Source organism: Panthera leo, chromosome C2 (assembly GCF_018350215.1).
Source record: "Panthera leo isolate Ple1 chromosome C2, P.leo_Ple1_pat1.1, whole genome shotgun sequence".
Taxonomy (NCBI): domain Eukaryota; kingdom Metazoa; phylum Chordata; class Mammalia; order Carnivora; family Felidae; genus Panthera; species Panthera leo.
In genome coordinates, this window is record NC_056687.1 from 156,181,127 (window position 1) to 156,304,327 (window position 123,201).

The 123,201-nt window shown below is 46.3% G+C and overlaps 2 protein-coding genes across 2 annotated transcripts; one reads left to right on the forward strand and one right to left on the reverse strand.

Annotated features, from left to right (window-relative positions):
• Positions 1–11,022: 11,022 nt before the first annotated feature.
• Positions 11,023–34,457, forward strand: LOC122230091 (cartilage associated protein). Its single transcript, XM_042955765.1, has 7 exons — positions 11,023–11,762; positions 15,850–15,999; positions 18,339–18,510; positions 21,368–21,496; positions 24,392–24,537; positions 25,901–25,984; positions 33,598–34,457. Exons 1-7 carry the CDS (start codon positions 11,292–11,294, stop codon positions 33,649–33,651), a joined length of 1,206 nt encoding a protein of 401 aa, XP_042811699.1. The 5' UTR covers positions 11,023–11,291; the 3' UTR covers positions 33,652–34,457.
• Positions 34,458–41,288: 6,831 nt separating this feature from the next.
• SUSD5 (sushi domain containing 5) lies at positions 41,289–90,664 on the reverse strand. Its single transcript, XM_042903393.1, has 5 exons — positions 90,559–90,664; positions 80,827–81,004; positions 75,972–76,090; positions 62,366–62,554; positions 41,289–42,936 (listed from the first exon to the last, which is right to left on the reverse strand). The coding sequence occupies exons 1-5, from the start codon at positions 90,662–90,664 to the stop codon at positions 41,645–41,647; spliced, it is 1,884 nt and encodes a 627-aa protein (XP_042759327.1). The 3' UTR covers positions 41,289–41,644.
• Positions 90,665–123,201: the final 32,537 nt, after the last annotated feature.

Consider the following 123,201-nt stretch of genomic DNA (forward strand, 5'->3'; position numbering starts at 1 on the left):
GTGGAGCCTGCTTGGAATCTCTCTCCCTCTCTTTCTGTGCCTCCACCACTCATGCTCTCTCTCCCGAAAAATAAATAAATAAACAAATATTGCTTTTAAATACACACATACATACTTTTAAAATTTCCAGCTTTATTAGTTATAGTTGACATAGCACAAAATTCATTTGTTTTAAGTATTTTATTTTGCTAACTCCTTATTCTGGAAAATAAAAGGTAAGGTTAAATTAAGCTCTTTCTGTTAATAGATTCTGTTTCTCTCCCGGACTAGACTTTAGTTAGGCTCCTCCTTCTTTGCCTGGCCTGCATTGCCTAGTTTAGCAAAGAATCTGACCAAGTCAGTTTAGGAAAAATCCCCCCCACTCTTGACACTCGATCAAGTTCCTCATCCCCTACCTTTGACTGCCCTTAGCAGGAATGTCTTGATATCCCCTCTTGTAATTTTCCACCCCCAGCCCCCTCACTCTGCCGGTCAGCTATAAATCCCCAGCTGTCTTTGCTCTCCTTTGACTTCAAACTTCTCTCTCTCCCTTACTGCAACATCTTGAAGGAAGTCTTCCTTATCCTTTTAACAAGTATCAGAATAATTTTTTCTTTAACATTATTTTGTACAACTTGTGGATCATTTAAAAATCTGAATTTAGTTTTTTAAAAATGTTTATTTGTTTTTGAGGGAGAGAGAGAGAGAGTACACACACATGCGAGCAGAGAAGGGACAGAGAGAGAGGGAGAGAGAGAATCCCAAGCAGGCTCTGCACTGTCAGCACAGAGACCGACGCTCTCACGAACCGTGAGATCACGACCTGAGCCGAAATCAGAAGTTGGACGCTTAACCGACTGAGCCCCCAGGCACCCCCAGACATTAATTTGGTTTTTAAACGCTGGGAGAAATAACTCTACAAGTCAAGAATAGTGGTTACTTATGGGGGTGGGGAGCTGAGATTGGGACCCCACCCATGCAGTGGCTTTTGGGGTTTGGGAGGGTTTTGTTTCTTCAACTGGAGGGTGGTGGTTACAAGGGTTTTCTCCATTAAAGAATTCATTAACTTATTTGTTTTGTGTCAGGTTCTGTATCTGTTTTTAAAATAAGTTAAAAAGTTATATTTTACTTTTAGAAAGTGTTTCCAAAAAACCTTTTCTTATTATGTAACAATAACTAAAATTCCGTTTGTTGCCTCCTTTCTCTTTCCCCACTGGACATTTCCTTGAGAAACAGAGAACCAGTCATGGCTTTCCCTGCTCGGATCCTTCTCATCCCTGGAACACCAGCTTCTTCTCCTTGTACTGGGAAGTCCTTTCCAAACTCTGCGATCCTGGTCCAATAGCGAACAGCAAGGGCTTTGGAAGTTGGTACACTTGAGTGAAAATCCCAGCTGTGCCTTCTGGGTGACTGTGGGCAAGTTACTTAACTTCTCTGAGCTTCAGCCCCTTCACTGGTAACACAGGGATAATAATATCAAACTCACTGGGTAGTTGGGGAAGTTAGCAGAGGTGATGGATACAAGACATTAGCACATACAGAATGTCAGTAGGACAGCTGATGATGTCAGAATCAGGCCTGTAGGTTAATTTCCTGAGTTTGATAGTACAAAGTCTAAAGATTAAACAATAGTTTTGAATTAATTTATTGATTTTGATAGTTGCACCGTGGTTATATAAAAGAATGTCTTTGGTCTTAGGTAATAAAAGGGCATCACCTTTGCAAGTCTTAAACAGTTCAGGAAAAAAAAAATGTGTATATACGCACATGCAGAACAATAAAGCAAATATGGTAAAATGTTGACATTTTAGGAATCAACCAAGAATTCTTTGTACTGTTTTTTCTTTTTCTTTCTTTTTAAAGTTTATTTCTTTTCGGAAGAGAGAGAACACAAGCCGGGAGGGGCAGAGAGAGAGAGGGAGACACAGAATCCGAAGCAGGCTCCAGGCTCTCAGCCATCAGCACAGAGCCCGACACAGGGCTTGAACTCACAAGCTGTGAGATCGTGACCTCAGCAGAGGTCAGATGCTTAACCATCTGAGCCACCCAGGTGCCCCTCTTCTTTTTCTTTTTTTAAGTTTGTTAATTAATTAATTAACTAATTAATTAATTTAGAGAGCATGAGTTGGGGAGGAGCAGAGAGAGAGAGAGAGAGAGAGAGAGAGGGAGAATCCCATGCAGGCTCCACACTGTCAGCACAGAGCCCAACATGGAGCTCGAACTCACAAATCATGAGATCATGACCTGAGCCAAAATCAAGAGTCAGATGCTTACCCGACTGAGCTGCCAAGGTGCCCCATGTACCGTTTTTTTTTTTAACTTTTTTCCAAATCTGAGTTATTGCAAAATGAAACTTTAAAAAAATCTTCTAATCCTTAGCACGTGGCAGATTCAACTTTTCCCACCTTCTGTCCCAGTTTGTAATAAAGACCCACGGTGATAACATACAGCAGGCATTCGTAACTGAATCGAGGCACAGGGGTTGACAAAGGCCAGCAGCCTAACTCTGGCCTGCTGCCTGTGTTTGTATGGCCCGTCTGTTAAGAATTATGTCTATATTTTTAAGTGGTTGGGAAACAGTCAAAAGAAGAATAACATTTTGTGACATTTGAAAACGATATGCGATTCCGATGTCCGTGTCCACAAATGAAGTTGTATTAGAACACAGCCACTCCCCATCCTCGACATTGTATGTGTAACTGCTCTATTGCAACAGCGACCTTAAGGCCCACGAGGCCTGAAATGTTTTTTATCTGGCGCTTTACAGTGAAAGCTTGCCCAGGGAGTGTAGATCGCAGTTTGTTTCCCAGATTTTAGTACTTGACTTTGTATTGTACTTGAGCCGATGCTTTACCAGCAATGCGTCACGTCTGCCTCATAATCCAAATTGCTATTATTGTCCGCATTTCACAGATGAGAAACCTGAGGCACAGAGGAGTTAATTGACTCACCGCAGGGCTGGGTGGTAATGAAGGCTCTGAAGTCCTATTGCCTGAATTTAGCAGGAGTTATTTTTCCAAGGCTGTGCTTCTATCGATACTTTATTTTTTAGTTCCTGCCCAAGTGCGTGTGTAGACTTTGCTGCTCCAGGTTGTGGGGGACATGAAATGACCAGGAGCAGGAGGTTGCCCTGTGGGGACTCATCTCCGGTGAGACGTTTACCTGCACAAACACAGTGCATGCTCTCATGTAGACCAGTGCTACTCAGAGTGTGGTCTGAGTACCAGAGGCATGAAATATGTTCCGGAATTGAGTGTGGGTCTTTAGAAACCTGTGGCGAGAAAGTTTGAGAAAGTTTGTCAGGTGAATCAAATAATGAGAACAGAAGACGTGAATTTTCTGTGTCTATTTTTATTTCCTTCTACTAGTTATCTTATCTTATCTTATCTTATCTTATCTTATCTTATCTTATCTTACAGCAGGATCAGCCCTTGAACCATGGGGAGAAGCACTGATAACCACAGAAACAAAACTGATCCTTCACCAAAGATGGAAGTTTTAAGAAGCACAGGGGCCTCATGTGCTAAGAACAATGAAGGAGAGAGAGAGAGGTGTGGCCCAGTAACACAGATGAAAACCCTGTTTTTCTATCCCCATGGGGCTTTTTTGCACACAAGACTCAATCTCAACCCCTTTGGCCAATCTGGTTTCCCTTACAGTCCTAACAAAGATTTCTTATTCAGCAAATTTCAAGTTTTAATGGCAGTTCGGATCTGTATTTCAGCATAAACATTGAACTAACTTTACTTTTCTAATATTTAGAAAATTCTATTAATTGTAATTTATAATAGGTTTTAGAAGTATTAAACGATGTATGTTAAAAGCAAGGAAAAAAGCAAAGCCTCCACTAAAAAGACAGCTTCCCCCCCGCCCTTCTCTTAACCTGAAGGAAAACCTGTTTGGGCTTCTTTTTTTCCTTTTTTTTGTTTTTTAAATGTTCATTTATTTTTGGGAGAGAGAGAATCCCAAGCAGTCTCCATGCGGTCAGCGCAGAGCCCGACACAGGGTTCCATCTCACACACTGTGAGATTGTGACCTGAGCCAAAGTCAGATGCTCAACTGACTGAGCCACCCGGGCGCCCCCAAAACCCGTGTGGGGCTTCTAAACACTAAAGAGACAATTTTGGCTTAGACCAGTGTCTCTTAAACTAAAAGTTTAGACCAGTGCCAAACTTCCAGTGGAATTCAAATCTACATATTAAAACTTTATCCGTAGAGGTTATCTTAATAAATTAATCCTTCACTTTGAAATTTTTTGTAACTTTTTTTTTTTTTTTTTTTTTTGAGACAGGGAGAGACAGAGCATGAACAAGGGAAGGGAGACAAAGAATCTGAAACAGGCTCCAGGCTGTGAGCTGTCAGCACAGAGCCTGACATGGGGCTCGAACTCACAAGCTGTGAGATCATGACCTGAGTCGAAGTCAGACGCTCAACCGACTGAGCCACCCAGGTGCCCCAATCCTTCACTTTGATCTATCCAATGGTCTTAAAATTTCCTGTTTTAAACAACTGCGTTACTTGATTAAAACAATGTTTAAAAAAGAAAAAAAAAAGGTATGAATGACACCTACGTGCAATGCATGATCTCAGATTGGATCTTGAACCAGGGGGGGAAATAGCTACAAAAAATATTACTGGGGCAATTAACGAAAGTTGAATATAGACTATGCATTAAAAAAATAATATTCTATCAATATTAAAATTCCTAATTTTGATAATGACCCCGTGGCTATGTTCTTTGGAAATACACTGAAATATTGAGGGGCAACGGGATATAACTTACCTCAAATGGTAAGAATAACTATATAATATCTATATTTATATTACATGTATACGATGAGGCAGCAATTATGGCGCAAATAAGGCAAAATGTTAACTATTGATGAATTAGGTATAAGGCCATCCAGGAATTCTTCTGTCAAAATAAAAAGCTATTTAAAAATAAAGCAATACATCCTCCAGTCTACAGAGGTAGACAGTTCTGCTCTGTAGCAATTCCTTATCTTTCTCACACGTCTTTACGTTTTCTGACCCAGAAAGTCCTGAGGCTTGCGTCCCGGGGTTAAGTTGTGCAAGCAACCGATGGGTATGGTTAGGAAACAATAAAAAGATAAAATTGTGAAATAACTGGCCAGCAGTTCATCCAAGTCCCAATAAAAGTCAGCGCTGTGCATCAGGAGTTGGATCGCACCATGTGGCCGTCATGAGTGTGAGGATGTCCTTGTCCCCGTGTCCTCGAACGTCCTTTCGGGAGTTTGAGATGTCTAGACACGTAAAAATGCCCCAAGTGAGACGTGACTTCGGGAAAGAGAATTGATGACTTTGCTTTAAACACTCCTTTTCTCCTCCGTCCTTTCTGTCACCTGACTGTTAAGAGCATTTCCTTCTCCAGGAGGTCTCAGCTCCCTTCCCTCTCATGTCTTTGGTCTCGGCCTGTGGTTTCTTCTTCACCAGGGCCCTGAGAGGTAGCCCACCCTCTCTGTCTTTACAGCCACCTCCGCAGCTGGGGCTCACTTCCCTGAAAGATCACGGTTGTTTGCCAGCTCGATAGAAGGTTGCAACTAGCTGTGGCCAGAAGGGCTATTCATTCTGACAACCACGTTGGTCCATCGGGGTCCGACATTTTATCCAATTGCTGGAGCTGTCACCATCTGATGAGAGGAATTTACATAATCTGGGTTTCCAGTTTCTCTTCAAAGACCCGAAGATCTCATGACACCAGGCCCTCGGGCCCTTGGGGGGTAACAGTAGATGGGAGATATGCATCGGGACATATTTTAGGCACGGCTGGCCCCTCTCGTAGGCAACAGTCTCCGTCCATCTGGTCCACTTCACTGTTGACATACCTTGCAGGCTCTATGAGATAGTTCACTTTGTAACTCCTAGATCAGAGAGGATCGGTAGTAATGTGACCACAATCTGTGGAATTGCCACATCAAACAGATCTAGGCGACACCACAGATTCACTAGCCACCTGTCTTCTGAGCCCTAGGCTGCTGCTTTAGACTAGATTACTGCTATAAACGGACAGTTTCTGTCCCCACCCCCCAAAGCCATGTGTTGGAGCCTAATTCCTCATGTGATGGTATTTGAAGGTGGGGTCTGTGGGGTCTTTTACGTGATTGGGTCATGAGGACAGAGCTCTCATGAATGGGATCAGTGCCCTTATAGAAGAGACTCCAGACGGGCACCTGGGTGGCTCAGTTGGTTAAGCTTCCAACTCTTGACTTGAGCTCAGGTCGTGATGTCACAGTTCGTGGGTTCAAGCCCTGAGTCAGGCTCTGTGCCAACAGCAGGGCCTGCTTGAGATTCTCTTTCTCTCTCTGCCCCTCCCCTGCTTGCACTCTCTCTGTCTCTAAATAAATAAATAAATAAATAACTTAAGAAGAAGGGGGAGGAGGAGGAGGAAGAGGAGGAGGAGGAGGAGGGGAGACTCCAGAGATCTCCCTGGCCCCTCGTACCATGTGAAGACACAGTGAGAAGACAGCTATCCATGAAACCAGAAAGTGGGCTCTCACCACAACTGAATCTGCTAGCAACTTAATCTTGGACTCCTCAGCCCCCAGAACTGTGAGAAATAAATTTCCGTGTTTAGCCACCCGTGCCGTGGCATTTTTGTTACAGCAGCCTGCGCAGTCTAAGACAGTTACCCAACCCTCTTTGGGGCCCACAGAGTACTCTGCCCGTGTCTCCATTCCAGCTCTAACGGTAGGGTCATTGAAGATTTACTTACCCGTCTTCTCCGGGCTGCGAGCTCCCTGAGGAAAAGTTTGATGTCGTTTCTCTGATAGGTACCTGGCACCCAGCAATACACTATAGGTTTATGTAAAAGTAAAAAGCAATAGATGTCTTACCTCTGTTCAACTTGAAGTTCCTCTTGGTCAAGGATGTATGTCTGATTCACCTTAGCATTCCAAGGCAGGATTTGCTATAAGGTAGATGCTGAGCGGTGTATCAAAAGCATGAATAAATTCATGATAGAAAAGAGAATTTGCCATTAATGTCACATGGGAGAACACTGGCTCCTCGGGGGGGGGGGGGGGTTGGAGCCACTGTTAGACATAGCTCTGTTGCAGCTGAAGAGCCCCAGAAGGAGGGGTCAGCCACACTAGGCAGGGGCTGGTTTCACTTCCTTCTACAAATTGTGTTGAATTGCAATGGAAAGCACCGTTCCCCTGACTTCCGCCTGCCCACCCACCTCCTTGCTCCTCAAAGGCAATGCACAGAACCGTGGCTGTTCCCCTCTCCCTTCCCCCCTCTTCATACCCAAGCCCTCGAGGCCTCGGTTCAGTCCCTCACACTTTTCCCGTCTCCCCCTTAGAGTTATCTTCTGTGGGGCTGGCGGGATGGCTTGCAATATGTGAAGGTAGGCTGGGATCCAAGCAGCTCCCAAAGATTTCACTGTCAAAGCAGAGTGGCCTGGAAGTGGCCTAGAGCTGATGGACCCGGAGGGGCTGGGCCAAGGGTGATGGGGGTGACTCCTCAGTGGTGACCAACCGGGACCACACGACGTGTCAGCAGAGGCCACGGTGTCCGTTGGACTTAGTGGGAGTGGCAGGACCCGGGGGACCAGGCCAACTGCCCTCCCTAGCTCTGCTCTCTCCAGAGCCTCCTTCCCTCCATTAGGAAGGGACAGTTAAAAACATTTTTTCAAAAAACAAGTAACTATAAAATAATTTCTTAAAAAAATATATATAACATATATATATAATTTTTATGTTTATATATCTATGGCATAAAGAATGATGTGGTGGGTATCCTCATCCTCCTATCCCCTCACCCCCATGCCACCCTCTCCCAATTCTGGCTCCTTCCTTCCACCTTACAGGAAACCACTTTCCAAGGTTTTGATTTACAGGTGTTTTTTTTTAACGTTTATTTAATTTTGAGGGAGAGAGAGAGACAGAGCATGAGCAGGGGAGGGGCAGGGAGAGAGGGAGACACAGAACCCGAAGCAGGCTCCAGGCCCTGAGCTGTCAGCACAGAGCCCGACCGGAGTGGGGCTTGAACTCACGAACTGTGAGGTCATGACCTGAGCCGAAGTTGGGCACTTAACCGACTGAGCCACTCAGGTGCTCCTATGGTTTTTTTTTTTTCATTATGGTTTCACTCTGTGTTTCGTATGAGCCAGACTGTACTGTTTGTAATCCTAAAGGATATTTTGTGTACTTCAGTATATTTTTAAACTCTAGACGAATGGAATCACTCCATGTTTGTTTGAGATTGTTTAGATTGAGAAGTTGTTATGTGTAGCCGGGATTCTTTCATTTTCCCCTGCTATAAAATATTCTTCTACGCACACATACTTAAAAAAAAAATCCACTCTTCTGCTTATAGGGCAGGTTACTTCCGCTTTCCACTATTTATAACAGTGTTGCTGTATCTTACCAAAAACACTTATTACTAAAAAAAAAAAAAAAAATGAAGTGGATAAAATGGACATGACTTTAACCAAGTAATCCAAATTAACATTGTTGCTAAGGGCAGACATTGTGTTCTGCCCATGTGACACTTGAGAAGAATGCAGTATTGCTTCTGTGGTGTTCTAGCCAAGCACTTAATATGTATCTAATCGTGGAAAACGTCAGGGAAGTGAAAGACCTTTTATAAAATAACTGGCCTGTATTCTTCTTAAAAATAGACTTTATTTTTTAGAGCCATTTTAGATTCGCAGCAAGATTGAATGGAAGGTACAGAGATTTTCCATATACAGGACTGCCCACCCCTCCTCGGTTCACAACCCTCTGGGGAGCTTCCCGGGTGAAATATGAAACCAGCCTCTGACTGCAGATGGCAGGGAGAGAGAAGGAAAGAGGCAGGCCACTCCAGGCTGGTAGGTGGCAGTTTTAATCGGCAAAGGGATTAATACAAGGCAGCAAGATGAGTGGATCCCTGCCCACGCCCACCACATACAAAGAGGCTTCACTTGGATTTAGTCAAGTGCACTGTGCAGATGTTCTCAACACCACATTGCTATCTCGAGGGGGTATCGTTGGAGTGGCTTCTGGGAGCAGAAAAGGCAAGTGGGACCCACGTTCTAAGACAGGGAGGCGGATGAGGAGCCTCCTGGGTCCAACTCACAGGTTGATAGCAGTCACGTCTTTTGGATGCCCTCCCCCAACACCCCTGCCACCACATGTGCACAGCCTTCCCCACTATCCAAAATCTGCATCAGAGTGGTACATCTGTTACAATCAGTGAAGCTACATTAACACATCATGACCCAAAGTCCACAGCTTGCATTAGGGTTCACTCTTGGTCTCGTACATTCCATGGGTTTTGACAAAAGTATGATGACACCTATCCACCATTATAGTTTCACTGCCCTAGAAATCATCTGTGCTGTGCCCACTCATCCCTGCCCACCCCCCCAAGTGCCTGGCAACCTCTCATCCTTTTCTGCCTTCATAGTTTTGCCTTTTCCAGAAGGTCATAGAGTTGGAAACACAGTATGTAGCCTTTTCAGATTGGCTTCTTTCACTTAGTAAAGTGAATTTATGTTTCCTCCATGTCTGTTCGCGGCATGATAGCTCATTTCTCGTTAATGCTGAATAATGTTCCATTGTCTGGATAAATTATACAGCTTCTTCATCCTTTCACCTATTGAAGGACATCTTGTCTGCTTCCCAGTCTTGACAGTTATGAATAAAGCTTCTGTAAACATTTGTGTGCAGGGTTTTTTATATAACAATTTTTAACCTTATTTATTTTGAGAGCGAGCGAGCATGAGCTTGAGTAGGGAAGGGGCAGAGAGGGGAGACAGAATCCCAAGCAGGTCCCGAGTTCTCAGGGTGGAGCCCGACATGGGGCTCGAACTCATGAACCCTGCGATAATGACCTGAGCCTAAACCAAGAGCCAGATGCTTAACCCACTGAGCCACCCAGGTGCCCTCGTGTGCAGGTTTTTGTGTGGGCATTAATTTTCCCCTCATTTGGGTAAATACTAACAAGTGTGATCAATTGCTGGTTGGTGTGACAAGAGTGCGTGTAGTTTGGAAAGAAGCCTCCAGACTGTCTTCCAAAGTCGCATTACCATTTTGCGTTCCCACCAGCAACGAATGAAGAGTTCCTGCTGCTCTGCATCCTTATCAGCATTTGGTGTTGTCAGTATTTTGGGTTTTGGCCATTCCAGTAGTTGTGTAGTGGCTCGCATTGTCGTTTTGGCCTAGAGTCTTGAATAATGTCAACGGCATAATGAGAAAAGCTGAAGAAAAGAAAAGCTAAAAGATTGGAGACCACTACATAGAGGAGACAAAATGGATTCTGGACTGCAGCCTGTCTCCAGGGAAAAAATGTGCAGGGAAGACATTATTAGAACAGTTGACAAAACTGGAATAATGTATCAATGTGAAATTTCCTGGACTGGATCGTTGTCTGTAGATTTGCTTTTAGAACCTACAAACTGACAGATTAAGGGCCAAGTGGGCTTGATGTATGCGACTCTCTTGATGCATGTACTCTCAAATGATTCAGGGGAAAAAAAAACCCTATAAATAAAATAGAGGAAAGGTGGTGTAATATTAGCAATTTATGAATCTGGATCATGGATACATAGGAGTTGTTTGTACTATCCGTGCAACTGTTCTGCAAATTATTTAAAAATAAAAAGTTTAAAGCATTAGAAAAATAACAGGTCTGCCTTTAACATCCCACCCCTATCTCTGGATACATACAAGTTTCTCCAGCATATTCGTGAAGAGTGGAATCGCAGACTGAAGGTGTGTGCATCTTCAACTTGATCAGCTGAATAGTTTACGAAGGGTCACTGACATCCGCATTAATTCTGTTTATCCATCGTCTTCCTCTGAGAGGTAAGGTCGTTGGCAGTGCCACCAAGGTGTATAGGCCTTGGACCCGCGGCATCAGCCTCACCAGGATGCTGGCTAGAAATGCAAATGCCCAGACCCTCACCCCAGACCTTCTGAGTCGGAAACTCTGGGGCACCGCCTAGGAATCTGCGTTTTCACAAGCGCTCTAAGCGATCAAAAGGTTTTAAGCGGCGCTGCGATCCGCTAGGGCCGCGTCCGGCTTGCAGACCGCCAGCTCCAAACAAATGAACAAAGGAGCCCCCAGAGCCCGGTGCAGAACCGGAGGGCAGCGCGCCATCCCCAGGGCACCCTCCCCGGCGCGGGCAGCTTCTCCCGGACCCCCCGGCCGGGTGGCTGGGTGGGGGAGGGCGCAGGACGGGGCGGGCCGGAGGCTGGTGTCCCCGCCTCCCAAGCCTTGGGCTCGCCGCGTTGCGCAGTCCTCCGCCTTCCTTGCCTTCTCGTCCCCTTCCTTCCTTCCTTTCTTCCTTCCTTCCGCCGGGCGCGATGGAGCCGGGACGCGGGGCGGCCGCGGCGCTGCTGGCGCTGCTGTGCGCAGTCTGTGCGCTGCGCTGCGGGCGCGCCCAGTACGAGCGCTACAGCTTCCGCAGCTTCCCGCGGGACGAGCTGATGCCGCTCGAGTCGGCCTACCGGCACGCGCTGGACCAGTACAGCGGCGAGCACTGGGCGGAGAGCGTGGGCTACCTGGAGATCAGCCTGCGGCTGCACCGCCTGCTGCGCGACAGCGAGGCCTTCTGCCACCGCAACTGCAGCGCCGTGCCCCAGCCCGAGCCGGCCGCCGGCCTCGCCCGCTACCCCGAGCTGCGCCTCTTCGGGGGCCTGCTGCGCCGCGCGCACTGCCTCAAGCGCTGCAAGCAGGGCCTGCCAGCCTTCCGCCAGTCGCAGCCCAGCCGCGAAGTGCTGGCCGACTTCCAGCGCCGGGAGCCCTACAAGTTCCTGCAGTTCGCCTACTTCAAGGCAAGTCGGCCCGCCCCGCCTCCCGGGCCCGGGCCCCGCCCCATCCCCGGGTCCGGGCCCCGTCCCCAGGCCCGGGCCCCGCCCCATCCCCAGGTCCGGGCCCCGTCCCCAGGCCCGGGCCCCGCCCCATTCCCGGGCCCGGGCCCCGCCCCATCTCCAGGTCCGGGCCCCGCCCCCAGGCCCGGGCCCCGCCCCATCCCCGGGCCCGGGTCCCGCCCCATTCCCGGGTCCGGGCCCCGCCCCATCCCCGGGCCCAGGTCCCTCCCCATCCCCGGGCCCGGGCCCCGCCCCATCTCCAGGTCTGGGCCCCTCCCCCAGGCCCGGGCCCCGCCCCATCCCCAGGCCCAGACCCTCCGTCTGGGCGGCCCCGCCTTTCCTTGACCCGGCCTGCTCCCACCCAGCCCTGCGAAAGGAAGCCTCCAACTTCTGTTCCCCTTCTTCGTCTTAAATAGAGGCGCAAATGCTTTTCTGGAAGCGTTGTTCTGAGGCAGGGAATTCGTACACAGAGCGTCTAGCGCAGTGTCTGCCACGCAACAGTGCCTGATGAATGTTACCGGGTATTTGACAGACTCTCCTTTTCTGTGTGTACCATGAAAACCCCTTTTTGTCTCCAGTGGCGGCTTTCAGTAATTGAGGGGAAGAGGACCTGAGCTGCCGCCTAGTCTCTCTTAAAGAGAAGGAAACTGAGGCCAGGCCGGGGCAGAGTCTCCTTGGGAGCACGCACGCCTGCCTGGAGGAGCGGAACGGGGCACTGTGGTTCATCCGGGTTGGTCCTCTCCGCTCTTTTCCGTCTAGAATTTAACGCGGTTGACTTCCTCCTTTGCGGCTGCTTAAATCCTGTGATTGCTGGCTAAAAATAGCCACAAATTGCGATTCTTGACCCTCTGAGGCCTTTCTCAGGGGACCCACAAGTTCTAAGGATGGGCTCAATTGCCTGTTACTGGACAAAGTGACTTTAACTTGGCAGGTCTTTACCAGATTTTGCCAAGGAAGCCCTCCTAAAGCCCAGCTTCTGCTTTACCTAATTGGAAACGCTTTTCAAAGGAATATATTGCGTTTATGCATTTGTTTTAACGACTACAAAACTAGATTCATGGCATTTTCCAGACTCTGGAGGTAGAAGTTGTTTGCTTTTGTCTTTGCTTTGAGTCTTTGCACTGCAGGGTCTGTTTTTCGTATTTCTGAAACAAATCCGTGTTATGCTGCGCTCATAAGAGTAATAAAATAGCGTGAAACCCTAAATAGGTGAACACCTGAGTTATTTCTATGCTTACATTTTTGTACGAGGTCTCGATTTTGTGAATGTTTGTTCTGGCAATAAAAAAAAATAAGCTTTAAAATAAAACCAGGGGATAAAGTTCCAGGACGTAGAAAAATGATGGCTGGCTCACACCATCCCTATTTTTAAGCTAAAAGTGACTCATTTAATTTTCTCTTTTTTGTATAGCTTTTGCCAGATTACTGTCTGAACCGAATTTGAGTCATATAATCAAGGGGGAAATGTTTTATTTTTAAAACTGGAGAATAGTAGAAGCTGATTTCTTTTCTATACAGAGGAATTTGAAACAAAAGGTATACATAGGGAGGAGGGAAAGGATTTTCCTTAATGTGACCAGAAGGCAAAGGTTTTCTCCTTCAGCATGGCATCTTCAAAGGTCGGGATGGTCACAGCTACTCTTCAAAACCCTTTACTTAAAAGTCAGTAAAATAGCATCTGTGTTGATATTTTGAGATCTCTTATGGGACAGGAAAAGGTTCAGAGTTTTGTGAGTAAGCCAGAATCTTCACTTAGTTGCTTCGACTGAAAATCACTGAAGAAGTGATTTTAGGTGGTGTTACTGTATGCTTTATTTTTTTCCTTAGCGATGTTTCTATTTTCAGACCAAATGGGTGGGGACCAAATGATGGTGTGCCAGGCCCATACATCCGGCCTGGCACCTGAAACCCGAGGCTGGTTCTGAGTGCCGCCTGCTGTGGGAGGACTTGAGCAGGTGTTATTGTGCCACTCTGATTTGCAGGCCTCTGTTTCAGTGATTAAGGACAAATGCCTGAGTTGAACACACAGATGGGGATGGTGGGGCTGGCCTGTCAGAGTGATGCAAAGAGGTATGGATGTGTGCTTTTGTAGGAAGGGGCTCCTGGTATGGCCCGCAAGCCCACATAGGTTTTAGGTCATCGGCCTATCTTAGGTCCACGTCCCCAGCCGTGGGTTCTCTCCATGGCCGCATTTCCACGAAATGCTCACCGTCCCCACAGGCTGAGCAAAAAGTGGGCCCCCGCCCTTGATCAAATCCCGAATGACCGTTGAGGTCTGAGCAGGTAGAGCGGGCCCCGTCCCAGGCACTCCTAGCCCACCCTTTGCCGGGACCAGGACTCTCTCCCCACGCCCCCACCCCCTGTCACCACATTGAGCAGTGGCTCGTAGGGAGGTAGCTGGGGTCCTCCCGTGCAGGTGGCTGTTTCTAAGGAGCTCACGGGAGGGTAGTGCTCCTTCCCCCTTCTCCAGAACCTGCCTGGGTTTCTGTGCGAGGTTCAGCTGCCAAGATGTGGCTCCACGTTTCAGCCGGCAGAGCCCGACCTGAAGTGAATACACCACCCTTTCCTCTCCAGGAAGGGCTTCCATAAAACTCAGATCCTAAGTTAGCGGCCTTGAAGATCCCATTCTGTGCCCTTTTTTCTAAGTGCCCTTCTGAGAATTCGAGAGTCTCATTTCATTGGCAAATGCTGTAAAGGGCTGCATTCATACCTCCTCCCTTCCTGCGGGCCTGCCTGTTTCCGGCCCGGAGCGTAAGGCCTTCTGTAGAGCTCTTGCAAGGGCATTCCCACACGGGCCACTCACGGGCATTTCCGAAATGCCAGCGCTGACAGCCGGGAGTCTGCCCTCGTTACTTCTCCGGCCTAGCTGCCGCCTCGTCTCCAAATGACTTGGTGCCAATCCCGGGGCACTTTCGTACGGATATACGCTACCCTTTGATGCGCAGAATTCCAGGATGTGCCAAGTGTCCCTTTGTTTTCTGTCTGCAAACCTCACTCCCACCTCTGAGCGGCCCTCTGGATTGGCTGAAGGAGGCTCCGTGCACATGTATGGGTGCCTCCGCTTCCCCACAGCGAGGTTGTGCCATGATTCCCGGGGACGGCCAGGGACGACACGTCAGCGTGGGTGCCCTCTGCTTGCGGGTCGCGTGTCCGCCCAGGGGGGCGTCCACATCCTTGCCCTCCCGCCTGCTGGAGCCCACACCCCAACACACGCTTCCTCCCCGAGGACTTCTGCCTTCCTGGTCGCTGTCCACGAGGGTGCCCTGCCTGAAGCTCCCAGGCCACACACCTTAATGGATGTTGCCAGGAGATCGGGAAGCATACTTGAGGGTACGGGTACATGGCGGCAGGGGTTTTCTTTTCCTGTTTTGCTCGTTGTTACAGACCCACTTCCTAGAGCAGCGGCTGGCAGGCAGGAGGCTCTCAGCGAATGTTTGCCGAGTGAATGGATAAGGGAACGGTGATGGGGGTCATCGAGAATGGTGAGCAGGAGGTTCTGTAAGACATGTGGGAAAATATTAATGTATTTAGGAACATATACGTATCTTGGAAAATACTAATGTATTTTTCCAGAAGGCGTGGCGTAGTCATACTGGGTAGTCGGAGGAACGTTTGAGGGTGGTTATTTACAAAGGCTAGTGATGGTAAGTGTGAGCACCCCTTGGCCAAAAAGGGCGAGGGTGAGGACAGTTCAGGACGCAGGAAGGAGGGAGACTGTGTGGAGAGGGCCGCCTTGAGAGGAGCTGTGGCCTTCAGTTAAGGGGCACTAGCAGCCCAAGGTGACGGAAGGGAGGGAGCCAGGGGGCTAAATAATCCAACCTCACCCTTTTGCCTTCCTTCGGGCTCCCACTGGGGCTCCTCACCGGTGACCCCCATTGGAAGCAGGAGAGCAAGAGAGTGCAGGTTTCATGGGCCATGGAAGTCAACGAACCCCCGGCTGGAAGCCCTGTGTTGAAACACAGAGTTACTTGCAGGACTGAACGTTCTTGTTTTGCAAAAATCACTGTTCATCTTCCATTGAGTAGATGTCACGTCTCTTCGTTGTACTTAGGCAAATAATCTCCCAAAGGCCATTGCCGCCGCTCACACCTTTCTACTGAAGCATCCCGATGACGAAATGATGAAGAGAAACATGGCGTATTACAAGAGCTTGCCTGATGCCGAGGACTACATTAAGGACTTGGAAACCAAGTCATATGAGGTATAAGTGGGTTTTCACACAGCCGACAGTGGCAGCGTGAGTGGCTGAAGGAGGAGGTCTGGATGAACAGCTGTTGACGTCTAAGGGCCTCTAGGATTTTTGATGACACTGATGAATATTAGGGCAATAAGAACGATGGACTGTTTCGCATAACGGTGACCCACTTAAGAGTGGGGTTTTACGTTCTGTGATGCACCTGAAGCCATCTTTCCTTTAAATGCTGTATTTTAGAAATAAGGTCATTTGATCATTTGGTTTTTAAGATAGAGGAATAAACACACAGTTTCTGATGAGACTAGAAGACATCTTTTCACACACACACACACACACACACACACACACACACCATATGTACTGAGGTGGAGAGGGAATCGGGGAGCGTGGAGGACTGACTTGACAGATTAGAGACTACTGGAATCTCTGCCTCTGCAGGGGGGGGGTCCTAACCCCTGTGAGCACTTGCTGTTGTCTGGACCTGTCGAGCGTGGGCGCGGGGCGGGGGGGGGGGCATGGGTCCTAAGGGAGGGCAGGGCCGGGTTGAAAGCAGAGGGATGTGTTGAAGGTGTCCATGGGCAGCTGGTAGATTGCAACCAAGGCCCAGGGTTTCCTGTAGTGTGACCAGACTGCAAGCTCACTTTTTCACTGGTGGGGACCCTCCAAGTCCCTATTCTGGGGGCCCTTCAGTTTTCCAGGGAAGAATCCTCCAGCCTTTTGCAGGACTGGTGGCGGCTCATGCTCGTCCGCTGGTGTCTGAGAGGCGGTCTGGGGAGAGGGATGGGGTCGCCGCGGCTGGGTCGGAGACCTCACCCGCTTCCTGGCTCTCCGCCCCATGCCTGCACCCCCGCCCTCCTATGCCTGGTCCCTGACCCTCCAGCCTTTATGGATGGGGTCTCTAGAAAAGGAATCACCGGTCTCTGGTAAGGAGCAGCTTTGGGAGGTGGGATCTCTTGGGCACGTAGGTGGGCGTGAGAGGAAACCTAGGGCTCCAAAAACCCCGTTCAAAAGCCCGGCTGTGGTGGGGCTGCCCTCCTGTGTGCCCAGGGGCCCCTCTCCACATGTGGCTTTCTTCTTGTCGCCCCCGCCCTGCTGCCCCTGCAGAGCCGGCTGCCTGGGGTTGCTGCTTGTGTCCCCGGGCAAGACGCCTTCAGTTCTCTGCCGGCCTCATGTGCAGGGGATGCTGCCTGCCCGGGGGGTTTAGGGAGGTCTTGCCGCGCGAGCTGACACCTGAAGCTTGGCGAGAAGCTCAGGTCTGAGGGGGGGCCCTTGGATACCCCCGTTCTGGAGCAGCTGGAAGAGGACCCCGAGGGGAGCATTCCCTGCTTACGTCCCGGCCCGCCCTGCACCATCCAGACTAGCAGGGTCGTGTATGCATCCCAGATCTCTGCTCATTTCTTCTGAGACCAGGCAGCTTCCTCAGCCCCCGTTACTTCTCTCTGTCTGGTCCAGTCGACGATGAGCAGAAGTCCCTTGACTTTTCCGCCGCCAGGCAGGTGGCCACCGTCCCCAGCAGCCAGCGTAGTGGCTTTCCTATTTTATACGTAGCCGTTGGGGGAGGGGGCCTGCCACCTGCTGTCGAGCTTATGTGTTTTCTTCGGTTCAGTTTTAAAAATCAGCTTTACTGGGGCGCCTGGGTGGCTCGGTCGGTTAAGCGTCTGACTTCGGCTCAGGTCATGATCTCGCGGTCCGTGAGTTCGAGCCCCGCGTCAGGCTCTGTGCTGACCGCTCAGAGCCTGGAGCCTGTTTCGGATTCTGTGTCTCCCTCTCTCTCTGCCCCTCCCCTGTTCATGCTCTCTCTCTCTCTGTCTCAGAAATAAATAAACGTTAAAAAAAATAATAATAATAAAATAAAAATCAGCTTTACTGAGGGATAGCTTGCTTGAAATGTATTCACCAATTTTAAGTGTATAATTCAATGATTTGGGGGGAAGCTGTGCAATTGTGTAAGCACCACCATAATCACACTATAGAATAGTTTCCTCTCCTCTAAAATGCTCCCTCAGGCCCCTTTCCAGTCAAGCCTTTGTCCCAACCCCTGATCGTGGGGGGCGGGGGGGGGGGGAGCCGGGGGTGGCACTGCTCCGATTTCTGTCACTGTAAGTTTTTCCTTTGTTCTTGATCTGAATTTGGTTGTATTATCCAGCCCCTCCTACTTTTTGAATTAGATGAGAAGGTACCATTGTACACAGGACAGAAAAAGCCAGATAGAAGTCAGTTCCCGGTTGGCTTATGTGTGATTAAGGGTCGGCGTGGTTTTCTGGGCACTGAGGAGAGCAGAACTCCGTGCTGGTCTGCCTCCTTCAGGCCTGCAAGCTCCCCGCCCCCTCCACCGTGCCTTCCAGAGCCTGTTCGTCCGAGCCGTGCGGGCCTACAATGGCGAGAACTGGAGGACGTCCGTCACAGACATGGAGCTGGCCCTTCCCGATTTCTTCAAAGCCTTTTACGAGTGTCTGGCGGCCTGCGAGGGCTCCAGGGAGATCAAGGACTTCAAGGACTTCTATCTTTCCATAGCAGGTTGGTGGCGTTTTGGTTTGGACCAGGGACCAACGGGACAGCCTCGTGTGGCATCTGCGTGCCTTCCTGGTGCCTGCAGTGACCTCTGGGGGACGTTTGAGCGTCCCTCTGACTGGGTAGCTGGGGAGGTAATATGTAACCCACGCAGACCCGCCTTTGACTTTCCAGGGGCTTCTGGAAAAATTACTGAGTTCGGTGTCCAAGCACAGGCCTGGAAAGGGGGTCGGCCAGATCAGCCCTGCCCAGTCACAGATTCCCCACAGGCTTTCGGAAAAATAAAAGCGGGCCGAGAGCGACTCACGACCCACGTGATATAGGACATTGCCATGTTCGCATCTGTGAGCGTGCAGTCCCTTGTCGTACAGCCACCGCCACCTCCCGCCGTTTCATCCTCTCAAAGGGAAATTCTGGACCCAGTGAACCCAGCTCCCGCCCTCTTCCCACCACGGCCCCTGGCAACCACTTTCTGTCTCCGTGAATTTGGCTACTCTAGGTACCTCGGATGAGTAGAATTAGTATTTGTCCTTTTGGGACTGGCTTCTTTTACTTAGCATAACATACCCAAGTTCCAAAAATGTTGTAACAAATTGGTCATCTTTTAGGTTTATTTATTTAACGTTTATTTATTTATTTTTGAGAGAGAGAGAGAAGGAGAAAGAGACAGAGCGTGAATGGGGAGGGCCAGAGAGAGAGGGAGACACAGAATCCGAAACAGGCTCCAGGCTCTGAGCCGTCAGCACAGAGCCCGACGCGGGGCTCGAACCCACGGATCGCGAGATCGTGACCTGAGCCGAAGTCGGCCGCCCAACCGACTGAGCCACCCAGGCGCCCCTGATTTAGCATGTATTGAAGACTCTTGCCTGATTCTTTTATCTCTATAAAGGAAAATAGACACACACATATATATTTTTTTCTGTATTTTTATGTTTACTTCTCTCATACCGAATAGGTACCATACTTTACACACTGTTCTGTTCTTGGTTTTTTGTACTTAGCAATATACCTTACCTAGCACGTGGAGATAGTCCTTCTTTTTATTGTTGCTGAGTACTCCATCGAGGGGTGGTGGGAATAATATGCCCCAGTTTATTCAGTTACCTGATGGACATTTGGTTTGGCCCAATCTTTTGCTAAGGGGGAACTTTAGGGTTTGTTTGTTTTTTTTGCTAAGTGTAGGGGTATGTTTTCAAAGCCAACACAAGTGGGATAGATGGTTGAAAGAGTAAATGTCTCTGTAAATTATTTAGTACGTTAAGGTACCATTTTTGTATTCCTACCAAAAATGTAGGAGAGTGCCTGTCCTCCACCGTCTCGGCCAACAAAACATGTACCGTCATCCTGGAGTCTTCTGCTTCTAACTGTGTGAAGGGAGAAAGGGGAGAGGACCAAGGATCATGTGGGAGACTCTAGGGACCAGTCCCAGAAGTGGCACGCATTAGTTGTTGCTATCCACGGTTCATTGGCCCAATTACCCATAGGGCCCCACCCTAACTGCAAGGGAGGCTGGGAAATGTAGTCTTTGACATCTCGCTCTGTTATATTTAGGTCTACCTCTTCTCTTTTAAAGGCTGTGTAGATTCCATTGTTTGTATGTATCAGAGTTGAGTGGTCACTAGCCTGTTGATTGGCATTTAGGTTATTTCCAAGTCTGTTTGCTGTTACAAACAGTGCCTGGGTGTGCCTGTGTCTAAGGAAAATTTCCTAGAGGTAGACTGGTGGGTCAGAGAATTTGTGTATTTTAACTTTGATACGTTTTGCCGAATTTGTCTCCAAAAAGTGTGTTTCTGTTTTGCTTCTATCAAGGGAATATGAGACTGTAAGTTTCACCATTTTCCCTCTAATGCTGAGTGTTATCAAATTTTAAAAATGTTGCCAATTTAACTTGCGGTCGTGTCCAATGACCATGTGGTACACCTGAAACTGATGTAATATGTGTGTCTACCATACTGCAGTTAAGCAAATTTTTATTTGCCAGTTTAACGCTTTAAGATATTTTAGGTGGGATTGTGTGTGGGTGGGGAAGGGGCAGAGAGAGAGGGAGGGAGAGAGAATCCCAAGCAGGCTTCCTGCTCAGCACAGAGCCTGACTCGGGGCTCAGTCCTACCGACCGTGAGATCATTGCCCAAGCCAAAAATCAAGAGTCAGAAGCTTAACCGACTGAGCCACTCAGGTGCCCCTGGATTGTGTTTCTTTTTAAAAAAATTTTTTTTTAACGTTTATTTATTTTTGAGACAGAGAGAGACAGAGCATGAACGGGGGAGGGGCAGAGAGAGAGGGAGACACAGAATCGGAAACAGGCTCCAGGCTCCGAGCCATCAGCCCAGAGCCCGACGCGGGACTCGAACTCACGGACCGCGAGATCATGACCTGAGCCGAAGTCGGACGCTTAACTGACTGAGCCATCCAGGCGCCCCTGGATTGTGTTTCTTAATTACAAATGAAGTATAACATATTTTCACAATGTTTATTAGCCATTTTTACAATTTCTTTTCTGTGAACCTCCTTTGGCCATTTTTATATTGGGTGTTTGTCTTTTTCTTACTGACTTTGAGGAACTTTGTATATTAAGGATTTCAGCCCATTTATCATAACTGTTGTTGAACTATTTTACCTTGATTATCTTTACCTTTTACCGGGATCATGAGGAGAGGGGGGCAGAAGTAGTTTTAAGAAACTAATGAATGCAGGGGTGCCTGGTTGGCTCTGTTGGTGGAGCATGTGACTCTTGATCTCAGGGTGGTGAGTTCGAGTCCCACGCTGGGTATAGAGATTACTTAAAAACTAAAAAACTGAAAAAAAGAAAAGAAAAAGGAACGAATGAACGTACTGCTCTGAAAATCTGTGTGTATTCTTTCAGATCATTATGTAGAAGTCCTGGAATGCAAAATGCAGTGTGAAAAGAACCTCACCCCCGTCGTAGGAGGCTATCCCGTGGAGAAGTTTGTGGCCACCATGTATCATTATTTGCAGTTTGCTTATTATAAATGTAAGTAATTATCTTCCATGAGAGCTTGGGCAAGGTGCTCAGTCCTGAGACTCAGCTTCCCCATCTGTAAAAAATAGGGTTAAGATATTTTAACCCTACCTTACCTGTGGCTGTTGAGAGGAGTTGTCAAGGTCACGTCGACAGCCCCAGTTGCTGGGCCTCCCACAAAAAGGTGGCAAGGCCTGGTGATTCAGGGCGCATGTCAGCTGCGTCACTTACTAATTTCTCTGTGCCTCGGGTCCTCATCTGTAAATCAGAGATAATTGTATTAACCTCCTGAGGTTGCCATGAGGGGCCAGTGGGTTGACAGGTGTGGAATGCTTGGGGTATTCGTACACGGGCGTGTGACAAACCTCTATCAAAGTGCTTTGTTGAGTGGCTGTCCTGCCACGGCCACCTGCCGTTTTACCCCACCTCCTGTCGTCTTGAGGGTACTCTGAAAGATTTGCCTGCTGAAGGTTAAAAAAGGGACCAAAAAAAAAAGATTTTTCTTCTATGTGTGCATATGTGAGTGTATACATATATATATTTACATTTTTAATTTTGGTAATCAGGTAATCAGGTAAATTTTTAATTTGGTAATCTTCCCAGATTGTCCCTGGGAAGGCTGTGTAGCAGTCATTTACTCCAGAGCTCTGTGAGGAAGGGAAATGACCCCTTCCGGCAGTGAACCTGCCATTACGACGGCCTGAACCTCACCTAAGGATGCAGTGAAGTGTCCTGAAATGTCCCTTGCTTGGGACATCTCAGGTCAAGAGGAGGGTGAGGTGTGGCTTCATCAGGTGTCCTTCCCCTTGCACAGAGGGCAGGGATGAAGTTTTGTGTTTAAAAAAAATTTTTTAATGTTTATTTATTTTCGAGAGAGAGACAGAGTGTGAGAATGGGAGGGGCAGAGAGAGGGGGACACAGAACCCAAAGCAGGCTCCAGGCTCTGAGAGGTCAGCACAGAGCCCAATGCGGGGCTCAAACTCACAAACTGTGAGATCATGACCTGAGTTGAAGTCAGATGCTCAGCTGACTGAGCCACCCAGGTGTCCCTGTCATGTACATTTTTTTAAACACCCTGGAAACTTAAAAACATACATTAGAGAGAGTGGTAGTATGCCCATCACCCAGCTTCAACTTAAAAAAAAATTTTTTTTTAATGTTTATTTATTATTGAGAGACAGAGAGACAGAGCGTGAGAGTGGGAGGGGCAGAGAGAGGGAGACACAGAATCTGAAGCAGGCTCCAGGCTCCGAGCCGTCAGCCCAGAGCTGGATGTGGGGCTCGAACCCACAAGCTGTGAGATCATGACCTGAGCTGAAGTCAGACACTCAACCGACTGAGCCACCTGGGCACCCCATTTATTTATTTATTTTTAATGTTTATTTTTGAGACAGAGAGAAAGACAGAGTATAAGCTGGGGAGGGGCAGAGACAGAGGGAGACACAGAATCTGAAGCAGGCTCCACGCTCTGAGTTGTCAGCCCAGAGCCCAACGTGGGGCTTGAACTCACGGACCGTGAGATCGTGACCTGAGCCGAAGTCGGAGGCTTAACCGACTGAGCCCCCCAGGCGCCCCGATGTTGTTGTTGTTTTAATAAGCTAGTATTTATTTCATTTTCACAAAAATCTCTGTTGGTACCTCCCTGTTGGACTTTGAAACCCAGGGAAGAAACGATCAGGTCTCCGAGCCCTCTGAGCCCGGCTTGGTGCTGTGTGCACAGGGCCAGAACACTAGAAGTTTAGGAGTGTTCCGGATACATCCAGGCTCTGGCGGCTCACGGGTCCTCGAAATTCTCACGTGCTCAGGAAATCACCCCGCATCTCGGAAACTGTGGCAATGACTTATGAACACTGGCAGACCAAAACCTTTACATCTGCTTGCGGCTTCGAAAGAAAATCTTTGCTTTCCGGGTTTATAGGTAAAGAGTATGAGTTAACGTTTACTTCTTGAAATTGGCTTCTTGAAAGTCGGCCCTGTTGTAAACTCTTTCTACACTATCTGCCACACTAAAGTTTTTGAGGGCAGGTGTCATTTATACTTGAACCCCGGCCCTGAAAGGCCTTGACCTAAGTGCCTTTCCCAGCCTTCTAGACCTGGTGAATGGCCTGTGCCCTTAAGTACAGGTTTTAAGGTTGTTGTCACAGGAAACAGCCACTAGGTGGCACAATTTATTCATACCCGAGTTTTGGTTACTCTGGCCAAGCTGAGCTTTTAGCAAGGGTAGTGTTCTGGGTTGTAAATTGGAGTGCAATGTGTCAGGATAAATGCCTGGGGGCTTGTGGCTTATCACCTCTTTCCCTTTGCCCCCACCCCCACCCCCAAAACAAACCCCAGCCCCTGCAGATCCTCTATGCTGAAGGTGCCCTCGGAGGTGGGGCAACTCTAATGAGGGACGCTAGAGGTGGGAACCCCAGTTTCCAGGACATGTCAATACCAGGTGACTTCACATCTTTTCCGGCCCAGAGGGCCCACTGCCTTTTGGGTTTCCTAGCTTTGGTTTAGCTGTAGGAGGGCTGCCTGGATCTGGCGATGGTGGTGCCATCCAGAGGGGACCCGGGCACGTGCTCTGTACCTCCCTCAGCCCGGGAGGACAGTCCAGGCCTTGGGAACCCAGCCTTCCCAGCCCAGGTCAGTGGATCCCGAAGTGCAGTCTAATGGACATTTCTGCAGAGGCGTCTGCCTCACGAGGAACCTCCGTGTTTGAAAACCACTCCCCAGGCTGCTCTGGAGACCCGGTCTGTGACCTGCCCGCCCAGGGGTGATTCTGGTCCATCACAGGCTTTCCCAAGGAGGGGATGTGCCCAAGGGGCTGGCTCATGGCCGTTTCCTTTAGGCGGCTGTGCTGGTGAGGGCAATTTCAGGGCAGGGTTTGCTGATTTCCTGTTCCTCTTTTCTCCCCGGCCTCAGTGAACGACCTGAAGAACGCGGCCCCCTGTGCGGTCAGCTACCTGCTCTTTGACCACAGTGACAAGGTCATGCAGCAGAACCTGGTGTATTACCAGTACCACAGGGACAAGTGGGGCCTCTCGGACGAGCATTTCCAGCCCAGACCAGTAGGTATCGGGGCGCCAGGCATCATGTTTCCTGGCCTCCTCTTCATTCTCACTTTCAGGATACTGTTCCCCATCTTAAGACGAAGAGTTATTGCAGAAACGAAGGGGAACTCCTTTTCTTCTGTTGTTTTTCTAGTTGTCGTCGTTGTTTTGTCCTTGAACATTTTACCGCTCTATTCTGATTCCTAAATCAGTAACAACTACCAGTTTCAAACATTATGGAAATGTTTTACTTGGGAAGTGAAGTTCCTTCAACGTCCCGTGCCTTTTCCCTATGCCCTGCCTTACCGCTACACACGTCTCATGTGCACAGCGCGTGTGTCTTTGATTTTATGGAAACAGGGTCACACGTTACCTGCTCTTGTGCACGTTGCTTCGTCTTTCTCGTGAACGTTTTCCGTGTCACATTCCTACGCCTGCTTATTTTTTTGCACCTCCAAGGCATCATTAAATTCCCCTGATGGACAGGCCCAGCTTGGCGTGTGTTGCCAGGAACTCCAGGATTGTATCCTACTCTTTTTTTTTTTTTTTGAGAGAGAGAAAGAGGGAGCGAGAGTGTGTGTGTGCGAGCAGGGGAGGGGCAGAGAGAGAGGAGGACAGAGCATCCAAAGCAGGCCCGGCACTGACTGGGTGGCTCAAACTCACAAACTGTGAGATCACAACCTGAGCCGAAGTCAGACGCCTAACCGACTGAGCCACCCAGGTGCTCCTATATTACTTGTAAAAAAGCTTCTTAAATTGGCCTCTGCCCTTAACTTGTATTTTCATTGGGATTTTTATGTGCTCTCCTGTCTGCCATCCATACGTTTTCCTTCGTACCTCGCTCCCCAGCCAACACACCCGCACGCTTTCTCTCTCTTTCTCTCTCCCCCTCTCTTACTCACTTGGGGCTGGCCACTCTTTCTTTTTTTTTTTTTTTTAATTTTTTTTTAAACGTTTATTTATTTTTGAGACAGAGAGAGACAGAGCGTGAACGGGGGAGGGGCAGAGAGAGGGAGACACAGAATCGGAAGCAGGCTCCAGGCTCTGAGCCATCAGCCCAGAGCCCGATGCAGGGCTCGAACTCACGGACCGCGAGATCATGACCTGAGCCGAAGTCGGACGCTCAACCGACTGAGCCACCCAGGCGCCCCTGGCCACTCTTTCTTAATTGAGATATGATTCATATGCAATAAAATTCATGCTTTTAAAATGTACAGTTGAGTGGTTTCCAGCACATTCACGGAGTGGCACGACCATGACCACTCTCCAATTTTAAGCATTTTTATCGCCCCCGAAAGAAGTCCATACCTGTTTCTCCCTCCTCCCGGTTCTGACGTGGAAAGGTTGGTCGTAAAAACTGTTCTGTGTTTGTGTTGAACAGGAAGCAGTTCAGTTCTTCAACGTAACTACGCTCCAGAAAGAGCTGTATGACTTTGCTAAGGAAAATATAGTGGATGATGATGAGGTGAGTTTGCACGGTTAGCACACGTCTGGCTCGGAGAAAATATGACTCACATCTTCGTGGAAGTCACTCGAAGCCTAGTCGTCCCTGAAACAGAAGGGGACCCGGAGGAATACAGTCTCTGTGGGCGTTTTAGTGGAAGTCAGAGCTCTGGGGAGGGGAAAGGCGGCTTTCTAGGAAACCCAGGCTGCAGCCCCACATGTCCTGACGGTGAGTGTGGAGGGACCCATCCTAGACGTCATCCAGACATCATGTTTTAACTTTATAAAAACACAGTGGATTCTCAATTACTCAGTGCTCCCAACACCCTTGGAAACCCTCACCCCGATTTCTCTGTGATATCATTATTATCTTTTTTCTTTCTCTTTTTGTTAATTAGGTCCTTGCTGGGCGGCATTTTATCGTTCTCGGAGACCGCTTGAAATTCCTGATTTCAGCTGACTCCTTTTTTGAGAAAGGCTCTGCCGCTCTCGCTGCTCTCGGAGCATTTTGGGGTGGGGCAGCCTAGTCACAGAAAAGTCCTTAGGGGCGGTATTTAGAGAGATGCATTTGAAACAAACCAGAACATGCTTCCTAAGGCCTAAGCCTACGGGCTTGCCGGCTGTTGGAGCGTATCCTGGCCTGACCCCTCACCTCTGAGTCGGTGGGCTACACCCAGGGGCCCAGGCCCTCCGGATCTTCTGTTTCCACTGCCCTGGTTTTTGGTGGAGCACCTCTAAGTAAGATACCATGGGATTTGTTTTCGGTGCACAAAACCGAATTTTTGCACGGGGTGGACCTGTCAGTGGTACTCATTGGATTTCCCAGAGCTTCACTGTTTCATTTATAAAATGGGACGAATAATGGGGACCTCACACGGCTGGGAAAATGAAATACCATGCTGCGTGTGGAAGTGATTTATAGACCAGGAGGTGATCGTTGTGGCATGTGTCTGAGAAGCAGAGCCTGAGATAAGGTCACAAGGATGCTGCAAAGGCAGGGGTGCTGGCTTGATACAAACAGGGTTGGCTGCTGTTGTTTGGAACGTGGAGAAAACCATATTGAAAAAAAGGGAGAGTTGAGTTCCTAATGGAAGCCACTACTGACATTTTGAGATGTATACCTCCACTTTTTTCTACCCATTTTCCAATACATATTCATTACAAACCCAATTGTAATAGATATCATGGCTTTTCCATTTAATGCTGTAATATGAGAAGCTTCCCTTGTTATGTTTTTCTGGAACAGCTTTATTGAAATATTATTCGCACACCATAAATTATCCTTTTTAAAGTACAAATACAGTGTGTTTTTGTATACTCACAAAATTGTGCATCCATCACTGCTATCAAATTTTAGAGCATTTTCATCACCCCCAAAAGAAATCCCAAACCTGTTAGTGGTCTCATTCCCCATTCTTTCTCCTCTGCCCGCTGCCCCCCCATCTCTGCCCCCGGCCTCTGGCAACCACTAATCTACTTTCTGTGTCTATGGATATGCCTGTTCTGGACGTTCATATAAATGGAATCATAGGGTATGTAGTCAGTTGTGACCAGCTTCTCTCACTGAGCATAATGTTTTCAAGGTTCAACCATGTTGTAATATGTATTATGTTACATGTGAATTTCCATTTTTATTGCTGACTAGTATTCCACTGTGTGGATATACCACTGTTTGGTTACCTGTTCCTCTGTTGATGGACATTTATACTGGGTTGTTTCCACTTTGGGGCTATTTTGAATAATGACACCATGAGCATTTGTGGGCATATTTGCGTTTGGACAAAGGTTGTTAATTCTCTTACGTACCAAAAGTACATATGTGGAAGGGGAATTACTGGGTAATATGGTAACTCTATGGTCACCTTGTTGAGAAACTCCCAGACTGTTTTCCAAAGGGGCTGCACCGTTTTACATTCCCAGCAGCAATGTATAAAATTTCCAACTGGCTACATATTTGTCAGCCCTTCTCCTGTTTGTCTTTTCTATATTAGCCATCCTAGCAGGTAAGAAATAGCATCTCATTGAGGTTTTGATGTTCATTTCCCTAATGACTAATGATGTTGAGCATTCTTTCATATGCTTACTGGCTATTTGTATATCTTCTTTGGGGAGATGTGCAGTCTATTCGCACTCTTTGCCCATTTTTTTAATTGGGTTACTTTTCTTTTTATTGTTGCATTATAAGAATTCTTTATCTATTCTGGTTATAAGTCCTCTGTCAGACACATGAATTGCAAATATTCTCATGCAATATTCTCTGTGGGTTTTCTTTTCGTGTTCTTAATGGTATCTTAAGGCATAAAAGTTTTAAATTTTGATGGGATCCCATGTATCTGTTTTTTCTTTTTTGCTTGTGTTTTTGGTATCAATCTCTAAGAAACTATCACTTATCCAAGATCATGAAATTTTACTCCTATTTTTTTTAAGATTTCTATAATTTTAAGACTTTAGGTCTACAATCTATTTTGAGTTAATTTTACATAGGATGTGAGGTAGGGGTACAATTCCATTCTTTTACATACGGATAACCAGTTGTCCCAGCACCATATGTTGAAAAGACTTTCTTTCCCATTGACTTGTCTTGGTACCCTTGTTGGAAATCAACTGACCATAAATCTGAGGGTTTAAATCTGGGCTCTCAATTCTAATCCATTGATCCAGATTTCTGTCCTTATGCCAGTACCACACTGTCTTGAATACTGTAGCTTTGTAGTACATCGTGAAACTGAAAATGTGAGTCTTCTGATCTCATTCTTCTAGATTGTTTTGGCTACTCTTAGGTCCCTTGCATTTCCATATGAATTATAGGATCAGCTTGCCAATTTCTCTAAAGGGCAGCTGGGATTTTTTATAGGAATTGGGCTAAATCTGAAGATCCTTTGGATAGTATTGACATCTTTTTAAAAAAATTATTATTATTTTAAAATTTAAATCCAAGTTGGTTACATATCGTGTAATACTGATTTCAGGAGTAGAATTTAGTGATTCATCCTCTACATAGAACACCCAGTGCTCCATCCCAACAAGTGCCCTCTTTAATACCCATCACCCATTTAGCCCATCCCTCACCCAAAACCCCTCCAGCAACCCTAAATTTGTTCTCTGTATTTAAGAATCTTTTATGGTTTATCTCTCTCCCTGTTTTTATATTATTTTTGCTTCCCCTCCCTTAAGTTAATCTGTTTATATCTTAAATTCCACATATGAGTGAAGTCATATGATATGTGTCTTTCTCTGACTTATTTTGCTTAGCATAATACACTCTAGTTCCATCCACGTTGTTGCAAATGGCAAGATTTCATTCTTTTTGATTGCCAAGTAATATTCCATTGAAAATGTATATACCACATCTTCTTTATCCATTCATCCGTCGATGGACATTTGGGCTCTTTCCATACTTTGGCTACTGTCGATAGCGTTGCTATAAACATGGGAGTGTATGTGCCCCTTCAAAACAGCATACCTGTATCCCTTGGATAAATACCTAGTAGTGCAATTGCTGGGTCGTAGGATAGCTCTATTTTTAATTTTTTGAGGAACCTCCATACTGTTTTCCAGAGTGGCTGCACCAATTTGCATTCCCACCAGCCGTGCAAAAGGCATCCTCTTTTTCCATATCTTTGTCAACATCTGTTGTTGCCTGAGTTGTTAATGTTAGCCATTCTGACAGGTGTGAGGTGATATTTCATTGTGGTTTTGATTTGTATTTCCCTGATGATGAGTGACGTTGAGCATTTTTTCATGTGTTGGTCGGCCATCTGGATGTCTTCTTCGGAGAAGTGTCTATTCATGTCTTTTGCCCATTTCTTCACTGGATTATTTGTTTTTTGGGTGTTGAGCTTGATAACTTCTTTATGGATTTTGGATACTAACCCTTTATCTGATATGTTGTTTGCAAATATCTTCTCCCATTCTGTCGGTTGCCTTTTATTTTTGCTGATTGTTTCCTTCACTGTGCAGAAGCTTTTTATATTGATGAGGTCCTAATAGTTCACTTTTGCTTTTGTTTCCCTTGCCTCCTGAGATATGGCAAGTAAGAAGTTGCTGCGGCTGAGATCAAAGAGGTTGTTGCCTGTTTTCTCCTCTAGGATTTTGATGGCTTCCTGTCTTACATTGAGGTCTTTCATCCATTTTGAGTTTATTTTTGTGTATGCTGTAACAAAGTGGTCCAGGTTCATTCTTCTGCATGTCGCTGTCCAGTTTTCCCACCACCACTTGAAGAGACTGTCTTTATTCCATTGGATATTCTTTCCTGCGTTGTCAAAGATTAGTTGGCCATACGTTGGTCCAATTCTGGGTTCTCTTTTCTGTTCCATTGATCTGAGTGTCTATTTTTGTGCCAGTACCATCCTGTCTTGATGATTACAGCTTTGTAATACATCTTGAAGTCCAGAATTGTGATGCTTCCAGCTTTGGTTTTCTTTTTCAGGTTTCTTTGGCTATTCAGGGTCTTTTCTGGTTCCATACAAATTTTAGGATTATTTGTTTTAGCTCTGTAAGAATGCTGGTTATTTTGATAGGGATTGTGGATAGTATTGACATCTTGACAGTATTAAGTTTTCTGATCCATTAACATGGTATGTCTTTCTACTTCTTTAGGTCCCCTTTAATTTCCTTCAATAATGCTTTCTTACATTTCATTAAGAAATGAAATTTTGCTAATGGAATTTTTTCTTATTTTTGTTTTCAGTTGTTCATTGTTAGTAGATAGAAATACAGTTGATTTTGAATATTGATATTATAATTCTGCAAATTTGTTGAAGTTGTTTATTGTAATAGTTGTGTGTATGTGTGGTTTTGCTTAGGAGTTTCTATATACAAGATCATGTTATCTATGAATAGAAGTGGTTTTATTTCTTTTCTTCCAATCTGGATCACTTTTATTTCTTTTTCTTTGCTAATAGCCCTGACTAAAACCTCCAGTAAAATGTCAAATAGAAAGAGAGAGATTGGACATCCTTGTTTTGGTCCCAATTTTAGAAGGAAAACATTTGGTGTTAGCATTAAGAATGCTGTTAACTGTGGGTTTTTTGGTAGGTGCCCTTCGTCAGGTTGAGAAAGTTCCCCCTTCTACTCCTAGTTTGTCAAATGTTTTTATCATGAAGTGGTGTTGAATTTTGTCGGTTGCTTTCTTCTGTATCCATTGAGATGATCGTGTGGTTTTCGTTAACCTTGTTAGTTAATGTTTATTTTAAACATGACTTTTTAGTGACTAACAGTCCGTAGTATGGATTTTTTAAAGTTGAGCTTTTTGTTTTTATAAGCATTTTAGGTTGCTTCCAACTTTTTGCTTTCACAAATAACACAGCTGTGACTACATTGGTTACCTTTTTCCTGGTCATTTCCTTAGGATAAATTCCCATGGGTGGGATTCCTGGGTCTAAGGCTATGAATGAGGGCTTTTGATGTACAGAAACAATATATTTAGAAAAATCATAGGTGTTAGAACAACAGGAGAACTTTTACGATATTCACTCAAGCTCTCTCACATCACAGATGAGGAAATAAATTCGGAAAGGTTGAGTAACTTGCTCAAAGTCACACAGCTGGTTAGTAATCATCCATTGCTCACCAGAATTATTCTAGGCTTCAAAATTCCTAGAATTCTTGGACCTGACACTGCCATGATAAAGAAAGAGGTCTGTCGAAGGTCCTAGAAGCATTTAGCTTCTTAATCAAAGCTTTAGAACCGTGAGCAAGCGACTTTCTTTTCTATATATCAAATTATATTTCAGCTTATTTTCAAATCATATTGGGTTATTTCTATGTATCAAAGAAATAAGTATAATCAATACAATAAAATTATTAATTTAATCTTTAAGATTCCAAAGGCCAAAATGCTACATTGAGACAAAACGTCAGTACGATTCAGCTACTGATATTAGGGGATTTCTCCTTTATTATCCTGAAATGTGTTGTAAGAGCTCCTGAAAGTTTTGCACACTCGTTAAGAATTTTGCAGATGCTTATTATAGTTTCAGAAACCTTATAAAGCAGGCTGAAATGGACGCATCAAGTTTCAGGATCTGATGGTTATTTGTTTCGGGAAGGTCTAAAAGAAATAGGTTACAGTTTGCAGGAGTGATTTACTGAGAGGGAGTGCTCTCAGGAGGGAAAGAAGTGAGGGGCAGGGGAAGGAGCCATGAAAATATGAGGTCTCCGCCAGAGTCAAGCTCAGCCTCATCCCGTGGGAGCTCCGGGGCACGAACTGTACCACAGAGCTCTTCCTGCATTTCGTACGCACCTTATCGTCGTCTCCCTGGCGGTTGGCAGCCTGGAGGGCTTGGGGTGCAAACTCCCCGGTAGGGCTGCTCCCTTTGGCCAAGGTCAACTGTCCAGAGAAGGGGCAGCTGTAAGCCGTCAGCAAGTAACACTCTCAGCAGCTGGGGGACGGGTGCACCCGAAAGGTCTGAGCAAGGCCTCCGCTATAACAGGCCACAGGGGGGGTAGTGTTTCTCTCGTCTGTATTGCCTTGGGTACTTATTAGTGAGCTGAGAGCAAATAATACCACACCCCTATGTCACAGCAGCCACGCCGCGAGAAACAGTAACTCTGGGAACAGCTGTCATGGCCATACATAGAATCCCTCTACTGTGTTTTCCTTTTGGGGCCCAGAAGGCAACGGAAGCAAACATCGTTTGTTCGATCAGTCGTCTTCCACTTCTGTCACTTTAGTTTCTAATCTCAGGCATGATACGGTAGAAATATTTGATGAAAATAATAAGACCCCCCCCCTTTTGTGTCTGACGCGCTCGGGAGGTTTCCCAACTATTCTCTGATGCTGAGAGCTTATAACAGGAAGTGTGGTAAAATATCAAAAGGAGCAAAGAGGCTCTTGGCCTGTGATGGTGACCTCTGTGAGGGAGGCCAAGCTGGCCCTCACGGGGGGGGGCTGGCCCTCATGGGAGTGAGACTCGGCCTGCTTGGTGATTCGCTCATTCTTGGCACGGAAGAAAATGGGTGTCCTCAGCTGGTGGCCCAGGTGTGTCGTGGGAGAGAATTCAATGCAGGGAGGAAACGAGAAAGTGTGCTGGGCTATCAGATTGAGGCTTAAGGCTGATTGCAGAAGCGGGGAGCGGGCGCGCTCCTGGTACTAACCGTGGGCAGGTGGGTCCCACGACACCCAAGAGACCGTCCTGTGAACGGAGTGACTGCTTCGGCCACACCAGGGATACGCACACATACCCTCTTCGTGTAGCAGGTTTCCGACTATGTCCATTCCAGGCTCTAGGGAAGGAAAGTCACCCGCGTCCTGGTCCTTGAAAAGCTCATGATCTGCTGGTCAGTGTAGAAAGGGAGCAGACAGAGAGTGCTCCTGTGGACTAACCACCAAGAAGGGGGATGCCCAGAAAGGGGGGCTGTAAACGGCTCTTTCAGAGGGTGGCTGGACTGCCCCTCTCCCTCACACGGGCCATCTGTGGGGGTTGCAGAGCCCTTGACTCCAAGTTCCCAAGGAGTGGAAGCCAGGTCCCCTCCCGGCTAGAAGGCAGGTCCCCTGGGGCCAAGGGCAAGGGGGAGGGGCTGCTCTAGCCCACACAGGCAGCTGGCAGCGGCCTCTTAGAAACGGTCTTGGCTCACCTGCACTTCTAGAGTCAGGTAACCCACTTAACAGACGTGTCGTGTCGTCTCTTACAGGGAGAGGTTCTGGAATACGTGGATGGCCTCTTGGAGCTGCAGGAGACCGGCTAGTCCACGGCAAAGAGAAGCCCCTGGATGTCCAGGGGACGCAGATTCTGTCTGCCTTTCCCCAGTAGCCCACGTCGCCGATACCTCAAAGCCTCCTCTTCACTGTGCGAAGTGAAAGGGAAGCCTCGTCTCTCACTGCGTACCATAAGGGGCGAGCCTGCCTTCCCCGTGACCACACCTGCCTCCCCACGCGCCTCCCACCTCCACACGGGCCTTTCTCACTATTTTGGTTGGAAGCACAGTCCTCCATTTTTTTCCCCCCAGAAAACCACCATTTTTTTTTTTTTTTTTAATAAGAAAAATACTCCTCAGATTAGATAATGGTGAAAACCTATTTTGGGCTTTCTGCTCTTTCAGGTTTTAGACTCCGTTATCCCCATGCCCTGATTCAGGAAGACAGTGGAAGACACAGGCCAAACTTCTCCACACCGCCCCCCCCGACCCCGTGACAGCGTACAAGTGGTCTGACCCGCACCATTTCTGGCACCCACTGAAAGAGAAGCTGGGTACATAGTGCAGACTCCAGAAATGTGGCTTTTGCCCCGCACTTCTGCATCTCCAAAGTCTTAACAATGGTCGGTCGATCCCAGTCAGTTGCAAGCCTCAGAGTTGGAAATGGAAGAAAGCAGAGGGGGTGTGGTCGCATTCATTTTTTCAATAAATATTTATTGAGCACCTACTACATGCTAGACGTTGACGGGGGCACTAGAAACGCTGTGCAGAACGACGGGGAAAAAGTCCCTGCCCTCCGGAGCCTACGTCCTCTAAGGGAGACAGACAACAAATAAATAAGAACAAATGTATATAAACTATCGAGAGTGTTAATTGCCATGGGGAAAAAATTAAGCAGGAGCGCGGGCAAGGGGGCCTGGAGATGAGGCCTGGAGTCTTAAATCGGATGGGCAGGGAAGGCCTCGCTGAGAAGGCGACATCACGGCCAGACTTTGGGGAAGCGGGTCTCAGGGAAAAGCATGCCAGGCAGAGGGAACAGCATGTGCAATGCTTTACGTGGAGAACATGCTCCCTGTGGCCACGGAGGCCAAGGAGAGGAGTGGGCAGGGGGAGAACGGAAGGAGGTAAGTCTGGCAGGTGTTAGTACATGAGGTGGGACGAGCACCGACGGCTTAGGCCAGCGTGAGGCTTCTACTCCTGCTGAGGTGTGAGCCGTCGGGAGAGGGCCCTGACTACTGGATCCCTCCAGCTGCCACGTTGTGAAAAACCTGAGCGTGAGCCGGGCGGAAGGGAGTGCTGGCTCGGACCCGGGCGGTCGCGATGGGGACGTAAGAAGTGACCCATTGGATGTGGAGCATGGGAAAGAGGGGCTAACGGTGGCCTCCAGGCTTTTGGCCAGAGCAGCGGGAAGGATGGCGTTTCCATTGGCCGAATATGGGGAAGTTCGGGGCGTGGGCTCCGTAAGGAGTTTGGTGCAGAGCAGCTGAGGCTGGGATGGGAGCCTCCGGCTGCGACCAAAACTTGAGAAGCTTCTCAGATCGGGCCTTCAGCAGAGCCTGAAGCAGGGACCCAAATGCCTGTGGTTAATGGTGGGGGTACGTTCAGCAGGCACCTGTGAGGTCTCCATCACTGAGTCATTGACTGCCCCTCAGTGGGGTGGAGTGGACCTTCGCAGGCAAGTGGCTTGGTCAGCCAAGGGCAGCTCTCTGGAAAAAGGCCTGCGGACCCCTGGCAGGACCGCTGTGGAGAGGCACAGCGAGGGGGCCGGGGGGCAGGGGTGCGGGTCCTGACTCTCGTGAAGGGGCCCTGGGAGGAGCGCCACGCCCCCTGCTGAATCATGGGCACGTGTGAGGCCGGAGGGGGTCACCTAGACTGAACGTGTGTGTTGAGAAGCCAGAGAGAAGGGCCAAGGAGGAGCCCTGGGGCTCTCTGTGAAATGAGAACCCCACCAAAGAGACCGAGAAGAAGCCACCTTTGAGGCTGGAGAGTGGTGTTCTCAGTCTCCTTCATTCAAGCTCATCCCCTCTTTCAATGAGCCGCTTAGTCTAGTTGGGACCCTCTGGGGATGCAGGGTGGATGAGACTGGTGTGGCCTTGGGGAGACGGGAATTTTCTCACAGTGCACGGGAAGGGAAGAAGGGAGAGAGAGTTGGGGGTCTTTAACGTAATGGGGAACAGGGGGAGGTGGAAAATGCAGGTATTTTTGGCTTTCCAGTCCCCTCCCCCTCCCCCCATCTCTCTATCCCCCCCTCCCCCCCCCCCCGCCCCCCCATCTCACTATCCGAAGCTCCGGGAACACAGATGGGCGCTTGTGTTCCTCCTGAGCTAGTCTGCTTCCTCCCTGGGGAGCACCACATTTATGGAAATAGTGTTTTCACGTTTGAAACGTGAGCTGCAAACCTAAGCTACTTCAGGTTTTTTGTTTTTTCACTTTAATTCAACAGTGAAACTGCGGGGAAAAGGGGGCACTTGCGCTGTTACCTGCACCAGAGTCCTCCCGAGAGGTCCCCTCCCAGGGCACTTGAGACCGTGAGCGGCGGCTCTCTCTGGCCGGACTTGGCCTACAGAGCCTGCGCTCCCGGGGACCGCGGGGCCAAGGAGTCAGGGTGATTGGCGGCACGCGGGTCCCCAGCAGCCCCCACCAGGGCCCCCAGCCACGAGGCCGGTCCTCCGCGGGTCCTCCGCCTCGCCTCGCCGCCCCCCACCCCAACCCAACCGGACAGACTTCCTTCCCGTGGAAGCCGGTGGAGAGGACGGTCCTAGGGCAGGACTCCCGGGAGGGATCCAGGCAGTGGACGCCCCGCCCCAGGAGGCCTGGGCCGGCGGAGAGGGCACACCTGGTGGCCGTTGAACTCCCCAGCGAGCCTGGCCGCAGCTGTCCCTCCCAGCGGGCGAGAGCAGCCAAGGACAGCGGCGCCGGACAGGCCGGGCCCGGCGGTGGGATCCCCCTCACCTCTGCGCGCCCTGCACAGCTTCCATCTGGTCCTGCCCCGCTGAGCCGGGCGAGCTCTTGGTGGAGGATGGTGTTGCGCACAGGGTTGAGCGGTGGCGGCGGGAGGGGTCCGCGCTCGCTCCCTGAACTTGGCCCCTCTTTCCGGGGGACCGAAAAGCCCCCGTGCTCCCCCATCCTCGCAAACCCCCTGAGGAAGAAGCCCCGGGAGCAGTTGGTCCACACTGTCCGGTCCACACCGCACGTTGCTCCATCGACCGACCGATCGGATGGATGGATGGATCGCAGGCGGTGGGGCTGAGTAACTCACGTCTTCATTTCAAAGGAAACCAAACCAATGTTAAAGCAAACAGACAAAAAACCAGGAGGAGGCGGGCTGATTCCTCCACACCTACCGTGAAACCCAGTAGGCAGGCTCTACTCAGCGACCTCAACCCAGCACCTCCCTGACAGCGTTTCTTGCAAGAGCCTAGAAGACTCCTGGATTGAGACTTGAGGGGTTCAGCGTGATTGGGCCTGTCTTGTGAAACAACAAACACATCTGGAAGCTTGTGGGAGTTTCCGGGCCCGGCCTTGCTTGTCCTCTGACCCACCTGCACGGGGCCCAGCGGTTGTTCTGGGGAGTCTCCTCTGGCCGGTCCACCCCGGGAGGGGGCCCCCGCCGGGAAGGGTCTAGAGGCCACCCACCCAGGCCCCCGCGAACGTTCAGACTCCACACGAGCAGCGGAGGGCCGAGGGGAGGCTTGTGCGGACTCGGGTTTAAAGGCGCCTGATTGCAGCCCCTCACACACCAACATGCCAAGTTGTTGGTGCCTCTGAGTTTTGAGCCTTTCCAACGGCTGCCACAGGCCTGCTGGGCTCACCCCTGGGATCAGGTACGTTGGCCACGAAGGCCGCCTCAGGAAATGTTGCTTTTCGGAGTTCTCACCAAGGGAGTTTTAAGAGCACAAGCATTTTATTGAGCCCAACTCCGTGGCAAACAGAAAATGATCTGTTAGGTTGTCAGTGGGAAAGGGTTTTTTTATTACGACTGCCGGTGGAGTCAACGGCGGCCGGTTTCTGCCAACATTTGTGGAAATCATGTTTTTAAGTTTTAAATGTGAGCTGTAAACCTAAGCTACTTTAGTTTGGGTGTTTTGGGTCTTTTTTTTTTTTTTTTTAATTCAATACTGAAACTGGGGGGGAAAGGTGGGTTGGTGCCAGAGAAAACATTCTCATTTAATAGTGTTTGCACATGGGACTGCAACGCAGTTTGTAGCGAGGCCCCGAGGAAAACCCACAACTAATCCTTCATCACAGCTGTCTGCACTCTTGATCATCTGCCATCGCCCCGAACAGCGACTTCTTTTTTCTGGTGACTCCAGGCTTGAATGACCTAGTGTGGAGACTTTAGGCTGTATACAAGGGCGGGGGAGAAAGGGAAAGGAGCCTCAAATAAGCCTCAGCCAAAGGTTTTGTGCAGAGGACTTCCTGTGCCCGCAGTCAGGGGCAAGGCGGTTCCCCACCCCATCCCTGTCCTCCTCCTCTTAGCGGCTCCCCGAGAGGGACGACACCGTGAGAGTTCAGCATCGCCTTGACCGACCGGCTCCTGTCCCCGTAAAGAGTCAGGACTGGCTGTGGTTTGTGCCACAGTAGGGCGCCTCTCCCCTGGGGCAGGCTCCCCCAGCCCCTCCGGCTGCCCCCAGACGCCTCCCCCTCCCCCCCAGATATCTGGCTTTGGTGGCTTGTTGAATGAATGAGTTGGCTCGCGACTCTCTTGAGCTGACAGGGTAAGATACTGATGCCCCATTTTATAAGACAAGGATAAGAAGGAAGCAAGCAAGCAATTTGGCCAACAAATACAAATAAGATCAGTTTTAACCTTCCTTTAAGGGGGCACTCAGCAGGCCAAACGAGAAATACTGTTTCTCCCCTCCCCTCCCTCGGCCAGGGGGGTGTGTATCATCTCACTCGTACTTACAGGAAATTAGAACTTGGGGGGCGTCTGGGTGGCTCAGTCGGCTAAGCGTCCGACCTCAGCTCAGGTCACGATCTCGCAGTTCGTGGGTTCGTGCCCCGCGTCGGGCTCTGTGCTGACAGCTCAGAGCCTGGAGCCTGTTTCAGATTCTGTGTCTCCCTCTCTCTCTGACCCTCCCCCGTTCATGCTCTATCTCTCTCTGTCTCAAAAATAAATAAACGTTAAAAAAAATTAAAAAAAAAAAAGAACTTGGAAAGTCATTGAAAACAAAGATTTTTTTTTTTTAATGTTTGGTTTTTTTGAGAGAGCGAGAGAGTGAGTGCAGGGGAGGGGCAGAGAGAAGGAGACAGTGGATCGAAGCAGGCTCTGCGCTATTAGATTGATGCGGGGCTCGAACCCACGGACTGTGAGATCATGACTTGAACGAAAATCAAGAGTCAGATGCTTAACTGACTGAGCCCCCCAGGCACCCCCCCCAGTTTTTTTTTATTAAAAAAATTTTTTAAATCTTTTTCTTTAAAAAAAAGTGTATTTCTTTTGAGAGGAGAGCAAGAGAGAGAGAGAGAGAAAGAGAGAGAATTCTAGGATTCCTCTGGAATCCCAAGCAGGTTCCACACTGTCTACACAGAGCCCAACATGGGGCTCAATCTCACCAACTGTGAGATCATGACCTGAGCTGAAATCAAGAGTCGGTTCCTGAACCCAGAGGCCCCTAGAGAATCTTTTGTGTTTTTTTTTTTAAACCATCATGATGTAACTCAGATATAAAATACATTTAGCAACTGTTTGGGGAAAGTATTTATTTTAAAGATCCCGGAAACTTTGTGTTAATAAACCACCCAACCTCAGTTTTCATGAACATTAAATGTTTACCAGTCCCAAACACGAATCATGACATAAAATTTAGGTACACAATGTTTTAATCATTCCCTTTCTACATGCATTTTTAGATCCTATGACATTAATTTAGATGACAGTAAGTCACTAAAAACGTAAAAACTCATGCGTTGGGTTTGTTTTCATGTAGTTCACATCTACAGAATAATACATTGACATGTATTAATGTATCTGTAATAAATTTATTAATACATTCATATTAACATTCCCCATTTCTGGGTTGATATTCAGTCAGTGTTCTTGGGTTATGACATAATGATAGTTGAATAACACGATCCCAATGTTGAGATGGAGGTTATTTTACATAGTTAAAAATAGAAACGTTATCTTGTAATAGATTAGAAGAGAATCTAATTTATAAATACATACAGTCTCTGGCTTTTATTCTGTGGTGTTTTGCTTTGGCTACACATGCAGAAAGTATTTCGGTCCTATTCTAGATTCTATCTGACATGTAGGTATTCCATTCGGTACCTTCAGGCCTTCATTTTACCCAGTGATGGTGACTAGGGTCTTTGACTTTGCCACATTGCCTCTATAGATACTTATTTTTCCAAAGCATGCACCCAGGTGCATTTTTCCAAAGCAAACAGGTGGCGGGGTGGAAAACATGGTGTGCGAATTTTCCACACGTGCGTGTGCAAAACACCACCACCAATTCTTCCATCGTAAAGGAGATCAGGATTTCATTGCACGTAAAACCCCTCAATTAGGGTCTTAAAATCAACGTAAGGCCTTCGTCACTTTTTTTTTTTTTTTTTTTTTTTTAACCACTGAAAACTATTCCTAAGAAGGTGACTCATACTATAAAAGCATAATGTGTTTCGTCTCTGGGCCAACATATCGGAGACCACTGGCGACGGCGTAGCAGCGGCTTCGAATGCTGCCACAGGTGCGCGTGGCGATGCCACCTTCCGCGCAAGGCAAGCCACGGGCGCTACTCATCTTCTGGGCCTCTGGGCCTTCAGCTGGCTCAAGCTCGCAATTTATAGTCTAAAGCAATGGTTCTCCAACGTGACTGCGCTTTAGGATCGCCTGGGGGGCTCCTTAACTAAACACAGCGAGCTGAGCCCCGCCCCCAGGGTTTCCGCTTGGGAGCTGATACTGCCTGTCTGAGGACCTCGCTCTGAGAGCCTCTGTTGGACACGGTACCTGCCGAACCGTCGTAAGGTGATCTAGACACCATGAGATGGGGTGCTCCATAGCCAGGAGGAGTCCATCCCGGACTCGTGCTGTTTCCATGGAGCTCCCAACTGCCACGACAGAGTACAGAAGACGTCAGCACGGTGAATTTCATATTCCTTTTTAATTCCTCCGCATCCCTGTACTTTGGTATCCTAAGCCCTCGGCCCTCTTAAAAGATTACTTTCCTCCCGTGTCATTCCCTCTTGCTGGAGTTCGGAAAAATGGCGAATTCTAAGAGAGGAAACCAAGAACTGAGCTTTGTTAGTTCAACAAAAAACTCTATGGTATTCTTAGGCACAGACTGGTCAAGAACAACAAGGCCACTGCATCCGAGAGGAAATCGTGCTTACCGGTACAAAGATGACCTTGTTTTCAAAAAAAAACAATGGTCTGTCCTACAGAACGGAGGGGACAGAAGTGGATGGCGTGTCTCATTCATTACTTTTCAACTCCCCTCACCCCCAATGAAACATCAGTCCTGAATTCTCTCCAAATTCAACAAACAGCTAAAAAGAAACCTCAAAGCTTCTAGACTACGCCCCGGTTCCTGGCTCATTTGCCCCCACAATGTCACAACGTTAAAAGGAAGTAGCCTATTATTTTTCTATATCCCACCCCCAACAATTAAATATCTATCTCCTAAATAACACTGTTCTCAAATGTCAGGTTATCACACTTTTTCTAAACATTTCAGGTTGTGGAGTCTTTTTTTTTGTAAAAAAGGGAAAGAAGGCAATAGCATGATGGAGTGGGAGATGACTTTTGACCTCACATGGGAATCAGGGCCCGAGCACAGGTCTGGGATTAGCGCAGCACATTCCGGGGCAGTTGGTTAGGGAGATGTTGATGTGTGTGATGATGCCACCCAGGCCTTCTTGTCCTACCAGGTGCCCCCAGAGACACTTCTTGGCCTGTAGAACAAAGACCCGAGCACAAGAAGGATGAGCCCGGCGCCACCTGTTTCGTGGTCTAGTGGATCATCCGTGTTTATCGGCGAGACGTGGCACGGTTCATTTTCCTCCCAAGTGGCTTCGGGGGAGCCCGCACTGAAGGAGGCTAGACCTTCTCCATCTCAATCTGCTGGTGGTAGTGCTGAGCCTGCCGCTGGCCCACGTTCAGCTTGTACACAGAGCTCTTGTGCTGGCACTTACGGTGGCCCCACACCGCCCCCACGCCCGCCAGGAGCAGCAGCAGACACAGGACGGTGACGATGGTGGCAATGACAGGGCCCCTGCCGAGGCCGGGACACCCATCCCCTACACACGGTTCCACGGTTGGGAGAAGCTCGTCACTTGCACGTGGGCCAGGGCTTTCCTGTCCCAAGAAGTCCTCGGACAGCAGGTAGGGGAAGCTATCCCGGACCTCAGGAGCGATGGTTTCCACTGGAGTCTGGGTGGCTGCCATGACAGTCGAGGGACTGGGATCCGGCCTTTGCTGGGCAGCAGTTGTTGCCGTCTCCGAGGCAGAGCTGGCAAGTTCATAGGGGAGGGTGGCCACGGGAGACTTCTCTGTGGCAAACTTCCGAGGAACAGTTGACTGGTACCTGGGCAAGTCACCATCTCCCTCGCTGGGACTCTCCGTTTCAGACACATTTATCGGTCCGAGAGCCAAAGCTTCCACATCTAGCGTTTGAGACAGAAGAACTGAACCGCGGGTCACGTCCTCACTCGGTGTGAGCGTGGTACCTCCAGGCTTCTTAACTTCGACAGGAGTGGGCTGGTTGGGAACAACTAGAACCCTCTCTTCCGGCCCTACTGACCCACCTCCCTTGTCCCCGTCCTCCTCTTCTGCCCCCGTCTTCCTCCAAGCCCCGTCGGTCACAGGGTAGCCATCTAACCAGGACTCATCGCTGCTGCTCACCATCGGGTCCCCTGTCTTGCCGTCAGTCCTGCCCACAAACGTCCCTGAGTGCCCATCCGTGCTGCTATCGGCCGTCTTGGCGTCAGGTTCGCCTGGAGCCGGTGTGATGCTACCATGGTTGTCCCTAGCCAGAAACTGCTTTTTGGTGTCATCATCCGTCCCCTTTTCCCCCTCAGGCTTGTGGAAGGGCTCCGCGGGAAGCCAGAACAAGTACTTGCGGCTCAGTCGGGATCCCGGCAGGTCTGTGGGGACGCTGCTCCCAACGACGGACAAGCCTGTAGTTGGCACAGAGGCCGCATCCTGGGCTATGTTGTCTTTCCCCACAGAAACGGAGACCAGACGGTCCTGCCGTGGAGCCTCCTCAGAGGCCTCTCCTGGACCTCTGTCCTCTTCTGCCTCCGTCCGGGAGTTCTCCATGAGCTCTCTGAGTGACACAGATCTGTCATCAGGGAAATTATCTTCATAGTCAATATGTGCCTCAGCATCATCTGGAAAGGAGAAGGAAAAACTCCATCAGGTCCTGGAGCTGGTGGTGTAGAACCCAAGGACTAGAGAGTATAAGGCCTGGGACAGATGGAATAACACTGTCCTCCACAGATGCCAAGCCTTCCCAGATGACAAACCCAAAGAATCTACATGCAAACTGTTACAATTAATATACGGGTTATCAAGGACACAGGGTCCATAGTCAGTGGAACATATCAATTGTATTTCTGTATACCAGCAATGTACAGAAACAAACATTTTAAAAGACACCATTTGCCATAGCACTAAAAAGAATCCAACACCTAGGAATAAGGCTAACAAAAGATGTGTGAGGTTTGTACAAGGAATGGTACAAAATACCACTGAGCAACATTAAAGAAGACCTGAATAAATGGATATACCATGATCATGCAACAGAAGGCTCAAGACTGATAAGCTGTCAACTCTGTCCAAATTGAGCGACATAGATTTGATACAACCCTAATGAAAATCTCAGACTCGGACAAGCTGATGCTGAAATTTCTGGAAATGCAGAGAACCAAGAAGATTCCTTGAAATGTGCAAAATTTCAAGATTTACTATTAAACTGAAATACTTTGTAAGACTCTGGTATTGGCACAAGGACAGATAATTGGGTTATATTAACTTTAGGGACTTCTGTTTATCAAAAGCTACCATGAAGACAGTTAAAAAGAAAGCCACAGACTTGAAGATATTTGCAACACATATCATCTCCAAAAGATTCACGTCCAGAATTGATAAAGAACGCCTACAAATCAATACTAAGTAGGCAGACAAACCATAGAGAAGTTGGCAAGATACTTGAGTTGGTATATCACAAAAAAGACATCTGTCTAAGTAGTCATTAAGCATGTGTAAAGATGGTCAACCTCATTAGTAACAGAGAAATGCTAATTACAGCCATAAAAATATGCCATTACATAGCACCAGAATGGCTAAAATTAAGCAGACGGACAGTATCTAGTGTTAACTGATGATATCTAGTGTTTGGGCCCCAACAGACATGCACATGAATGCTCATAATAACCAAAACCTGGAAATAATCCAAATGTCCATTCACGGCAGAACCGATGTAAATCACTGCATATCTGTACGAGGAAAATCTGTACATCAATGAAATGAACAAGCCATTGCTTCTGACAAGGACACAGATGAATCTCACAGCCAGCATGTTGCGCAAAAGAAGCCAGACACAAAAGAATACACTCTGTGTGATCCTACTTGCATAAAGGTCAAAAATAAGCAAAGCTAATCTATGGTGTTAAAAGTCAGGTTGGTAGATAGAAGCAGTAATTACTGAGTCTGGGGACAGCAGGGCTTTGCGGATACGGCAACCCACTTCTTGACCTGTGTGATAGCTAGTTTCTTTATTTTCTGAAAATTAATTGATCTGTTCCCTTAGGATTTGTATGTATGTTATGTTTACATAAAAATGTATCTTTTAAAACGCGGACTTGCTCTTTGTAAGACTTCTTGAGATTACGCTGTGAAATACTCTAAATGAGCTGAGTAAGAATGAACAAAGGGCCCCACAGTTAGGAGAGCAGAATGTAGGGACAGCAGGTCAAGAAGGCTCAAGAAGCCGTGTCCTCAGAAGAGGGCAGCCCATGGGGCTTTCCCCATTCACAATGGTTTTTGAAAGTCAAGTCCTACTGGAAGCCATACTTCATTATTACAACAGAAAGGCTCCCTATGACGTTGGGATATAGTAAGACATAGATGTTTAGTTCCTAGCATGAGCTCCTAAAAGCCTTGGGATTTCCGAGCAATAGGAGTGAGAGGGACATTTTTTGTTATTCATAACACAGTCCTCTTGGCCATACCTGAATTTATGCTAATGAGGTGACCCCTAGATGGCTTCCAGATGCGGCTGGTTGCCAGAGGAACCAACCAAGTGATTAGAGGGTTGGCACTCTCGGCCCCGGCCTCTGACCTCTGAGGAGGGGGAAGGGGACTAAAAGATGGAGTTAATCACTAACGGCCATGATTGAATCAATCATGCCTAAGTAATGAACCCTCCATAAAACCCCTGAACTACCGGGTTCGAAGAGCTTCTAGGTTGGTGACTGCATCCAATGTGCTGGGAGGGTAGCTCCCCCTGACTTCACGGGGACAGGAGCTCCTGTGCCTGGGATCCTCCCAGACCTTGCCCTGTATACCTCTACATCTGGTTGTTCATCTGTATTCTTTATAATATCCTCTTATAATAAATCGGTAAATGTAAGTAAAGTGCTTCCCTGAGTTCTGTGAGCCCTTCTAGCAAATTACTGAGCTTGAGGAGACAGTTGTGAGAATCCCCAATTTACAGCCGGTTGGTCAGAAGTACAAGAGGCCCAGGACTTAGGCTTGGCGTCTCAAGTGGAGGCAGCCTTGCGGGACTGAGCCCTTCACTACCGAGTAGCTGACGTCAGCACTGAATTAAATTGTATGACACCCAGCTGGTGTCAGAATTCCACGGTCTTGAGACCTGCCGGGTTGAGTTGCAAACCTTTTGTACGCGCAAATTCTCATCCGTCCTGCCAAATAAACACTAGGTTTTGCACTGAAGTACCATTTTTGCCTTAAAAACAGAACAAAACGAAAAAAAACCTACTGTGACAAAACATTTCTCTAAAATCTACCCAAACCAGCTGGACATTTAAGACGCCCATGACTTAAATCTTTGACCTTAAGATAATGCAGTTATATCGCGTGAACGTGTGTGCACCGACTGGCTGAGGGAGGGAGATCACGAAAATGGCCACACCGCTCTTTCCCGCCCCGAGTCCTTTTGCAATGTGATTGTGGAGCTCCTGCTTCCAGAAGTGGTGACTCTCTTTCCAGCTCTCGAATTGGGACTGGCCTGTCACTTGCTTTGACCCACAGAAAACAGTGAAAGCCTTGCATGCTCACTCTCTTCCCACCCGCCCCCCCCCCCCCCCCCCCCCGCCCCCGTCTTTCTCTGAAGCTTGTCAGCTGCCATGTGAACAAGCCCAGGGAGCCTACTGAGGGATGAGAGGCCATGTGGGGGAGAGATGACCGGCACCAGCTGAGGCCATCCTACTACACCAGTCAACCCGGGGGGCTGGCCACATCCCCCCGAGTGAGCCTAGCCAAGACCAGAAGAATGAGCCAGCTAAGCCCAGCCCAAACTGTTTACACAGGAAATCGCCACCAGGTAAATGAGTGTTGACTAAGCCATTATGTTTTGGGGGGTGGTTCATTATGCAGAAAAAACTGACACACTGGCCACGAGCTGCTCGAGGGCAGGGTCCCAGGCACTGTGTCAGCAGAGCAGAACAGCGCCCCGCCCATTAGAGGTATTCTTATGGGTATTCTTGAACGAGTGGACCCATGGCACTGGGAGAAACAGGAAGGAAAATCTACTCGGATCCCAAGATCCTCCTGATCTTTGCCTCATCACTGCTCAGAGCGGAGATCTAGTTCCAAGAACACAGTGCTGAAACCCAAGGGGACTGTGGGCTCATTTCCGATTTATGAGGAATGCATTACACATAACGATGGTTTCTTCTATCAGCTCTGAAAGGTGCCATCATTGGAACACTACTTGAATACACTGACATCCACATGGGAGGGCAACACACACACACACACACACACACACACACACACACACCCTTCACACGCAGGTGAGCAAATGAGCCCACAGCCAGGCCCATGAGAACATCTCTTCTCTTCCCAGCCTTTCCTTGGTGCCCCCGCCCTATAATGTAAAAGGGGACCCTAACAGAACTCCCTCCCCGCTGCCGGTAGACTCACGTTGACACAGGGAGGTAACCCCTCTCCACAAAATTTAGTCTTCGCGCAAAGAAACTTGGCATTTCACACATCCGACAGGTCATTTCTGCCTCAACTCGGCTGCATCCAACTTGTTTTTTATTAAAAAAAAAAATAGGATGTATTTTATGGCATTGCAGACAGAATTAGCATGTTTGCAAAACAATACCCATATGCCAGTTGTCTCCCAGAGGTGCTGCCGTTGAGGATAAATATGGCTGTGTTCTCAGAACACAGCCCCCTTTCACGATGGGGAAAGGCAGGAAGCAGGTCTCTCCAAGACCATTTTTCCTCCAGAAGCTTTGCCCCACCTGAAATCGCAGACTATTACCTCGCGCGCAATCTTAAGTGGAAGGCCTCTCACCACACGTTATTTTACCAAGGAGCGTTTCTTTGTTGCCTCACTGCAGCCCTGAGATGCCAACCCGCAGAGAGCCCACACGTGGTCCTGTTTCCTTCCGTGGAACTCCTGTCGGTGCTGGTTAAATTCTGACCCTGTGTTTTCTCTCAGCTCATCGACCAGAGCTCACTGACCGTTGGGTGCAACTTGGCCAACGGGACCCACGTTTGCAGAGCGGTGTCACAGTGGAAGCTGGCCGGGGGCCGGCGTGAGGGCGGCCAGCAGCACAGGGGTCTCTCTCGTGGTCCAGACGGCCATCGCCCTACAACCCAGAGGACGCCGACTCATGTGGCCTCGGGCAAACTGAACTCGGCCCAAATAGGCGACAGCTAAAAAGAAGTGTGAGTGAGGGAGACTCAGAACCTTCCAGAACTTCAGAGTATCTATCTGTGGCCTTGACGAGTCCCCGTAACCTCTGCTCTGGCTTCCTCCCTTCTTTTCTCCCCCAACCCCGATTCCGTCGCCCTCAGCTGCAGTCTGGGGTGCTTCTTTGTCCTCGCCCCTTCTGACGGCTCTCCCTCCGTTCAACCTTCTCTTCCTTCTACCTTACCCCTCACACTCCAAACGGCTAAATATGTCGCCGGGGCATAAGCAAACATTTCCTTATCCTTAGAGTGGATTACATGCCACACTTGACAACATCCAAGTGGTCCAGCTGAACCCACATCACGCATTTTCTCTACCCTACACCTTCAACATGAGTACACACACACACACACACACACACACACACACACAAACTAGGCTTGCTGAATATGAATTTTTTCTAATGAGGAAAAAACACGAAACACCAAGAAAAAGTTCTTACAAACAACCACCATGCACGGAAAGGGACATTATATTCTGCAGCAAACTTCAAAAACCAGTTACCGGAGGAGAAACGGAAAATTCTGGAGAAGAGTCAAGAAGGGAGCATGATTCCACTCCCAAGCCACCCTCACCCTTCACAACCGTACCGAGGAGTCAACGAATCCCAGACAGAAGCAAAGTGGGTGGAAACAGACCAGTAACCTGCAGGGCGGGTGGTTCTGGAATCCAAAACACCAGCACCTGCCTTGTGCAGGTGAAGCAGAGCTTCACATGGGACACGTAACCTTTCTGGAAAGAAAGCAGAGCCCAGATACTTTAAAGCAAACAGATAAAGTAAAATTACACCCCCTTCTAGCTACCATTCCCTCTTCAGATGAAAGGAAGATGCACGTAAAAGGCAAAAAACCTAACTTAGAAGAAAGAATTCACAGAATAGAACAAATTCCTAGCAACAGCCTCACACTACAGAACTTAAGAAGAAAGTGGGCACGGGAGCACCTGGGTGGCTCCGTCGGTCAAGCTCTTGGTTTTGGCTCCGGTCATGATCAGAGCGGTTTTGTGAGTTCGAGCCCCGAGTCCAATCCCCTGATTGGGATTCTTTCTCTCTCCCTCTCTCTCTGCCCCTCCCCTGCTCACACTGTCTCTGTCTCTCTCAAAAATAAATAAATAAGCTCAAAAAAAAAAAAAAAAAGGAAGAAGAAAGTGGGTGCAATTAAACGAAAGTTCCAAGGGGAGGTGATAACAGGATGTTATATGAAAAGAGTGATTTTAAACTTCAGGAATCAAATTGAGAACCAATGTAACACAGAACGAAAAAACAGAAACTTCAAGGAACAGAATACCCTGAGAAATTTTACAAAGCTGAGAAAAATAACAGGAAGATACGTACTCAAGAGTCAATGCAAACCACAGGCAGAAAAAACGCATAGACCATTACGGGAAGCACACCAATTAAAACTGCTAAAAACCGAGGCGAAAATAATTTAACAGCAACAAGTGAAAGGAGACACATAACCTTCAAAAGAGCAACCATATGACTGAGAGCGACTTTTCCAAAAAAAAAAAAAAAAGTGAAAGCCAGAAGACACTGTGATACCTCAAAAAAATTTTATTTATTTTATTTATTTTGAGAGAGAAAGCATGTGCAGGGGAGGGGCAGAGAGAGAGGTGGAGAGAGAGAGAATCCAAGCAGGCCCTTGCTGCCAGCACAGAGCCCAACGCAGGGCTCAAACTCATGGACCGTGAGATCAGAACCTGAGCGGAAACCAAGAGTTGCACTCTTAACCGACTGAGACACCCAGGTGCCCCGACCCTGCGATACCTTTAAAGTGTCAGAAGAAAGTTAGAACTGCCAACCTGGACTTCTTACTTTGTGAAAATATCCTCGCGGAAAGCCTCTGCACTGAAAGCCCCATGATGTAGGCAGGAAAGAACACTGAAGCAGGTGAATATGAGGTGGGGGACGAATCTAAGTGAATACTGACTGCATAAAACGAGTACACACACACACACACACACACACACACACACACACACAATTATTATTTGAAACGTGTGGCAACTGCATAGAAATTGGGAGGAGGTAATTGGAGTCAAAATATTTGAAGGTATTTAAATTGTTCAGGAAATGGTATCACCCTTTGATAAGTCAAGAATTTGTGAGTAACCACCAAAAAAAAGAGTAAATGTGTTAGAGGAGCTCCTGGCTGGCTCACTCTGTAGAGCATGCAACTCTGACCTCAGGGTTGTGAGTTCAAGCCCCACGCTGGGGGTAGAGATTACTTAAAAAATTAAATTAAAAAAAAAAAGAGAATGTGTTAGAATGTAATAGATGGAGTGAATATAATAATTTTTAAAATGCTTAATCCTTCCAAAAGAACACAGGAAAGCAGAGGATAAAGAACAAAAAAACAGCTAGAACACAGAGAAAACAAATAGAGACAGTAATTTTAAACCCAAATTATTGATGTTTAAATGTAAACGGATTAATGCTCCAATTGGTTGTCTGATGCTTATAAGAGACATACTTTAAATATAACTTTACGGGAAAAAATTTTAAAAATAAATATAACTGTGCAGGAAAGTTGAAAGTAAAAAAAAAGAATGAAAAAAAATTACACATAGAAAGACTAACCGGCAAAGAAGACTTTAAGCCAAAAAACAATACTAGAGAGAAGGAGGCTCATTTCGTAAAGAGAGATGTTTCAATGTACCAGGAAGACATTAATTTTTAAATCTGTGCGTACTTAACGGAAACTCAAAGCATATGAGTCTAAAATAAGTGAACAAGGTGAGCTTGGGCGGGTTAGTCGGTTAAGCATCCGACTCTTGATTTTGGCTCAGGGCCAGTTCTCACGGTTCGTAAGTTCCAGCCCTGTGTCAGGCTCCGTACTGACGGTGCAGAGCGCACTTGGGATTCTCTCTCTCTCTCTCTCTCTCTCTGCCCCTCTCCTGCTCGAGTACTCTCTCTCTCAAAATAAATAAATGCACTTCAAAATATGTGAACTAAAAAAAGAAATCCGTAATCCATGATCATAGAGAGAGGTTTTAAATATCTCTATCAGTAACAATTAGAGTAAGCAGACAAAAAGCTAAGAATACATATCTGAAAAACATGCTTGTCTAATAAATTTGGCCTATTTGACATATACAGATCATATCTAAAAACTGTAGAATACACATTCTTTTCAGATACACAGAATACTTTGACAAAATTGATCATAAATGAAATGTCAACTGACTTGAAAGGATTAAGTCATATATATGTTCTCTAGCCATAGTGAAATTAGACAAAAGATTACTAGAAAATTCCCATATGTATGGAAATTAAGCAAAATATTTCCAAATAAATCATGGGTTAAAGGATAAATTACAATAGATATTAGAAAATATTCTAACTGAATAATGAAAAATGACATGTCAAATCTTGTAGGAAGCAGCAAACACTGGGCTAACTGGAGAAGTGATAGCTTTAAATACCTATTTTAGAAAAGAAGAAAGGCTGAAAATCACATTGATCTCAGAAGCCTAGGAAAGGAAGAGTAAGTTAAACACAAAGAAAATAAAGGAAGGAGATTTTTTAAAAAGCAGAAATTAATAAAATAAAAACCAAACATACGATAAAGGGTCAATGTAGCCAAAAGTTAGTTCTTGGAAAAAAACTGCTGATTAATAGCTCAAAACATCGAAGTCCCTAGCAAGAGTACTTAAGAAACTCTTAGAAAGAACACAAATTAAAGCATCAGGAATAGGGGCACCTGAGTGGCTCAGTCAGTTGAGCGTCTGATTTTGGCTCAGGTCATGATCTTTCGGTTCATGGGTTTGAGCCCCATGTCAGGCTCTGTGCTGACAGCTCAGAGCCTGGAGCCTGCTTCGGATTCTGTGTCTCCCTCTCCCAGTCCCGTTCTCTTTCTCTCTCAAAAATAAGTAAACATTAAAAATTTTTTTTTTAATATCAGGAATAAAAAAAAGCATCACCATAGATCTTTCAGATACTAGAAAAGACAGTAACAAGATTATGATAAATTTATGCCCCCAAAATAAAAAAAATATTTTTAAAAAAATTTTAACTTTTTAAAAAGTTTTTCCTTCCTTCGTTCCTCCCTCCCTCTTTTTTTCTTTCCTTCTTTCTTTCTCTCCTTCTTTCTTGTAATCTCTTTTTTTTAAATAAATGCTTATTTTTGAGACAGAGAGAGACAGAGCATGAACAGGGGAGGGGCAGAGAGAGAGGGAGACACAGAATCTGAAACAGGCTCCAGGCTCTGAGCTGTCAGCACAGAGCCCGACGCGGGGCTCAAACTCATGGACCGTGAGATCATGACCTGAGCCGAAGTCGGACGCTTAACCGACCAAGCCACCCAGGCGTCCCTCTTTCTTGTAATCTACACCTAACATGGGGCTCTAACTCATGACTCCAAGATCAAGAGTTGCATGTTCCTCCAACTGAGCCAACCAGTCTCTCCCAAAACAAAAAATCCTGATGAAATAGACAAAATCCTGGAAGAAGCTCACCAAAAGTGCCACGAGAAGAGGGAGAAAAATTTTATATGCCATTAACTATTAATGCAATTGAATCTCACTACACAGAAAACTTGGCACAGCCGGCTTTGTCAATGAATTCTATCAAATATTTATAAAGGAGGCTAATTCCAATCTTACACAAACTCTTCCAGAGGACAGAAAAAGAGGAAATACTTCCCGACTGATTTTATACATCTGGTGTAACCTTGGGAACAAAACCTGGCAAGGACATGACGAGAAAGTAGTATTGCAGACCATTCTCACTAAACATAGATGCAAAAATCATAAACACAATGTTGACACATGGAAACCTGGAGGCGTTATATTAAAAGGACAGCACATCACACCACGTTACGTTTAATCCCAGGAATTCATGATTGGTTTATTTGAAAAAAGGAGTTTCAGAAAAGCAACTGACGGAAGTCAATAGGATAAAAACCCCTAGGATTTAGGAATGTAAGGAAACTTCCTTAACCCGATTTTTAAAATATATAAAAACTGAGGAAAAAAGGAAAAGATTACCATCACATGCTAAAACACAGATGAACTTTGAGGACATTGTGCTAAGTGAAATAAGCCTGTCACAAAAAGACAAATACTATCCAATTCCACTTATATGAGGTACCTAGAGTAGTCAAATTCACAGAAACGGAAAGTAAAATGGTGATTTCCAGGGGCTGGGGGGAGGTGGGAGAAGGTAGTTGTTATTCAGTGGGTATAGAATTTTGGTTTTGCAAGAGAAAAATGTTCTGGAGACCTGTTTGACAACGATGTGAATATATTTATGGCTAAGATGGTGAATTTTGTGTTCTGTGTTTCCCACCATAATTTTTCTATTTTTTATTATTTTAAAAAATGTTTATTTATTTATTTTTGAGAGACAGAGAGAGCACAAGCAGGGCCGGGGCAGAGAGAGAGGGAGACACAGAATCCGAAGCAGCCTCCAGGTTCTGAGGTGTCAGCATGGAGCCTGACAAGGGGCTTGAACTCATAAACTTTGAGATCATAACCTGAGCTGAAGTCAGACACTTAACTAACTGAGCCACCCAGGCGTCCCTCCATCACAGTTTTTTTTTTTAAAGGAAAGGATTAATAATATACCCTACATTAAAATTCTATTCATCAAAGATACTATGAAGAAAGTGAAAAGCTAACTTACCTAGTAGAAGACATTTGCAACATATATAATATACCTCGAAAGTTCGGGTATCAGAATCCTATAGAGAACTCCTACACATCAATATGAAATAAATGGACAACCCAGTAGAAAAATGAGTGACAGAAATGGATAGGCACTTCAGAAATGAGATATTCAAATGGCCAATAAACATATGATAAGGCGCTCAACACCATTAACAATAGGGGGAATTAAAATTAAGTGACAGTACGACCTACACATCGGAATGCTAACAATTAAGAAGACGGACAATACCAACTATTGGTAAGGATCTGGGGCTCCCGGAGTTCTCACACCTGAGACAACAAAAACGTTCATCTACAGTAGAATGGAATATTCCACAACAAAGAAAAAGAACGAACTGTAGCTTCAACGAACAACACAGATGTGCCTCCCAGGCACATGTTGGACAAAAGAAGCCATACACAAGAGGGCATCCTTTATGCTTCCACAGAAATAAAGTTTAAACAGGGAAAACATAGTTCCTGGTCATGGAAGTCTTAGGAAGGCAATGACTGGAAGGTGACGTTGGGAGCAATTCAACAATGTTACACATCGTTAATGTACAACTACAGTAGGCATTCATTCTTCTTAGGATGTTTGTACTTTGAAGAGATTTCAAGCAAATACTGTGTGACCTTATGCATGTGTCACTTACATTAAGCTGTAAACCAGCTGCTGCTGACATTCCAATTAAGAATTCACAGTCCAGGGCCACCTGGGTGGCTCAGTCAGTTGAGTGTCCGACTTCAGCTCAGGTCACGATCTCATACTCCGTGAGTTCGAGCCCCGCATCGGGCTCTGTGCTGACAGCTCGGAGCCTGGAGCCCGCTTCGGATTCTGTGTCTCCCCCTCTCTCCGCCCCTCCCCTGCTCATGCTCTGTCTCTCTCTGTCTCAAAAATAAATAGGAACATTACAAAAAAATTAGAAAAAGAAAAAGAATTCACAGTCCAGGGGCGGACAATTAGCATTCTCATCGGGACACTCGCCCTCTAGATGTGTGCCTACTACAAGTACGTCTATTATCTGTGCCTTGCCCAAAGCCACGGCAATGCTAATTAGTGTCCTGAATATCTGAAATGGCCACTGGTAAAATTAGTGGCCTCGTAACGACCACGATACGTATTAGAAATGGGCTCTCATTGGCAAGGTGAGAGGTATTTATGAATGGGGATTGGCTAAGGATATCTTGGAGACACTTCTCATCCTTATGGACGCTGGGTAGCTCCAATGCATACCTTGCTGGTGCTTGAGACTTAAACCCCAAACGGTCTCATTTGGGAATCACGGTTACGCATGGAAACTATGGGAGCAGTCTCGGTCTGTGCGCTGGGCACACCTCCCTGGTCTCACTGCACAGCAGGTCCGGCCGGCCCCTCCCAGCCTGGGGCCTCTGAGAACAAGGAACTTTGCCTTTGCGTACCCTGCACACAGCGTGGTGCTTGCACTCCATAAACATTTGTTGAATAAACAAATGAGTGGGTTAAGAGGTGAATTCGTGAGCGGTAGAAACCCTTTTGATGAAGCTCGATTCAGCCCAGAAGTCCGTCGAATGGCATTATCTGATTCGTGATGGCAGCAAAGAATAGTAAAGGACCTCTTAGTTCCAGTACTGGGCATGATCGACGGCTGCTAAATTCCCTCTCCCGTATAACCCACCCCACGAGCTTAAATATGCCATGAAGTCAAAAGGCACCCGGAGTGTGGGCAGTACATGAGTCGTGTTTTCTTCCCCCGCCCCTCGTCCTGCAGGCAACAGTGGCCTAATGTATAATGGTAGAGCTGAGGGTTTGGGAAAGGCCAGTCCACTGTGGCCGTGAGCGGGCCTCCCCTGGCCTGGGCCCTTATGGTCAGTGTGAGCAGTGTGTGTGTGTGAAGGGTCCGCTTCCAGAGCCCCTGAGCCTAGAGCATCCCTGGGCAGCAGCCTGGGGCCTTGAACCAAGTGCTCCCTGTCTCCCTAGGTTCTCAGGTCAAGGTCCCGGCTCAGAAACACGTTTTCACCACGTCACCGTTCTCCCGAACCTCAAGTGAAGACAAGGGCACTGACCGTTTACCAAGAGGCTACCCCTGGGAAAGTATCCCAAGCCTGCTTTTCTCCTCATGAGTAAGAGTAAAGTTTGTTATTCATTGCATTTCAACCAAAAATTCGGTTCTGCCTTTAAGCTGGGAAAGTCCAGTGCCGTGCCTGTTGAGCGGCTCGTTCGCTCACGTCCCCTCTGCTTTCCTGTGTCTACACTCTCCTCAATCATCAAGGATGCAGCCATCCTCCTTGCCCTCTCCCCTCTCCCACGCTCCCCCTCAAACCTGTGCTAATACAACCTGGGCTCCCCTGAGTGGACCAGAAAGTCCAGAAAATGTAAACTTCACCGGAAAAAGCCAGATCATTCCCCGGGTGTTTACATTTCACTGTTGCTTTAGGAAACTGGAAGATCCAGAGAACCCAGGAGTAGAAGGAGAAGGCTTGCTTGTGTCCTGCCTGCATCTACCCTGAAGTGCAGGGGGTCACGGCCCAGAACCCGGAGGCTCCCCCCGGGCCTGCTGCTCTCCACCTCTTTTCAAGTCGTTGCATTTCCAGAAGCCCACACATTCCTTCTTTTTTTCTCTCATCTTGGCTACACGGTCGTTAAAAATAGTAATTCCGAAAAAGACAACCAGACAAGCCAGAAATAACCACTGGTTCAATGAACTTCTGAACAAATATGGCAATATTGACAAGGAAATTCTAAATTCAGTTGCAGACTCCTGCTTTATTCTAGGAAGGAAGTGAAATCCAAAAAACGGAGACAAACAGAAACTGGAGTTAGTCTAAGAAAACAAAAGGAAGGCTTTCGAAAGGCGATAAAAGAGCCAAGGAACATGGCGGGAGAAGAGCCAGCGCGCAGGGCCCGGTGCCACCCTGTTTCTCTCGCTCCCTGAGCTTCAGAGGCCTGTGGAGGAAGCCCAAAGACCAGACAGGTGTTGGAAGGAGACCTGCCTGCTTTCACATCCTGGCTCTGCTGCTTTCTGGCTGCGTGACACAGAAGAGTCGCTGACCTTTTGCGTGCCTCAGTTTTCCCATCTGTTAATTGGCGCTAACCACTTCTACCCTCAGATTTCTGCGGATTCAGTGACATAAGATGTGTAAGACTCCTCTCACGGAAACGTTCGCTGTCGTGGGTGGTCGTGGTGCCATGGGTGTAGAAACCCGTGACAAGTCAGAGGCTTTCGTAGCTCGGGTGGGCACAGTTTGTTGGATGCCAGTTGGACCTCAACCGAGTTGCTGGGAAAAAAGGAGCAAAAACAAAAAAGACAAAAAAGACAGAGACGGCCCAGAGCGAGCGTTGGGTTTTATGAGTGCTACGTGGGGAATGTCTTGTTTCCACAGCTGTGGCCGGCCAGGGAAGGGAAGGAGAGAAGCTATTTGTTGTTGGACTCAGAGGAGGTGGGGCGGGTGGGGTGAGGTCAAAATGGGTGTCACTCACTTTCCTGATATTCCAGACCACAAAGCGTAAACATATCCCAAGGAGCTTGGGGTGGAAAGTCTTTTTTTTTTTTTTTTTTTTTTTAATTTTTTTTAATGTTTATTTATTTTTGAGAGAGAGGGAGAGACAGAGCGTGAACAGGGAAGGAGCAGAGAGAGAGGGAGACATAGAATCCGAAGCAGGCTCCAGGCTCTGAGCTGTCAGCGCAGAGCCCGACGTGGGGCTCGAACCCACAAGCCGTGAGATCATGACCTGAGCCGACATCAGACGCTCAACCGACTGAGCCACCCAGGCGCCCCTAAGAGTGGAAAGTCTTAAAGGATTTTCTGAGCCTGTCTTAACACTTGGTGATGCCTTTTGTCCGGGCAAGTTTCAAAGGGCCAACAAGGGGCAACTGACAGAGGGAGAGTCTCCGAGTCTTTCACTTCCGGGTCATCTGCCCTATGCTACTTTGCAGTAGCTGTCCTCTCCCACCCCGACCACAAAGATGGGATAAACGGCCTGGCCTGGAGCCCAGGGTGGAGGCCACAGGACCCCTGCGTGCTAAAGTCAGGAGAGAACGGAGGTGTTGAAGGCAATGTGAGGCCAGGACAGCGAGTAGGGGAGGGGCAGCATGCCAAGGGAAAGACACAAGTGAGACTGTGTGGGCACCATCACTGGGCTCGTGTGGCCGGGGGTGGCCTCTTGGGGGGCTGGGAGGCCCGACGGTTTTCAGAATACAGACGACCAGAGACAAAACACAGCCTTGAAGGTGACTGTGAACTTGGCATCAGAAGATGCCCAAGGAAAAGCAACCCCAGCGTGGAAGCCTGCTGCATACACACTCAGGGGCCAAAGCCTCAGGATTTCTCAGTAATTAGGGCCACAGCCGGTTAGACACTGAGGACATCAGAGAGGTATGACAGGTATTTCCTGCTGCCCAGCTGGGAACAGGAACCAAGAAGATGTGTGGCTTTGGACAGGAGAACGGGAAGCTGAATGGCCAGATCCAGACCTGGCCTCTAGGAACCAAAGCTAGACAGACACCGGCTCACAGAAGGAAAGGCGGCAGTTAAGTCAGCCCTCGCCCATGTAAGTTCACGGTCAAGGACAAAGTCACGGTGCGTAAGCGAGAGACCTCACTGCCGCCACTGAGGCTCGATCTTACCTGCAGTGAATGCACAACCCAGGCAGCAGGCGAGCGAGGCACGTCCTGCACCCCCGCCCGGGTGTAAACGCCCCTGTGGGTTCATCCTTTCTCATGGTGACACAAGCTTTTCCAGCCAGTCCCCACCCTGTTAACGGATTTCAAGCAAAACCAAAACCACTGCTGCTCTCCAGAACTGATGGCTTAATAAACAGCTACGTTCTCCACTGCAGTCGTGGGGGCTGTTGATGTCCCCAACCACGTCCCCTTTCCCAGGCCGGTGCACCCATCCCCCGGCTGCTGTGAGCGCTGGCAGCTAATGGTTCACAGACAGGCCCTTCTCTGGACAACTGCCCTCGGGGGAACGAGAACCGGCCTCGGTGCCCCCCACACAGCACGTCACCCAGCCCAGCAGCCAATGCCGGGTGGATACAGAGGAACTCGGAGCTGGCCTCCTCGCTTCCAGTGGGACCGACCCTGTGGCACAGTTCGTGAGGTCAGGCAAAGGGAGAGGGCTGCCGGGGTCACATCGATCAGCCCCTCACGTCTCCTGCCTCCCTGCCCACTTTCCTCCGTTGATAAATCACACGCATCTGCACAGGCTCTATGTGTAGACAATGTGACCCAAGACATCCCGCCAGTTTTCAGGTGTCTATACAAGGCCAGCTGTGAATGGAATAGCCTTCCCACTAGCCTTGACCTCCTAAGCCTCCAGAATGTCAGACAGCAAACTCGTCAGAGCCCCAGGCTGTTTTAAGTGCGACCTCCGCTCTCCAGAACCCGAGACACCTGCTGGCAAAGACTAGCTTCTCACAAGGAACGGACAGTTGTAAGTCCCAGGATGCCTCTGGTTACTCGGTGGAATAGGGGCTAGAGTCAATAACATACAAGGAAGCGGGCAGGGAGCCAGAGTCATGCGCAAAGCCCCTCAGATCCCGTAAGTGAGGGGGCCTGAGTGCTCTCTTGGATCAGCATGAAGGTGAAGGGGAAAGAACATTCCGTGAGATTCCATTCATCTCGCAGGTCCTGCTCTAAGTGGTGCAGCGGCAGGAACCCCATGCGGGTGTCCGTGTTTTCCTATGAGCGAATTAAGACGCGGGGAAGTCAAGAAAACAGTTCAGTCTCCCCTTCTCTTCCGAGCTTTTCCAGCCTCATTTACACAGACTGAAGTTTCTCCCGCCTTAAAATGACAAAGTGAGCACGCAAACGAAATAAACCCTCACAGTCTCTCTGGTCCCCCGATCCTCCCCCGGCCCTGCCCTGTGTCTCTGCCTCGTTCTGGTGGCGAGCAGGCAGCAGGAGAGCTTTTAGGATGACTCGTCTGCCCCCACCTCTTCCTCACCCCGCCTCACTCCTGTGCTCGCGGCAACATGGCCCAGGAGCGTCGCACTCCCCACATTCACACTGAGACCACGAGGGCAGCCGAGCCTCCTGGTGCCGCGAAGCCAAGGCACCCGCTTCAGCTTTCATTTACTTGCTCTCTGCAGCCTCTCGCATCGCTGAGCGCTTCTGCCGTCTGGAAACACACACACACGGCCTCCAAAATTTCACCTGGTTTCCAGCTTCCCCTTCCACCGCATCATCTGCTGCTTGGGACTCCCTTGAGGCACCGGGTTCGTAGAGTTCCCTTTAGTGCTGGGACAGGCTGGCTCAAGTGCACACACAGAGCACCTGGGCCGGGCCAAGCGAAGGGATGTGAAGTGGCCCCTCGGCCCACAGCAGGCAGAGCCGTATTCCAAACCCATCGGGGTCCAGCCCCCGAGCGGCCCCTCTCCCAAGACGACTTTTCCCCAACTGGAAGCAGTTCTCTCGCCAAAAGATGGACGTTCACTATAAACCTCCATGTGCCAAAGGGAGTGGAATCCCTGGTGAGGATATTCTCGTAACACACACACACACACACACACACACACACACACACACACACACACGCCCCTTATAATGACACGGCTAGTTTGAACGTTAAATCTACAGGGCAACGAATACTGTAAGAGTCTGTATACTCAGCCAGGGATAGAAACCAGAATTCCCGCCCCACAGCTGAAAGCTCTAACAAGTCTGCCTTGCTGTGCGAAAATAAACACGGCAGCACACACACAAAACCTGCATTTAGTTCTCACTCCACTGGAGCCCGGTAAACAGCCCCGCCCGGGGGCGGGTGGGCGTGGCTCCCGAGCCGGTCAGGCTCCAAGGCCGGAGCCTCACCAGAAATGAAGCCGGCTCCGCTCTGGGAACAGTCTCGGGGGGTGGGCTCTACTCTGGGGTGCCGCAGTCTACAAACAGGAAGCCGGGGCCTCAGGCCTGGTTTCCTCCAGCAGGTGAATGATCAGAACCGGCAGGGAGGCTCCTGCCTGCCACCAAACAACAGCGAAGTCGCCAGGATGAGCCAAGGCCTGAAAGATCACCCCCACAGGGCTTTTTGTTACTAGTCTGCAATTTCTTGTTACTAGTCTGCACCAAGGCGAGTAGATACCTGGAGAGCACGTTTTTAGAAGCTGTCATAACAATTTGGAAGGGGGATTTTATGTCTATTTATATATAAAAAAAAAAAAAACCAGTATTGTATTTGGGGCTTTAGGTTAGCTTTATATTACTTGGCTTTCACTATACTTTGTGCTAAAGCATCAGTCTGCCAATACTAGAAAAGAATTTTCAATGGTGCACAGAGAGTTTGAGAAGTAGTGAAATAGGGAATTTTAAACAATCTCATTCGTTACAAGATACTCCAAGAGGAAAAAGATAAGCCACGGAATGAGAGAAAATGTTTGCAACACACTTAAGAAAGCTTTATGTGGGGCACCTGGGTGGCTCAGTCTGTCAGTTGAGCGTCCGACTTCAGCTCGGGTCACGATCCCGCCATTCGTGGGTTTGAGCCCCGCGTCGGGCTCTGTGCTGACAGCTCGGGGCCTGGAGCCTGCTTCCGATTCTGTGTCTCCCTCTCTCTCTGACCCTTCCCCACTCACACTCTCTCTCTCAAGAATAAATAAACATAAAAAAAAACTTACAAGACAGTTTTATGTAAGAGAGAAATCCTACATGAGGTAAATAATTTGAATCAATTAGAAAAATGGGCAGAAAGGCTCGGATAGGCATTTTACAGAGGAAATGCTAATGCCTGCTGAACATGTGGTAAGTGCTCAACCAGAGAAATAAATACTACAAGCAAGTGACCGCAGAGCAGTCCCTAGGTTGGCAAAGGTAAAAATGTCACAGTCCTGAGGGTTGGTGAGGAGGCTGAACAATGAGGGCTCTTAGACATAGCTAGTCCAGAGAGTGAACTGGTCAGAACACTCTAGAAAATTCTGCAGCAGCATCCACCGACACCGAACACACGCTAACCCCCGGAAGGCAATTCCACTCCTAGGAACCAGCAGGGAGACGCTCGCGTGTGACCCAGACGACCCGGATGAGAACAATCGTGGCGGTACAGCTTGCAAATGACAAGCCAAAGGTCCGCTGGCAGACCGCAGGGACAGTGCTGCTGTGTTCACCCTTCGCAGACAGCAGCACAGACAACTAACCACAGCTCGGGCCACGGCACGGATGCATCTCATAGACAGGACATCACCCTAGTCTCCTTGTGGTTCCCCCGTGGGATCTGTGGGATGTTCTAGGGACAGACTGCCCAATAAATGCGTTACCATTGTGCTTCTGGACTCATTCCCCTCTGTGGAGCCAACCTCCGCTTGGTACCCAGATGTCGCGGGGGGGGGGGGGGGGCGGGGAGGGGTGGTCAGGAAGTGGCCCCCAAAGGAGCCTTGGGGTGAGAGGAGCCTCCTGAGGCCAGGGAACAATTCAGAGTCCGGCAAGAAGCCATAGGCCCAGGTCATGAGGAGGGAGGCCAGGCTGTGGCTGGGGACAGTGATTTCTGCTACAGGGAGAATCCCCCAGGGTGGTGGGGGGTGGGTGCAGAAGCCTGAGACCCTCAGGTTTATGACGATAATGGAGTGGGGACACCTGGGGGAATCAGATCAGGTTTCTGGTGTCTGATGTCCACCCGGAATCGTTAGTCTCAACTAAATATCTGCCTCAGGCTGCAGCCCCGGGAACAGAACGAGGTGGCAGGACAGCGGCGGGCAGCTGTCGTCGGTGGGGCCAGACCACACAGCTGTCTTGGAATATCCTCCCGGCGTCACCCTCCACCCCCACGACAGCCCCAGGACGGCTCAGGGGCAAAGAAGCAGGGCTTGCATGTGAGGCTGTGGACCCGCCCCGGTGGATGAGCCCCGGGCTCCTGTCACAACCCTTAGCGAAGCCCTCAAGGTCCCCACAAAGGTTAAGCCCAGTCGCGAGACCCCCCACACTCGGGGAAGCCCAGCTTGCATCCTGCGTTCATGCCCGACCCCCGGCCCGGGTTACAATCAGGGCTCCTCTTTACCACAAGCACTGTTACTTGGTTCGGCATGTTGATCAGATTTCCAGGGAAATAAGTTAGAAAGTTAACCTAAGGTCAAGTGCAGACGTGGGCAGGTCCAGAACTCGGCGGGGGGGTGGGGAGGTCTGAAAGCCTCTTTCAAAGGTACCTTTGTGGAGAAGAGGCCACCCCAAGCTGCCAGCAGAAGGGGCGAGGCCCCGCTCACGGTGTGTGGGCGCCCGGAGGGGGCCCAACCCGGGGGTGGGGGCGGGGGGGGGGCTTACCTTTCCCGCAGGCCTGCACCAGGCCGTACCACTCCCCGCAGCTGTTACACAGCAAGGTGAAGGCCGATCCGCGGCGGCCGGTGGCGGGGCCCGGGGCGCACACGTACAGCAGCTCATCCCCGGTCTCCAAGCCCGTGCGGCCCTGCAGGATGGTGTGTGGGAACGAGGGCGGGTCTCCACACGGCTTGTCTGAAGAAAAGGAGGCAGCGGTCAGCCTTCCCCAACTACCGGGAGAAAACAAACCTGAACGAACAAACAGCTCTCCCCCTCCCGGGTGCTGCCTGCACCCTGAACTGGGGTCACAGGGCCCACTTCGCCTTCACCCTGGCGCCCCCAGAGCCTGGCCGGATGCCTGGCACCAATGGGGCACTAAAGACAAAACACCTGCTTGGGGGCACCTGGGTGGCTCGGTCGGGTAAGCGTCTGGCTCGTGGCTTCAGCTCAGGTCACGAGCTCACAGTTCAGGGGTTCGAGCCCCACGTGGGGCCCTGTGCGGACAGTGTGGAGCCCGCTTGGGGTTCTCTCTCTCCCTCTCTCTCTCTCTCTGCCCCTCTCCGGCTCCCCCCACTCTTGCGTTCGCATGTGCGCTCACTCTCTCTCACATGCGTGCGGCGCTCTCTCTCTCAAAATTAAATAAACTTAAAAAAACTTGTTGAGTGAATAAATGTGCTACAAAGTGCTACAACTTTGTATCTTGAAATTGCCAGGCAACATTACCCACGAATGTCTCCTCCCAAGGAAGACCCAGAGGCGAAGGTCTAGCAGCAAAGCTCCTTTCCGTCTTACTGACCAAAGCCAACAGATAGATACTCTTGGTCGAAAAGCTAAAAGGCTACAGATAGATACTCTTGGTCGAAAAGCTAAAAGGCTACAGATAGATACTCTTGGTCGAAAAGCTAGAAGGCTACGGACCAGACGGTACAGCAGAAGGTGCCCCTCCCTTCCCCCAGCCTCTGATGGCGACACCGTCACCAGCTTGGTGTATGCAAAAAGCACAGATATACCAATATATGTACACGTGTCTGTAGACACAGCTAGGTATAGTTTTGTGTGTGGTTTTAACCTAAGTTTCTATCATATGTATTACCGATAGCTGTTTTTTGGAGCAGTTTTAGGTTTACAGCAAAGTACAGTGGCAAGTACAGAGGGTTCCTATGTGTCCCCCGAGCCCGTACAGGCGCAGCGTCCCCTATTATCCACGTCCGACACCACGGGGGGCACATTTGTTACAAACTCTGAACCCACACTGTCATGCCACTTTCACTGGAAGTCCACAGTTTACATTCGGGTCCCTCTGTGGGGGAGCCCCACGCTTGGCTCTAAAGATGAAGAAGAGCCCCCCCTCCCCCATTCCCTGGAACCTCTTCCAGGGCTTTGCCCTCAGGCTGGTCCCGAGAGTCACTTTTGGGGAATGAGGCCCAGGTTTCCTTTTAAACCCTTGTTCTAAATGTCCTCTCAGAATGTTTTTACTGGTGCATATTTTTTTTTTTTTACTGGAAATGAGCCTGTTAGCCATGAATGTAGGCTGGTTTGTATTAAAACTTGCAAATTGCTTATGAAAAACCCAAGACGTCAGCCAGCGACGGAGCCCTGAAGGTGAGAAAAGGAGGATCCGAGCTTTCCTGCCTCTGCATCAGTGGGAGCCCTGGGGTCCGGCTCATGTGAGGCCTTTGGGTTCATAGGTCTGTGGGGCAGATCCCAACACGGAGTCTGACTGTGTGGAATGACACTCTTAGCTGAAGGAAGAGGTTAATGGTTACAGAGCTGGGGCTTGAGACACGGGTCAGACTCTACCCTCGAGGTGGGCAGGGCCACTCCTGGTGCGATCCGAAGCCCCTCACCTACCCGGTCCTCTCACGTAGGGGCAGACACAATAAATTCCCTTCAAAGTACACAAAATAACTTCGTGTTCCCACTAAGATTTCCGGCTTCAAATTTCCCACCATTAAGTACGAGGTTATCTGTAGGGTTTTCATAGATGTTCTCTATACAGTTGAAGTTCTCCTCTGTTCCTAGTTTGCTAAATCGTACCTTGAAAGGGTATTGATTTTGTCAAATGCTTTTCTGCATCTATCAATACGATCATGTGCGTTTTCTTCTTTAGCTCGTTGATGTCATGGGTTATATTAATTGATTTTTGAATGTTGCACCAGTCTTGCATGCCTGGAATAAATCCCACTTGGTTATGGTGTATAATTCCTTCTTATATGTTGTTAGATTCAAATTGCCTATGTTTTGTGGAGGAGTTTTGCATTTATGTTCATTAGCTATTGGTCTGTGGATTTACCTTTTTGTCATGACTCTGTCTCATTTTGGTATTAGGGTAATGCTGATCTCATAGAATCTGTTAGGAAGCATTCGCTCTGCTTCTAACTTCTGGAAGAGGTTGTCTTAGTAATTGGTATTATTTCTTCCTTAAATGTTTGGTAGAATCTTCTGCAAACTCATCTGCGTCTGGTGCTCTCTGTTTGGTGAGGTTATTAATTATTGGTTCAACTTCTTTCCTTACGTGCAGGGCTGTAAACTAGAAGCTTATTTTTTCCCTAACGTTTTAGAGCTCCTTCCACATTAGCACTTTAAATTACCCCAATCTTTTGAAAGGCTATACCATAGCAAATTATTTAATCATTACAGACATTTTGATTCCAACTTTTCAGTGTTTTCAAAAAAATTTTAAGTTTATTTATTTATTTATTTAGAGAGAGAGAAGCAAGGCAGGGAAAGAGAGAGATGAAGAGAATCCCAAGCAGGTTTTGCACCGTCAGTGTGGAGCCCAACCTGGGGCTCAGACCCACAAACCATGAGATCATGACCTGAGCCGAAACCAAGAGTTGGACGCTTAACCTACTGAGCCACCCAGGCGCCCCTCAAGTTTTCAAAAACAATGTTACAGAATGACCAGCTCATTTCGGCACATATTTTATTAGGATAAACTTCTAGAAGCAGAATTGCTGCGTCAAAGGGATGTGGTGATGCTTGTTTTTCGTTTTCAAAGAAAGGAAATAATTTTTAATTTGAATTTCCTCTTCTAGTTTTATGTTGGAAAGGAAAGCCTTTCCGTCAAATTATCTACGAGGCATATTGCTTAAAAGAAGACATGCTAAAAAAAAAGAAAAAAAAGATGAAAACAGAAAATAGGACTTGTGCCTGAAGCCACCCTGATTAGCCTGTCAGCTTGTAATTCTGGTAGCACTTTCTCAAAGAGAGTCGTTGCTATGCATGTTCTTTCACACAGGAGGTCTTGAATGAAAAATGGTGTGGTTGTACTTCGGGAAGCTGGCCCAGAGTACTGCATTTTAACCCCAATCGCCTTGACTGTGAAGCCCAGGAGCTCAAGTGTTTGCTTCACGGGTGGGGCAGGTACAACAGGCGGCCATCTGAAACTTGCCACAAATCCGGGGGTCCCCCCAGCCGAGCAGAGAAGCGTCCACTCAGTCTGAGTTCTCTGGGTTCACTCGGTCTGAGCAGGGCATCCTGGGAAGAACGGACCAAGCCTCAGTCAAGCAGGCTGGCCCGGATTCCAGCTAGCACCTCAGGGGCTATAGCCTCCCTCGCTCTCTCCACCCTCCTCGGCTGGCCAGGACTCGTGCTGGACGTGCCAACTTTCTCTCCTCTTCCCAGGATCTAGTCCTGGAAACCGGAGGCTCTTGGTCCAACACTCACTATCAAAGGGCCGGTAAATCCCATCGGTCTCACACGGTGCTATCTGTGGGACACGACACCAACTCCTTGGAAGGAAGATCCAGGGGCAGAGTCACTGTTCCGAGAGTCGACAAAGGGGCGCTTCAGGCCAAATTCGCAGCCTGCCAGATTCATGGGATCTTCTCCCTCGGAGTTAATTTGCAGAATGGCACAGGCTGGAATCTGGCTCGGGAAAACCGCAATCGTGCTGCTGAGGGTCTGCATACACACACCGTGTATTTCTGAATTTCCCGCAAATGCTCAAGACAGGAAACGCACGGCTTCTTGGTGGTGTAATTTCAGAAACTCCAGGACAACAGTTCTGTGTGCTAACACAACCAAGCACATGTCAAAAGCACCACCCACGTCCAGGCACAACTTGAATCATTTCTTTTCATTAACCTTCCCATCTTGAACCTCCCGAGGGAGCTCGGGGAAGCAGCTGGCTATATACCTGGGTCCTATTCTCTTCAGGGAAACTTCCATTTGGGCAGCCTTTATTTCTACTTCTCCATTATTCTGCAGGTAGGGACTGCGGTTGGTGAATTTCTCAGACCCTCAAGCTGGATTTCAGCAATTGCAACATAAAGAGCAATTTCTATTAGTTTCCCTTCCAAGAAAAGAGATTTTATAGAAGATCTTGTCTACAAAATCGTTTATAAAATAAACGACTCATTTGCCAATCACAGCTTGTGAAAACCAGTTTCCACAGGTTTAGAACTCATATAAAACTTGATGCTTCTCTTTTGCGAAACTTGAAGCCTACAGACCCTCATTATTACTTTGCAAAACCAAAATGTAGAAATTCTGATACAAATGCTCAGCCTTTCCTCCTTCCTTTTGGTGTTTCTAAGCTATGTGAGGCAGCTGTCTTCTGGGCTAACCTACCCCGTTCCGTCCCACCCTACTCACCCCATACACAACCAGCGCTGCCCTCCCCATTCTGTCCAATTTTGTTCTTAGTCCCCAAGCTCTTCAAACTTGAACATGACCAGAATCACATGAAGGCTGGCAGTGCACACACACACACACACACTCTCTCTCTCTCTCTCTCTCTCTCTCTCATGCACACATACACACACACTACTCTGAGTTTCTAACTCGGCAGAAGGTCATGGTTAGGGCCCAAGAATTTGCATTTGTAACAGGTTCCCAGGTGATGTTAGTACTATTTGGTCCAGGGGCCGTTCTTGGAGAACTACTGCTCTAGATAAAAACCTACCCCCCAAAACGGGCTAAACTAATATATGGCGATGGGAATCAGAACAGAGATTGCCTTGGCTCTGCTGGGATGAGGACAGGCAGAGGAGTTTTGGAAAAGGGCTCCAGGGAACTTCCTGGGGTAAAGGAAATGTTCTGTATCACAACTGGGTGTTGGTTACACAGGTGTATACATTTGTCAAAACTCGTCAAACTTAAGATCTGTGCATTTTGCTGATATAAATCATACCTCCATGAAATAAGTCAATTTAAAAAATACCTCCCGTCCAGAAAGTCTGTAATTTATTCAGCATGAGGTATAAATGGGTGAAAATTACTCACAACCTCTCCCAAGGGAAACTGCATTTGACAAGGATCTGTGCCTTTTAGGGGAGTGGTTCCCAATTTGCAGACTTTCTACCCTGGAAGTATTGCAGTATTTGCAAGGTGTGGGAAAGCTCATACGCAGTTAAATCCTGTATCAATCAATAAATTTAAATCAATTACCGTCACATGGAATCTATAAGATACCAGTTCCGGAGTTTCCCCTCCTAAAAATAATTTTCAAAAGTTCTAGAATGAAATGATATCATGTCTGGCATTTGTTTTAAAATATCTCAATGGGGGGCGCCTGGGTGGCTCAGTCGGTTGAGCGTCCGACTTCGGCTCAGGTCATGATGTCACAGTCCGTGAGTTCGAGCCCCGCGTCGGGCTCTGTGCTGACAGCTCGGAGCCTGGAGCCTGCTTCGGATTCTGTGTCTCCCTCTCTCTCTGCCCCTCCCCTGCTCACGCTCTGTCTCTCTCTGTCTCAAAGATAAATTAAAACATTAAAAAAAATTAAAATATCTCGATGGGAAAAAAACACTGGAGAAAATAGATGAAATCAAGTTGGCAAAATATTGCCTACTGAAGCTGGGTGATGGGCACATGGGGATTGGTGATACTATTCTTCCTGTTTTTGTTTGTTTGAAAGTTTTCATGATAAAAAATTTAAAAATTATCCATATGGGTATTTCTTATACAAGCCAGAAAACCTGAAAAAAATCACAGGGAAAAAATGCCACAGGAAAAATTAAAATTCTCTTTGAATTTCACCAATGATAACCATTGTTAACATGGGTTTTGTTTTCAGTTTTGCACACACACAGTATCTTGCCACACTATGATATAACTGTTTTGTTCTGTAGCTTATTAATTTAACATTATATTGTGGTATTTTCCCTATCAACAGATAATTGAATCATTGGAATTTACTTGTAAATCACTATATATGAATCCATTTGTAATGGATTTATCAGAGTGGACTCCCCTACTGTTAAACATTAACTTTGTTTCCAGTTTTCCCTACTAAGTAATTAATATCTTTGTAACATACTTTTGTGCTTATCCAAGCTCATTCCTTAGAATAAAATGTTCAAAGCAGAATTGATGGATGAAATGGTATACGAATTTTTTGAAAGGGCATACATATTTTTAAAGCTTCTGACAGGTTATGCCAAGTTGAATATGAGTGTTTTAAGAATCTACACCGCTCAGTGGTGTATAATCTTGCCTGTTTGTCCTCAGCACCCTGGGGACTATCATTTTCATAAACTTGGACAATTTCATGAACCAAAAAAGTGATTTCTTATACAAACATGCATATGTTTAAATTGGTAAAAAGAGGTGAATATTTATTGACCAACTGTATTTCTTAAAAGTATTTCTGTATTTCGGTCTTTACCTTATCAACCTATAAGAGATTTCCTTACATCAGTACAACAATGCATTGTCTCACCTTCCCAAATTCTTAACCAATCACTTAGCACTAACTATCAAATGCTCCACCCATTCTTCCCCCACTGATCTGAAGTCTCACCATCCACTATGTACTGATATACTCCCACTATATACTAACACTTAAGCACATTGGGTCTGTCTGGGTACTTCCAGCCTTCTGCTTTCGAGGATTTATCTCCTGTGCCCTCTACAGTGCCAAATGATTTTGCTTACTATAGCTTTAAAATGTATTTTGATATCTGAGCCCTTCTCATTATTTGAGGAACGGAAATATGTGAGTGAGACGGAAGGCTAAAATACAACGGAGGCAGGTGTGAGTTTAGGGCAGGCCGTCGTAAGCCGGGTAGGAAGTCTGGAATTTGTCCAGTGGGGAAAGGGGGACAGTTAAAGAGTTCAGAGCAGGAGAGAACACAATCCCCGTGGCACTTTAGAAGGAGCACAGTTGCAGGGTAGAGAACGGATTGAGGAAGCAATCTGAAAACTGAAGGAGCAGTGAGGAGGCCATTTGAGACGTCCAGGGGAGCAGGACAGGGGCTGATGTGATGTGCAGATGGCAAGAGCCAGGTGAATCTGGGAGATACTGAGAAGGGAGGTTTTGGGGAACTTATAACAGAAAAGTTGTGGGAGTAAAGGAGAGGCTGGGGCAAGGGAGAGGGTAAGGAGGTTAAAGGACATGAGCACAGGGCAGGACTGGTGGCGTTCGAGGTGCTAAAAGAAGCATCTGTAAGTAGCTGCGTGTGTGGAATCTGAGGCTTAGTGGAGACCCCCAGGCTTAGGGAGACCCCAAATGAGTATCTGGATGAAAATTGAAGCCACTGCGGAGTTAGGGGAGATGAGGGCCCAGGTGAGAGTCCCAGGAGGTGAGCAGAGAATGAAGAGTTCATACAGGTCACACCGCTGCAGCCAGGCAGATACACAGGAAACCGAAAGGAAGTCAAAGGAAAACGTGTTTCAGGGATGAAGGCATGACCAAGTACTTAAGGCTGTGGAAATAGCAAGCAAAATGCACCACAGTCGTCCACAGGGAAGCCTCCAGTAGCCTCGGTGAGAGCGCTTGCACTCACGTGATAGGACAGAAGCCAGAAAGCAGTGGACGGAGGGATGAAGAAACGATGGGAGGTGAGATCATAGAGATCAGTGAATATAGAGGAACTTTAGGGCCATGAAGGGGAGGAGAGAGAGAGGATGGCAGCTAAAGATAGCTGTTCAATGAGTGTATGAATTATTTTCTAAACAGTTTCATTTGCTCTGACTCCTCAAAGTAATGCCCTCTCTTTTGAAATGTTGACACCTTTCACTTGTACCATAATTCCTCTCTGTTTGCTTGCTGATTCCAGCTGACCAGTGGTGTGCTGGTAAATACTAACAACAGGCTCTTGGTTGGGGGTGGAGGGGTGGGGATTGTCTCTGCCAGGAGGCTGACCCTAACGCAGCACGCAGTAGACAAGGTCTTAGTGCAATTTCTGACACAGTTCCCGAGAAATTGTGGTTATAAAAGGAGCCTGAAATAATTAAAGACAGGCAGAGGGATATATGTAGGAGGATGCTCAATCATGGTATTATTTATTACAACAAAAACCACACAGCTACCGAAATGTCTGAGAACAGGAGGACGTCTAATTTAGGGTACATTCATAATAGGCTGTTGTAATAGCCATTAAAAAATCATCCTTTGGAGCATATTCACTGTCATGGGAAGATGTACATTACGGAGTGAAAAAGACAGAATGCAAACCTATATATGGTCCATAGAATCCCAAATTGGTGAACTAAATAAAAATGCAGGGTAAAAAGATTTGTCTGACGATGAAGTACTTCTCTCAAGGCAGACTTGTCGTGAATGATTTTCATTTTCTTTTTTTAATTTTTTCAAAGTTTATTTTTGAGACACAGACAGAGTGTGAGCAGGAGAGGGGCAGAGAGAGAGGGAGACACAGAACTCGAAGCAGGATCTAGGCTCTGAGCTGTCAGCACAGAGCCCGATGTGGGGCTCGAACCCACAAACTACCCTAGGACCCAGCAATAGCACTGCTAGGAATTTACCCAAGGGGTACAGGAGTGCTGATGCATAGGGGCGCTTGCACCCCAATGTTTATAGCAGCACTTTCAACAATAGCCAAATTATGGAAAGAGCCTAAATGTCTATCAGTTGACGAATGGATAAAGACGATGTGGTTTATATATACAATAGAATACTACTTGGCAAAGAGAAAGAATGAAATCTGGCCATTTGCAGCGACGTGGGTGGAACTGGAGGGTATTATGCTGAGTGAAGTCAGTCAGAGAAGGACAGATATCATATGTCTGCACTCATATGTGGATCTTGAGAAACTCAACAGAAGACCATGGGGGAGGGGAAGAGGGAAAAATAGTTACAGACAGGGAGGGAGGCAAACCACAAGAGACTCTTGAATACGGAGAACAATCTGATGGTTGCAGGGGGTGGGGGGAGAGGGGAAAGTGGGTGATGGGCACTGAGGAGGGCACCCGTTGGGATGAGCACCGGGTGTTGTATGGAAGCCAATTTGACAATAAATCATGGTAACGAAACGAGAGAACCGTCTACTCTCAAAAAGTCCTTACTGCTCTTAAAGAGGTGAGCATCCGGCTCCCTCCTCGATGACATAAAGGAAGGGAAGAACCCCTTCTCTGTTTTCAGGGGAAACACTGGCAATTGTCCAGGATGCAGAGGAAGCAGTGTGCAGTGCTGAGCAGGTAAGGCGGCTGGTAGGAAGGAGCAGCCCGGCCAGGGGGGAGACGGAGGCATACCTTGCATGGAGCCTTGGGGGTGCACCAGGGAGGGGGCGAGAAGAGACGTGACGCCTGCAGACGTCAGGCCCTCGACCCCACAGACGAGCCGCCAAGAGAAGCAAAGCCAGAGAACCCGCGCGGAGGCCGCTTATGCCATCGGCATCCAGCTGGTTAAAAATAACTTCACTTATTAGTTTAAGTGAGATCACCAGAGGGCTGGAAACTCACTGTCAGTGAAACAAAAATACTGGAAGGAAAATAAGAAAAGTCTACATTCATGATGAGCTTTATTTCAAAAAAGAAACCCAGGAAGGAAGCTGCCAGGATATTCCACAGGCTCTGTTTTCCTTCTGAGCTCTTTATGAGGCCCACGTCTGCCATTTTCGGAGTGAACACGCTTCGTTGTTCCCATCTTGCCAAAGAGAAGTGGGAGCACAGAGTTAAGTGCCGTGAAGCATCGTCAGGGAAAAGGCAACCTCAGGAGGGGATACTGCCCTGGTGCCTATGCTGAACCACACCTCACCTCCACCACCACGGGAGCCGCAAGGACGCCCGTTCCCCTCGGCTTCCGCTAAGGCGTTACACCTTCAGCACACAGGTTTCCCTTGTTGACTGCGCTGTCAACAAAGGCTCCACTGAGGAAAAGTAATGGCTCCACTGAGTAGGGCGAGGGCTGCATGGGAGCGGTTTCAAGGCTCAAAAGGATGAAAGGAGGCTCTGAACAGGGACGGCGCTCTCTCTGAGTGACTCTGGCAGAATCCATCCTCCTTTTCTAGAATATGCAAGAGAGAGCAGCCCTCCATCCCTAACACCCCCTCAGCATGCATTCCTCAGTCCCCTTCATGGCCCACCCGAAGCCTCCTCATAAATCAGGCCTGTAGGGCCAAGACTCCAGTCTTCCCCACATGAGGCTATCCCTCTCGACCTGGAGGTGAGGGGAGGCCAGGCCAGGCTCAGGCAAAGTGTTCTGGGAGGCAGGACTCTGGAGCACTAATGAGCCACACACAGTGCTCCCTCTACTAACATGACATCACCCTTCACATAGGCTGACAGCCATCACGAATTGGCTTCCCATGTCGGTTCCCATGATTCAGACTGTTTTTTGTTTTTCCTGTTGTTGTTGTTGTTGTTGTTGTTGTTTTTGGAGAACTTCGTAGACCATTTTTTTGTTGTTGGAAATTTTTTATTTTTACATAGTTTAACGTTCCAGAAAAATTTTAAGAATCAGGATTTCCACAAAGCTGTTTATCCAGGGGGGCACGGCACGGATGGCTCAGTCGGTTAAGCATCCACGTGCGACTCTTCACTTGGGCTCAGGTCACGATCTTACGGCTGGTGAGATCGAGACCCGCGTTGTGCTCGGTGCTGAAAGCACAGAGCCTGCTTGGGATTCTCTCTTCCTCTCTCTGTCTCTGTCCCTCCCCTGCTCTCACTTGCTCTCTCTCGAAATAAACATTTAAAAAAACAAAACCCGAAAAACCCATTTATCTGGATTTACCAAGGTGTTTTCATTTCACCCATTTGCTTTATCATTTCCCCCTCTCTAGATAAATAGATACATGATAAATATAGATATCTATTTATAGAGACAAACATATGTATGTTTGTGTATATATATCTATATATGTATGTATATCTGTATCTGTAATTCTTTCCTGAACCACTTGAGAGTATGCTGTAGATATGATGTCTCTTCATCCCTAAAACCTTGGTACACATTTCCAGAACAGGGATATTCTCTTACACAATTGCAGTACAGTTCCTAACCGATTATCTAATTCCTAATCCATATTCAGATGTCATCAATTATAGCTATTTCCTTCTGGTCCAGGATATGGCCCAGGCTCACAAATTATATTTTGCATTTTGTCGTCAAGTCTTTTTAGCCTATTTTAATCTAGAACAGTTGCTTCGCCTTGCTCCTCTGAGACATTTTTAAAGGCATTTTGTAGACTGTTTCTCAGTTTGAGTTTGGCTAATGTTTCTTCATGATCAGAGTCAAGCTATGCCTTTTTGGCAGGAATAGCCCTGAATTGAAGTTGTGTTCCTCTGAGCGCGGTATATCAGAAGGCACATTGCGTTGGTTTGGCAAAAACTCAGTAATTCTGGAGTTGCTATCACGGCTTTGAGCTTGGTGCCCTACGGGATGTGAATTGATGTTTCCAAACTCTGGCTTCACGCACTACACTTGCCTAGACGCAACCTGTCTGAAGGCCTGTGAGGCGGGAAGCCCAGGCTACCCTGTTGGATGATGATGAACAATGGTTCAGTGGCCCCTGGTGCCCTAGCCAACAGCCACCAACTCCCAGAAGCAAGGCCACCTAACCAGCCACTGACTGTAGACTCCTGAATGAGCCCAGCTGAGCCCAGCAGCAAAACACAAACCGCTGGTCCAAAAAAGACGGTGAACTCAATAAATAGTTGTTTAACGCCACCACATTGTGGGGTGTTATGTTACGTAGCGAAAGCTAACTGACACCCCTTGTTATCAGGGAAAGAAAAGACTCAGAAGCCCCACATATTCACTGAAGGAAGAAAGTCATGCTCTCTTTCTTCTGGCTCTGTCCTGTCTCTCTCAGGGATCTGAGCTTTTGCCTGTGTTTGGGATTCAAAGGATCATTCTAATTTACTTAGGTGATTTTGAAAAACAAACCATGGGTATTGTTCTCCCCAAGCCCTGCAGAGCAAGGCCACATCATTCACGAGCTCGACTGGGCAGATACTAGGAGACTCTCCCAACACACCCTTCCATAGCAGTTAGCAAATGAAGAAACCCTTCTGGAGGAAGAGCCCGGAGGAACAGAGAAACCTGTCACTGATAAGCATCTAACGGGCACCAGCCAGGGCCTTGGGGTTCCCCTGGCTCTCTGACTTCCCAACTCCTCTGACCCCTTCCTCCGAGATTAGGATTGGTGCCTCTAGAATGCAGCCTGAGGGTTTGTATTTCTAACAGGTCCCTTTGGTATTTCTCATCATCAGAGCGGTTTGGGACACTCTGCATTAGGAAAGCAGCTCTCGGGGCGCCTGGGTGGCTCAGTCGGTTAAGCGTCCGACTTTGGCTCAGGTTCTCACGGTTTGTGGGTTCGAGCCCCACATCAGGCTCTGTTCTGACAGCTCAGCCCGGAACCTGCTTGGGATTCTGCATCTCCCTCTCTCTCTGTTCCTCCCCTGCTCTCACTCTCTCTCTCTCTCTCAAAAATAAAGATTAAAAAAAAAATTAAAAAAAAAAAAGGAAAGCAGCTCTCAAGCCGGATGATGTGTTAAAATCACTGAGGAGCTTTAAAGAACCCGAATGCCCAGAACATTTATATCTGAATGTCTAGGGCTGGTACCCAGGAATCAGTACCTCTTAAAACCTCCCAGATGAGGCCAATGTGCAGCCAAGCAGCACATATGCTGATTTCCAGCACTGACGAGTAAGCAGCTGTCTTTTGCCCCGTTTGCACGTACACCCCCCTCTCAACAGCATGTGTTTCTGATAATGAAGGTGTAGTGATTTCAGTGCAATGAGATGCTATCCTGGAGACTCCACTGTGGTTTTCTCACTGCTCAGCCGATTTACCAGAGGGAAGCAGAATTATCCATCCTTGGAGCAGTTTCCTAAATCCTGTAAATTTCCTTTTGGGGAAAAAATGATTTTTTTTTTCCTTTTTAGTGTGCTGTCCACAGCGAAGACAGACCGAAGGACAAGCTGTATCAGCAACTGTAGCAGATGCTGCAGGGGTCTGCCCCGCATCACCTAGATGCCTTGATCGTTTCCATGGTGGTTCCTGGTGGGCACTTTTGCATCTTTGCCGGAGGGTGGCACTCAGGCTACTGGAACCCTTCACCAGCACACATCTTAAACCAGAAGAGCCTGGGGATTTACATCTCCCTGAAGCAGCCCTTATCCAATGACTGACAGGTGCAGCGGTGTGGATACCCCTGCCTTTTCACCCCTGATCCGGGAAACTGGTGACCTTCACTGTCTCCTGAGACCTCCTGTAGGACCGAGCCAAAGTTACCCATCACCTCACCGCCACTGTGGACTTTGCTGAGTATGGCACCCCTGCTTTCTCTGCCCACTGCCCCACCGCCCTACTGGCTTTTCTTTGGAAGCCTTTCTCGTCGCAAGTTCTGCTTCCGGAGAATGCAGCCTCGGATGGCAACCACCAGGCACACCCTCCAGAACCTTTACAAGGGTTCTGGCACTGACCTTCATCCTTCATACAGAGGGCATTGGACCTGCCACCAGGAACCGGGTTGCTTTCAATTCTCACGTCCACGGCTCTCACGATTTGCTGCTCACCCCTCCCCTTGCTGCACACGGTTGTCCTGAAACACACAAAGAAGACTGTGTCAGGGGGACTAAGAACGGGAAAGAACAATTCTTTTCTGCTGTCGGTTCGGAATCAGCAGACATTTTTCTGATTTAGGATCTTTGGCTGAAAGCATCCGTAGGGAAATACTCTCCCCAAACACATGTCTACGGTCAGGAAGACACAGGTGATGCTTCAGTGAGGCCGAATGTACCAATTCAAGTTTCAGAGGAAGGACCTCATTGATCTTTTCTAGTGTATGGTTTTGTTTATTTCACAAAATGCTGCTTTTTTTATCGGTTCCTTTCTTTGGGAGGGGGTTTTTCTGTTCCTTTTCAGATTTCTTAAGATGGGTCGTAACTTAGTTTATAAACCTTTAGCCTTTCCTCTTCTCTAACACAAACATTTAAATGCTTTACGTGTTCCTCTGGGTACAGCTTTAGTAGCAGCTTACAAGTTTGAGAATGTTATCGTTTTAATATCATTCAGTTCCACATACATGCTACTTAACAAACCATAATTTATCTTTGCCCCATGATATATTTAGGGGTATCTTTGGTAAACAGCAAGTAGTAGATTTTTTTTTTAATCTTTGTTTTCTAAATGAAGCGTCCCATCTATTTTAATCTAATTTAATCACAGATTTCTGTGAATTGAAACCTGCCATCTTTCTATTCGTTCTGTGCATTCTTTCTTCCTCTCTTTTCTTTCTCCTATTTTGATTGTTTGAATTCTTCTTTTTTTTTTTTGGCACTCCCTTTTTCTGTATGGGTCTGTAAGTTATATGTCCTTTTACTATCCTCTTAGTGGTTACACTGGTTACACTCTTCTCCAACAATACAACTTAAAAATACTTAAAATACTATGTATTGGGGCACCTGGGTGGCTCAGTTAGTTAAACGTCTGACGTTGGCTCGGGTCGTGATCTCGCAGTTCATGAATTTGAGCCCCACGTCCACCTCTGTGCTGACAGCTCAGAGCCTGGAGCCTGCTTCGGATTCTGTGCCTCCCTCTCTCTCTGCCCCTCCACTGCTCATGTTGTTTCTCTCTCTCTCTCTCTCTTAAAAATAAACATAAAAAATTAAAATACTATATATTAACATACTTAAAACACTTCCTGACTTATATGCCACTTAGTGTTTAGTACTATTATTCTTGCTCTATATAATTACACAATTTCAATTTACCCCTATGTTTACTCTTTCTATTCCTTTTTTGAATCTCCAGGCTTCCACCTGTAACTACTGTCCTCTTGCCTGAATATTAGCCTCTAGGGTTTCTTTTAGTGCAGGTCTGACATAATGAATTTTTTCACTTTTTGTCTGTCTGAAAATGTCTTTATTTTACTTTTATTCCTGGAAGATATGTTCACTGGGTATAAAATCCTAGGTTGGCAACAATTTTCTTTCAGTACTTTGAAAGTATCATTCAACTGTTTTGGGGCTTTCATTGTCCATTTATTGTCACTCCTTGGAAGGTACCCCTTCTTATTACTACTTTTAATATTTTTCCTTCATATTATTAGATTCTTATCAGTTTCACCATGATGTGTCAAGTTGTGAATTTATTTGTCCCACTCATGTTTTGAAGGGTTTCTTGAATCTGTGCCTGGATGTTTTTCCTCAGTTGTAGATAAGTCTTTTCTTAAGTTTTAGATAATTGCTTTTGTTCCTTCTTTCAAAATTCCAATTACATATTTCTTTGCCTCTTACCCTTTCTTCTGTATTTTTCATCCTTTTTTCTTCTGTTTTTTTTTTTTTTTTTTTTTTTTTTTTTTTTTATTCTGGATACTTCCTGAAATATCTTCTGGTTCACTAATTTTATCTTTGGGTTTTTTTTTTTTTTTTTTTAATCAGCTATTAGATCCATCCACTATGCTCTTCAACGTTTTTTTTTTTTGGTTGTTTTTTTTTTTGTTTGTTTGTTTGTTTTTTTTTTTTTTTTTATTTATTTTTGGGACAGAGAGAGACAGAGCATGAACGGGGGAGGGGCAGAGAGAGAGGGAGACACAGAATCGGAAACAGGCTCCAGGCTCCGAGCCATCAGCCCAGAGCCTGACGCGGGGCTCGAACTCACGGACCGCGAGATCGTGACCTGGCTGAAGTCGGATGCTTAACCAACTGCGCCACCCAGGCGCCCCATCCACTATGCTCTTAATTTTAGTTACTGTATGTTTCACTTCTGGAACTTCCACTTGGTTACTGTCATAGTTTTAGTCTTTTGTCAAAATTCTCCTTGTATCTTCTGTATCTCTGAACATTTGAAAAGTTATTTTAAAGTCTGCATCTACCAATGCTAATATCTAGAGCTTCTATTCGCTATCTTTTTTCTGGTTGCCTTGTCTCCTAATGTAACTGGTTATGTTATATTATGTGGCAGGGTGCCCAGGTGGCTTGGTCAGTTAAGTGTCTGACTTCGGCTCAGATCAGCATCTCACGGTTTATGAGTTCGAGCCCCGTGTCGGGCTCTGTGCTGACAGCTCAGAGCCTGGAGCCTGCTTCGGATTCTGTGTCTCCCTCTCTCTCTGCCCCTCCTCCGCTCACATCTGTGTCTCTCTCTGTCTCAAAAATAAATAAACATTAAAAAAAATTTTTTAATGTTATATTGTGTGGCAAATCTTATTTTTCCTAAAATTGTTAGTGGAAATACATTGCCTAGGATACTGTCATCCTTCTAGAGAGGATGTTTAAAATCAGTTCCACTAGCTATATGGAACACTGGAGCTCCAGTATCATCTCAAGCCACACTCGTGGCTCCAGAAGATTTTAAGCCACGCTGCAGTTCCCGTGAGGGCCTGCATACTTCTTCCAGTTTACTCTTACTCCTGGGGTACAGCCCTGGAATGTCCCAGCCCAAAGCAAACGACTCCACAGGACCTGCCTACACAAAACCTGAATTCCAATCTCTGTCCTAGTCCTATGAAGCTATGTAAATTGCCACTCGGTTTTGTTCAGTCATCCTTTATGGAATGAGCAAAAGCTTCCAGGAGGCGAGTGGCCCCCAATTTTGGATTCACCACTTTAGGGCTCCATCCCCCTCTGGGTTTATGTGTACAGTCAACTGAAATCCATGGAGACACAGATCACATGAACTGTACGTTCACTATGCCATCAATTGTAAGATGCTCCACACATTTAATAATTGGCCTTCAGGGTGGAGGGGGGATGGCTGAAATGTATGTATTGATGATCAGATACTTCTTGGTTCCAGAAACATCAAAATAGTTTTATTTTTAATACGTCGTGTTGTAAATCTATCAAGGAAGTATGTTTGCTACAAAGAAATATCATCTAAGCAATGTAGAGATCTACTAATATGTCCTAACACCATACCGCAAACCCAGAGAGGACAGACCTTTCCAAAGACCCACTCCTGATCTGTAAAGCCTGGGAGACCCCAGCCTGGCTTCAAACTGGCTCTTCGCAATTCCTAAACACCCTGGTTATCTGATGTAATGACAGCAACAACGTTATGAAAAATATCCACACTTAACTACATTGTGGAAATATGCATGCACAGGACCTACTTTGTCTGTCCAGAACCCGGATGTAAAATGTAAGGCAGAGAGAGCCACGGTTCCAGATTCACTGAAAAGCTTTGGGGGTAGCCTTAGCGGTCTTCTTTGTCCAACTGCTGCTTCACGTGTGGCCCAATTGGAAATGTAAGTCAGCCCGGTTGTGTGTGTTGTCTATGGCCATCTGCCAGCCCGTCCTCAAGGTTATTATCAACCAAAGCAGTTGTTGGAGCCCGCTCTGCTCGTTCACATTCCTGTGGCATGAAGGAGACAGGAATGGCCCCTGCCTTTTCTGGGTATGACTAAAGAAGCAGTGACCAGAACTAATGGGAAGTTTTCTCCCGGCTGGCCGCAAGAATCGTTTCTCCACATGGATTCCTTTGGTCGGGAACTGAGGGCCCGAGGGGAATGGCTTGCCTCCGATCTGTAATGTCTAGGGCTGAGCTGGGAAGACCCAGAAGCCGGCAAGAACTCAACAGCTGGGGGACAAGAATCACGGAGAGACACCTTCACTGGCGTCTCTGGCGGTCGATGCTGGCTATGGACCGAGACCCCGGTTGGGGCTATCGGTGAGGGCACCTCTGTGGGGCATCTCCCTGTGGCCTGGACTTCCTCACAGCATGGCCCTCTCGGGATAGGCAGACGTCTTACATGACACGTCAAAAGTGAGTGTCCCAGGAATCTGGGCATGGATCTTTCCGACCTAACCTCAGGAGTCACATGGTACCACTCTTGCTGTATTCTATTGGTCCAGGCCATTCTATGCTGTGCCTCATTTAAAGGGAGAGGACACAGACCCAGCTCTCCATGGGAGTAACACGAGAGAACTCGTTCCCATCCTCCTATTCACAGGTATGTAGACGAACCCCCACAGGGAAAGAAGAGATCAAGGATTTACACCGAACAGTTAACAGCCATTACCTCTGAGGTGGGGAAGAAGAGAGAAACTCACTTTGAACTTCACACATGTCTGTATTACTTGAACTTTTCACAAGCATGTATTAGTTTTATGACTTAGAAAGAAACTCGGAACAACAAAGTCAGGAGGGAATACCGTGACAGAACTCCAGAAACGTGTTTTTATTTGAGAACTGAAAACAAGAATGTGCCCGAAGCCACTGTCCGCTGGCCTTGGCCCATCCTGGCACCTCAAAACGGTGACCGAGCCCCCATAGGAGCCTTGGTGGGGGAGCGGGGGTGCGAGGGAAGGAGAGCTCTCCCCTGCATGCCTGACTCACCCCAGGGTGCCATCCGCCAACCAGCCCGTGGTGCACACCGCAAAGGCACAATCCTGGACCACCCTCCGCAGCTCGTCCGCAGATACCAGGTGCGCACCCCTGCTCCTGCAGGAAAGGCGGGCCACCTCCAGTTCCAGGCCGCGCGAGCCGTTCTGGGATTCCAGCACAAACAGCTTCCCTGTGTGGGGACAAGCACGAACACGGGCTTACCCCAGGATCCACGGGATTGAACCTCAGCACACTCAGTCTCTGGCAGACACGGGTCGCAGCTGTAGTTTCCTGCTGGCCGGAAGTCCCCAATGAGCAGCGACCACCCCACGGTACTCATCCCAGGACGAGGTGACGACAGTTACTTTGGTGCTTTTACCGGTTTTACGCTCCTGTCGCCTTCAATGACTTCTTTTTTGTTTTAAGTTTATTTTCTTAGAGAGAGACAGAGACAGCGCAAGGAGGGGAGGGGCAGAGAGAGAGAGAGAGGGAGAGAGTCCCAAGCAGGTTCTGCGCTGCTAGAACAGAGCCTTGATCCGGGGCTCAAACTCACGAACCACGAGATCATGACCTGAGCTGAAACCAGGAGCCGGAGGCTTAACTGACGGGGCCACCCAGGTGCCCTGCTCCTGTCTTCTTTAAAACAAAATTAACCATCTGCTTTGCATGCTTCTCTGGATATACCCTTGAAACCTTCCTTTTTCAAAGCTATTTTACAAACACCGTGTCTTAAGGCCCAGCGTCCTAGTTGTCCCGGGCAGCTGGGCAGTCGGTGTCCAGGGGACGGACGTCGGACTCGGGTCTGCCTTCTTCTGCCTGCCCTGGCCCCAGGGTGACCCCGTACACGGCAGGCTGCCTCCCCTCTCCTTGTCTCAGAACATCATCGGGCCCGTCCCGCGGTGAGTCCACTTGTGCAGGCTGCCACTTGTCCCAGGCCGGACGAGACAGCGGAGGCCACGTCCGGGGCACCACGGATTCCCGTAGCACCTCGGTAAACGGGCGTGCAGCGAGCCTCAAAAACGTGGGACAGGTGAGTACCATGGGAACAGGAAAGCAGGCAGAGGAGGAAGCTGAGTCTGAAAGCAAAAGAGAGCTTTCGGCAAGAAACTCATGGCGGAGGAGGGAGGGAGCACTGTGGTCTCTGGGAGCCTCCTGCAGAGGTGAAGCAGTGCCTGGGAAAACCCTATCAAGTTTAAGGTAGGGGGGAGGAAGAATCCTGGTTAGAATGAGACACTTCGCTTCCCTCTTTTGGCAAAATTATCACACTGTGTTGATTTTATTGGAATGAGACACTTCAGCTGTTATCAGTTCTGAGATAATTATAATAAATACGATAAGCCCTCAGCTTTGGGATCAAAGCCATGAGGAAAATTAAAAAATGTTTCACACTAAACGTATCTGTAGGGGACTCGTCCTCCCTTAGACTTGGTGCCAGTGTGCAGTACACAGTCTGAACAACTGTACTTGATGGCCCTGCCTGGAGAAGCATGTGCCCCAAGACACTTTTGTGTCAATGGCATTTGCCTCAGTGGGAAAAAATATTAGGAAATTTAACTGATGCGCTGATAGTCAAGCCCTTGAACAAGGGGGACAACAGTGAAAGCCTAGGGCGCACATGAGGTAGAGAAGGCGACAGGCCTCTCCTCTCCTCTCCACCACCATCACACCCGCACGTAAATACACAAAGCTGGGACCCTGAGGGGTTTAGCTCTCAGGATAAGAGTGACCGAGGATAAACAGTACCCCCTCCTCTCATTCTCAAGGGACTGTGGGAAGAGTTGTCTGAGCGCCAGATACCCAAGCGCTAATACTCAGTGGGAAATGTCACCCTGACAAAAACTGACGTCTAAGATACTTTAAGCCGTGAATTTAGCCTAAAGTGGCTTAAGGCCGACATTTATCGACACCCGGCAGGAACAAAGGGAAATCTTGTCTGGAGGGAAAAAAATATCTTCATCGTAGGCTTCGGGAAATCCCATGCAAATATTCCTTCAAAGGCAATGACCACAACACTAAAACACGGCTAAGTGTTCAGGGGACGAGGCACCACGAGTGAGAAACAACATACACAGTGTCCAGCAGAAACTGACCTAAAGGTACATCTGATAGTGTTATTAATAGGCACAGATCATAAAACAATGATAATTACCACATCTAAAGGAAGAAAAGACAAGTCTGAAAACATCCGCAAAGAAGAGAAAACTACAAAAAGGGGCTTAGCTGAACTGCGAAAGAACCAGGTAGGACTTCTAGAAATAAAGTCACAATGATAAATTAAAAATGCAATGGATGCTTTTGGCTGCATGTCAGACACAATCGGACAAAGAACTTATCCTTGGGGCGCCCAGGTGGCTCGGTGTTTGACTTCGACTCAGGTCATGATCTCACAGGTCATGAGTTCGAGCCCCACGTCGGGCTCTCTGCCGACAGCTCGGATTCTGTATCTCCCTCTCTCTCTGCCCCTCCCCAGCTCATACTCTGTCTCTCTCTCTCAAAAATAAAATAAAAACATTAAAAAAATTTTAAAAAAGAACTCATCCTTGAAACAGAAGTCAGAAGAAATCATTCAAAAGGTAGCAGAGAGACAAAAAAGATGAAAAATAGTAAGTTAATAAAAAGACACAAAGGAAAGAATGAGATTCCAGAAATAAATCTCCACGTTGACAGTCAACTGATTTTCAACAAGGGTGATCGAGATCACCCAATGGGAAAAGAAGAGTCTTTTCAAGAAACGCTGGAACAACTCAACAGGCACATGCAAAAGAGTGAAGCTGGACTCCCGCCTCACCCTTTACACAATAATTCCCTCAAAGTGAATCAAAGGCCTAAATGGAAGAGCTAACACCGTAACACTGAAGAGAAAACATAGGAAATCTTTGTGATCTTGGATGATGCCATGGTTTCCTAGACACAACACCAAGAGCACAAACAACCAGGGAGAAAAGATACAAACTGAACTTCATCAAATTAAAAACGTTTTGCTTCAGAGAACAAAATCAATGAAGCGAAAAGACAGCCCACAGCATGAAAGAACATTTCTGCAAATACACATCTAGTAAGAAACTCGTATATAGAGTGGGTAAGGAACTCCCACAACCCGACAACAATTAAAGAGACCAAGCAGCCTGAGTACAGATGGGCCAAGGACTTGAAAAGATCTTTCTCCAAAGAAGCCATACAAATGGCCAAGAGGACATTGCTGACGTTGCTAACCATCAGGGAAGTGAAATCAAACTACAATTAAATACCACTTCATGCTCACTAAGATGGCTACTAATAAAAAAGAAACGACAGAAAATAACAGGGCTGGCAGATAGGTAGCGAAAAAATACCGAACGTGTATGCGTTGCTGGTGGGATCGTGAAGAATGATTCACAACCACCATTTGTGGAAGCGACCAAAGTGTCCATCGACAGATGAACGGGTAAACGAAATGTGCTACAAAATACAAAGGAATATTAACTATCCTTAAAAAGAAGGAAAATTTGACAGATGCTACAACATGGCTAAATCTTGAAGACATTATGTTAAGTGAAGTAAGTTAGTCCAATTCCTAGCGATAAAAAATAGAATGGGGGTTACCAGGGGCTGGGGTGGGGACGGTAGAGAATTAATGCTTAATGGGCATGGAGTTTCAGGTAGGAAAGATGAAAAAGCCCTGGAAACGGATGGCGGTGACAGTTGTACCCCCATGTGAATGTGCTCAAATGCCACAGAATTGCACACTTAAAAATGGCTAAAATGGGCAAAGGATCTGAATAGACATCTTTTTTTTTTTTTTTTTTTTTAATTTTTATTTTTGGGACAGAGAGAGACAGAGCATGAACGGGGGAGGGGCAGAGAGAGAGGGAGACACAGAATCGGAAACAGGCTCCAGGCTCCGAGCCATCAGCCCAGAGCCTGACGCGGGGCTCGAACTCACGGACCGCGAGATCATGACCTGGCTGAAGTCGGACGCTTAACCGACTGCGCCACCCAGGCGCCCCTGAATAGACATCTTTAAAGAAACGGCCAATAAGCACACGAAAAGAGGCTCAACGTTATGGGCCGACAGCAAAATGCAAATCAAAACCACAATGAGATGTTACTTCCTATCCAGTAGGATGGCTATCATCAAAAAGACATTTTTTGACCTAAGTGATGGCGAGGAAGTGGGTAAAGTGGAACCCTCAGACGCTGCTGGCGGGAACAGAGAAGGATGCAGCTGCTTGGAAAACCGTCTAGCATCTCAAAAGTTGACAGCAGCTTCTCCTAGAGTTACCACGTGACCCAGCAGTCATACTCTTAGCTGAATACCCAAGAGAACCGAAAACACGTGTTTATATAAAAGCTTCTGTATATGCACTGGGTGTTATATGTAAGTGACGAATCATTGGGTTCTCCTCTAGAAACCAACACTACGCTGTACATTAACTAACCTGAATTTAAATAAGTGAATAAAAAAAAAAAAAACTTCCGTATGAATGTTCCTAGCAGCGTTATTTATAATAAGTAATAAATTATAAATTAAGTCCACAATTATAAAACTGTGTGTATAATAGCCAAAAAGTAGAGTCCACCCAATGACCATCAACTGATAACTGGATCAACAAAGTATGGTCTGAAGAGCCACACGAAAGAATATTATTTGGCAGTGAAATGAAATGAAGTATTGACACATGCTACGAATGGATACGAACATTATGCGAAGGGAAAGCAGCCAGTCACAGAAGTTCACACATCGTATGAGTCCATTACATGAAATGTCCAAAACAGGCAAATTCACAGACACAGGAAGTAGTTGCCTAGGGGTTGGGGGGTTGAGGAGAAACAAGGAAATAAATGCCAATGGGAACAGGGTTTATCTGGGGGCAAAAAATGTTCTAAAATTGTGCACAGTGATTCATAACTTGGTGAGCATGCTAAAGACCAGTGAATCACACGCTTTAAAAGGGCAAATTGTACAGTATATGAATCATATTTCAATAAAGCTGTTATTAAAAAAGCCATTGCTAGAGAAGAACAGGTTCTGTTATGACAGTTATTTCATGAGTAATGTAAAATAATTTTGAACAAATAAATAACAACTCTAGACTAGAAAAAGGCAATATTAATAAAACTACAGGGAGAATTGGAAAAAATCCACAGTGCTTATGAAAATTTTAACCACTGGCCTCCTCAGGAATTGATAAAACAGGAAAAAAACTGGAAAGAACATATGAGATTTAAGCAACAAAATTAACACACTTGATGTAAGGACTGATGCACAATATGGCAAAGTATAGAATGCACATTCAGTATAGACACACAAAGGACATTTATAAAACTGATCAAATACTGAGCTTCAAGACAAATCAAAAAACATTTCAAGACTCAAATCATACAAAGCATATTTAAAAAAATTTTTTAAATGTTTTTATTTATTTTTGAAGGAGAGAGACAGAGCATGAGCAGGGGAGGGGCAGAGAGAGAGGGAGACACAGAATCGGAAGCAGGCTCCAGGCTCTGAGCTGTCTGCACACAGCCCAACGTGGGGCTCAAACTCACAAACTGTGAGATCATGACCTGAGCCGAAGCTGGACGTTCAACCTACTGAGCCACCCAGGCGCCCCTATACAAAGCACATTTTTAAACGACAATACAAACAACCTAAAATGACTTGTCTTATTTATCAAACACTTATACAGTGTTTACTATGGGTAAACACTTTATAAATTGGTTTATAAATATTGCTTTATAAATTGCTTTATAAATATTAAATTAATCCTTATAACAACTCTGTGATGCAGGTGTTATTATTATCCTTATTTATAGTTAAGATTTGGTATGAATTATTTGTCCAAGATCACACAGCTGGGATACAAAACCAGGCATTTTGGCTGTATCTTAAAGTTCCTAACCACTGTATTATATATACTGCCTCTCAATAGCAAAGTAATAACTAGGAAAATCCCCTTGTGGATGGAAATTACAAAACACACTTCTAAATAAACGATGGGTTCAAAGAAAATCACAATTCAAACAAAACATTTTTATGAAAGTGACAAAAACTTGTGGGGAAACTAAAGTAGTATTTAAGGGGCATTTGTAGCCTCAAATGATCATATTACAAAAGAAGAGTTGTTGATAACCAATGATTTAATTTCTTATCTTAAAAACATAGAACATAAAATTAAAGCTTCTAAAGAAGTAGAAGCAGGGAAATAAGATAGAACAGAAATCAATGAAATGGAAAGCAGATGTACAATAGAGGAAATAAAGCCAAAAATTGTTTCTTTCTAAAGAATGATAAAATTGATAAATCCTTAGCAAAACTGATCAAAGACAAAAAGAGAGAAAATGCAAATTACCAATATCAAGAATGAAAGGGGACATTACTACAGATCCCATGGACACTGAAAAGATAGTAAGCGATTATTATGTTATATATGCCAGTACATTTGACAATTTAGATGAAATGGACAAATTTCATAAAACAAACTTAGCAAAACTGACCCAAAATGAATAAGAAATCTGAATATGTCTTTAACTACTGAAGAAATTAAGGGGCACCTGGCTGGCTCAATGGTGGAGCATGTGACTCGATCTCAGGGTCTTGAGTTTGAGCCCCATACTGGGTGGGGAGATTATAAATAAATAAACTTAAAAAAAATAAATTAAACTCATCATTTAAAAATCTTCCCATGAGAAAAACTTCAAACACATATGACCTCGCTACCAAACACTAAACAAAACAACAAAACAACAGCTCACCTTGCAGCCACCTTTTTAGACAACAGTGGAGGGAACAACTTCCCCACTTATTTTAGAAATCACCATAATACTGATGTCAACACTTGACAAGAATATTACAAGAAATGAAAATCACAGGCCAATATATCTCATGAATGTAGAGTCAGTAACCGTAAACTGTTTCTTACTCCAGGCTCAGTTCTAAGTCATCTCTTTTCACTACGAAATGTTTCTCTAGGATTCTATCCACACACATGGCTTCATACCTTACACAGATGACTCACATTTTTCTCTTTAGTCCAGACCCTTCCCACTAACCGCAGCCACCTCTACACACCTCCACCCTCTCTCGTCTGCCAACTAAAATGGCATCCTATATGGTCTCTCTCTATATCCAGTCTTGCCCTGGTCCCATCCATTCTTCCTACATCACCATCAGGGCAATCTTTTCAAAATGCAAATCTTATTAGCCATTCTACCACTGGAAATCATCCAATGACTTCCTTCCCTTTTTTGGATTAAGAAGGAACTTTGTCTATGACGCCCCACCTCATTACACCCACTCCAATTTTCCTAGCATCATTTCAAACCATTTCCACCTTGGACTCGTGACTCCAGCCACTCTGTCTCTTATCACATGGCCCATTTTCCCTGCTCACAATTTTTTTTTTTTTTTGTATGTGCTATTCTCTACCCAGACACCTGTTCTTCCCCCTCTTTGCCTAGTCAATTCTTATTCCTCTCTCAGATCCTAATGCACCAAACCAGAATCTCCTGGTACAGGCTCCCATAGTACCTCTGTCCTTTAATTTAATCACTTATTAAAATCACAAATTCACATTTTATTCACATAATGATTTGCTTACTGACTAACCCACTGGATGTTAAACTCCCTGATAGCAAGGACCTATTTCCCCTCACCATTCTATCCCCAACAGCAAGGATTGTACCTAGCATATGATAGATGCTCAATCAATTATCTGTTGCATTAATGAATCTTTTCCTATAATCATTACCCAAACACAATTAATTTCCATTCAGTCAATGTGAAAAGTTTTCAGTTTCAAAAGTATTTTAAAAGCACAGTAGAAAAAAGGGGGAAAAAAATACAGGGGCAGATCTCTCTAATATAAGAGATGTATATCTCATCAGTCAAATGCAAACTAAATGTTTTTCATTTGAATTTATCTCATTGACATTTTTAATGAGTCCATGGAGGTTTTAATAACTCCAAGTCTCTCTCCAGATGTCTGTGACACATCAAGTCTAGCTGAAAGTTTCTTCTTCCTTCCACCACCGCAGAACACAAATAACGAAATGTGGAAAGCGAAGGTCGTTAAACATATATGTCGTAGGGAAAAGAATCCTTTCATAATATAGATTATAATTCTTCAATGGCTCTGTTATAAAAGTTGGAACTCAGTAAATGGAGTTTCTTGAAAGTAAGTGTACTTAGGGAAGCAGGGAGAGGAAAGAAAGGAGAAGGGAGAAACAGGCATTTCTGGCAAGGGATAACAAGAAAAAGAGCTGTGGTGCTTCTGTTTCTCTCTCCTTGTCCAATGATATTTCTGCCTTCAAGTTTCTAGGACCCACACTAAGCCAGATAGGCACAAAAAAGCTGATCCCTATCCACTCAGCATTCCACTTAAGCAGTTATAATAGGGTGAAACTCTAAAGCCTCGGGGATTGCAGAAGTACTTCTTTGAAACGAATTAAAGTTGGTACAATACTATACATTGTTCAAAAGTCGATACTGACTCCTATTTATTCCACTTGCATTCATCAGGCAAAAAATACTATAGTAAAAAAGTAACAGTGGGTTGGCTGCTAATAGGTATGGGATTTCGGTTCAGCGGATAGAAATGTTCAGGAGTTAGCGGTGATGATGGGACAATGCAATCAATGTACGAGCTCCACTGATTATAAATGTTTAAATGGTAAATTTTACACGGACTACATCTCAATGAAAAAGAACCCAACAGTCTTCAGGAGGAACCTTCAAAGTTAAAAATGTTTTCTTTTCTAACACTCTGAGGATATGAAGAAATAAAACATTCATCCTTAATTAGGAGCAAAGGGTTCTGCAAGCTGGCACTTAGGACAAAAGCACCAAAATTCTAAGATAGTATCTGGAGGTTTTTTTCTCACTTTCCCCCTTTCCCTAACCACCACGCCTCTTTCTGGCAAGCTCACTTCTTTCCCCGGGAATTGTTTACTCAAAAAGCAACGACGTTCAAAAATATACAAAGCATCCCGAATCAGCCAAGGGTTTTTCTTCTTCATCAATCCAATCTGTCCCAAGCTTGGACTTTCTAGAAACCGCTCATGGACGTGAGAACTGCTGTCTTCTTTCCTCCCAGATCCTCCTGCACCAAGTCAATGGGGTTTTGTCCCAAAATGAAAATACAGCTGAATTAGCTTTTCAAAATGTAGCCGATATAAGGCTCTGATCCTGCCAATTTAAGGGAGGCGCTGAAAGCTGAATTCAGGTTTAAAAAAAAAAAAAAAAGCAAAGAAACAAACAAAAAAGCGGGCCAATTCTCACCACCTGCGAGAACCTGTTTGTTGCCTATTTCTGCGGCCTCGCGTCACACGACATCCTCACCTCGCACGCTGGGCTCCAGCCACTCTTTTGTCCCATCTCCCCTGCCCGTCACAGGGCCTTTGCACATGCTACTTCCCCCGGGCAAGGCACTCTCCTCTCCCCTTTGCCTGCTGATCCCTACTCATCTTTCCGATGTTCTTGGACCAAGACAAACTAGCCGGTAGCCTTGTCAGCCTCGTCGCCGGGAGCCCCTTGAACGGACGTGGAAAAGCAGGTCTCCGCAGAGGCGGCCCCGGGGCGCCCTAGACGTGACTTCACCGCAAAGCCCTTTCACGACGACCTTCGGAAGGCCAGGCTTTCTCGGGTGCTCGGGGAGGGGTCGGGAGCCAGGGTGGGGGGGGGGGCGAGAGGGGACCCGGAGGTCGGCGGGGGGCCGCGGGGAGCACCCCCGCGCGCCGCCTCGCCCCCCGGGCCCCGCGCACACTCACCGTCCGCCCGCACGCACACGCGCGGCAGCCCCAGCAGCAGCAGCAGCAGCAGCAGCAGCGCCGCGGCCCCGAGCGGGGCGCGGGGGCCGCGTCCCTCGGCGGCCATGGTCGCGGGCGTCCGGGCGCCGCGGGCTGGAGCGCGGGCTGCCCCGCGTGGGCGCCGCTCGGCTGTGCGCGCTGCGCTCTGCTCGGCCGTGCGCGCCCCGCGCGTCCCGGGGAGGAGCGCGCCGAGCCCCGGGGAGGCCGGGCGCCCGGAGCCGCCGCGCGGGGGCCCCCAGCTCCCGGGGGGTGGGGGTGTCGTCCGCGGCGCCGGGGAGGCGGCTGGACGCGCGGCTCCGCCTTCGCGCCGGGCACCTGGAGGTCTCGGCACCGCCGGAGGCTGCGCCGCACGCCGAGCTCGCGGGGCGCCGCCGGGGCGGAGGGTGAGGGCGCGGGGAGGCGGGGAGAGCCGAGCGCCGGCCGCAGGGACCCCCCCCTCCTTTTCCCCCCCGCCTGCCTGGGGGGGGGGGCGGTCGGCCAAAGGGGGACGCGGCCTGGCGGCCTGACCCCGGGAGGACGGTCCGAGCCTGAACGCCCACGTCTGCGCTCTGCCCCCGGACTTTGCGGCTCCCCCCGCTCCCCGAGGAGGAACACGGTGGGGACAAGGGGCCTCAGCCAGCTCGCCCCAAGGAGCCAGGCGCACGCAGCCGCGGGACCCCTCCTGAAGGCGTGGCTGCAAAGGCCCTGCGGGGTGGGGGGGCATCTTCGGCCGCCTCCGTCACGTCCCCAGGTGCGCCCAGCATTTCTCCAAGGCGCTGGGGCGGTTGTCGCCCTCGTCGCGCCTCCCAGGCCAGGGCTCCTCCACCTGGACAGGGCCTGGGACTCGCGGTCCGTTAGGGGCTGGGATTCACCTGCTGAAGCGTCCTGCCGGATTCTGCCGCAGGAGTCCCTGCCCTCAGTTGCTTCCTCTTCCCGGTTCGCCCCCTGTCCGGTGTCCTAGCATCGGCCTCCCGCGGCGAGCGGAGGCGGGTTTGCGTTCTTGACGCGTGCAGTGATAAAGATCCGTGTTGTAACTCGGGCCCGCGGCGCCGGACGGTTTACCAGTCCCTTCCGCCTTCGCGTCCTGGTCAGACGTGCCCACGGCGTGCCTGCCCCCGAGCTGGGCCCGGTAGCAGGGAGGATCGGTCCTGAAAATGCTCAGACCGAAGTAACACAGGCACGTAAGGAGGACGAACAAGTGGTTGGTACTCAAAGGAACACATGCTTGGCCCCAGGACAATGCGCTAGGACGCAGACGTTGAAAGACTACTTTTTAAGGTAAAAACTGGGATTGGGGGGCCCCTGGGTGCTCAGTTGGTTAAGCGGCTGACTCTTGACTTCTGCTCAGGTCATGATCTCACCGGTGCGGGAGATCAAGCTGGCTCTGTGCTTGGGATGCTCTCTCCCTTTCTTTCTGCTCCTTCCCAGGTCACATGCTCTCTCTCAAGTGAACAAACACCAAAAACAAAACAAAACAAAACAAAACAAAATCCACGGGGATTTGAACCCACACCTGATTTACTACATGCATCATTTTTCAGCTCATATAATTTTTGAAGTCTAGGGAAAAGATGTGTCCTCTCCTTGTTCCTCCCCGGATGTCGACTACAAGGCTATTATATATTAGTGAGTAATTCCTTTACGAATAAAACTTTGCTTTCAAAATACAAATACTCTAGGGTGTTAAATGCAGTAAGGCCTGACAACCATTCACATGTAAGTGTAAATTAATTTACTCAGTCACTTCTCTTCTAACAGCTATATGGTAGCCTAAGGAGTGGAACTTCACATGTCTGGGTTGTAGGGGACCTTTTAAAGCCTGATTATTGCTGAGAATGGAGGGGAGGGGCCAGGAGGCCCGCAGGAGCTACTGACTGACTTTCTCAGGAGCCCCACCACTTATGTGTTTAGAATAGTCAATTGGCTATTGCTGTCTAATCCTAATGACACTTCAAAGTTGGTCTATTTTCGGATGCATCTTGGCTTGTCCCAGTCTGGGGAGATGGCCTGCTCTGAAGGTTTGGTACAGCTGATTAGAAAACCATTTGGACCTTTCATGCAAAGTTAAATATCCACCTCTCCTGTAACACAGAATTCTGCTTCTAGATGTATATCCAAAAGAAATAATGTCCACACACAAAAAATTTGTACACAAATTTCATAGCAGCTTTATCCACAACCATTACAAGTTGGAAGCAACCCAAACATCATCAACAGATGAACAGAAACCCAGACCGCATCGTGGTCACACAATGGAGTACTATTTAGCAATCAGAGGAATGAAATACTGGTACACTCAATAATGTGGTGACTGAGGGAAAGAAGCCTTCCGCAGAGCTCGAACTCACAAACGTTCAACGCGGGGCTCGAACTCACAAACCGTGAGATCGTGACCTGGGCCGAAGTCAGACGCTCAACCGACTGAGCCACCCAGGCGCCCCGCTGAAGTGTTTGTCCAGACCTTAATAGCAAATACGGAACATTCCCACTCGTCAGAAGCTCCTTTGTGTTCCTACCCTGTCAAAGGCAGCCACAGTATTTACTGTCACCACAGACCACTTTTGCCCCTCTTGAGCTTTGTTTGAATGGAATCATAACGTACAAACAGGTCTTCGTTCAGTCAGAAGTAGAAAGCCGTCACAACTTTGAGGCCCGAGGGCAGGAGGGGAGGTGGAGGGATTAGCAAAACCCAGCAAGGGCCGTTGCCACGAAAGAGGCTTCCCGAAGGGGACGTTAGCCGTAGGTAGCAGAACAAAATCCCTGCCACTTGTCTGGTAGGAAGGGCGTGGGGCAGAAAATACCCCAACATCTCTGTCCTCCGCCCTTCGGATTCCTCCTGATGCCTCCTGTTGGCTGAGCCGTTTGATAGGTGGAGGGGAAAGGAACACAGGTACCAGCGTCCTTAGAGGTCATGGTCTCAGGGTGCAGACTTGGCCAGAGGAGGGTGGAAAACGGAGCTGGAGACACAGTCGGAAAACAGCCAGTAGGTCTATCTAGTTTTTTCATTCATTGGGATGAAGAAAATGCAGAATAAAACGGAAGTGCTATCAGTTTCTGTATGTGAATTCATTCATATTCTCACCCGAAGCTAAACTGGTATTAGCCACCATCCGTGGTTATTTTCGCATAAGTGCTGTTTCACATAAAAGGCAAGTGGGAGAAGCAGACAATGATAAACTATGGCTGCTACAGTCCCCACTTCCGTAACTGGTCATGGGCCCTTATTTGACGATCGTTGCAATGTTCCCCCATTCGAGTCTATGAGCCTCTTGGCCTGCATGACTGTTTTCTTTTAACCGCTGAGAGGGACCCACACTTTCATTCGTACTAGAGGATCTTTATTTGTTTATTCATTATGTTATTCGTTGGCCTTGGTTTCTCACGCACTGTTGTCATTGGACATGGGAGCTGTCTGGGATCTGGACAGTCTTTCATGCCATATCCTGTCGCAGCCACACAACCTCCCCTTGGTAGTCAGGACCAATCACCAGCCAGTAGGGTGACCTTCTTCTCTGCCGGTTGGAGAGCAAGCTTTGCTTCCAAGTTACTGGCACATGCCTGAGTGTTTACTGGTGGAAATATTTCTCCTTTGCCCACACAAACCTCCCGAGTCACAAATCTAAATGTCGTGGGGATGCTATACAAAACCTTGGCAGGTGGATTATTATATATAATGCATGGGAGGTCATTGCCACTTCCACTCCTTGGTTTTTAGACGGCGTCTTCTGTCTGTAAGAGAAATGGCCCCACGTATCGGCTGGTGGTTTAAGACATATGCTGTATCTGGGCATCTGAGAGGAGGGCTCCTCTCTCAAGGTGTTGTCACCAGCTAGTGACCTCACGTTTCTATGAAGCCACCCGCTTCTGAGTAGTGAGGCATATAGTAAAAACAGATGTGGCTGGAGTAAGAGGCACCTGACAACTAGAGAACGGGTCCAATTCTCAAGGTGTCAGCCTGATTATTAAGGAAACCCTCTCCATTGAATGCCCCTGGGTGGGGGAGGGGGCGGTTAGTCTACATATATATTCACAGGCTGCCAATTCCAGTAGGTCCATACGGCTATCCTTGTTATTGGTCTTTCGGTCTTGAACTTTTCAGGTCTTTGACCAACTATTTTAGGTATTATCCATAAATCAGTGTGGATTCATGAGTAAGGCCAAAGGTGAAACCAAAGTTTCACCCATTGGGAGGATTTTCTTTTGCTTTCTTTTTTTTTTTTTCATTGTGGTAAAATATACTTAACACAAAATGTACCACTTTAATCATCATCAGCGTGCGCTCTGTGATATTAAGTACGTTCATGATGTTGTGCAACCCTCACCACCATCCATCTCCAGAAAACCTTCAGCATCCCTAACTGAAACTTCGTACCCATTGAACAATAAATCCCATTTCCTCAGCACCCCCAGCCCTGGCAACCACTCTTGTACTTTTGGTCTAGATTTGACTGTTCCAGGTACCCCACGTAAATGGAATCGTACAATGTCTGTCCTGTGTCACTACTGATTTTTAGTGCTGGACCAGAGTGGGGAAGGTTAGTGCCATGCTGTGGACACTCAAGGGTAAAGCAGGCCCAAGGATTTTCCTCCTCTGTGAAGTGAAACGCCACATGAGTCCACAGGTGTGGGCTGGGGTGGAGGAAGCCGAACAGTGAAACCAAGTGCCATGGAGATCTGAGCCACCGGCTCATCAATTTACTTGTCCCTTCCAGGCCCACTGACGTATATACCATTTCCATTTGAGAGTGGAATTCTGCTATACATTTCACAATAGCTCGTTCATAAGCCCAGCTAAGGTCTCACACTCACGTGGTACCTGTGGTCAAGGAGCCCGATTGCAGGATACAAAGTGCGTATCAAATGGAGAGTAGTTGATTCAACTCTGACACTCTAGGGGTCTCCATTGCCCTTCTGCTAGCTGGTGTGCCCAAGCATCGTAAGGCATCCGTATCTCAAAGTATTGTGTCTTTTGTGACGTGAGGCCAAGGTGGCAAGGCAGTTTGTACTGAAGCCTGGTTGCTACAAAGTTCCCTCTTGCTATGAACTGCTTTCAAAACTATAAGCTTTATGGGTTTACACACAGTAACTGGTCCCAAAACCTTTGTAACTTTTTATTCATGCTGGCATCGATTTATCCCTAAATACAGCTCGGAGGTAACACAATGAAAATCTCCTATTATCCTTGCTAGGTGAAAGCAAATGGCTTCTGATTGTGTTTGCTGATGGAATTAAAAATAAACCATTTAGGGGCACCTGGGTGGCTCAGTCGGTTAAGCGTCCGACTTCAGCTCAGGTCACGATCTCACGGTCCGTGAGTTCGAGCCCTGCGTCGGGCTCTGGGCTGATGGCTCAGAGCCTGGAGCCTGCTTCTGATTCTGTGTCTCCCTCTCTCTCTGCCCCTCCCCCGTTCATGCTCTGTCTCTCTCTGTTTCAAAAATAAATAAACGTTAAAAAAAATTAAATTAAAATAAATAAATAAATAAATAAACCATTTACTTGGTTAATAACCCCCTAACAGGTGCCCAAGCCTGTATTGATTTATTCTAGTAAGGACAGTATTCCTGGAAGAGCACGTATCAACACCTAATTCTTTTGAAGATAAGCCACTAACATTTCCCAAAGTCTTCTGGCTTCTGCTCCGGCAAACAGGAAAGAAACACCGAATGACCAAACGTCCTGGTTCCTTCCTCTTGCTCGTCACTGTTGTCCCGGTATCCCATCCAATTTCGTATTTGACCCGGGTGTTTCATTTTCTGAAGAAATATCATCAAGAGTAGACTCAGCATAACCCAGAATGATCGTCCTCAGTCTTGCACTTTGGGTTTGTGAATGTTCTCATAGTGTGTGAGATGCATGTACCGTTCCGGCTTGAAAAGTGATGAACCGTGAAAGCTAACCAGTGGCCCATCTCATTTTCCCCGGCCTTTTTCTGATGCCATCTCGCCAGCTTCTCCCTTTCAAGGACAGTATGCAGAACCATCAGTTACATCATCGAGTGCGCTCAGACACGGGTGGCTAGCGACAGCTTACTCCTTATGGTCTGTGGTCGTGGCGGGAAAAGTATTCAAAGCTCCCGCCAGCCACCAGTCAGTTTAAGATGCATGAGGCCACCAGTCAGCAGGTCAGCGGGGAAAGTGGGACATTCTAGTTTAGGTTTATGTGCAATATGTGCAGAAAATGAAGGCTGAGGAATTCAGGCCTGGAGCTCTTCGTGTGTAGCTTAAATAGTCTTGCTACTCAGAATGATCATTTATTGTATGGTGCAAATCTACAACTACTTAGTCATTTATTTTATTTTTGGTAACTATTTTGCAATAAATCCTTTTGGTGGCAATGAATTTTAAGAAGGAAATGCATATTTAATGAAAAGTACTGTCTTTCCCTTTCTCAAGATAGTTAGTAATGAACATGTAGGTTACCCAAAATATTTGTCAATATTTACCAGCCATCATGGGCCTGAGAAATACCACGGACAACATGAAAATCAGACACATGAATCTGCTAAGGAAGCATCGGCAATCATTTCAAAAGTTTGAAGACAACATTTTAACAGGTACAATATCCATTCACATATCATTCTATGAAACATGACTTTTCTATTCAAATGACTTTTCTTTTAAATTAATTTCTTTCATTTTATTTCAAGTTTTCTTGTGCACATACGTTGATTCCATCGATGCCTAAATGATGCCAGTTTCACATGGTGTTACCAGATACTTTAAATAGAAAATAAGTCTACTCCAATAATGGTCCAATTTTTTTCACCAACTGTATGCATGAAATCAGAATAAATTTTTTGGAAGCTCAATTCTGTCAAAAGAGAACATTTGACATTATTTAAAGGCTATCATAAATTGTTTTATTTTTTTCTGGTGATTATATAAATACCAATAAATAATATCCACGCTAAATTAAGAAACCTCTGGATGTTTCTAGAATTCTTGAATACATTATGATGCCCATATAATCCATAATTTCAAACAAGCTGTGGTATCCTGTAGACCTGGGGAATTTGCTTGGATTATTTGTGTATTATTGAGTATATTTGACATATAACATTGTATACATTTAAGGTGTACAAAATGTCATTTTGATACATTTATATCTTGTAATACCATAGCCTTTGTTCTATATTATCCCATTCCATAATCATGGTACAGTATTGTTGTCCATATTCTTTAAACAGTGCATTCCATCACTGTGGCTTAGTCACTACTTGTTGAAGTTTGTGCCCTTAAACAACATCAATCTTCTTTCCACCCCCAACTTATATTATTTATTCGATGTTTCCTCCCTCTGTCAAATCTCTTCTTTTGGATTTCCTTTTTTTTTTTTTTTTTTTTTAATTTGAGAGAGAGAGACAGAGAGAGAGCGTGCTTGTGAACATGATCCGGGGTGGGGGCAGTGGGGGGCAGGGGAGAGAGAGAGAAGGAGAGAGAATCCTAAGCAGGCTCCACACTCAGTGTGGAGTCCAACAAGGGGCTGGATCCTGCGACCCTGGGATCATGACCTAAGCCAAAATCAAGAGTTGGATGACCACCCGACTGAACCACCCAGTCGCCCCTCTTCTTTCGGATTTCCTACTTTTAATCTCCTGGGATCATTCTTTTATTTTATTATTTTTTCTCCCTAGAGTTATGAGGATGGCTGAACACATGATCCCCAACACTAGACAGGTAAGATTGACAGCAGGTTTTTTTTTTTTAATGTTTATCTGTTTTTGAGAGAGAGAGCAAGCACGTGAGCGAGCGAGGGAGGGGCAGAGAGAGAGACACAGAAGGTCTGAGGCAGGCTCCGAGCTGGCAGAAGAGAGCCCGAGGGAGCAGGGCTCGAACTCAGGAACCATGAGATCATGACCTGAGCCAAAGTCTGGTGCGTAACTGACTGAGCCACCCAGGCATCCCAATAGTGGTTTAATAGTCACTTACACTCACAGCGTAGGGGAGAAGGACCCCGCATGCCATGGAGGGTCATTTGGGAACAAAGTGAACAAGTAGGGGCTAAGGGACATAGGCTTTGAAGTAACAAGAAGGTCAGGTGTTCTCTGATCCTCCTGGGAGGATGTGATTGTCCTGTTTGAATAATTTCCTCAGGCTGGTGGGGAACTGGAACTCTCCACTGCTCAGAGAAAAGCAGACACTATGCCTGGTCCCCACGGTAAGGAGGGTTGTTTGGCTAAGGGACCTTGTCCATGGGATCACAATGGGGACGAGAACTTGAGGCTAGCCGTGTGAGAGCCTCCTGCTTTTACCAGACGCCATGACCATGGGGAACTGTTTACGGGCTGAGTTTCACATCCTTGTTTGTTAAATGGGGATAATACTATCAATGCCCTTTGGTCCTTGCTTTGATGGAATAAGAGGTCCAGCGAGCTGTAAATGCAGTGAAGTAACTGGCTGAGCAACAGGTCTGTAGTTCATTCCCTTCATGACTTGGGAGAGACACCAGGAAAGGAAGAAGGTGATCCAGTCAGATACCTTTATAAACATTTAATGACAGACCTCCTAGCAAACAATCTAATGATATGGCTGGCAGGGAAGTCTCGCCCTTGGAATGCTTTTGGAAGGATGTACTTGGTTGTCTAGGATTGCTGATGGTGAATAAACCTTTAGTCTATGGCTCCATGGGGCACGGGTGCCTGGAGGTGTCACGTAAGTTACGTAAGCATCTAAATAGAAAATGGAGATGTGTCATGACTTAGATGGCTCCTTATGTGTCAGTGTTGTCACAGCACACATCCCTTGATGGCTTCATGTGTTGAAAGGTAGACAATGCAGGACCACCAGATATCTGAGGAAAACCTGTAATATGATAGAGACCTAACTAAGGAAATGAGAAAGAAGAAGAAGAAGAAGGAGGAGGAGGAGGAGGAGGAGGAGGAGGAGGAGGAGAAGGAGAAGAAGAAAAACCCAGAAAAGACAGAGACAATGCAGGGAAAAGGAAACTTCAACACAATAACCTTACTGCCCTCTTGGAGATAAGACTCAAGAGTCTGGAGGCTGCTTCAGATTCTGTGTCTCCCTCTCTCTCTGCCCTTCTCCCACTCACGCTCTGTCTCTATCTCCAAAACAAATAAACATAGAAAGAAAGAAAGAAAGAAAGAAAGAAAGAAAGAAAGAAAGAAAGAAAGAAAGAAAGAAAAAGTGTTCTACCCTGCTGAAAAGAAAACCATCAGCCCCAAATGGCATCTCTTAAGTCAAGTCACCGAATCTGAACCTAATACCTAATTGCAGTTTCAACCTCCCCCAAATGTAGTCTTAATTGGTCAGTCAGGAATTTTCTGATCAGCATCTATGAGGAATCTATCACAGATGCCTTCTCCACCCACTCAGAACAAGATGAGGTAATCTACCTAATAAGACCCTTGCCCTTTCCCCTAAGGAAAGGTGACCTTGCCTCAACCGACCCTTTCTTTTCCTTTGCTAATAACTTCGTGCCCCACCCTCCTTCCTATAAAAACCTTCTAGGTGGGATGCTGCCGGTCTAGTTCCCGAATCATTCATGAATCATTTAATAAAGTCAGTTAGATCTTTACATATTTACTTGGCTAGATTGCTTTTACAACCCTCCCCCTCCCAAAAAGGAATATTTAGAGACCACCGTAAGATCAGAAATGGAAAACTCAGTAGATGGCCTTGAAGATAAAGTTGAGAAATCTCCCAGTGAGGATAGTGAAAAGACAAAGAGATAGTGAATCGGGGAGAAAAAATAACATCCAGAATGCTCTTTGCCTGCAGCCTGCCTTGACCTTTCCACGTGGTCCCCTGAGGCACGGCCAGGTACTTACTTCAGGACCTGCAAGTAATAAACTTCTCTCTGGCTTTACTTAACACATGTTAATTTCACAAAGTCACAAGTGTCTGTGAAACGTCCAAAGTCCACCCAAAAGTTTCTGAACTTTTCTGAGACACCTGGGTTTTGAATTCCTGCCCCTGCTGCTGTTTTACAGAAAGTGGCTGTCACTTTATTTCCAGCCTAGTGTCCATTCAAATGTGGAATTCATGTTGGAGTACCTTTTTCTTTTTTTCTTTATTTTTACCCAAACTATTCACTTAAAGCTTTACCTACAAGATAGCCCTTTTAATCAAAGGATTTAGAAAAGAGAGAGGATATTTTTGCATAAATGCGAACCACTTAAAATGGAGTATTAGATTTCCCTATTTTTAGCAGTCCTACTGGACACTGTGCAATATTCTATGGCCACCTTCTGCTCGTCTCTCCCCCTCTTCTCTTCTCAGGTCTCCTCGTCCCCTAGTTTCCCATAATCACATATAAACACAGCACTTGTAAACATTCCGTGCTACTTAAATTTGTACACGAGAAATGGAATGAGCTTAGACCCTCCCTGAGAGTCCATTGTTTACATTCAAAATATTTTGCTTTGGTTGAGGTATTTCAGAGTTCACGCATTCAAAAAGATGTCTGGCTACGCTCCAATCCCTAGAAAATCCATAGACTAGTCTATACTGTCCAACTTGTTTTCTCGGTTGTAGAGAGAGAAAGTTGGTTTTCGGTCTAAAATCTGACCAAGGACTCTAATGGCCTGGATCATTAAGTAGGATCTCTTGGAATAACCACTGAAGGTTTAAAAATTGAATTAGCATACCTGGCCTCATCTATATTTTGTTATGTCCAGATTTCTCCTGGTCATATGGAGTCAGAAGGTCAAACACTGATCATAGTTTTCTTAACAGTGAAGTAATGAATAATGATCAGCCTTAACGTCTCACTTCGGTACTAGAAATTCACTTCTCAGTGTTATTTGTGCACTAAGAAGTAATTGCCTTTTACTGATCACCTATGATAACCAGGCACTTTAATAATATAGATTATCTCTAATCCTTGCAACAACCATAGACAGGTTGCAGATGAGAAGATGGAGCTTTTTTCTACGTAGGTTATGCAAATTGCCCAAGGTCATACAGCTAGCTTGGCAAAAGTGGGATTTGAACTCAACTGTATACGATTCCGAAATCCCCACTCTTACCTTCGTACCATGTTGCCTCTTGTATACCCTGTAAACATTTCTTCCTATTAAATTAGGATTAAGTTCTAGAAAGGCAGACTCTAATGTTGACACTCTGTGTCCAGGTATGAGAAAGAAACCATAAGTAACCTCTTGAACACCTTCTGACTGCACACCTTAGGTCACTGTATTATGGTTCTAGATTTATAGGTCTATCCCTTCCTCTGGAGAATAAGTTTCCAGGGGTCTTGCCATTCTGTGTATTGCTAATGTCTCCTACAGTACCTATTCCAGTGCCTGGCACGTAATGGGCCCTCAATAAATGTCTGATGAAAGAATGAATGAGATACTGTCCGTGGTATTGGGGACACTGCGTTTCCCACAGCCCACCTGGATGAACACCTGCTCATCTTTCTTGAATCAGTGCCATCATCTCGTCTGTAGAGTCCTCTTTGTAACTTGGTCCAATCCCTCCACCCAAGACTCTCTCCCTTGTGCTTACACCATAGCCTGAACGGTTGTCTCTTACAAATTATGGCTCTTTAATGCAACCATTGCCCGGCAGATCCCTCTCTCCCACTAGTCTGAATATCCTTGAGGACAGAGACCATGTTTTTCTGTGTTGTTAACTCTGCTGCCTTGGGAAGTACCTGGTTCTATGAAGTACCTATGTCTGATGAATTAATCATATACCCCAATCTGTTGAGTTTAACTCATCAGAGGATCCCAAGAAGAGAGCATGACAAGGGTCACGTTAATGCTCTGAGTAGAATAGGGAACTTGTCAAGGGATTGCACAGGTCTCTCCTTATCATCTTTTTTTAGGGCAATGACCATGTCCTTTTATGTTTTCCTATAGCTGGTGGCTAGTACAGTGCCTAGCACATAGTAGGCATTTAATTAAGCTTTGATGAATGGAAGGAGGAATGAATGAGCACAAAAGCAAAACATACCAGCCAATGTCGAATTTCAAACCTGATGGATCTGAAGCAGCCTCACAAATCATCTGCCACCAGCCTGAAGCCACATAACCCCCAAATCACCGCACAATGTAGCATTTACATGCAGGCCGCCTTTGGGGCTATGGAGGTTGTGGGCTGGTCCTGAGTAAACACAGGCTGCACTGAAGAACCATTGTGGGCACTGGTAGTTCTTTCAAGTTCCTCTGGGGTCTGAAGTTGATTTGCAGCTGGAGGCAAGTCCCTGCCAAGCCCCCCCCCCCCCGACATTTTTGGCAATTGAATTATTAACTAAAAGAAAATCATCCAGGGTGTAGCTGTTAGCACTGGGCTGCCGATGCTAGGGAATTTTTATTTTGTTTACTCAGAGTGTTTGCACCTAATCTAATGAAAAGTAGGAATGAGCCCACAGAAAGCAATTCAGAAGCCCTGGCCCCAGAGGAAGACAGTCTTTGGACTTGGCAGGAAGGCCATTCCAGGCGGCCAAGGAGGCGGCTGCAGGGCTACCCCTCAGGGTGAGACTTGTTCCCAGGGGAGTATTACCCACAGGTTGCTGCTGTGCTGGGTTTTCAGGGACCCTGGGAGGGCTCCAGAGCTCCAATCTCCTAAATATCTCCGGGAGTCCCTGGTTTGAATCCTGCAGCTTTCACGGAAGACTGATCCTTATTGAGATGCACATGCCACTGAGAGGGACAACTCGGGAAAGGATTCGGCAGAACTGAGTTTAAGTTTGACTTTTGCAACTTCATATCCATCCTGGAGACATCACTTTACATCTTCCGTCTCAGTTTGTTTACCTATAAAATAGAAATGATAAGACCATCTGACGTACAGGGTTTTTAGATCGGGATACTTCGTAAATCAAAAAACTTTCTACAGATAAAATGATTATCCATAATAATTGCTAATAATATGTGGTACTTTAGCACATTGCCTTGCTCTGCAAACTACTTGAGGGCAAAGGCTGTGACTTCCTTTACACCTGCAGCTTCTAGCTCAGTACATGGCACAGAAATTGCCCAATAAAGGGTAGGAGAGTTGAGCAAGGACAAATTTGTGGTAGCAGGAAGGCTAAATATACTCCAATCTCCCGTCATGTCTGACATCAAGAGCCTCACTTCCTTAAAGATCACAGAGGAACTGCTGAACCACACCCTCTTGCTCTGGGAAAGCGGGGCATCTCTTGGTCAAATTTCCAGTGTGACCCCAGCCATTACACAAGACGACTGCTATTCTGGGGGCCTTTCGTCCTAGACCTCCTCCAGATAGTCTGCGTGTTATCAATAGACTCTTTTGGAACCACTGGTAAGCCTGTACTTGTTGAGCTATGCACCCAAACCTTTGTTTCCACAAGAACAGTCATCAAATACATGGAACAGGGGGACAAGCCAGGAAAAACTTGGTCTAATGATGTGACGTGTTAAACATCTCGCATCTTAGCCCATACGTTGATTCTGCGTCTTACCGAAGTGTAGCAAAGGCATGGATATTTTAACATTTGCTTCAAAAAATGGTGTGACAGAAGGGCCCAAGATGCCTAGCCATCAGAAGGCTGGATTCCCCTCTTAGTCTGCCATCAACTTGCTGGGTTAATTATTCCGTTGCCCTGCATTTGTGTTCAGTGAACCCCAGCAAGGGAGAGATGACTGGGTCCAGTGGCCTCTTTCCTCATGCATGGTGGTTCTTTGTGTCTGGAGTGCCTCCTGTTGGCCAGGCTGGAGCCTCTATCCCCACACTCCCAAAGCTGTCAGATTGTGGGACCAAATGTTGGCCCTGCTGGAAAGAGTTGGCATGGAGTTGTCTTGGTCCTGTCACACAAGGCTGTCTGGAAGGGCGAGGAGACTTCAACAAGAGGACAGAGGTTTGTGTGAGCTGTCCAAGAGCTGAGAAAAGAGCTATGAGCGATCCCCAAAGAGAGAGGCCTCCACAGGGACATGGGAGCCAAAACAGGAGGAGAGAAGACAATGCCAAGCAAGACTGTGTATTTGATTAAGTGTCTAGTGTCACTTTCTGAAACAAAACTAGTTGTGAATTTAAGTGTGGTGGGACCTTTACCTTAAAGTGGAAAACAAATCATGGACCCACAGGGAGTTGAGGGACAGGGACAATTATCTCCGTTAAATAATGTTCAGAGGAACAGCGGGAAGTAAAAACAAACATGTGCTTTTATCGCAATCCATATATTCCTTTTGTTCAACATACCAACTCATCTTCTTTCAATATTTGTTATTCATCTGAGGCTTCAGTCTGAAGATGTGTGTCAAGCTGTGTGCAAATATTGTCTCATTTTAATATCATGTAACAGAAGCTAAAACCACTCATTGCCGAGTTAGCAAATCAACAATAACTAAGTCATCCACAAATGACAGTATAGATACACTTATAGGAAAATACACGAGACGGTTTTCCAGGCACATAACTAGAATTGACTTGCACCCACACAGCGAGTCAGCAAAAGGAGAGGGATTAATTTTGTGTCTCTCTTACTTTCTACAGTGGGTAGCAGAGTGCCGAACAGAGAAACAAAAGCGTTCTGCCCCTCGGTAGTACTATGACCATGAGCAAATTAATGAGCTTCTATTCACTCACTCACTCACTCACTCACTCATCCAATGAACAAGTGATAGGAAAGCAAGAAGTCAAGAAGCAGTCTCAAGGAACATTCCAGTTGGAGGAGGTTGACTGCCAAAGTCTAGGGATGAAGCTGGATTGGGATTAAGAGGGGACAGCCACAGCGTGCGAGATGCCGCATAGGTACATAGCCCCACCAGACATTGACTTAATGCCAGACTAAACCCTGCAGAAAAACATCCCTGCTCTGAGAAGGTTTGCATTATTTACATCTTAGATCGCTAGTCACGCCCTGTTTACCTTCTATGCCATCCATGAAAAGGTGGCCAAGCTTGCTTTAATTTATTAGAAAGGGTAGGAAAACCTTTGAGGGAATAACTAGAAGCCCACTGTTTTTCATTATATTATATTTTAGGACAGCACATTTTTAAGAGGGCCCTGCAAAATAGTCTGTGTATGAAGAAATGAGCGGATAAAAGAATTGTTCTGTAGCTATTTGGACTTGGTTTTAAGGAACTTCATCTTCATTCATATGAAAAAACAAAACAATTCTTAACTTCAGCTTCCAGGTCCCACAAAAATGCACAATGTTTGCTTACAAAGCAAAAGGGAAAAACAGATGGAAAGAATGACTCAGTATTCAGAGGAAAAGATTCTGTTATCAGTGAACAGATTATACGGATTGATTAGCTGGTGATATTGACCAAATTACTGAGGAAAAAATGGAGGAGGAGGAGGAGGATGTTTTGAAATGCTACAGAGAAAAAGTTACTGTAAACACAGTATGTTAAGGGCGCCTGGCTGTTGCAGTGGGTGGGGCATGAGGCTCTTGGTCTCAGGGCTGTAAGGTGGAGGCCCACATTGGGGGCACACATTACTTAAAAAATAAAATCTTACAAAACATAAACACAGTATGTTAAATATAGTCCCCAAATGCCAAAGAAGTTGTCTGGAAAAGTGACGCTCCCTTACCTAAAGGTTTTCTGTTCTGACTACAAAATGCCCTTTCCACCAGTATAGCTACTCATTTTTCAAATGTTTAATTATGCAACTCAAAACAAATTCATTCACCTTATAACATAATGAAAATGTTATATAAAATCCGAGGTACCCTTTGACTACTAATCATGTCAAAAGGCAAACCTTTACTACCCTCCCTGTCCATCATTCTGAGTTTGGTGGGTATTATTCCAAAAAAGAATGAGGAAGATCTGTATGTTTTAATATGGAAGCCTGTGCCATACTTGTTGAGAAAACAAAGACATTTACTGAGTACAGTTATGATATCACTCATGTAATAAATTAAAATATACTCAATACCAATAGCACCTATGCCTATTGATCTATAGCATACCTATCTATCTGTATTTATAGCTATGATATCTACCTCTATCTCTGGGACATAAACAGGAAATGTTGAAGGGAGTTTTCATTTCTGGTAATGGTGAAATAAGTTAGATTAGTCTCTTTCTGAAGCACAAGAACAGTTTAAAAACTTGCATAAAATTTGGTAATGGCTACTCAAAGGCATCACACAGCTAATAACATAGCAAATAACTGAATTGAATAAATAAATTAACTGGGGAGAAGGAACAACTCTTTCTTTTCTTTTTTTAATGTTTATTTTGAGAGAGAGAGAGAGGCAGAGCACGAGCAGGGGAGGGGCAGAGAGAGAGGGAGACACAGAATCTGAAGCAGGCTCCAGGCTCTGACCAGTCAGCACAGAGCCTGATGCGGGGCTCGAACTCACAAACTGAGAGATCACGACCCGAGCCGAAGTTGGACGCTTAACCGACTGAACTACCCAGGCCCCCAAGGAACAACGCGTTCTTGCAGAAGAATGTCAATAATAAATGTAAAAGGAGTGAGGGAGGAGAAAAACCACCATCACAGTTAGAACACCACAGTCACACTAGCTGCAAGAATATCTGCCCATAAATACTATAATTAGTTGGCAAACGTTTCAGGAGAAAAACAATATTTGCATATCTTCAAAGTATGTCTCCACAAGATATGTATTAACTCCAAAGGGAAATGTCACTATACAGTGGAGAAACCTGGCCAACACCACCCGCACCAAATGATCAGCTCTAACGTCACCTCGGTAAGACTTAGTTTAAAAAAATTTTTTTAAAGAGAGCATGAGCAGGGAAGGGGCAGAGAGAGAGAGAGGCACAGAATCTAAGGCAGGCTCCAGGCTCTGAGCTGTCAGCACAGATCCCAACTCGGAGCTCGAACCCACGAACCACGAGATCGTGACCGAAGCCAAAGTCAGATGCTTAAACGACTGGGTGCCCCTAACGTCACCCCAATAAGACTTATTGACACGAACGCTCTTCTGCCATGCGCTGAGGAGGAACCACAGGCTTTGTTGTGTTCTTCCCCAAAACTACGACTTCAATAGAATCACGAGAAGGTATCAGACAAACACAAATTGACGAATGTTCTCAAAAATACCTGATCGGTACTCTTCAAAAGTATGAAGGTCATGAAAGAGTGGAGGTGACTGAGGAACTGTCACAGTTTGGAGGGCACCGATGAGGCAGGTCGAGGAAATGCAACGTGAGGCCCTGCATTTGATGCTGGAACAGAAGAAGGACATCAGTGAAAAACTGGTGAAATCTGAAGAAAGCTGCAGTTCAGTTAATAGTAAGGTAGCAGCGGTAATTTCTTAGTTTTGATAATTGCCCCCTGGTTGTGTAAGATGTCAGCATTAAAGGGAAAGATGTAACAACTCTGTCCTATCTTTGCAACCCTTCAGAAGTCTAAAAATCACTTTAAAAAATGTAAAATCACTATAAAATGTGAAGAGTCAGCTGTGAGAGAAAAAGAAAAAACTAAAAAAGATTTTGAAAATACAACACATAGCTGTTGGAATTTGCAAAAACCCAAACAGATGGGTTGAATAACAGACTGGACACGGCCAAAGAATCATTAGAGAACCGAAGGTCAAGCTGAGAGTATCTCTTGGGACACAGCACAGTGAGATAAAAGATAGAAAATATTGGGGGGGGGGGGAGATCAATCTTGTATTGCCTCATATGGCGAACAGACCCAGAAGTCCCACGGTGTGTCTAATAGGATCCTAGGAAGAGACAATGGAGAGTGACATCAGTGAGTGGTGGAATAGGAGTTTCTACCTCCTTCTCCCAAAGAACATAAACATTGGCCATCAGCCATGGATGGGAGTGCAGAAGTCCGGCACCGTTGGAGGAAAAAATACATATTTGGGATTAGATGCGCTGGAGAGGGTAAGAGGAACAGCTTCACTTCACCTGTGTCGCCCACATGTCTCCTACGGGGGCACAGCTCAGTGCAAGAGAAAACTTCCCAGCCGGTGATTTCTTCCATGGGAGAGAGTGAGAGCGTGTGAGCGGCTGTGGAGAGGCCGCTCCTTTCCTGCTCCGTCCAGAATCCCGAGGCCTGCTCTACAGCTCGGGTCGGTGGGGGACAAAGAGGCTGGCACAACAGCAGGCGGGACATTCCACGGCACAGAACCCACTGGCTGCCTCGCGGACTCCGCTGGGGAGGCTGCCCACACGTTGCTGGGGATGACTCACTTGTGGATCCCCCCACCTGGGCTGTAGGTATCCTCCCGGCCCTACCCCCACTCCACATACCGCCCCCCTCCAGACCAGCACCCCACGGCTTCCTCCCTATGTGCACCCCCAGGGGCGGTCAGTGCGAGCCTTCGCGAATGGCTAGCGAAAGCCAGGCCGGCCAGATGACTTTTGCATTCGGTGAGGAAAGCTTGATGACCCTTAGCGCTTTGCCACTTTGCTAGAATTGATGTGCTAACACTAATAGGATTTTCACGCCTGTGTGTGTAAGTGAGCCTGCCTTCTGCTTAGTGGCTACTGTTTTGCTGTCTATGTGGGTCTAACTTTCGTGACAAGATTCTTCCAAACTCGCAACATAAGTTAGTGTTCCATGGTTTCTGGGCTCTGGAATATTTTCTATAAGATAGCATTTTTCTCTTCCCTGGAGTTTTTTGCAAAACCTGTCTGTAACATCATTTGATACATTTGGGAAGTTTCCTAGATTTTTCCATTTCTCACGTGGTTAGTTGCCTTTTTATGTTTTCTACATTTCCTTTACTTTTTTTTTTGAAGTTTACAATTTATTTTTGAAATTTACAACTTTAGAGAAAAATGACTATTTTCATCTGAGGTTTCAAATTTATTAGTGCAAAATTATTCCTGGTATTATCTATTGTTTTTCTCATAAAATGTCTGTAATGTTTTTACGTGCACTTTCTCCCTTAAAAAAAATTTTTTTTATGTTTATTTAGTTTTGAGAGACAGAGAGAGACTGAGTGCAAGTGGGTGAGGGGCAGAGAGAGAGGGAGACACAGAGTCCCAAGCAGGCTCCAGGCTCTGAGCTGTCAGCACAGAGCCCAATGTGGGGCTTGAACCCGCGAACCGTGAGATCATGTCCCGAGCCGAAGTCGCATGCCCAACCAACTGAGTCACCCAGGCATCCCCACCTCCTTTTTTGACTTGATCAATATTATCAGGAGTTAACTATTTTACTAATTTTCTTAAAAAAACCACATTCTGGTTCTCTTCAACTCTATTTTTCTCCCTGTGATGAATTTCTGACTTTTTTTTTAATTAAGAGACTTTAATATTTTAGAGCGCTTTTGTTTACAGAAAAATTGAGCAGACAGCACAGAGTTCACATATATTTTCTATCTCCTGCCCAACCCCACCCCACCCCAGGCCATTCCCTCACAATTTCCCCTATTCTGAACATCTTGCATCACTGTGGTACATTTGTTACCACCGATGAACCAATGCATTATGATTAACTAAAGTCTATAGGTTACATTAGGGTTTAGTCTTTTTTTTTTTTCCAATTGGGGTATGGTTGACACACAAGTTACATTAGTTTCAGGTGTGCGACACGGTGATTGGGCAAGTCTATACTTTGTGCTGTGCTCACCGTGAGTGTGGCTACCCTCTGTCACCACACAACGCTGTATTCCCTATACTGTAACCTTCCCTGCCATGACTTACTCATTCTATAATTGGAAGCCTGTACCTCCCATTCCCTTTCACTTATCTTGCCCATCCCCCCACCCTCCCCTCTGGCAACCACCTATTTGTTCTCTTTATTTACGTGTCTGTTTCTGCTCTTTGGCTTGTTTATTTTGTTTAGATTCCACATATAAGTGAGACCGTTTGGTATTTGTCCTTCTGTGTCTGACTTACATCACTTAGCATAATAAAGGTGTCTCTCTTTGTACTGTGTAGTTCTAAGGGTTTGACAAATGGATGACATGTGTCCGCCATTACAGTACCGTACGGAATCATTTCACTGCACTAAAAATCCCCTGTGCTCCCCCGCACTCCTGACAACCATTGATCTTTTAACTGTCTTTATACTTTTGCGTTTCCCAGAATGTTATGTACTTGAAGTCTTATAGTACGTAAGCTATACTTATGTATAGTAAGTTTGGTTTCTTGCACTTACCAATAGACAGTAAAGATTCTTTGATGTCTCCTCATGTCATTTGTTGTTATGCTAATAATATCCCATTGAAGAGATGTAACACAGTACCATTCATTCATCTACTGAAGTATATCTTCATTGCTTCCAAGTTTGGGCAATAATGAATAATTATGCAGGTTTTTGTGTGAACATACACTTTTGACCCGTTGCGGTAAATACCAAAGAGTAGAATTGCTGGGTCATATGGTAAGAGTATGTTTAGTTTTATAAGAAACTGCTAACCTGGGGTCGCCAGGCTCAGTCGGTTAAGTGTCCGACTTCGGCTCAGGTCATGATCTCACGGTTCATGAGTTCAGGCCCCACGTTGGGCTCGGTGCGGACAGCTCAGGGCCTGGAGCTCACTTCAGATTCTGGGTCTCCCTCTCTCTCTGCCCCTCCCCTACTCATGCTCTGTCTCTCAAAAATAAACATTAAAAAAAAAAACAAACCCCTGCTAACCTGTCTTCGAAGTGGCTTTACCACTTTACGTTCCCAACAGTTCCTGTTGCTCTGCATCTCCATTAGCCTTTAACCATTCTACTAGGTATACAGTGGTATTTCATTGTTGTTTTAATTTGCAATTCCTGTACGGCATATGATGTTGAGTGTCTTTTCATAAGCTTATTTGCCTTCTGCATGTAGTCTCTGGTGAAGTGTCTGTTCAGATCTTTTGCACATTTTTATTTTTTATTTATTTATTTAAAAAAAATTTTTTTTAACGTTTATTTATTTTTGAGACAGAGAGAGACAGAGCATGAATGGGGGAGGGTCAGAGAGGGAGACACAGAATCTGAAACAGGCTCCAGGCTCTGAGCTGTCAGCACAGAGCCCGACGCGGGGCTCGAACTCACGGACCGCCAGATCATGACCTGAGCCGAAGTCGGACGCCCAACCGACTGAGCCACCCAGGCGTCCCTTTTGCACATTTTTAAATTGGATTGTTTTCTTACTGAATTTTAAAAGTTCTTTGTATATTTTGGTTACAAGTTCTTTATCAGATGTGTTTTTTTGCAAATATATTCTCCTAACCTGTGATTTGTCCTTTGTCGTCTTAAACTTCCTTCATTTTTACTAGTTTTTTCTTCAACATAATTTTTCTTTAAGTTTTATTTATTTAATTGCTACACCCAACATGGGGCTCAAACTCGTGACCCCGAGATCAAGAGTCACATGCTCTTCTGACGGAGTCATCCAGGAGCCCCTCTTCAATGTACTTTAGGTTTGTGTACTTTTTCTAGTTTCTTCTGCTTTGTTTTAGTTGTTTTGTTTTTTACTTAATGATTTAATGATAATAACATTTCCTCTACCTACTGCATCGGCTGATACCCACAAGTATGCATCCATATTACTTCATTTTGTTTAGTTCTAAATATTTTTATTTCAAGTTTTATTTCATCCCTCAACCATGATTGATTCAAATCTGCCTGTTAGGTCTTCAATTTATGGTTATGTTTTGTCATTTGTCTAATTTTATTGTACCATGGTCAGTGAATAGTTTTTGGTCAGTAGGGTTTTTTAAAGAATTTCAAACAACATCCTTGATGTCCTACTATGATTAATTTTGGGCAGGGATATCATGTTGCACAACTCTAGGGGTACTAATTATGTCCTAATTTATGTGACTAATGCCCCTTATGGTAGCATAGTATGGAGGCTTTGTAGCTGTCCGTGGTGGCCTTTCCTGATTAAGGGAACATTTTGTGTATTTGAAAAAATGTGCATCTCAGTCACATTTGTCAATTTTTGTGATGTGTAATTTAAAGCTCTGTTGTTAACGGAATAACATTGAGAGTCCAGAAATAAACCTATACATCTGTGGTCTGCTGATATTCAAAAGGGTGCCAAGACCATTCAATGGGGAAAAGAACAGTCTTTTCAAGAAACGATGTTGGGATAACTGGATGTCAAGATGAAAAAGAATGAAGTTGGACCCTTACCTCATGTCATGTGCAAAAATTAACTCAAAATAGATCAAAGATCCAAATGTAAAAGCTAAAAACTCTTAGAAGAAAACATAGAGATAAATCTTCATGACCTTGGATTTGACAAAAGATTCTTAAAATATGATACCAAAAGCACCTACAACAAAAGAAAACAGGACAGCTACCTTGATTAGAAATGAGCAGGGGTGCCTGTGGATTAAGCGTCTGACTTCGGCTCAGGTCATGATCTTGCAGTCCGTGAGCTTGAGCCGCATATTGGGCTCTGTGCTGACAGCTCAGAACCTAGAGCCTGCCTTGGATTCTGTGTCTCCCTCTCTCTGTGCCCCTCCCCTGCTTGTGCTCTGTCTCTGTCTGTCTGTCTGTCTGTCTCTCTCCCAAAAAGAAATAAACATTAAAAAAAAAAAAAAAGAAAAAAATGAGCAAAGGGTATAAATAGACATTTCTCCAAGGAAGATATAAAAAACCAGTAAGTGCCAGTAAGCACTTGAAAAGATACTCGGCCATCATTAGTCATCAGGAAAATGTAAATTAAAACCACAGTTTAGGGGGCCTGGCTGGCTCAGTTGGTAGAGCATGCAACTCTTGAACTTGGGGTTGTGAGTTCAAGACTCATCTTGGGGAGTGAATTGTACTTAAAATATTTTTTAAAAACTTAAAAAAAAAAAAACCCCACAATGAAATATCACTTCACACCCACTAGGATGGTTAGAATCAAAAGTGAGATAATAACAAGTGTTGGGGCATCTGGGTGGCTCAGTTGGTTGAGTCTCTGCCTCTTGAGTTTTGCTCAGGTCATGACCCCAGGGTCATAGGATTGAGCCCTGCACGTTCAGCATGGAGACTGCTTAACATCCTCTCTCCTTACCTCTTCCTCTCCCCCACATGCATGCTCTCTCAAAAAAAAAAAAAAAAAAAAAAAAAAAAGAAAGAAAAAAAAGAAAAAGAAAAAAGAAAAGAAAGAAAAAAGAAAAAATAACAAGTGTTGACATGGCTGTGGAGAAATTACAATCCTCATTCACTACAAGTAGAAATTAAAATGCGGTAGCCACTTTGGGAAACAAATGCTCCCCCAAATGCTTAACCGTAGAGTTTGATCCATATGATCTAGCAATTTTACTCCTAGGCATATACCTAAGTCAGATGAAAACATGTGTCCCTACAAAAACTTGTACAAGAATGTCCATAGGAGCATTGCTCACAATAGCCAAAAGATGGAAACAACTGAAATGTCTGTCAATAGAGAAATGTATAAGCAAAAAGTGGTATGTCCATTCAGTGGAATATTATCTGGCCATAAAAAATCATGAAGTACTGATATATGCTACAACTTGGACGAATCTTGAAAATGCGCCAAGTTAAAGAAGCCAGTCACAAAAAGCCCAATTATATACATAAATACAGCCATATAAACTTTTAGGATAGGGAAATCTGTATATTGCACAATGGAATATTATTTGGTCTTTATTTTTTTATTTTTTATTTTTTTTTTTTAATATATGAAATTTACTGTCAAATTGGTTTCCATACAACACCCAGTGCTCATCCCAAAAGGTGCCCTCCTCAATACCCATCACCCACCCTGCCCTCCCTCCCACCCTGCCCTCCCTCCCACCCCCCATCAACCCTCAGTTTGTTCTCAGTTTTTAACAGTCTCTTATGCTTTGGCTCTCTCCCACTCTAACCTCTTTTTTTTTTTTTTTTCCTTCCCCTCCCCCATGGGTTTCTGTTACGTTTCTCAGGATCCACATAAGAGTGAAACCATATGGTATCTGTCTTTCTCTGTATGGCTTATTTCACTTAGCATCACACTCTCCAGTTCCATCCATGTTGCTACAAAAGGCCATATTTCATTTTTTCTCATTGCCACGTAGTATTCCATTGTGTATATAAACCACAATTTCTTTATCCATTCATCAGTTGATGGACATTTAGGCTCTTTCCATAATTTGGCTATTGTTGAGAGTGCCGCTATAAACATTGGGGTACAGGTGCCCCTATGCATCAGTACTCCTGTATCCCTTGGATAAATTCCTAGCAGTGCTATTGCTGGGTCATAGGGTAGGTCTATTTTTAATTTTCTGAGGAACCTCCACACTGCTTTCCAGAGCGGCTGCACCAATTTGCATTCCCACCAACAGTGCAAGAGGGTTCCTGTTTCTCCACATCCTCTCCAGCATCTATAGTCTCCTGATTTCTTCATTTTGGCCACTCTGACTGGCGTGAGGTGGTATCTGAGTGTGGTTTTGATTTGTATTTCCCTGATAAGGAGCGACGTTGAACATCTTTTCATGTGCCTGTTGGCCATCCGGATGTCTTCTTTAGAGAAGTGTCTATTCATGTTTTCTGCCCATTTCTTCACTGGGTTATTTGTTTTTCGGGTGTGGAGTTTGATGAGCTCTTTATAGATTTTGGATACTAGCCCTTTGTCCGATGTGTCATTTGCAAATATCTTTTCCCATTCCGTTGGTTGCCTTTTAGTTTTGTTGGTTGTTTCCTTTGCTGTGCAGAAGCTTTTTATCTTCATAAGGTCCCAGTAATTCACTTTTGCTTTTAATTCCCTTGCCTTTGGGGATGTGCCGAGTAAGAGATTGCTACGGCTGAGGTCAGAGAGGTCTTTTCCTGCTTTCTCCTCTAAGGTTTTGATGGTTTCCTGTCTCACATTCAGGTCCTTTATCCATTTTGAGTTTTTTTTTGTGAATGGTGTGAGAAAGTGGTCTAGTTTCAACCTTCTGCATGTTGCTGTCCAGTTCTCCCAGCACCATTTGTTAAAGAGACTGTCTTTTTTCCATTGGATGTTCTTTCCTGCTTTGTCAAAGATGAGTTGGCCATATGTTTGTGGGTCTAGTTCTGGGGTTTCTATTCTATTCCATTGGTCTATGTGTCTGTTTTTATGCCAATACCATGCTGTCTTGATGATGACAGCTTTGTAGTAGAGGCTAAAGTCTGGGATTGTGATGCCTCCTGCTTTGGTCTTCTTCTTCAAAATTACTTTGGCTATTCGGGGCCTTTTGTGGTTCCATATGAATTTTAGGATTGCTTGTTCTAGTTTCGAGAAGAATGCTGGTGCAATTTTGATTGGGATTGCATTGAATGTGTAGATAGCTTTGGGTAGTATTGACATTTTGACAATATTTATTCTTCCAATCCATGAGCACGGAATGTCTTTCCATTTCTTTATATCTTCTTCAATTACCTGCATAAGCTTTCTATAGTTTTCAGCATACAGATCTTTTACATCTTTGGTTAGATTTATTCCTAGGTATTTTATGCTTCTTGGTGCAATTGTGAATGGGATCAGTTTCTTCATTTGTCTTTCTGTTGCTTCATTGTTAGTGTATAAGAATGCAACTGATTTCTGCACATTGATTTTGTATCCTGCAACTTTGCTGAATTCATGTATCAGTTCTAGCAGACTTTTGGTGGAGTCTATCGGATTTTCCATGTATAATATCATGTCATCTGCAAAAAGCGAAAGCTTGACTTCATCTTTGCCAATTTTGATGCCTTTGATTTCCTTTTGTTGTCTGATTGCTGATGCTAGAACTTCCAGCACTATATTAAACAACAGCGGTGACAGTGGGCATCCCTGTCGTGTTCCTGATCTCAGGGAAAAAGCTCTCAGTTTTTCCCCGTTGAGGATGATGTTAGCTGTGGGCTTTTCATAAATGGCCTTTATGATCTTTAAGTATGTTCCTTCTATCCCGATTTTCTCAAGGGTTTTTATTAAGAAAGGGTGCTGGATTTTGTCAAAGGCCTTTTCTGCATCGATTGACAGGATCATATGGTTCTTCTCTTTTTTTTTTGTTAATGTGATGTATCACGTTGATCGATTTGCGAATGTTGAACCAGCCCTGCATCCCAGGAATGAATCCCACTTGATCATGGTGAATAATTCTTTTTATATGCTGTTGAATTCGATTTGCTAGTATCTTATTAAGAATTTTTGCATCCATATTCATCAGGGATATTGGCCTGTAGTTCTCTTTTTTTACTGGGTCTCTGTCTGGTTTAGGAATCAAAGTAATACTGGCTTCATAGAATGAGTCTGGAAGTTTTCCTTCCCTTTCTATTTCTTGGAATAGCTTGAAAAGGATAGGTATTATCTCTGCTTTAAATGTCTGGTAGAACTCCCCTGGGAAGCCGTCTGGTCCTGGACTCTTATTTGTTGGGAGATTTTTGATAACCGATTCAATTTCTTCGCTGGTTATGGGTCTGTTCAAGCTTTCTATTTCCTCCTGATTGAGTTTTGGAAGAGTGTGGGTGTTTAGAAATTTGTCCATTTCTTCCAGGTTGTCCAATTTGCTGGCATATAATTTTTCATAGTATTCCCTGATAATTGTTTGTATCTCTGAGGGATTGGTTGTAATCATTCCATTTTCATTCATGATTTTATCTATTTGGGTCATCTCCCTTTTCTTTTTGAGAAGCCTGGCTAGAGGTTTGTCAATTTTGTTTATTTTTTCAAAAAACCAACTCTTGGTTTCGTTGATCTGCTCTACAGTTTTTTTAGATTCTATATTGTTTATTTCTGCTCTGATCTTTATTATTTCTCTTCTTCTGCTGGGTTTATGCTGCCTTTGCTGTTCTGCTTCTATTTCCTTTAGGTGTGCTGTTAGATTTTGTATTTGGGATTGTTCTGGTTTCTTGAGATAGGCCTGGATTGCAATGTATTTTCCTCTCAGGACTGCCTTCGCTGCATCCCAAAGCGTTTGGATTGTTGTATTTTCATTTTCGTTTGTTTCCATATATATTTTAATTTCTTCTCTAATTGCCTGGTTGACCCACTCATTCGTTAGTAGGGTGTTCTTTAACCTCCATGCTTTTGGAGGTTTTCCAGACTTTTTCCTGTGGTTGATTTCAAGCTTCATAGCATTGTGGTCTGAAAGTATGCATGGTATAATTTCAATTCTTGTAAACTTATGAAGGGCTGTTTTGTGACCCAGTATATGATCTATCTTGGAGAATGTTCCATGTGCACTCGAGAAGAAAGTATATTCTGTTGCTTTGGGATGCAGAGTTCTAAATATATCTGTCAAGTCCATCTGATCCAATGTATCATTCAGGGCCCTTGTTTCTTTATTGACTGTGTGTCTAGATGATCTATCCATTTCTGTAAGTGGGGTGTTAAAGTCCCCTGCAATGACCACATTCTTATCAATAAGGTTGCTTATGTTTATGAGTAATTGTTTTATATATCTGGGGGCTCGGGTATTTGGCGCATAGACATTTATAATAGTTAGCTCTTCCTGGTGGATAGACCCTGTGATTATTATATAATGCCCTTCTTCATCTCTTGTTACAGCCTTTAATTTAAAGTCTAGTTTGTCTGATATAAGTATGGCTACTCCAGCTTTCTTTTGGCTTCCAGGAGCATGATAAATAGTTCTCCATCCCCTCACTCTCAATCTAAAGGTGTCCTCAGATCTAAAATGAGTCTCTTGTAGACAGCAAATAGATGGGTCTTGTTTTTTTATCCATTCTGATACCCTATGTCTTTTAGTTGGTGCATTTAATCCATTTACATTCAGTGTTATTATAGAAAGATATGGGTTTAGAGTCATTGTGATGTCTGTATGTTTTATGCTTGTAGTGATGTCTCTGGTACTTTGTCTCACAGGATCCCCCTTAGGATCTCTTGTAGGGCTGGTTTCGTGGTGACAAATTCCTTCAGTTTTTGTTTGTTTGGGAAGACCTTTATCTCTCCTTCTATTCTAAATGACAGACTTGCTGGATAAAGGATTCTCGGCTGCATATTTTTTCTGTTTAGCACACTGTAGATATCGTGCCAAGCCTTTCTGACCTGCCAAGTTTCAAAGGAGAGATCAGTCACAAGTCTTATAGGTCTCCCTTTATATGTGAGGGCACGTTTATCCCTTGCTGCTTTCAGAATTTTCTCTTTATCCTTGTATTTTGCCAGTTTCACTATGATATGTCGTGCAGAAGATCGATTCAAGTTACGTCTGAAGGGAGTTCTCTGTGCCTCTTGGATTTCAATGCCTTTTTCCTTCCCCAGTTCAGGGAAGTTCTCAGCTATAATTTGTTCAAGTACCCCTTCAGCACCCTTCCCTCTCTCTTCCTCCTCTGGGATACCAATTATGCGTATATTATTTTTTTTTAGTGTATCACTTAGTTCTCTAATTTTCCCCTCATACTCCTGGATTTTTTTATCTCTCTTTCTTTCAGCTTCCTCTTTCTCCATAACTTTATCTTCTAGTTCACCTATTCTCTCCTCTGCCTCTTCAAGCCGAGCCATCGTGGTTTCCATTTTGTTTTGCATTTCGTTTAAAGCGTTTTTCAGCTCCTCGTGACTGTTCCTTAGTCCCTCGATCTTTGTGGCAAGAGATTCTCTGCTGTCCTGTATACTGTTTTCAAGCCCAGCGATGAATTTTATGACTATTATTCTAAATTCGCTTTCTGTTATATTATTTAAATCCTTTTTGATCAGTTCATTAGCTGTTGTTATTTCCTGGAGATTCTTCTGAGGGGAATTCTTCCGTTTGGTCATTTTGGAGAGTCCCTGGCGTGGTGAGGACCTGCAGTGCACTTCCCCTGTGCTGTGGTGTATAACTGGAGTTGGTGGGCGGGGCCACAGTCCGACCTGATGTCTGCCCCCAGCCCACCGCTGGGGCCACAGTCAGACTGGTGTGTGCCTTCTCTTCCCCTCTCCTAGGGGCGGGATTCACTGTGGGGTGGCGTGTCCCGTCTGGGCTACTTGCACACTGCCAGGCTTGTGTTGCTGGGGATCTGGCGTATTAGCTGGGGTGGGTAGGCAAGGTGCACGGGGGCCGGAGGGGCAGGCTTAGCTCGCTTCTCCTTAGGTGATCCACTTCAGGAGGAGCCCTGTGGCAGCGGGAGGGAGTCAGATCCGCTGCCGGAGGTTTGGCTCCGCAGAAGCACAGAGTTGGGTGTTTGCGCGGAGCGAGCAAGTTCCCTGGCAGGAACTGGTTCCCTTTGGGATTTTGGCTGGGGGATGGGCGGGGGAGACGGCGCTGGCGCCTTTGTTCCCCGCCAAGCTGAGCTCTGCCGTCCGGGGGCTCAGCAGCTCTCCCTCCCTTTGTCCTCCAGCCTTCCCGCTTTCCGAGCAGAGCTGTTAACTTCTGACCTCCCAGACGCTAAGTCGCGCTTGCTGTCGGAACACAGTCTGTCCGGCCCCTCCGCTTTTGCCAGCCAGACTCGGGGGCTCCGCTTGGCCGGCGAGCCGCCCCTCCGCCCCGGCTCCCTCCCGCCAGTCCGTGGAGCGCGCACCGCCTCGCCGCCCTTCCTACCCTCTTCCGTGGGCCTCTAGTCTGCGCTTGACTCCGGAGACTCCGTTCTGCTAATCCTCTGGCGGTTTTCTGGGTTCTTTAGGCAGGTGTAGGTGGAATCTAAGTGATCGGCAGGACGCGCTGTGAGTCCCGCGTCCTCCTACGCCGCCATCTTCCGGAACCTCCTCTATTTGGTCTTTAAAAAGAAGGAAATCCTGCCATTTATGACCACATAAATGAACCTGGAGGGCATAATGCTAATTGAAAGAAACCGGATGCAGAAAAACAAATACTGTATGATCTCACTTACATGTGGCATCTATCAGTGGTCAGATACATAAAGGCAGAGAATAGAATGGTGGTTACCAGGGCTGGGGGTAGAGGCAAATGGAGAGACGTTGGTCAAGGGGCACAAAGTTTCAGTTATGCAAGATGAGTAAGTTCTGGAGAGCTAATGTGCAATAATGTGATTCTAGTTAACGGTAACACATTGTGTACTTAAACTTTGCTAGGAGGGAAGATCCTACATGTTCTTAGCACACACACACATACACACACACAAAGGAAAGGAAATGGTAACTCTGAGGCAATGACTGTGTTAATTTACTTGATTGTTATGATTACTTCACAATGTATACCTATATGAAATCAAATCATGAAGTTGTACATCTTAAATATGTATTATGTTTAATTATCAATTATACACCAATAAAGCAGGGGGAAAAGTAAATGGGATTCAAAGAGAAAAGTTCAGGACCCAGAGGGATAGTTCATACTGATACAAAGATAAATTACCAGGAATATGTTAGAGTAAGAATGTATATGAGCTGAGGCACCTGGGTGGCTCAGTCAGGTAAGTGTCTGACTCTTGATTTCGGCTCAGGTCATGATCTCATGGTTTGTGGCTCTGTGCTGACAGTGTGGAGCCTGCTTGGGATTCTCTCTCTCCCTCTCTCTCTCTCTCTCTCTCTCTCTCTCTGCCCTTCCTCCACTCACGCACACACACACTCTCTCAAAATAAACATAAAAAAAGCATGTGTATGAGCCAACAACATAGCTTTAAAAAAAACAGCTTTATTGAGATATAATTTACATACCATGCATTTCACTAATTTAAACTGTGCAAGTCAGTGGTTTTGCGTACAATTGACAGATACGTGCCACTGTCACCACAGTTTTAGAACATTTTGCTCACCTCAAAAAGAAACCTCATACCATTTAGAAATCATCTCTGTACCCTGTCCACTTCTCCCCCAAGCCATCTCTACGGATTCTCTCCCTTCCCACAGGGTTTCTGGTGTGGATCACGGAAGGTCACAGCTTTCCATTTCCAAACTGTTTTTGCAAAGGATTGTACTACTTGTCACATATGCTCACTGAAGTCTCTGTTCTGTTATCTCAGCAGTCAGCCAGGGGACAGAATGTATTTCCTTAAGTGCCTAAAGACAAAAAGAAAAGAAAAGAAAACAACAACAACAACAACAACAAAACCTTTCTGGGTCTTTGCATATTGGCTCTGAGCTAGGATGCACCTTCGATGCTAAGCCAAGCTGATGACAACTCTGCCTTAGCCTTCACTTCCTACTTAAATGTAGTCCAAAGATCAGTCAGAGCTATAAGTCTAGAGTCCTCTCGGGTCTTTTCTGAGTATGTGTCTGTCCCTGGGCATGCACACTGCCCTCCAGATCCCCCAGTGCACACGGTAGTCCTTTACTGATCTTGTCTCCCAAGAACCTTCCTCCTCAGACTTCTGGTACCCAGGCCTTTGGGCCTGTCATGCTATTTGCTTCACCCTTCATTCCTTACCCCAGTCAGCAACAGGTAGCATATGTCTTTAAATGCTTCTGTCGGATGCCACACAGAAAGCTACTCCAACCTGAGGCAAAATAATGATCAGTCTCTGCACTGGTCCCTTAAGCAACCACCAGACGGGTCAAATTCACGACCACAGTTTTGGAGAATGATGTCCATGTTGCTTTCCGTGGCACCGATACATTGTACCAGGAACATGGGCCATTGTCCACAAGGCTGCTGATGAGCTCAGGAATAAAGGATGCTAGGCAGGCAAGCAAAAACTACACAGTGCCTCCTACCAAAATTCAGCTGCTTCTCCCCCCATGAGGCGCTCGCGACTTGTCACATGTATTTGATTGGATTCCGGAGTTCCAAAAATGTCGCCTGTGTCAGTTTTTGGCTAGCTGGATTCTTTCTGGGAAGACCAGTTCTTGCAAGGGACCCATTCTTGGAGCTCTCTACTCTGCTAATTCCAAGTCACTTCTCTTGAAAGTACTTTGGAAAACACTTTGCCACCATGTGGTAAATCTAAAGGTATACAAACCAGGAATTCTGCTTGTTCTTACCCTAGATCAGTGATTATCAACGGGGAGCAGTTCTTCTCCAGTAACATATGGAAACACTTGGAAACATTTTTGGTTTAAACAACTGGGGCCATGCCACTGGCCAAGGTTAAGAAATTGCCAAGGTTAAGAAACCCTCACCCAGAGAAATGAGTACTCCCGTGCACAAGGAGAAATGCTCATAATTGCATTGTTTTAAAATAGTCCTGGGGTGGAGCACCTGGTGGCTCAGTCGGTTGAGCGGCCGACTTCGGCTCAGGTCATGACCTCCTGGTTCGTGAGTTCCAGCCCCGCATCGGGCCCTGTGCTGACAGCTCAGACCCTGGAGTCTGCTTCGGATTCTGTGTCTCCCTCTCTCTCTGCCTCTCTCTCTCTCTCTCTCTCAAAAAATGAATAAACAATTGGGAATGGAAACTGGTGCAGCCACTCTGGAAAACAGTATGGAGGTTCCTCAAAAAATTAAAAATAGAACTACCCTACGACCCAGCAATTGTACTACTAGGCATTTGTCCACGGGATCCAGGTGTGCTGTTTCAAAGGGACACATGCACCCCCATGTTTATAGCAGCACTATCCACAACAGCCAAAGTATGGAAAGAGCCCAAATGTCCATCAATGGATGAATGGATAAAGAAGATGTGGTATATATACATATGTGTATATATACATATATATACACACAATGGAGTATTACTCGGCAATCAAAAAGAATGACATCTTGCCATTTGCAACTACGTGGATGCAATGGGAGGGTATTATGCTAAGTGAAATGAGTCAGTCAAAGAAAGACAAATATCCTATGATTTCACTCATATGAGGACTTTAAGAGACAAAACAGATGAACACAGGGAAGGGAAACAAAAAGAATATAAAAACAGGGAGGGGGGCAAAACGTAAGAGACTCTTAAATATGGAGAACAAACAGAGGGTTGCTAGAGGGGTTGTGGGAGGGGAGATGGGCTAAATGGGTAAGGGGTACTAAGGAATCTACTCCTGAAATCATTGTTGCACCATGTGCTAACTAAATTGGATGTAAATTATAAAAAATAAATAAATCATAGAAAGTAAAAAAAAAAAAACAACATTATAAATA

What these genes read in the sequence shown, in the direction of transcription:
- LOC122230091 (XM_042955765.1), top strand. Translation starts at nt 11,292, where the DNA reads ATGGAGCCGGGACGCGGGGCGGCCGCGGCGCTGCTGGCGCTGCTGTGC. An exon ending in TGCAGTTCGCCTACTTCAAG is followed by an intron (nt 11,763 to 15,849) that starts GCAAGTCGGCCC and finishes CGTTGTACTTAG; the next exon opens with GCAAATAATCTCCCAAAGGC. An exon ending in GCAGTTTGCTTATTATAAAT is followed by an intron (nt 21,497 to 24,391) that starts GTAAGTAATTAT and finishes CCCCGGCCTCAG; the next exon opens with TGAACGACCTGAAGAACGCG.
- SUSD5 (XM_042903393.1), bottom strand. Translation starts at nt 90,664, where the DNA reads ATGGCCGCCGAGGGACGCGGCCCCCGCGCCCCGCTCGGGGCCGCGGCG. An exon ending in CGTGTGCGTGCGGGCGGACG is followed by an intron (nt 81,005 to 90,558) that starts GTGAGTGTGCGC and finishes GTCCCCACACAG; the next exon opens with GGAAGCTGTTTGTGCTGGAA. An exon ending in GGTGCAGGCCTGCGGGAAAG is followed by an intron (nt 42,937 to 62,365) that starts GTAAGCCCCCCC and finishes TCTCCTTTCCAG; the next exon opens with ATGATGCTGAGGCACATATT.